The 144,179-nt window shown below is 40.6% G+C and overlaps 4 protein-coding genes, 1 long non-coding RNA gene and 1 pseudogene across 5 annotated transcripts; 3 read left to right on the top strand and 3 right to left on the bottom strand.

Moving 5' to 3' along the window:
• Positions 1 to 23,428: 23,428 nt before the first annotated feature.
• Positions 23,429 to 24,424, bottom strand: LOC150041700 (melanoma-associated antigen 10-like; the record flags this gene model as incomplete). Its single annotated transcript, XM_090327191.1, has 1 exon — positions 23,429 to 24,424. A coding segment is annotated over one exon (996 nt), but the record flags the coding sequence as incomplete, so codon positions are not given.
• An 8,907-nt stretch (positions 24,425 to 33,331) lies between these two features.
• On the bottom strand, positions 33,332 to 128,279 carry LOC150041697 (uncharacterized). Its single transcript, XR_016533736.1, has 3 exons — positions 128,101 to 128,279; positions 35,119 to 35,222; positions 33,332 to 33,960 (listed from the first exon to the last, which is right to left on the bottom strand). It is a non-coding gene; the product is annotated as an uncharacterized LOC150041697 (long non-coding RNA).
• Gabre (gamma-aminobutyric acid type A receptor subunit epsilon) lies at positions 94,177 to 112,851 on the top strand. Its single transcript, XM_090326157.1, has 9 exons — positions 94,177 to 94,264; positions 98,169 to 98,554; positions 98,859 to 98,926; positions 104,126 to 104,346; positions 105,032 to 105,114; positions 106,429 to 106,566; positions 110,290 to 110,442; positions 110,590 to 110,789; positions 111,049 to 112,851. The coding sequence occupies exons 1-9, from the start codon at positions 94,209 to 94,211 to the stop codon at positions 111,442 to 111,444; spliced, it is 1,701 nt and encodes a 566-aa protein (XP_090182283.1). The 5' UTR covers positions 94,177 to 94,208; the 3' UTR covers positions 111,445 to 112,851.
• On the bottom strand, positions 118,331 to 119,717 carry LOC150041698 (melanoma-associated antigen 10-like). The gene has a single exon (XM_090326438.1). The coding sequence runs from the start codon at positions 119,653 to 119,655 to the stop codon at positions 118,699 to 118,701; it is 957 nt and encodes a 318-aa protein (XP_090182564.1). The 5' UTR covers positions 119,656 to 119,717; the 3' UTR covers positions 118,331 to 118,698.
• Positions 128,280 to 136,958: 8,679 nt separating the features above from the next.
• LOC150041696 (melanoma-associated antigen 10-like) lies at positions 136,959 to 138,371 on the top strand. The gene has a single exon (XM_090325756.1). It carries the CDS (start codon positions 137,003 to 137,005, stop codon positions 137,957 to 137,959), a length of 957 nt encoding a protein of 318 aa, XP_090181882.1. The 5' UTR covers positions 136,959 to 137,002; the 3' UTR covers positions 137,960 to 138,371.
• Positions 138,372 to 142,066: 3,695 nt separating this feature from the next.
• On the top strand, positions 142,067 to 143,102 carry LOC150041695 (U11/U12 small nuclear ribonucleoprotein 48 kDa protein pseudogene; annotated as a pseudogene).
• The last annotated feature ends 1,077 nt before the right edge of the window (positions 143,103 to 144,179 follow it).

Here is a 144,179-nt window from a genome sequence, read left to right as displayed (position 1 = left end):
GTTTAGATCTATGTATGGTTTCAGTGAAAGTAAAGTTTGCTTGATGAAGTTCAGAGCTCCGGGATTGGGTGTGTGGATATTTAGGATCATTACGTCTTCCTGGAGGAAAGACCCCTTTAGTAGTATGTAGTAACTTTCTTCTTTGTCTTTTCTCACTAATTTTAGTTTGAAGTCTATTTTATCTAATAGGAGGATGGCAACTCCAGCCTGTTTATGGGGGTCGTTAGCTTGATAAGAGTTTATTCCAACCTCTCACTTTCAAAAAATATTTGTTTTTTGGGGTAAGATATGTTTCTTGAAGACAGCAGAACGATGGCTCTTGCTTTTTGATCCAACTAGACAGACTATGCCGTTTAATTGGAGAAGTAAGTCCACTGATATTGAGTTAGGATTGAGAGATATTTATTAGGTCCTACCATTTTTAAAAGCTTTCATTAGGGCCTGTGTCTTGACAGTTCCTGTGGTTCTTAGATGGTATGATGTTTAGGTGCCATTTTCTCTGTATTGCATTTATGTTAGTTTTCTATGTGCAGAACATCTTTGAGAATTTTTTTGTAATGTTGGTTTGGTTGCTACATGATGTTGCAACTTTTCCCTGAAATGGAATGTTTTTATTGTTCCCTCAGTTATGAATGAGAGCTTAGCTGGGTACAGTATTCTTGGTTGGTAGTTATTTGACTTAAGGGCATGACATATATGCTTCCAGTCACTTCTTGTTGCATGGTCTCTGCTGAGAAATCTGGGGTTATTCTGATTGGTTTGCCTTTATACCTGATTGATCCCTTCACCCTGTCTGCCTTTAGGATCCTTTCTTTGGTCTCTATTGATCCAGTTCGAATTAAAATGTGGCGGTGGGATGTTCTTTTCTGATCAGGTCTGTTTGGGGTTCTAAAAGCTTCTTGTATCTGGATGGGCCTGCCCTTCTGGATAGTTGGGAAATTCTCTGAGATGATTCCCTGAAGTATATTTCCAATACCATTGACCTCTTTCTCCAGACCCTCCTCAATACCAATTAGCCTTAAATTAGGCTTCCTAATTGTATCTTGGACCTCCTGAAGCGCTCTCTCATTTTTCCTAGATTTGGATTGACTCATTTTCTGTTCTTTCTCTATAATAACTAAATTATCTTCAGCCCCGGAAATTCTCTCCTCTGCATTGTCTAACCTGCTATCAAAGCTATCTACTTTATTTTTCATCTCCCTTGCTTCTAGTTGCTCATTTTTGATGCCTTGCATCTCTTCTTTTGGATCATGTATGGATTTCTTTAGCTCCTTGATTTCCATTTGAGTGGTTAGCTCAGTAGCTTTATTTTCTTTGAACATTTGCTGGAGTTTGGTCACCTTTTTATTTGTGGATTCTATGAATTCATCCATCTTTCTTTGAAAAATCTTTATTATGGCCTCCTTTATGGCTTCTTCTTTTTCACTTATCACCTTGTTTGTGGTTTCCTCTTGTTTAGCTATGGCTTCCTCCCTTATCACTTTCTTTATATTTTCGCATTTTTCATTAATGATGTTTATCAATTGCATTTGTGTAGCACTTGGAAAACTCTCCTCTAGGTTTTCCAGTGCCTGTCCATTGTCTGCTTATATTGGGGGGGGGAGGATGTTATTCCTTGATTTGAGATTTTTCTTGAGTTTCTTGTTTGGCCCATTTGAGAATGGGAGCAAAATTAATACTAAACACGATTATAGTTTTTCAGATATAACCAACCTAGACCTCTTTAGCAGGCAGACACTAGATGTTCACAATTTTTGATTGGTATTATCACTCTTTCTTTTTGTGCACTTACAGAACAGTCTTATACAACCACTGATAACTGATTTATGACCAAAACAATAAGCCTCTCAATCCAATCTCTATTGTATTTAAGTCCCTCTGAACCTAGAGTATAATTGAACACCTAGATATACAGTATTGCTCAACAGCCATCAAGTGTAGATCCATGCATTATAACGGTTGAAAGATGAACAGAGGACCAGAGATAGAAAAATAGAATGAGAGAGAACAGGAGAGGTACAAGAGGAATAACGTAGGAGTGTAAGATTATTATAGTAATGAAGAAAAGGTATAGCATAAGGATAACTGCCCTAAGTTGGTAAGTAGGTAGCATATTTGAATAAAAAGTTTGGAAGGTATTAGATAAAACTTATGTGTTGCTGCACGACTAGCTCTTAGCCCAACCAGTGGCCTCACAGTGGACCATGGGATGGATCTGCGAGCTTCAGTCTGAGCACGCTGGGCAGACGTTTTCCTGTGCTGCTTGTAGGGACGGCCCCCGGCCAAGGGTCTGGGGTTTGATAGTTTCCAGGGGCTCTCAGTAGGACCAGCAGGAGACCGCACTGTTCCCAGGGGCGATGCCCAGCTGAGGATGTGGGCTCCAAGGGTGGAGCCTCGCCTTTTTGATTCTCAGAAGGCATGGTCGGCCCTTCAGAACCCTGCTGTGTTTCCACTGCTTTGTCAGAGTCTGTGACTGTGAGGGGCCCCTCAGTGCTGTCTTGCTCAGGATTCCCAGCTGGAGGATGCCCCGCTCAAGAATTGAGGGGGGGCAGATGCTAGCTCCTATTTTCCCAGCCTACCCCACCCACTGTTGTAAGTCAGGGTCCCAGCACCCTACACTCTCCAGATCCAGTGTCCTGGGAGAGGAGCCTGGTGGGCGTTTGGGAGCTGGGACAGCTCTGCCTCCCCTGGTGGGGTGCTGAGTCTTAGGGTCCGCCCGCTCGTCAGTCTCCAGTCAGAGGGCTGGGAGTTGAGCCCATTGGGTGGGTGGGAGTTGGGACAGCCCCGCCTCCCTTGGTGGGGTGCTGGGTCTTATGGGTAGCCCGCCTGTCAATCTCCAGTCAATGGCCTGAGGGAGGGGGTTGTTGAGGGGAGGGACAGGATTCTAAATTCCTTGCCCTCCTGCTCCCGCCAGTCTTTCTCGGGCGGGGTGTTGGGGTCTGAGTTAAGTTCTATTGCTTGGTACCCGCTCCGCTTTCCCGATGTGTTTGGGGATGTACTGTATTACTCACGCCTCTGTGTCCGTCTGCGGGTGCTCCACGGTGGTGGGGAGTCTTTCACTCCCCTCGGGTCTCCGCGGCCGCCTGTGGTCCGCGTCTGGGTTCTGCTATTTGCTGTTCTGGTTCCGCTGCTTCCGCGGCTCGCTGACCTGGTCCTATGCTGGTTTCTGCAGCAGTCGGGACTGCCTGGCCTGGTGCTCTCTGCCGCTGCTTTTCGTGGCTTGGAGCCGGCGGCGAGGAGTGGGGGAGGGGTCCTCGCGTTAGAATTATTTGAGAAAGTTGGATGTACTCTTTATCAGGATTTCTTTTCCGGTTTGAGTCCTTCTCTGTTGCTTTTTGAGTTTGTTGTGGATTTCTTAAGATAATTGGCTCGTGGGACTCCCTGGTTCTTTTTGTGAGAGAGAGCTCGGCAGCGTCCCTATTGTCTCAGCGCCATCTTCCGCCACCCTATCTGTGCTTTAACTTTATAAGATGCCCTCACCCAAGGTACTGGGGTTCACACCTAACTGGCTCAAAAGGCTTTTCTGTGTCTGTGTACAACAGCCTCATACACATTGGGGGTTCAGGCAACACTCAGCTATACCCCAAAGCTGTCCCCATACCTCTTGGGGACAGCAACTGCACAGTACTCACAAGAAAGCTAGAAATCCAGAGCCTGAATCCACTAAGAGCAACACCAAACCCTACCAACCTCTACAAACCCTGGACTCACATGCATAAATCACAGTGAAACATCAAAAAACTCACAAGCAAACAAGACAGTCTGCCACTTTGAAAAACTAACAAGTCTGGGAAAGATTTTACTGAGTGAAGAGAACTTAGAGAGCAAAAGAGCCATTAAAAGAATGATGACAGAATTTTCTGATGAAATAAAAGGGCAGATCCTAAAACAAATAGAAAAAAATCAAAGAAGAAATGACCAAGAAAATAAAACACATGGATAGACACAGACGCATTACACATTCCGATAAAACAAGCAAAAGATGATATTAACATCCTGAGAATTGACATTAGCAAAAAGCTAGGAGACATGAAAGGCTCGATCTCCCTATTACAGAACACAGTAGAAAGTTTCAGACAATAAAACTAGCAGGCTGACCATAAAGCAGAAGAATTAGAACAACAACAAAGAAGACATGGAATAAACAATCCAACCATACCAAATAGATATTCAAGAACAGACAGATTTTGCCAAAACACCAAAGCTATGATAGTTGGGAAAGTCAAAAGAATTCAGAACTAAAGTTGTTGAAAATCTTTATCACAAAATAAGAACAAAATAGCAATTTCCTGTTATCTCTAGAAAGAGAATCTCATCCACATGTCACAGACATACACAATTCCCATCAGGCAGTAACAAGAAATTCTAGACACACTGTACTGAAAATTTTGGAGTTAAAAACAAGAAATTAAAGCCAGGCATTGGAATCTCATGCCTGTAATTCTAGCCACTCAAGATGCTGAGATCTGAGCATCAAAGTTTGAAGCCAGTCTAGGCATAAAAGTCTTGAGCTCAGGGACAGCACACAGGCCCTGAGATCAAGCAACAAAACCTTAAAGAAAAAAGAAAAGAAAAAGTCAACCAGGTGCAGTGGCTCATGTCTATAATCCTAGCTACACAGGAGGCTGAGATCTGAGGATCAGGGTTCAAAGCCAGCCCATGGAACTAAAGTTCATGAGACTCTTATCTCCAATTAACCACTAGAAAATCGTAATTGGCACTGTGGCTCAAGGGATAGGGTGGTAGCCTTGAGCTGAGAAGCTCAGGGACAACACCCAGGCCTAGGGTTCAATTCCCACAAACTGACAAAAATATTTTTAAAAATTAAGTCAAAAATAAGGAATTTAACGTGTAGAAAACAAAGGTAGAACTTTATTACAATATAAATAAGATTAAAATTCCTGAGATTTTATTCAAACTCTAAACATAAGGAGAGTCTGAAGAGCCATAATGCAAGGCTAGAATGAAAATTGACAACTCAAACTGGTGTATTCAGTGAGTTAAGATTTAGAAAAACTAAAAGAATTTATAAACTCTAAGCCAGGACTACAAAGGATACTAAAGGGAAACATGAAAAAATCTGAAATAAAAAAGGAAAGGAAACAGTTTTGAGTAAAAATGAATACAAGACTGGTTTAGTAAACGCAAGAAGAACAAAGAATCACACTGTAGGTAAACACCAAAAAGTCTAAAAATATGACATATTTCTCCATAGTAACACTAAACATCACCATGGTCATCTCCCCAACCAAAAGTAGCAGAGCAGTAGATTGCATAAATAAATAATACCTGAACATTCGTTGTTTCTAAGAAACTCATCTCACAGTCAACAAATTCCAAGTGAAGAGATGAAAAATATCTCATTCACTATATGGGGTCTTTTATTATTCCATATGAAATTTTTGGATTGCCTCTTCTATTTCTTTAAAGAATGACATTGGGATGTTGATGGGTATTGTGTTGAATTTGTAGATAGCCCTTGGCAAGATTGTCATTTTCACAATGTTGATTCTTCCAATCCAGGAGCATGGGAAGTTTTTCCATTTCCTTAGTTCTGCTTTAATTTCCTTTTTTAGGGTTTTAAAGTTTTCATCAAAAAGTACCTTTACATTCTTAGTTAAGCTAATTCCTAGGTACTTTATTTTCTTTGAGGCTATTGCGAAAGGAGTAGCTTTCCTGATTATTGCCTCATTCCTCTCACTATTGGCGTAGAGGAAGGGAGTTGATTTTTGAGGGTTAATTTTATAGCCTGTTACCCTTCCAAAGTTTTGAATCAGCTCAAGGAGCTTGGGAGTAGAGTCTATAGGATTCTTTAAATACAGAATCATGTCATCTGCAAAGAGGGATAGTTTTACTTCCTCTATAGACTCTATTACAGAGCTATAATTATCAAAACAGCTTGGTACTGGCACAAGAACAGACCTGAAGACCAATGGAATAGAACTGAGGACCCAGATATTAAACCACAGACCTATAGCCACCTAATCTTTGACAAGGGAGCCAAAAAAAATAGAATGGAAGAAAGACACCCTCTTCAACAAGTGGTGCTGGCAGAACTGGTTAAGCACATGCAGAAAATTAAAGTTGGATCCTTCTGTGTCACCCTGCACTAGAACTAACTCCAAATGGATCAAAGACCTGGAGGTAAAAGCTAACACACTGAAAACTTTACAGGAAGGAATAGGAGATACACTAGGCCTCCTTGGCACAGGTCGAAACTTTCTTAACAAGAAGCAAGAATCACAACAAATCAGAGAAAGGCTAGATAAGTGGGACTGCATTAAACTGCTGAGCTTTTGTATGGCAAAGGACATAGGTAGTAAATTAATTAGGAAGCCTACAGAATGGGAGAAGATCTTCAGCAACCAAACAACGGACAAAGGCCTCATATTTAAAATATATCAACAGCTCAAAAAATTGAATCACTCCCAAACTAATCTCCAAAGTAACAACCATCCCATTAAAAATGGGCCAAAGACTTAAAGAGAGTCTTCTCTGAAGAAGAAACAAAAATGGCCTATAGACACATGAAGAAATGCTCCACATCTCTGGTCATAAAAGAAATGCAAATCAAAACAACTCTAAGATTCCACCTCACTCCAGTTAGAATGGCCAGGATCAGGAAAAAGAATGACAACAGATGCTGGAGGGGATGTGGCCAGGAGGGATCACTACTACACTGTTGGTGGGAGTGCAAACTCATTCAACCACTATGGAAAGCAGTATGGCAGTGCCTCAAAAGGCTAAACATAGAGCTCCCCTATGACCCAGCAATCCCACTACTTGGCATTTACCCAACCATCCAGAAAGTAGGGCATACTAAGTCCACTAGCACAACAATGTTCATTGCAGCATTATTCACCACAGCAACGATATGGAACCAACTTAGATGTCCCTCAGTTGATGAATGGATCAACAAGTTGTGGTATTTATACACAATGGAATTCTATGCTGCTGTCAGAAAAAACAATATCGCCCCATTTGTTAGGAAATGGAAAGACTTAGAAAAAATCATATTAAGTGAAGTGAGCCAGACTCAAAGGAACTTAGGCTCAATGGTTTCCCCCATTTGTCATAATCAGTAGAAACCTTGGGCTCTAGTAGCAGAGATTGGCAATAGAGCAAAACCTTGATACATAAGGCCATATAGTATGAAGCTAATTGAAAAGACCTCCAGGATAGTGAAACAAAAGCCATATAATGAATGATTGTTGTCCTTATCTCTCATCTCTTTTGCTGTCCCTTGGTTATCTCATATTGTTACAGTATCTCACTTTGTTATCTGATATATTAGATTTATTTGTATTTGGTTATTTGAAATTGGATAGGGAAGGGGGGAAAACCAAGGTGGAAGGGGGTGGAGGGGTGGGTAATGGGGACCAAGACATGTGAAAGGATATCAATATATGTGAATTAATGCACTTTCTATCTGGCAAATATCATGTAACCCTTTTATCAATTACATTAAAAATATAAAAAAAGAAAAATATCTCATTCAAATTCATTTTGCAAGAAGGCTAGAGTAGCAATACTGGCATCTAATCAAATAGACTTTTATGTCTATAATCATACCTACTCCGGAGGCTGGTTCAAAGCCAGCCCAACAGAAAAGCCCCATGACCCTGTTACCTTCAATTAACCACTTACAAACTAAAAGTATAGTTTTAGCTCAAAATAGTAGATGCTAGCCCTGAGCAAAATTGTACAGGGAGAACACCTAAACTCTGAGTTCAGGCATCAACATCGACAAAAATGACTTTTCATTAAAATTAATTCAAAAGATACAACAAGGCCATTACATATTTATGAAGAGAATGATCCATAAATAGGAAATAACAGTTGTTAATATTGATGTACCAAATAATGCAACACCTAAACACATTAAACTAATGCTTAGACTTTTAGAACATGGTAGACCTAAACACAAAAATAGTAGGCAACTTCAACCCTCTAGTCACCAAAAGGACAGGACAGTCAAATGAAGGATCCACAAAGAAGCTTCTGAATTCTATGACAGCATAACTCAAATGGGCTTAATAGATATCTAAATAATATTTACACAGCAATCAGACAATTCCCATTCTTCTCAGCAGTCCATAAAACATTCTCCCAAAATGATTGCAACCTAGGACATGCAACAAGCATTAGCAAATAAAAACAATCAAGAAAATTACTTTCATCTTATCTGATCACAATGGAATGAAACCAGTCCTCAACAACAAAGTGTATTGTGGCACTCAAATACAACAAGACTGAACAAAATGTGTGTGAACAGCACATGTGTCAGCGAAGAAATAAAGGAGGAAATCAGAAATTTCTTACAATTGAATGAAAATGTAAACACATCATACTCTAATGTCTGGGATACTGCAAAAGCAGTGTCGAGAGGAAAGTTCCTAGCTCTAAGTGCACACATAAAGAAAACAGAAGCAGTGCAAGTTAATATCGTCATGATGCTTCTAGAAAAACAAACTAAACTCAATACTAGTAGACAGAGATTGTAAAGATTAGGGAAGAGATCAATGAAATAGAGACAAAAAAACTGTACACAATATCAATGAAACAAAAAGCTCCTTTTAAAAAATCAATAAAATTAACAGAGCACTGACTAGCTAAACTGAAAAAGAAGAAACTCAGATCCACAAAATCAAATGCCAAAGGAAATATCCAAACAAGCAAGTCAAGAAATCCAGAAGATTATGAAGGGCTACTTTCAAAACCTATACTCAAATACTTTCAAGCCTATTAGCAATGGAAAAATTCCTAGAGACATATAAACTGCCTAAGCCCAGCCAAGAAGATACAAACCACTCAAATAGGCCATAGCATGAAATTGAGGAAGTAATCAGCAGTCTTCCAACAAGGAAAACCCAGATTCCCATGTATGCATGGCTGAATACTATAAGACTTTTAAAACTGAAATAACATTCTTACTTCTCATAGCTTTTTTTATTCCCAAACTAGGTAGAGATCCAATGAAAAAAGAGAACTAAACAAGGCGCCAGTTGCTCATGTCTGTAATCCTAGCTACTCGGGAATCTGAGATCTGAGGATCAAGGCTCAGTGCCAGCCTAGGGTGAAAGTTCAGGAGACTCATCTCCAATTAACCACTAGAAAACCATAAATGGCATTGTGGCTCAAGTGGTACAGCGCTAACTTTTAGCTGAAGAGCTTAGGGACAGTATACATGTCCAGAGTTCAAGACCCGGGAATGTAAAAAACAAACAAGCAAGCAAACAGACATAAAAGAGAACTATACACTAATTTCTCATATGAACACAGATGCAAATCCCTTCAATAAAATACTAGCCAGGGCCAGGGTGTGGTCTAGTGGTAGAATGCTGTGTAGCATGCACAAAGCCCTGAGTTCTATTCCTCTTTACCACATATATAGAAAACACTGGAAGTGGTGCTGTGGCTTAAGTGGTAGAGCTCTAGCCTTGAGAAAACTCTAGGACAGTGGCCAGGCCCTGAGTTCAAGCCCCAGAAGTGGCAAAAAAGAAAAAAAAACTAGCCAACTGAAATCAGTTGGGTATAAAAATTTCATACATTTTAATTAAGTTTTGTTCCACAGATGTAAGTCTGGTTTAACACATGTAAATCAATAAATGTAATGTATCACATCAACAGGGCCAAGTACTAGAACCAAAATATCACCTCAATAGATTCAGAAAAATACTATGGTATTTCTCGTCTCTTTTGTTGCCCATTGGTTAATCTCAAATTGTTACAGTATCTGACCTTGTTATCTGGTATATTATATATATATATATATATATGTTTAGTTGTTTATTTGAAACAGGAAAGGGAAGGGGGGAAAACAAGATGAGGGTAGTGGTGGGGGGAGGGAAATGGGGACAAAAACATGAGAAGTAATGTACCTACTATCTGGCGAATATAACTGCAACCCCTCTATTAATTACAATTTAAAAAAGAAAAAAAAGCCTTTGACAAAATGCAACATTCATTCATGTTATAAGCTCTTGAGAATTTATGAATAGAAGGAACATAACTCAAAATAATACAGTCTATATGTATCAGCAGCCTGCATGCTACTAAATGCATTCCCTCTAACATCAGAAATAAGGCAAGGATGCCTACTGTCTCTACTCTTCTTCCATATAATGCTGGAATTCCTAGGCTGAGCAATGGGGCAAGATAAAGACTTGAAGGGATTCGCACAGGGAAAGAAGTCAAAGTCTCCCTATTTATAGATGACATGGTCTTACAACTAAAGGATCCAAAAGACTCCATCCTCTCCCTCCTAGGGCTCATTGAGAACTTTTTGTCAAAGTAGCAGGATACAAAATCCATCCACAAAACTCAGTAGCCTTTCTATGCACCAACAATTCAAAAGCAGAGAAGAAAATCAAATGAAAACACCACCATTTGCAATAACCTCAAGAATAAATAAACCTAGCCAAAGAAGCAAAAGACCTGCATTGCAAAAAAATATTTTTTAAAAATTGAAGAAAGAAATCAAAGAACATATTAGGAAATGGAAAGCCCTTCAATGTTCATGGATAGGTAGAATTAATAATGTGAAAATGGCCACACTTCTGAAAATGAATACAATGTTAATGCAATCCCCATGAAAATCCCAATGAAGGTTTTTACTGACATAGAGAAAACAATCCAAAAATTCATATGGAACAACCAAAGACCTAGAATAGATAACGAAGTATACAAGTCAAAAAATATCTTTTCAGTAGTGCCCCCCAAAGAAATACCCTATTTTTCACTTATATGCTCTGAAGATCTACGCATTTACCATTCCCACCCCTTATAGATAAGCCATTTGCCTTTTAAGAAATGCAAATTGTCTGGAACTAAGAAGCCTGACAAATACAGCAAGGCAAATGACTCACATTAAAGTCAACAGTCACTGACCCTGAAAGCAATGCAATCTCTGCCTTTCCCCCCACCCCAGAAGCACACATTGCAATGTAAAAGATAGTTAGTGTTGATGTATAACCAAGTGTATTCAACTAATAGGAGTTTCAGAAATCAACTGGTACCCATATAAATATCATGAGATAGGGCTGTTGAAAATGATATCCTGGTTCATTTTATGAAGTTAGTGGAAATGACACATGACCCTGCTTATCACATAGGAAAGGTTCAATAAATAATAGTTTCACTATAAACTGACTTTGGCTCATAGTGCTCTAACTAATACACACAAGCTTCTTTCTATTCAAAGCAGTTTAGCAGTTTCTTGTGTGTAGATTACTCTGTGGCAAGAAATCGTCATATTGAAAGGTCACTGTCAGTAAGATTTAAGCCTTATGAGTTGGCATGGTGTGAGACAAAGGGTTTGTACCATATCTTGGCACACATTATTGAGTACTATGAGCACCAGTGAAAGAATCTGAACATGTTCTTGGGAATCATGACAGTCATGCTTGCTGCTAATTTACAATTTAAAAAATTGGTATATACAAATAGTTTTTCATTTGTAAATTGGACTATATACTGCATTTACTTTGAAGAGTTGCTGTGAACATTAAATGTGATATTATAAGTATAGCATGTAATGCAGTATTTTTATAAGAAATAAATGCTTTCTCATGTGTTTAGTTAATCTACTCAAAAAAATTTCAGGGTACTGTATAGAGGAGTTAGTTACATTAATAGATTAATTTTTGAAAACTGTTATACCTTTCCATGTTTTCCTCCCCCTTTGTTCTCCCACCCCCTCCCAACTTGTAAAGTTCATTTCAAACATAATGTCCTGTGGGTATCGTTGCTACACTGGTTCATGCTTTGTCCTTGGTCACAACAACGTGTTTTCCCCTTCCCTTCCCTAGTTCAAATAAACTAATAGATGTATATAGAGTATACCAGGTACCAAACTCAGATATAGCAACAACAACGGATAAACCACAAGGGGAAAACAAAACCAAACCAAATGAGTAAAGAAATACCTTCATATAGTACTTTGAAAACATCAACCAGAAGGATAAATGTCTGGTTTCCCTATCCTGTAGTTCATTTCCCTTGGGCTAATCCAATTTGGCCATATGCACATAGTTTTTTTCATGTATTTTTTATTGTAATTAATAGAAGGGTTACATTATATTCACCAGATAGAAAGTGCATTACTTTATGCACATAGTTTTTGATCTATTGTACTCCTCTGCTAGGAAAATTCTAGATGCATACTAATTGTTACAAATGAGGGAGACCATGGAGCCTTTGTTCCTTTGGGTCTGGCTTACTTCACTTAAAAATTAAATCTCTCTGTACATTATTCTGACAATAAAATAACAATAAAAAATAAATCTCTCAAAAACAATCCCACAAAGAAACAACCATCCCCTTAAAAGATCTGCTAAAGACTTAAAGTGAGATTTCTCTGAAGAGAAAGGAAATAAAAATGGTCAATAGACACATGAAAAAAATGTTCAACATCTCTAGCCATAAAAGAAATGCAAATCAAAACAACTTCGAGATTCTACCTCACCCAAGTTAAAATGGCCACAGATTTGATTTTGTGAAGAAGTTTTACCAAATAATAAAATACAACTGGTAACAATTGCAAAAAAAAAGGAAGGGATCACTACTACACTGTTGGTGATAATGTAAACTTGTTCAAATACTCTGGAAAGCACTGTGGTGATTCCTCAAAAGACTAAACATGCAACTTCCCTTTGACCCAGCAATCCCACTTCTGAGCATTTACCCAGATTTCCACAATCAAGACCATAATGTACTTATCATCACAAGCATGTTCATTGCAGCATTATTTATCATAGCTAAGATATGGAACCAACCCAGATGCCCTTCAGTAGATGAATGGATCAAGAAGATTTGGTATACATATACAATGGAATCCTATGCTGCTTTCAGAAAGGATGACATTGCCCCATTCTTAAGGAAATAGAAAGGCTTAGGAAAAAATCATACATATTACTTTTAATGATAAAAACAAACTGAAGGAAAAATCAAACAATACCTTAAATAAACAGCATTTACTTAAAGATTTAACTTAATTGTTCAGTTACCACCAAATTGTTATTTATCTTAATTTAAAAAGACTATGCCCTTTTGGCTCGTGCCTATAGTGCTAGCTACTCGGTAGGCCGAGATACAAAGATCACGGTTCAAAGCCAATCTAAGCAGGAAAGTCCATGAGGTTTTTATAATCCAGTTAATCACTATGCTCAAAAATACTGAATGTGGAGCTGTGGTTTAACTGATAGAACCCTAGCCAGGAGCACAAAAGCCCAGGACAGCACCAGGGCCCTGTCCCAGACCTGGAACAATAACAAAAAAAAAAAAACAAAATAAAAACAAAACAAAAATGTCAAACAAAATACCAGCAGGGATTCGTGTTCACAGAAAAAAATAAGTTAATTCAAAGGTTTTGGGGGCCAGGCTCATTACTATAATCCTAGTAACTTAGGAGGCTAAGAAGTGAGGATTATAGTTTGAGGCCAGCCTAGGCAAAGGAATCCATAAGATAATTATCTCTAATTAGTCAGTGAAAGTAAAGCTATGGTCCACTGGTACAGTACCAACTTTGAACAAAATGGCCTAGAGACAGTATCCAGGATCTGAGTTCAAGCATGCACACACATGCATGCGTGCGCACGCACGCACACACACACACACAATTTTACAGACGGGCAAAGAAACTGAGTAGCTAATAAAAAAAATTCCTGAAAACGAAAGAACAAATTGGAAGAATAACAACTGAATTTAATGCTTCAAATTTATTATACAAACTTACAGTAACAAATATTATGGGATGCTAAGTGGTTCACATTTATATCATCAGAAACAGCACAGAGTCCAGTAACAGACCCATGCACACACAGCTCATGGAGTATTTCAGAAGAACAACTAAAATTGAGAAATGTTCAACATTTTAATACATTATAAAAGAACTATCAAACAACTATATATCTAAGAAACCCCAAAATATAAATTTAGAGTGAAATCTCATACTTTATACAAATTGAAATTAAAACTAAAGGATAAATGGAGAAAATATGTATAAGCAATTTTTAACATGTTCATGACCTGATGTTAGGCTAATAGTCTTAAATCTCATGAAAATTAAAATAATTTAAAATTATAAATTGGAATCTGTACATACAAAGATGAACTCCATTATGGAATAAACTGTGATGCATTCATCAGTAGAATGCTGCTATGATGTAAGGAACAAACTATTATACACTCAACAACTTGAATGAAACTTAAAGTTACTTCCTGAGTGAAAGAATACATTTTCAAGAAACAGTTATTCTCTCGTTTATACAATTAGTGAAAGGATAAAAATGACATCAATAGAAGATAGATTGATGTGTGCCAAACTTAGAACTTGAGGGAAAGTGCAACTAGAAAGGAGTAACATGTAGAAGACTTTCATATGGAAAGTTATATGCTATTTTATATCCTGATTTTCTTTATGATTCCAGCAATCTGTCCATGGTTGCTAGCTGTACTACACCAGACATACTAGTCTGTTTATTGTCATTGTGACATTGTGTCATTGTAACAAAACAATTTCCGAGAAAGGATTTATTTGGGATGCAGAGATCTCAGTCTGTGGTTGCTTTCCTCCATTGCTTTGGGTGTAAGGTGAGGTAAAACATGGCAGGAAGTGTATGATAGAGCAAAGTTGTTCATCTTGAGATAGCTGACAGAGAGACAGGATCTTGGTGTCACACTTACTTTATTCAGTCTTCTCTCTCAATCCCATCATAATCAAAGATTAGCATATTTAATTACATCAAACCATCAGGATCAAATTCACTAGGTAACTACCATGCTTTGAATACATTAGCCTTCTAGTAGATACTTCATGTCCAGACTAACACCAACTTTTTGTAAAGAAGAACTTTAGTGGTTAATCTGAGGGACTGTTGTCCTTAATGCACTATGTTATCTCTCATCTCTTTTGCTATCCCTTGATTACCTCGTATTGTTACATTACCTTACTTTGTTATCTGATATATTGGATACATTTGTATTTGGTTATTTGAAATTGGATAGGGAAGGGGGGAAAACAAGATGAGGGGTGGGGGTGGGGGGGAGGGTAATGGGGACCAAGACATGAGAAGTGGTATCAATGTATGTGAATTAATGCACCTTCTATCTGGCAAATATAATGTAACCCTTCTATTAATTACAATAAAAATATATGAAAAAAGTCAAAAAGCAAAAAAAAATAAAGTATCATGTGAAGAAAAGAAAAAAAAATAAAATAAAATAGGACCAGGATTTTGGCCTAATGGTAGAGTGCTTGCCTAGCATGGACTGTGACCCAGGTTTGATTCTTCAGTACCACATACATAGCAAAGCCAGAAAAGATGTATGGCTCAAGTGGTAGTGCACTACGCATTGAGGAAAACCCAAGGACAATGCTCAGGCCCAGAGTTTGAGCTCCAGGACTGGTAAAAAAAAAAGAATTTAAAATAAAAATGGAAAGATGGAATAACTATGTCAATGTGAAAAATCAATTTCACTAGAAGAAAAATTATCATGGATAAATTGCTATACAGTGATAGAAGAAGTAATTCAACCAAGATCCATAATAGAGACTGGGAGTTTGGCTTACTAGTAAGAGTGCTCACCTATCATGTACAAAGTCCCAGATTCAATTTCTCAGTACCACTTACATAGAAAAAGCCACAAGTTATGCTATGGCTCAAGTGGTAGAGCTCTAGCCTTGAGAAAGCCCAAGGATAGTGGTCAGACCCTGAGTTGAAGTCCCAGGACTGGCAAAAAAAAAACCCATAATAATCCTAAATGTATATTTATCTAAGGGAAGAACTTTGAATGCATGAAACCAAAGCTACAGAACTAAGAGCACAAATAGTCATATCACAGTTATATTGGGAAATTGCAATAATCTTCTCTAAACAGATGACAGAAAATCTGTAGAAATGCAGAAAATGACTATTTGCACTATCAATCAATCTCATTAAATGTGCATTCCTGCAACACAACAGAAAAATATAAGAGAGTGCTTCCTGGGACATTCACCAAGATGGGGCATTATTCAATGCTTGACAAACTAAAGAATTCAAGTCATGCAAGGCATATTATTTATTCAGAATAGAATTAATATAAGTAGAAGGATGAAATATTTGTAAAGCAAACTAAAAATTTTACTAACATATTTCAAAAGAAATTTATAACAGAAATTTTAAAAAATTTAAATGAATGAAAATGAAATATGATATCTTACAATGTATGGGATTCAGTTAAAGCAGTGCTTAGAATGGTATTTACGCCATAAACCCTGGACAATATAAGTTACTGCAAATTATTAAGCTGCAAGTCCATATGGTAAGTGGTAATACTCAAAAATAAAATTTCTTTTTTTCATTTTGTGAGAAATACAAGTTCAGCAAGCAATGTCTTGGCAGTAATAATGGCTTGGTGATTCCATTATAGTTGATTTTGTAGGAGAACAAACATAGTTATTCTACTGTAAAGAAATAAATTAGGTGCATATCTAAATAAAGACATAAGAGGATGTGTGGTTCTTTCAAAAGGGAAAGAATAAATTATTCAGTAGTGAGAAAATTGTCAATGCAGAAGAATATTGTGGGATCATATTAGATAAATTGTCTAAATGGTTAAAGAGGAATTATGAATGCAAAACAGTAAGCATGAGTGTTATAATACACAATTAAACAAAATATATACTACTGAAGTATTAATAAAATTATGAATACAAACTAAGATAAATACAGATCAATATTATGAAAATATTATATCATCCTTACAATAATCAGTGCTTTAAAAAAAACACTGGGCATCTTGGCTCATTAATATAATCCTTTGGGGCTGGAAGTTTGGTCTAGTGGTACAGTGCTTGCCCATCATGCACAAAGGCCTGGGTTTCATTCCTTGGTATCACATACTTAGAAAAAAGCCAGATGCTTAACCAGTTGGATCAAAGACCTCGAGGTAAAAGCCAACACAGTGAAAACTTTACAAGAAGGAATAGGAGATACACTAGGCCTCCTTGGCACAGGTCGAAACTTTCTTAATAAGGACCAAGAATCACAACAAATCAGAGAAAGGCTGGATAAGTGGGACTGCATTAAACTGCTGAGCTTTTGTATGGCAAAGGACATAGGTAGTAAATTAATTAGGAAGCCTACAGAATGGGAGAAGATCTTCACTAACCATACAATGGACAAAGGCCTCATATCTAAAATATATCAACAGCTCAAAAAACTGAATCACTCCAAAAATAATCTCCAAAGAAACAACCATCCCATTAAAAGATGGGCCAAAGAATTAAAGAGAGTCTTCTCTGAAGATGAAATAAAAATGCCCTATAGACACATGAAATGCTCGACATCTCTGGTCATAAAAGAAATGCAAATCAAAACAACTCTAAGATTCCACCTCACTCCAGTTAGAATGGCCAGGATCAGGAAAAAGAATGACAACAGATGCTGGAGGGGATGTGGCCAGGAGGGATCCCTACTACACTGTTGGTGGGAGTGCAAACTCGTTCAACCAGCAGTGTGGCAGTGCCTCAAAAGACTAAACATAGAGCTCCCCTATGACCCAGCAATTCCACTACTTGGCATTTAACCAATTGTCCAGAAACAAGGACATTACTAAATCCACTAGCACAACGATGTTCATTGCAGCACTATTTACCATAGCAAAGATATGGAACCAACCCAGATGTCCCTCAGTTGATGAGTGGATCAACATGATGTGGTATTTATACACAATGGAATTCTATCCTGCTGTCAGAAAGAATTACATCACCCCATTTGTTAGGAAATGGAAAGACTTAGAAAAAAATCATTTTAAGTGAAGTAAGCCAGACTCAAAGGAACATAGGCTCAATGCTTTCCCTCATTTGTCATAATCAGTAGAAACCTTGGGCTCTCCTAGCAGAGACTTACAATAAAACAAAACCTAGATTCATAAGGCCATATAGTAAGACGCTAAATGAAAGGACCTCTAGGATATAGAAACAAAAGCCATACAATGAGTGATTGTTGTCCTTAATGTACTATGTTACCTCTCATCTCTTTTGCTTTCCCTTGGTTATCTCATATTGTTACACTATCTCACTTTGTTATCTGATATATTGGATACATTTGTATTTGGTTATATGAAATTGGATAGGGAAGGGGGAAAACAAGATGAGGGGTGGGGTGGGGGGAGGGAAATGGGGACCAAGACATGAGAAAGGGTATCAATGTATGTGAAGTAATGCACCTTCTATTTGGCGAATATAATGTAACCCTTCTATTAATTACAATAAAAAATATAAATGTGAAAAAAAACAGCCAGAAGTGGTGCTGAGGCTCAAGTGGCAGAGCTCTAGCCTTGAGAAAGCCAAAGGACAGTACTCAAGCCCTGAGCTCAAGCCCCAGGACTGGCAAAAAAATAAATTAAAAAATAACATATGTATGTGTATATATATATATATATACACACACATATAATCCTAGCTAATCAGGAGGCTGAAAACTGAGGATCACAGTTTTAAGTGAGTCAAGGCAAGAAGTCCATGCAACTCTTATCTCCATTTAAATACTAAAAAGGGAACCTGTGGTTCAAGTCATCAGAAAAAAAAATCTGCAGGAGAGTGCCTTGCCCTCATTTCAAGCCCCAGGACTGGCACCAAAAAGAAAGAAAGAAAGAAAGAAAAAAGCAATGTTTTATTATGAGCTGAAATTCATAGCTGAAAACAATTGGTGAGTGACAATTTGTTCAGTTAGGTTTTTTGACAGGTGACATATAAACAACACTGATAATGAAAGTTACAATAAATCCACTTTGAAAGTCCTTATAAATATTGAATCCAGAAATATGCAAAATATGACTTAAAATATAATTTTTTCTAGAGGGGAGGTATACTCAAAAGATGCATGTGAAGCATGCATTTGAAAGTGACACAAATTGGATGACTACACACAGAATAGTAATTAGATTTCATAATTTTTCTCTAAGTACTTTTTAAAATTATTGTGTTAGCTGAGTGCTGGGGATGACACTGGCAATTTTCACTCTTCAGTAGGCAGAAATCTGAGGATCACAGTTGGACACCAGTGCAGGTAGGGAAGTCCACGAGACTGATCTCCAATTGGCCACCCGCCCCCCCAAAAAATAGCTGGAAGTGAAACTAGGTCAAGCGGTAGAGTCTTAGCCTTCAGCAAAAAAGAGCTCGGGAAGAGTACTCAGATCCTGAGTTCAAGCTCCAGGGGGTTCCCTGTCCCTGTCCCTGTCTCTGTCCCTGTCCCTGTCCCTCTCCCTCTCTCTCTTGATTTCCCCTCCCCCCATACACCAAACAAATCACAGACACGATATTATTATGAATATATTGAAAAGATTTCAGAGAAAAAATTTACGTAGCTATGTAAGATAACTTAAAAGACAGAGTAAGTCCACAGAAACTGATTTTCAATATATTATCAAGAAGAATGACCCCTCAAGGTATTTTTTTGTTGGTCATGGGACTTGATCTCTGGGCCTGGGTGCTGTCCTTGAGCTCGTCAGGTCAAGGACACCACCCTATCTCTTGAGCCACAGCATCACTTCCAGTTTTCTAATAGGAGATAAGAGTCTGAAGGATTTTAGTGCCAGGGATGGCTTTGAACCCCAATCCTCAGATCTCAGCCTCCTGAGTAGCTAGGATTACAGGCATGAGCCACTGTGCCCAGCTAAGAGATTTTTTTTAAGTCTGAAGCTGCAAGCCCTATGACTGTAAAAAGTCCAGAAAGAAGAGATCCACAAATCATGCAAGCCTGAAAATTATCCCTGCTCCTATTAGTAAGAATAGAAAAATCTCATAATTATAGGATGATAGAGTATTCAGAACAGAACTGAATAATTATTATCTAGACACAAAACTTCATCTTTATCTCACTAAAAGCATTGAAAAACATTTCTCCATATTATCATGCTATTTCCAAATAATTTGACTATGCTGTACAATGAAGATCAATATTATGTTTTCATAGAAAAGATATCAAGTATTCAACAAGGTAAATTTCACAATGTTTAACATTCAATTCCAATTTACAAGACATTCAAAGAAACCAATGTATGATCAATAATGTGGAGAAAAAGAAAACTGACCTGGAAATGAAAAAGATGAAACAGTAGAGAAACATAACATAGAAAATGTCTTTGTATGACTGGCACAGTGGCTCAGGTGTATAATCCTAGCTATTCAGGAGTCTGAGATCTGAGGGTCAAAGTTCAAAGCCAGCCCAGGAACAAAAGAATCTGAGACTCTCATCTCCAATTAACCTCTAGAAAACAAGAAGTGGAGCTTGGCTCAAGGGTAAGGCAGTAGCCATGAGCTGAAAAGCTCAGGGACAACACCCAGACCTACTTCAAGCCCCATAACCCACACTCACATAAAAAAGTGTTATGTTTTTAATGGGCAAGTTAATGTATGCTTGGCTAGGGGTATTTTCCGGAGGAATTGGAAATGAGGATGAATTTGGTCATTATATTTTCTTTATGTATTTAAAAATAGAACAATAAAACCTGTTGGAATTATTTTTGAAGGGAGGAAAGATAAGGGAGAATAGGGAGAATGGTGGGGGTTATTCATTGGGAAATGTTATTTGCATATATGGAAATGTCTAAATGAAACTATTTCACAACTAAATGTATGCTAAGAAAATAGCATTATATGTAATTTACAAGGTCAAAAGAGAGAAAAGGTTAAACTTATTAAATAGAGTCATGGAAATATTGTTTGGGAATTTAACCAACTTTGAAATACAAAAGTTACTATGTCTGAGTTGAGAAGACAGAGGTATTATAGATTAATAATAAAAAGATTGGGCTCACTAGAAAGGAAGAGACTATGACAAATCCTAAGGGGAGAGGTGGTGAACTGGAAGCAGGGTAGTCATTGTCTTGCTGATTATGGAGAGTGCATTCTGGAGGATGTGCATTTACCTCATGATCAAGAAAGAGCAACAACAGAATCAAGCAAGGGCTGGAGTTCTACTGAACTCTTTCATGGAATTGCACAGCGATTAGGCTTCATATCCTAAAGGCTTCAACTATTACAAACAGTACCCTGGATAGGGAACCAATCCTTTAACACTAGACCCTTGGAGGCCATTGGAAAATCAAACTTTAGCAGTCACCATGTATTTTTCTTCAATGTGTTACAACTTAATAAAGAGGTTCATACCTAATGTATGCATTAAATCAGAGTTTTCAGCTTCAGAATTATTGGGCAAGTCTCTTTATTTTACAAATTGGTCAGTCTCAGGTATTAAAGCAGCACAAACTGATCTAAGACAACAAAGTTACACAAAGTATAGTAAAGGTAGGCAGGCATTCAGGGAGAGAATAACCCATATGGAAACCCAAAATAGAATACTTAGCATCTATATAGAAATACGGATATGTACTTAGGACATACTAGGTGAAAGGTACTTTCAAATTTAGTGTAACACATAACTTCCCAAGTATTTTCTGTAGAAAATCAACTATATATCACCTATAATCCATAATATCATATATCATCTTAGACTCAGAAAGTTTTCATATTTGGATGGCTATTCAAAACCCCATTTGTCACTTTTCACATGACTGGACATATTAACATTTATACATATATCAATAGGCACACGGAAAATAAGGGCTTTGCTGTGCTACAGATTCACAGGCAAAAAATAATAAAGGGATGGTACTGCATTTTTCTTTAAAATTAGGTTTCGAGTTTTACAAATAAATTATTTTCATCTTGTGGGGGCACCAGAATTTTTAAGAAATTCAACTGGGTTTTAAAGCACAATTATTTCTGCATTCCTTTCTCATCTATCTCTTGTTGAAGTAGCTTTGGCTGCTAACCACATAGGCACACTTGTCTGTGTATGCATCAAGTGGCTTTCCCTTCTTTTCTTCCCAGCTTCTTCCACTCTTGGATGCTGTTCATGGTTCCTCTAGGGAAGTTCAGAAAATATGCAACTACCTAGGACATGGAATACCTCATCTGCTATATGAACTTTCATAAAGAAACTCCAGGATGTATACCTTCCTACAGAGCTCAGTGCAAAACCCAAATGTGAAGGATGCTCCCTTGCTGGGTAGTTGCTAACATTTGAATCAAAAGCCAAGGCCTCCCTCCCCTCTCTCTCCCTTTATCCCATTACCTTCTTTGTGCCTCCCCTCCCTCCTTTACAACTGCCTCTTCTTCCATCCACATTATTTTATTTCATAATAAAATCATGCATCAGCTTATATTCTTCCCAACTTCACTAAAAAAAATTGAGAATACATGTCTAGGAGTTTCTAGGCCTCAACACAGATTTTTAGATTTGCCATTGTCTTCCAAGAAATCCTTGGTGGATGATAGAGATATCACTTAGTTCTATTGAGCTGTACCCAGACCCATCTGTCACATCTTCCAAGGTCCAGGTTCCTCTCTTCTATATGCAACATGAAAGGGGACTGAACAGAACAGGTCCCCACCCCAGCTTCAAAAATCCAATTGTTACAGAGACATTTCAGTTTCTCCAACCCCAAACTGCCTTGTATTGGTGGTGACATTAGGTCATTCTCTCCTGGACTTTCACACTTTTTCCTTTCTCATTTACTTGGCATTTGTGTGTCAGAGGAGCTCTTAATATCTCCCTGGAATGACTGTTGTTCCTGGACCCCACCATCCTAGCACAGGACTGAATTACCTAGTTTCTGGCTGCTAACAGAGGGCCTTGCAAGAGCATATGCTCCAGGAGGAAATGGCCACTGAGCAGATTCTTCACTTATTACACTTGAACGTGCATTTGTATGTGTGCACATGCATGAACTCACATGCATATATCAGGGCTTGATCTCAAGATGTTGTGCTCATTTGGCTTTTACACTCAAGTCTGGCACAGTACTGCTTGACCTGGAGCTTCATTTGTGGGTTTTTACCAGTTCATTGGAGGTAGAGTCTTTAGGATTTGTCTACCTGGGCTGGTTTTGAACTTGGATCCGCAGACCTCAGCCTCCTGATTAGCTAGGATTGTAGGCATGAGTCATTGGTGTTCTGCTGCATTTGAACTTGGACTTTAGTGTATATTTTTAAATTTTCAATAATGATAGACAAAAATAACAAAGAAATAGAAATAGCAGTATTTGAATTATTAGTCTATTTAATGTTAAATTCTTTCACATTTCCAAGGAAACTGCAACACCACAGCATCTTGTTACAGCTTACAATTGAGACAGAAGGCACCCTGATCTGTTTCATCAAACAAAGAAAACTTTTTAACTGGGTAAAAACAATGAACATGTATAATATAATTTCACACCTTAAATTCTGATGCTAATAAAACCATGTAGTAAAAGTGAACAACATTTAAGAATATTAAGAATATTAATGCCTTGGCCCTCCAACTAGATGGCATATCTTATACTGCGCATCTCTAGCTCCAGCCTGAATTTTTGTAGGGTAGAAGCCACTGGTGCACTACAAGTTGCCACTGCCTGGGGCAGCAGCAGGATCTGTTGCAGCAGCATCTGCTGCAGGAGCATCTGTTGCAGCAGCATCTGCTGCAGGAGCATCTGTTGCAGCAGCATCTGTTGCAGCATTATGTGCTTCAGGAAGTCTAGCCTGAGCTCGCTCTCTCTCATCTCTCAATGCCTCCTCATACCACACAGGGAAATAGCTGGGTTCATTCCCAATGAGACCAGACAAAAATCGCAGAAATTTCATCAGGGTGCTTTCTACCAGAACTCTAGGTCCCCACAGGAACTCATAGCGAGCAGGATCACTATTGGGTACCTGCCTGTACTCTAGGTATTGCTCCTGCACAAATTCTTCCAGGATAAGCTTCCCAGGATTTCCATAGAGGTGGTGATAGCTATCAGGACGCACCCCTATGATACCCAAGACTTTCCAGACCTCCTTTTCAGAAACACAGTTGTCATCTATGAAAATCAGGCTCAAAATAAATATCAAGAGACCTGTTTTGGGTACACCATGGACTTCAGTTTGCATCCCATCATATGTGATACCCATGGCTGTAATAAGAACATAGATTTGGTTAGTGGGATCCACTTCCTTCAAATCAAGACCAAAAACCAGCTGCAAGCACTCAATGGCTTCATTCAAGATTAAGGTGAAGCTCCCCTCATAATTTCTCATGACATTATCCACAATTTCTGTCCTGGTAACAGGCTCTTTTGTTTGATATTTGAGGAGGAAGAAGTATACCAACTCATTCACCTTTTCATCTACTTCTCTTGAAGACAAGGACTCTGAGTCGGATGAATCCGATTCTGTACTTGAAGAGCGCTTTCTTCGTTTTCTAGGCTTGCGCCCCAGGGAACTCTCAGAATCACTTGAGGACCCAACAGATGAGGAGGTGGAGGAGGAGGAAGAGGAGGAGGAAGAGGAGGAAGAAGAGGAAGAGGAGGAGGAGGAAGAGGAAGAGGAGGAAGAGGAAGAAGAGGAGGAAGAGGAGGAGGAGGACGACGAGGAGGAGGAAGAGGAGGAGTGAGAGGAGCAGGAGGAAGAAGAGCAAGAGCAAGAAGAAGAGGAGGAGGAGGATGAAGGGACAGATGAGCGGGTAGAAGAAGAAGAAACGTCTTCCTCTACAGGTGCAGCAGTCTGCACACCTATTAGGTTTTGTTCCTCATTTGAGGACTGAGGGTTTTCCTCAGTCATGAGGCGTCGACGCTTTCGAGCTCGGGGCATGGTGGTGATGGGACGTCACAGGCCTGGGGGAGACAGGGAAGAGTGACCTCACTGAGCACGTCAAAACTGTCATGCCAGACAAGATTCCTGTCTTCCTGATGGGTCAGTCCTGTAGGAGTCTGGGAGAGGGGATGTACATGGCTCAGAAGTGAGTACTCTGCAGCTGTCAGTAGGACCTGTGAAGCTGACAACATGGGATCCCTGTGTGCCTGAATGTGTTGTAGACACATTCAAGATATCCATCCCACCTTTACTCCTGTAGTCTTCTTTGGCATTATCTTCTCCATGATCTGAGAATCCTGAAACCATAATCCTAACTCCCAGGAACTGATGAAAGGAGCATCTAGCATCTCTTAAGCCCTTTCTCCCTAGTACTATAACCTGGAGAAATAACACTGGGCTCCCAGTGGTACAGAAGGGGTGGGTTTACCCTGGAAGTTTCCAACTCTTCCCAGGAAGATTATAAATTTACTCTGGGCCAACAAGTCTTCCCTGGCAGAACCTGAATTCCATCTTTCCCACTGGTGGAGTGAGGAAAAGTCTCACAACAAAGGTCCATGTTTCTGAGGGAAATGATACTAAGAGGACCTCACATATAGCTATATCTCACAGGGATAACAGCAAGAGGGATCAAATTCAGTGTGGAGCGTTTGGATGAGAGACAAAGTCTGAAACTTTCCTGATGTTGTTATGTCACTATCTTTAAGCCAAAGTCCTTTTTGTGAGATATGGAAGAGGATGCAAGGGAAAGCCAATCTACCCACAGTCAGCAGGATTGCCTATAGCCAGCAGGTTGGGGATGGGGTTCCATGTGTTTTTGTGAAGGTGATCTCTTCTCTCCTCACCTTTACTCCTGGCAGATCCTGGCCACCTCTCTCTGCTGACCAAGTACAGTCCTTTCTACTGTCCTGATACCTCCTCTTCCCTCAAAGCCTCACAGTCCTGGGACCTGAAAGGAAAGGTGGGAAAGAGTTGGTAACATTTATGTGACTGGACACATGTATCAGGGCATAAAAGAAGGCAGATCTAGAAGTTTGGGGACCTTCTATATTGAGGGCTTTCACTGTTATTCCCAAGTCTCACCAACCCATCATAGAGCCTTACCATCCCCTGTTGACACCTCCAAAGAAGTTTGTAACTCCCAGGGTTCTTTGAGTCCAAAAGACTGGTGGGGGACAGTCAATGGCCTGTGTCTGACAAGGTGCCCACTAGTGCTGCTAGGATAAAATAAGAAACTGAATTAGATTTGGAGGCAACTCTGTTCTTTGGGAATGCTTTCGCTGTCCTCTCTCAGCTGTTATTCTGATCACTTACAGAGTCCCCTCCAGTAATGTGCTTCTATAATCATGGACCAAGGCTGTGAGGCCAAGGGATCCACAAGTCAGAGAGTGAAGGTGGGGCAAGGGTAGAAGATCACCTGTTTGACTCAATGTGCCATAGTAGTGCTAGGATTTAAAACACATAGGGACACTGGTGGTTCACAACAGTAATTCTACGTATTCAGAAAGCTAAGATGTGAGGACAGTGGTTCAAAGCCACCAGGAAAGAAAATCTATGACATTCTTATCTCCATTTAACCATCAGAAAATTGAAGTGGCACTGTGGCTCAAAGTGGTGGAGAGCTAGGCTTGAGGTGAAGAGCCAAGGACAGTGTCCAGAAGCAAAGTTCAAGAGCAGAAACAACCAAAACCAAACAAAATCATCAAACTCAACAGAGATAGAGCAGGTAGTAGTGTAATTCTAGCTCATGCAGAGAATGAGTTTAGGACTGTGGTTTGAAACCAGCTCAGGCAAGAAAGTCTGCGAGACTTATTTCCAATAATGTATTCCCAAAAAGGCAGAAGTAGTGTTGTGGCTCAATTGGTAGAACCTTAACCTTGAGCAAAAGAAGGTCATGAATAGAGTCCAGTTCCTGCATTCAAGCCATAGAACCAATACCAAAAAGAAAAATAAAGAAAGGAAAACATAGGGCTGGATTTTCACAGTGCCCTTTATACCTTGGGGGTGCGTCTTCTATGGAAGGTCAGCTGTCACCACGCCTTTTCTTCTATTCAGACCTGGAAGGTGGGTAGTGGTGATGTCCTGACTCGATCCTCCCTGGTGGTGGGTAGAACAGAAGGGGGCCATGGACTGTTGGGGTCCCTCTACGTGGTCATGGGCTTCCTCCCCCCATCCTCCCAGCTCCTGTCTGACCCCTCACTGACTCCAGAAAGACCTAGGTAGTGACAATATTACCTGGCAGGAGCACTCTGAGGGAGGAGCCTGAGTGGCGGGAGTGGCCAGGGAATGGTGGGAGTTCACCCTTGTGTCAACAACTTCTATTGTTGCGGAGATGAAATATGTGGAAGGTAAATTGTAGGAGTACTGTCTTTGGGGGTCTTTCCTTTGTTCCCATGTCTTACTGTGACACTTCACAGATCAACCCCTCTCCAAAGGGCCTCTTTCTGAAACAGACCCTCAACAACAGTGACTCCCAGAGTTCCCTAAAGTGGGCCAAATTGGCGGGGGTGGGGGGGTTACACATGATCTTTTGAGTTGTTACCCCTTAGTGGGGCTGGCATGAAAAAGTAAAGAGAACTGGAACTTGAATGGGCTCATCTATCTTGAGAGTGCTACATGATCCGTAAGCTCCTACCTCAAGACATCACATGGACACAGCTCCCCATGGCGTGTTCCTGGCACAGATAGAGACTTCTAGTGTTCCTCGTCCTAGGAGTGAGTGGGGAAGGATCAAGGAAAAGGCAGGAAGGGTGGTGAGGTTCTAGTGACCCAGCGCATGCGCAGTGGTGTTAAAGTGAAAATCGAGTCAGAACTGGGTAGTCTATAGCTTGGGAATTCATTATTTCCCACCTCTCACCCTGACCCTCACAGACCTACCCCTCAAAAAAACATCTTCGTGTCACAGGCTGACACCAAGGCTTTGGGACCATGGGGTTTTTCCTAGTAGGAGAGGGGGAGGGGCAGGATATGACTATGACGGGAGTATTTGGCACTTGTCTATGTGTTTGGAAGCTTCCTCCCAGCACCCAGCCACCACCCCGACCTCTAAGCAATTCTAGCTGCTCACTTCCCCAGTAGCCCCAGACCAAGGTGCTGAGGCCAGGAGTTCCCTGAGGTGGAGTGGATGAGGGAGGGGCCGAGGAAAGCACAGGATGGGCGTTCATTTGAGAAGACATCCCATTCCCATATAAATAGGGAAACAGAGGCTAGGGTAAATTATTTGGGCAACAAGAGTTGTAGAGTTCCAATGTGGTTCCCCAGTGCTCACCACGCCGGATCTCAGCGTGGCGTCTCCTTCCTCCAGAAACCTCAGACGCGAATGAACAAGCCAGGCTCTGTGTGGCCCACGGCTCCTCCTTTCCCTTCCTTCCGGCGGAAGTGAGCCGTAGGGAGAGGAAGGTGGCCCCGGAAGTGAGTCGGAGTCAGAGGTGGGTGGCCCTAGAAGCGAGCAGTAGAGAAAAGAGTGTGGCCACAAGAGCATGCTGTAGGGAAAGGAGGGGCGCCGGGAAGAGCCTCCCCCACCGGATATCCCTTTCTGGGGCCGCGTGCAAACTATGTCGGCCAGCTTAGCCCCCTTGCAGGCTGTGTTCGTCCACCTGCCCTTCTCCCTTGGACCCACAATGTCCCCGCTCCGCAATCGTCGGACATAAGTTGTGACCCCCAGGGTTCCCTGGCGGGGGAATCTGCAGGGGACGCGTGGGGAGTGGAGAAGGCGCTGGGGGTCTGGGCTCCCTTCCCACCCGCTGGCCTCAGCCGGGACCTGGCTCCCCGGCGTCCCCACGGTCTACGGCCCGGAGGTCACTGAGAACCGTCACTGAGGCCTCACCGGAAGGTCAAGGAGGCCTCCGCAGCCCCCGCCTGTGCTGGCCGTCCAGTATTCCTCGGCGTTCCCGGCGCCGCTGTGATCCGCTGTGGAGCTCGGGGGGCCTCCCGGGGGACCTGCTGGGACATCTCACGGTAGGCCTCCCAGGGACCCAGCAGAGGCCTCACTAGGACACTCCCAGGAAGCCTCACAACGGAAGGGACGTGACGTCACAGGGGACCTGACAGGAGGCCCCGCAGTGGGCTTGACAGGGGTCCTCACAGGGGGGCTTTGCAGTTGGCTTCATAGTGTCCTCACACTCCTCCACACTCGCCAAAAGGAGATAGAGGGTCAGCTATGGAGAGAAGGACCACAGCAGGTCACACTTGTCTGTGGCTTCCAAGACTGACTACAGGCCCACCCACAGCACCCACGATGAAAGCCTATTTTAGAAAACCATGTCTTCTGCTATGGTTGCCCCCGTTGCCTCCTGATTATTCTGAAAAACCGGCTTATTAACTACTCACTCCCACTTACAAGGGGCTGACACCATCAGAGGACGTGAACAACTCTTGGTGGTTTGAGATCACCTACCATTTCATAGTCCAGTCACCTTCATGTTCAAACTCTAATTTGTAGTCAAAAATTTATGTCACATATATACTATGTGTCTGTGTGTGTGTAAAACAGATACACGGGGTGATTACCTACATCATCATTTGGATTGAGAGATCCTAGATTACTAAAGCATACCTCCCTACATTTCTGTAATGCACAAAAATCATGCTCATCTTTCACATACCTGCACATATGTGTGACATTCACATATGACTAGACCTTGACCACAGACTGTGGAACCAAGCACAGATACTATTCAGCCATAAGATCTCATGGCTTTCTTAGGGTTCAGCTCCCATTTCTGATTTCTCCCTTCATGTCTTGGGATTTTTTTTTCAGTCATTTTTTTAAATTTAATTTTATTATCAGCGTGCTGTACAGAGGGGTTATAGTTACATATGAAAGGTAGTGAGTGCATGTCCTGGATGAGCCTCATTACGGTGGTTGGAAACACATAACTAGTCTGATACCACAGGTTACCATGTGAAGAGTAATTTCCTGAAGAAATGTCATAATTCATGTTCCACTCATACCCATTTAGGTAAAACGTCAGGCTTCAGCCTTTACAGTTTATACTAGAATGAGTGAAGAGTACAGGGGCTGTTGGAATGGAACACATGGACTTTGTGAAAACGTGAAGCTGTAAGCCAGGGATGGAATCTAACAACTGAATGTTCATGACTTTTCATCAGTTCCTGGGTGAAAGCCCTCATCCCACACTGTCCTGTGTTTGCCAATGGGACCTCTACAAAAGTAATTATGATTAAAGCTCACAAGATTGTGGTCTTTACATGTCAGGTTTAGTATTCTCATAAGCAGAGGAGATGAAAGAAAGCTATCTGCCTTTCTCCCCTCTCCTCTATTACAGAGAATGTAGAAAGACGATGGTAAAATACAGTAAGAACCAGTCGTCTCACCAAGGAATCAAACTGTCTCCAGAAACCCATCCTGTCAGGCCTACACTGTGGAGTTCCAGACTCTTGAACTGTGAGAAAATAAATGTTTGCTCCAATTTCTAGCAGATAGCACCTTACAGGAATCCAAGCTAAGTGAAATATAACTCAACATAGCACAATTTTTCTTTACTCTTACATAGAAATATCTGTATTTGACAGCCCTTTGATTCATTTTGACTTACATTTTAATATGGAGAACAATATTCATGATAATGAATTTTTCTGTTAGTTTGGTTAAGTGATCTTACTCTTTTACGGTCAATACACCGGAACAGGCACTGCAGTGATGACATGTTGTACAAGTAATTCACATTTATCATCAAGTGATAAAGCAGATGTGTTAGGCTTCCTTTAATCAGTTAAAAGAGTAAAAAATCATAATTTCATGTAGAAATATTTGTCATATGTCTGTAACACAGGCATGCTACATAATGAAAAAGTGGTAAAACACCAAGAGAAAAAATACTCAGTATTGTCAGCCATTGGGAAAATATGAACAAAGTTATGGGATCGTAACTCAAGTCAGGTACAATGGCTCCTAGCCAAAAAAAAAAATGAAGACAGGATGTAAGAGAGGAAATCTCCCACATAGCTAGTGAGAACGTAAATTAAGACAGCCATTACAAAAAACAATATGTGAGTTCCTCGGGAAGCAAGAAATTAAATTTGCTATATGATCAAGCTAGTCCACTTCTCAATTAGAGTGGAATATATATATAATTATATACCTTTATCACCATAAAATTGATCCATATAAAAATTCAGAATGCCCATGTTTATTGTGCACTGTTCATAATGTTAAGATGTTTGTTAACTCGACTTTACGTTTTGTAGTTTTAAAGGTAATGGTATTCTATATCTTTTATCAGCTTTATCTTTTAATCTGTTTTCAAATAATAATTTGTGCTTTTATTGCAATTTCCATTGACTAATTGCTACAATACAACGGTAAATAAAATTCTTTTTAATATAATTTTATTGTTATTAGGTAGTTGTCATACAGAGGGGTTACCATTTCATAAGTCAGGTGATGAGTTCATTACTATTTTGGGGGATTTTGGCCAATCCTGGGCTTGGGCTCAGGGTATTAGCACTGTCCTTGGGTTTTCTCAAGGCTACAACTCTACCAATTGAGCCACAGCACCACTTCTGGCCTTTTCTATATATGTGGTACTGAGGATTCGAACTCTGGTCTTCGTGCATGATAGACAAGCACTCTACCACTATGCCAAACTCCCAGCCCTGCAAATAAAATTCTTATATCCAGTAACATTGCTAAACTTAATTATTCTAGAAGCATTTTAATTTTCTTTATATATTATTTTCTTTACAGAAATATAACTTTAGCTTTCCCTTTCCATGACAGAGATCTTTTAAAACAACTTGTTACATACAACAGAATATCATAGAAAGGTTGAAAATCCACAACACCCATACTCTGAAATCATCAGTCTTTTTTCCTACCCACATACATCCCGTTGACTTCTAGCAAACACAATTCTCCTCCTCTCCCTACACTGTTAAACGCCAAGCCTGAGTTATTACTGAGGCAAGCCAGCATTGAACATTGTAGCAAGATTAAGCTACCAGAGGAACACATCGGTATATTCACTGAAGTTTGACAGCCTAGGACAGTGGGTTTTAGTCTGGAAAGGAAAACATGTGGACCCTGGGGAAAGGGAGAGGAGATGGAAAAATTCCTGGTGGTCAACAAGAGGTGAGTCTTGACCTGAAAGAAATTTATTAGAGTCAAGTGGGATTATCACTCTCCTCCACAGAGACTTAAATATGATCACATCTTAGATCCATGCAAGTGAGATATTTCATTTTAATAATTAGCTCTGGCTCTTTCAGCCAAGCAGAAGAATGCCTGTCTAGAAGCTTTTCCGCCTCAGCAGAAATTTGCCCTTGTCTTCCAAGAAATCGTTGCTGGATGATAAAGATGTCACCTAGTTTTATTGAGCTGTATCCAGGCACATCTGTCACATCTTCCAAGGTAGAGGTTCCTCTCTTCTATATGCAGCATGCAAAGGGGACTGGACAGAGCAGGTTCCTAACCGCTTAAGCTTACATTATGGGCTTAAGCCCTACCTTATCTCCACCTCAGCTTCAAAAATCCAATTGTTACAGAGACATTTCAGTTTCTCCAACCCCAAACTGCCTTGCATTGGTGTTGACATTAGGTCATTCTCCCCTGGACTTTCACACTTTTTCCTTTCTGATTTACTTGGCATTTGCTTGTCAGAGGAGCTCTTAATATCTCCCTGGAATGACTGTTGTTCCTGGACCCCACCATCCTAGCACAGGGCTGAATTACCTGTTTTCTGGCTGCTAACAGAGGGCCTTGCAAGAGCATATGCTCCAGGAGGAAATGGCCACTGAGCAGATTCTTCACTTATTACACTTGAACGTGCATTTGTATATGTGCACATGCATGAACTCACATGCATGTATCAGGGCTTGAACTCAAGATGTTGTGCTCATTTGGCTTTTACACTCAAGTCTGGCACAATACTGCTTGACCTGGAGCTTCATTTGTGGGTTTTTACGAGTTCATTGGAGGTAGAGTCTTTAGGATTTGTCTACCTGGTCTGGCTTTGAACTTGGATCCTCAAACTTCACCCTCCTGATTAGCTAGGATTGTAGGCATGAGTCACTGGTGTTCTGCTGCACTTGAACTTAAACTTCAGTGTATGTATTTAAATTTTCCTTATTGATAGACAAAATAACAAAGAACTAGAAATAGCAGTATTTGAATTATTAGTCTATTTAATGTTAAATTCTTTCACATTTCCAAGGAAACTGCAACACCACAGCATCTTGTTACAGCTTACAATTGAGATGGAAGGCACCCTGATTTGTTTTACCAAATAGCAAAGCTTTCTATAACACTGGGTATAAAGCAATAAACATGAATGTAAGTTTCCACCTTGCATTCTAAAGCTAATAGATAGTAGAGTAAAAAGAAAACACAATATTTGAGAATAGTAGGAAGATTAATAGCCAGGTCTTTCAAATAGCACAGTGAGGTTGACCTATATTGTACTGTTTATCTCTATACCTCCCTGACCTTCTGTAGGGCATTGCTCTAGAACTAACAACTGTCTGCGGAAGCAGCATCATTTTTGTGGCAAGTCTAATCTGTGCGTTCTCTCTCTCTTTCTCTCTCTCTCTCCCTCTCTCTTTCTCTCTCTCTCTCTTTCCCTCTCTGTCTCTCTCTGTGTCTCTCTCTCTGTCTCTCTCTCTGTGTCTCTGTCTCTCTCTGTGTCTCTGTCTCTGTGTCTCTGTCTCTGTCTCTCTGTCTCTGTCTGTCTGTCTGTCTCTCTCTCTCTCTCTCTCTCTCTCTCTCTCTCTCTCTCTCTCTCTCTCTCTCTCTCTCTCTCTCTCTCTCTCTCTCTCTCTCTCTCCCCTCTCTGTCTCCCTCTCTCATCTCTCAGTCAAAGCCTCTTTATATCATATGGAGATGCACCTGGGATTACTGCCAATGAGGCTGGCCCAAAACTCCAGATCTTATATTCCGCTGATTTCTACGAGGATTCTGGGGTCCCATAGGAATGCTTGAACTTGGGGTTCCCGCAGCATCAAAATCCTCTTCTGGAATGCTGGGCAACAGAGGATAGTAGCTAGAGGATATGGAGGGTGGAGAGAAGGGAGAGGAGACAGGGGAAAAAGAGAAAGCAGCTGGGAAAGAGGAACGGAAAGGAGACTTAGGAGTAGAGTAGGTGGGGGCAGGTAAAGATGAGGGACGAGTGGAAGAGGAAACTTCTTCCTCCATAGGTGTGGGATCCTGTGCACCCACTAAGGTTTGTGTCTCCTTTTGGACCTGAAGTTCTTCTTCAACCATGCAGCGGCGACGCTTTGGAGCTCTGGCCATGATGACTCTGATCTCAGACCCAGTCCAGATCTTGGTGATGAAGATTCACAAGCTGGGGGAGAGAGGCAAGTATGTGAGTGGCCTGAAAACGCACAGTTGAACTTGTACTCACAGTGTTTTTCATAAAAGTTTCCAGGTTTTCTGTATTCCTTGTGGGCTTGTGCCTCCAAGAGTCTGAGAGACAATATGAGACTAGATCACAAAGACTCAGACTCTGGGCCTGCAAGTAGGATTTGTGGGGATGAAAATAGAGGTTCCCTAATATGTAGGTAATGACCATTGATAAACATTCAAAGTGTGTGTGCATCCAGTCTTGACTTCTGACACTGCACCCTGCTCTATGACTCGAAGACACTGTTTCAAACCAACTCCCAATCTGCTAGCCCATGCATCTCATTGAAGAGCTACTGAGCAGCCTCTCAACCCTCTCTTTGCCTGTCTCAGGCTGCATCCTACAAGAACTACACTTGGGCCCCCAGTCCTACAGGATGGGTTTGTTGCACTCTGTTAGTTTCCTATCTTCTGAGCTAGATGACATTTTTGTGTCTACTTTGGACCCCAATTTTACTTTGGTTAGGCTTGAGCCCTAACCCCCCGTTTGTTAGTCTGTGACAAAGTTTTAGAACAAGGGTCTACGTACCTGAGATGGAACACAACACAATGAGAACAGATACTGGTGGCTAACACCTATACTCCTAAGTACTCAGGGGGTTGAGTTCTAGGAATCATGCTTCAGTGCCAGCCATAGAAGAAAAGTCCATGAAACTCATGGCTAATTAACCAAAAATCAAACAAGTAAAAATCCAGAAGTAGACATGTTCTTCAAATAGTAGAGCATCAGTCTTGAACGAAGAAGCCAACAATAGGGGGATACATCGAGTTCAAATCTCAGTATTGACACCAAAAAAGGCAATCAGAAGATCCCACATCTGGGTGTAACTGCCAAGGGTCAGCCAAAACATGCCAAAATTCAGTGTAGGTCAAATGGATGAGGGGTTTCTCTGTCGTCATCTTTATATATGTGAAATTTTCAAATTCTCCCCTGATGACCTGAGGCCATCTGCCTTAAGCCAATACCTTTCTCTTTGAGTCATCAGAACAACAACAGAGCAATCAGCCAACCCTTATGCATAGGTTTTCCCATAGCTCATAACAGGGGCATATTGGGGATGTGATTTTCTGTGTGTTATTGTGATCCCTCTCTCCTCACCTTGATTTCGGGCAGATACTGGAAACCACCCTCTATTGACCAGGTGGGGCTCTGTGTAGTCTGCTGGTGACTCTTCTTATTCCAAGGCTTTACTTTTCTTAAATCTGGAGAGAGAAGTGAGGACATATATTATATGGACTTCCAGAAGCAGAAATGAAGGGGCTGTAAATGTTGCCACTGTATACAGAGCATCTGAGGGGTGAAAGCAGTGTACAGGTTCTACTCTGATCTGGAGTGTTCTCCATGACTGATGACTGTTGGGAACAAGGATCCATTTTCTCCAAGATAGAAATAAACATTACAGTAGTACAGAAAAGTATAAGCGAGTTAGAACACCTCCAGAAATTTACTAGATTATTATAATGTTAAATGACTTAGGGTATGTACAGTGTCCAACCTGTTTTCTGACAGAGAATGTTATTCAGTATACATTTGTCATTCATAATAATATTGACAGTGATAATTATGAGTCTGGGATGTAAATAAAAAATAGTGTGTTGGATCAGAGGGAGGAAGACAGGGAGTGGAAAGGATACTGAGGGGTGAAGAGGATAGAAATTTTCTGTGTGTATGAAGACAACTTGGAAGGAGTGACATTGATCAAAATGAATCGTGGTCAGAAATTGATATGTTCAATTAAAACTGTTTTGTACCGTTTTAAAGTCAAGAAAGTATGTTTTTAAGAAAGGAGGTATAGGGCTAGGAGTTTGGTGTAGTGGTAGAGTGCTTGTCTAGAATATGTGAAAAGCTGGGTTTGAGTTCCTGCTAACACATACATGAAAAAAAATATCTGGTAATGGTGCTGTGGATGAAGTGGTAGAGTGCTAGTGTTGAGAACGCCCAAGGACAGTGATTAGGTCTTGAGTTTAATTTCCAGGTCTGGCAAAATAAAAAAAATAAAAAAGAGGGGCCAGGAGTTTGGCCTAGTGGTACAGTGCTTGCCTAGTATGCATGAAGTCCTGGGTTCGATTCTTCGGTACCACATACATAGGAAAAAAGCTGGAAATGCTGCTGTGGTTAAGGGTAGGGGTCTAGGTTTGAGAAAAGTTCAAGAACAGTGCTCAGGCTTTGAGTTAAAGTCCCATGAGTGGCAGATAATAAATAAGAAAAGGACATAGAAGGGAGTGGTGGGTGGCAATATAAAGGTACTATACAAATATTGTAAGTGTGGTAAATATACATGTGTGGTAGTGTTATAATAAAATTTGTTTATGTTATTCATGCACTTAAAGTATATATTTGATATGGTATGTATCATGTAAAATATATTAGGTATCATATAATTGGTTTTCCTATTATTGTATATCCTATTTTAGATTTTTTAATTTTTTTGTGCCAGTAGTAGGAGTTGAATTTCGGGTCTGAGCAGTGTCCTTGGGCTTTTTGAAGGCTAGAGCTCCAGCACTTGAGCAAAAACACCATGTCTGGTTTTTTGTCTGTATGTGGTACAGAGAAATCAAACCTGGGCTAATTGAAAGGACTTCCAGGATATTGAAACAAAAGCCATATAATGAATGATTGTTGTCCTTAATGTACTATGTTGTCTCTCATCTCCTTTGCTGTCCCTTGGTTATCTCATATTGGTATAGTATCTCACTTTATTATCTGATATATTGAATTTATTTGTATTTGGATATTTGAAATTTGATAGGGAAGGGGGGAAAAGGAAGACGGGTGGGGGTTTGTGGGGGGGACGGAAATAGGTACGAAGACATGTGAAAGGGTATCATTGTATGTGAATTAATGCACCTTCTATCTGGCAAATATCATGTAACCCTTTTAGTAATTACAATAAAAAAGTGCAAAAAAAAAAAGAAATCAAACCTGGGTTTTGGTACATGGTAGGCAAGCACTGTACCGCTAGGCCAAACTTTCGATCCCACCCCATGCAGTATTTTATAGTATAATTATTATATAAGATAAACTGTAAATAATATATATGGGTATCGTGTACAAAATATATATGTATAGTGCATATAATACATGATATATAAATAACATAAAATGTTTATATAGTATCTAGTGTGTAATAAATATTACATAACATAATATAAAGCATTTATATATGTATATAAATAAATGTATATAAAGGCACTTTTTTCATAAAAACGATGTGAGCGGAAGGGGTTCGCATCAAGTCTACTTGAGGTGTATCGTAGCTATTAGGTAGGGGAAATAGTTTTTAGAGCTAATCTTCCCCTTTCCATGTTGCTCTACTCTTGTTCTGAAACGCCCACGTTTGCATGTGACTTTTCCTTTGTCGCCCGCGGAAGTCAAATAAACCTCTTACATCAGGAAGACCAAATGGATTCGTCTGATGTTGAAAAGCAAACTAACGTTTTTTTCTTCCTCACAAGGATATTGGGATACGACAGGGTGAAACTGGTGGAAAAACGCCTACGTAGTGTCTTGTCTTGCCATTGCTGCTGACACGCTGCGATTCCGGCCAACAGTCACATGCTGCGGTAGGAAGGCGGAAGTCACGAGCTACTACATCCGGTTCGGACACGGACGGGGCTCCCAGGACTGCGTGCAGGGGTAGTTTCTGTTTGTGAGTAAGCCGTGTGTTATTTTTTGTTGTTGTTGTTGTTTCGCCAGTCCTGGGCTTGAGCTCAGGGCCTGAGCACTGTCCTTGGACTTTCTCAAGGCTAGAGCTCTACCACTTGAGCCTCAGCACCACTTCCGGCTTTTTTCTATGTATGTGGTACCGAGGAATCGAACCCGGGTCTCCATGCATGCTAGGCAAGCACTTTAACCACTAGGCCAAACTCCAGGCCCCAAGCCGTGTGTTCTGACGTGTGTCTTTCTTTTACTCCTCTATGAGGATTCTCACATTCATGTGGGAGTTGAGATTACTCCATTTACTATCTCCACTCTCCTCTGTGCATATAAAAGTTCTGAGACACACATGGTAGCTGAAGTCTGCTGCTTCCACATTCACTATATGTTCCAGGCGACGTTTCAGACTGATGTGGACAGAGTCAGGTCAACTTGTCTACATATCTACTGTCCTTTGAGTCCTCCTTCAAATACAATAAATAAAATAGGGCGTCCAAAACCTATCACTATTTTCTCCTCTTTTACCCTGCAGCACGCCTCCTTCCATAACATCTAACTGCTTTTCAAAATAACTAACCAGGCATCTACATCACTCTAACTTATGGCCCACCAGGTATAGTAACAAAGACCAGAGCGAATCTGTGATTCCCCATCTTCTCCTATTCTCAGTCCTCCTTCAATTTCTAGTTCTTTTACCTTTGGTTCCAAGATTTCATAAAGAGCCTATCTTACTGTGTCTCATTTGCTATTTCCACTCCATTGTTTACATACTCATAAAGGAAAATGCTACTACAATGCACTAGTTTTCACTAAAATGGCTTTACCTATTTCCACAAACTCCAAAGTTTACCCTAGTTTTCCCCTCAACTATTATCCTCATGTCCTGAGGTTCTCATAAAGCTACTGTGGTGTATTGTCTCACATAAAGTAGAACGTTCCACTTCAAACACTTTCTCCTATCATGTGGCCATGACAATCTGTGCAGGCTAAAGAACTTTCTCACACACATTTTCTATTCTCTATTACCCCTTTCTAAACATCACTAGCAGTTAGGCACAACCTTAAATGTCATTACAACCTTTTCATGTTACATTCTTTACAATTGCTTCATTGTCATTTTTTCTCTCCAACATTCATTTTGGGGCCAAAATAAGCAATAAATCTGCTTAAACTAATTGAGTTTTCCATCATATTTTTCTCTCGTATTTAATATGATATTCTACTCCACTTACTGCTTAACATGAATCTATCACCAAATCTTTTATAAATATCCCCCTTAACATCTGGCTGAATTTTGTACAACACTTTGGAAATCATTTTCGTTATGAATACTGTATTTTCTTTTATGCTTTAAGTATTTACTGCATTAATGAGGCAAGATTCCCAATTGGACTATAAAATACTTCATACTTTTTTTAAATAAACTCCTTACTTTGTTTAAATATTAAATTAACGAGGCCAGGAGTTTGGACTACTGGTAGATCGCTTGCCTAGCATGCAAAAAGACCCACGTTTGATTCCTCAGTACCACATACATAGAAAAAAGCTGCAAGTGGTGCTGAGGCTCAAGTGGTACAGCTCTAGCCTTGAGAAAGTCCAAGGACAGTGCTCAGGCCCTGAGCTCAAGCCCAGGACTGGCAAAAAATATTAACTTATAAAATATTTAACATTATTGTTCTTTTGAATTTTAAATAAAATATTTTCACCAAATGGCATGTATTTTCAACAGCCGTATCTCCTATTTTTAAAATTATATTTTTTTGAGTTTCTATTCAAAGGGGTTACAAGTCAAGATGTTAGTTCAATACAATGCATCTTGATCAATAAATATCACCTATTTTATCATTCTCCCCCATCTCTACAAACTTCACCCATCACTTCGCCTTTTCTACTTTCAAAGAATATATGGTTCGTACTTCTTGAAATATATTGTTTTGTGTGGTTTACTACAGTTTTCAAAAGTACAAGAGATAGTATACATATTTTGTTTTGTCCCTGGCTTTAAAGGAATTCTTCAAACATTTCACATTTGAGTGTACAGCCTGTACATTTCAGGAAATGAAAATTGCATTTTATTCTTAGTCGACTTTTTCTTTTTACGAAGAACTTGTATTGAATTTATTTGAAAAGCTTTTATGTTGCCATTGACATGATCAGAGTTTTTACAAAAATCATTTAATTTGTACACAGGGAATTAAAGTTAAAAGCATTTTCTAATGATAAATCATACTTTTATTCCTTGGACATGTCCTGTTTGTTCATTTAATTTACTGTTATGTTGAACATGCTATTAAATTATTTAGAATATTTGCTGCTACAAGAGAGACTTAGATCAAATGTTATTTTCATGTGGTGCTCTCATCTAGTATTTGAATGATTGTACATTTCTTTGTATGCTTTGGAAATATTTACACATATATGTATCTACATCTGTTTATATCTATATAAAATGCATATGCACATATACATGTTGATACATTTATATTGACTGTATTTACATTAAATTGAACATGATTTTGTGCTGAGAACCCCAACATCACTTTATTGTCACATAGGTCATTGTGCTGTCTTCCCTTTACCCACCAATAACATCCCATTCCACTGAGAAATCTGGCATCTATCTTCCACCAGTCCATTTATGCCCTTGTTCAATTCCACAATACAAATACTTTCACAATTGTTAACCTGTACTCCTATGAAAACCAACTGTGCCACCATGGGTAGCAGTTACATGCAATTCCTTTTTACTTTGCCTGATGACATTCATTTTCAAGTTATTTAAGCAACATATTCGCCCCACATAGTCATCCAAACTTGTTCCATAATTTTGTTTGCAAGTCTTAGGGCTTGAACTCAGGGCTTCAGTGCTGTCTCTGAGCTTTTCCATTCAAGGCTGGCACCCACTTGAGTCACAGCACCACTTCTATCTTTTGAAGCTTGTGCCAAGGCTGCCTTCAAACAAAGATCCATAGATCTCATCCTCCTGAGTAGCTTAGTATTACAGCGATGAACTACTAGTACCTCTCTCCATACATCCTTGGCTGTGTTTCTTGTGTGTGCTAGTCCAGGCTTAAATTCAGGGCCTAGATGCTGTCCCTGGGCTTCTTTTTCTCAAGGCTATCACTCTACCATTTGAAAGATAGTGCTATTTTTGGCTTTTTGGTGGTAAATTGGAGATAAAAATTTCATGCATGTTCCTGCCTGGGTGGCTTCTTTTTAGCCATTATCCTCACATCTCACCCTCCTGAATAGCTAGTATTACAGGCGTGAGTCATGGGCACTCGCCTGACTCCATACATTCTCAGTGTAACTAAAATACTTTATGAGAGTCTTGATTTCATCTTGGAATTTGTTAATATTCAAAATTATTAATTTTCACACTTTAGATTTTATACTTACATGAAATCCTGGATTCAGTCCTCACAAAAATTCAATTTTCATATTATAAACCAATATGATTTTAGCTGAGGGATGGTGGCTCACACCTGTATTCCTAGCTACTAATGAGGCTGTGATCTGAAGATCAAGGTTCAAGCCCAAGTAAACAAATGTAGCAAACTCTTAGATGCAACCAATCAGCAAAAAGCTAAAAGTAGAGCTATAGTTCCATCCCTCACTGGAAAAAGCCAAGGGAGAGTTCTAGGCTCTTATTTTAAGACACTACACACACACAGACAAACACACACACACACACACACACACACACACACGTGCATAAGCACACACATAAGAGTGAACAAGAATGAAAATTCTCTAAAGTTTCATAATACATTAATTACTTATTATAGTATCACAAAATAAATTTGCTGCTTCAATGAGTCTTTCGTAACCAGCCTATTTACACTTGTCTCTGTACATTTACAGTCTCCATGATTTTTCTCTATTTTTTCTTTCTTCTTTTATTTTTTGCCTGTCCTGGGGTTTGGAGTCAGGGCTAAGCACTGTCCTTGGGCTTTCTCAAGGCTAGAGTTCTGCCACTTGAGCCACACCACCACTGCCGGCTTTTTCTGTGTGTGCGCTACCAAGGAATCGAACCCAGTGCTTCATCTAAGCAAGCACTCAACCACTAGATCATGCTCCAAACCCCACTCTATGGTTTTTCTCTTCCCTAAATGCTACACAAATGGGGCAAAAAACTCTCTACTTATTTTCCAGTTGGCTATCTCAACTTATCAATATAAGTGTTTGAGGTTCAGTCATATCTCTTGAAATCTTGGTCATTCTTTAAAATTTTTGTAATACATTGTAACAATTAATAGTATTAAAAACATCCTGCTTACTTTGTGTTAGATGACTATGAAATTAACACAACATTATTACATGGATTTTTGTGTGGATGTAACTTTTTACATGTACATGAATAAGAGATTGCTTAGTAGATTTATGATAAGGCTATATGTAATTTTAAAAGTTCAAGTATGTAAGTTGTACAAAAAATTGAGTTTGGGGGCCAGGAAATTTGCCTAGTGGAATAGTGCTTGCCTGGCATGCATGCATGAAGACTGGGTTCAATTGTTTGGTACCACAAACACAGAAAAACCCAGAAGTGGTGCTCTGGCACAAGTGGTAGAGCTCTAGCCTTGAGAAAGCAGAAGGACAGTGCTCAGCCCCTGAGTTCAAGCCCCAGAACTGGAAAAAATTGATTTCCATCTTTATATAGTTTTATTTCTCTATAGCCAGCTTCCCATCCCACTTTCCCTCCAACTTCTCAAATATCCCATCTTCTCATCTCATCTCAATCCACATTGTTTAAAAATGTCTTTCTATCTGAATAAGTGGGACTGCATTAAACTGCAGAGCTTCTGTATGGAAAAAGGAGATAGCTAGCAAACTAACTAGAAAGCCTACAGAGTGGGAGAAGATCTTCACTAACTATACAACAGACAAAGGCCTTATATCTAAAATATATCAACAGATAAAAAATTGAATCACTCCAAAACTAATCTCCAAAAAAACCCACATCCCTTTAGAAGATGGGCCAAAGACTTAAAGAGAGTCTTCTCTGAAGGAGAAATAAGAGTGACCTATGGACAGATGAAGAAATGCATTACAAAAATCTCTGGCCATAAAAGAAATGCAAATCAAAACAACTCTAAGATTCCACCTCACTCCAGTTAGAATGGCCAGGATCAGGAAATCTAATAACAACAGATGCTGGAGGGGATATGGCCAGAAGGGATCAATACTACACTGTTAGTGGGAGTGCAAACTCATTCAACCACTATGGAAAGCAGCATGGCAGTTAATCAAATGACTAAACATAGAACTCCCCTATGACCCAGCAATTCCACTACTTGGCATTTACCAAAATGTACAGAACCAAAGACATACTAAATCCACTAGCACAGAGATGTTCATTGCAGCACTATTTACCATAGCAAAGACATGGAACCAACACAGATGCCCCTTAGTTGATGAGTGGATCGACAAAATGTGGTATTTCTACACAATGGAATTGTATGCTGCTGTCAGAAAGAACAATATCACCCCATTTGGAAGGAAATGGAAAGACTTAGAAAAAATCCTATTAAGTGAAGTAAGCCAGACTCAAAGGAATTTAGGCTCAATGGTTTTCCTCATTTGTCATAATCAGTAGAAACCTTGGGCTCTCCTAGCAGAGATTGACAATAGAGCAAACCTTGGATACATAAGGCCATATAGTATGACGCTAAATGAAAGGACCTCCAGGATATGGAAACAAAAGCCACATAATGTGTGATTGTTGTCCTTAATGTACTACATTATCTCTCATCTCTTTTGCTGTCCCTTGGTTATCTCATATGTTTAGAGTATTTCACCTTTTTATCTGATATTATATATATATATGTTTATTTGGTTATTTAAAATAGGATAGGGAAGGAGGGAAAATAAGATGGGGGTGGGGGTTGGGGGAGGCAAATGGGGACCAAGACATGAGAAAGTATATCAATGTTTGTGAAGTAATGCATCTTCTATCTGGTGAATATAATGTAACCCTTCTATTAATTTCAATAAAAATATATGAAATCTAGTAATGATTCTTTTTTCTTGTTGACATCTATTTACTACTATAATTTCACCCCCTTAGCACTGCTTGTGCTGAATACACGCAAATTTTGACAAGTCTGTGTTTTCCTGTCAATGCAAAATATTCCAAGATATCAAATGAATCTTCTTTCCTGGCCTCTGAGTCATTTAGATCATATTGCTTAATTTGTGTATCAAATTCTCCCTGCACTTCTTTCATGTTCCAAATCCTTAAATGTTATATTTAAATGAAATTGTCTAATAGTAAAGGGCTTCACTCTGAGGAAGGTGGTGGGCTCACAGGAAGCTCTAGCATCATTTAGTCACAAGGTTTGTCGAATTCTTCCTTTTAGTAAGTTCAGGAGTGGAGTGGAGGTAGGGAGATGTGGAAGGTGGGAGTGGAATGGCAGGGTCCAAATGATATACCAGAGGTCATCCTTGACCCTAAGTTATTTCTACTCTTCAGGGATTTAAAAGTTGGTCACTACCCTTGGTATTATTCTTTATGTAAGTAGATGTTTAGAATGAATTCAAAGTGGTATAAAGTTGTAGGTTAGATGACAGATGAATTTCTATTTCTTCTTCAGCCAGCCTCACTACTGTCAATGATTTCTGAAACACTGTCCACATGATATAAATTGTCATGTATTCTTGCTACTAGTGCTTTATTGTGTTATCCTTCATTTTAACTCTCTAATGAATTTCTATGTAACATTTTGTTTTGACTTATATCTATTTGAATTTTGTTTCTTGAGACTTGCCAGATGTATATCTCATTTTGAAGGATTACCTTCATATTTTGTTTCATTTATCAGTTCTATTTTGTGCATTTTCTCTTTCATGAACTTTTGATATATTTTTGATTGTTTCCTACTTCCTATATTCTTTTGATAATTACTTTTGTACTTTTTCTACTTTTTCAATCTAAATATTTAATTTATTCAATTTAACTGATTCTTGTTCTTTATATAAGCTCTAACCAAAGCTTTCAAGACTATATTTTTCTCTGAATATTGCTGTCTCTATGCATCCCATTGGTATTTATACATAATGATCTCATTGTCTTTCATACACATTCAGATATTTTATTGCTCATTCTATTTTTAAAGAAACTTGTTTAGATATTCAGTGTTATTTTCTTCGTGGTTTTGAGTGTCTATCTCTCTATCTCTCTATATATCATTTTTATGTATATATTTGAGTACGAATGTGTGTACATATTTAACTGTTTTCTGTCTATTATCTAAGACACAATGTTTTAGTTGGTGGGTCTAGAACCCATGATGATGCTATTCTATTACTCCATTGCCCTGGGCATATTGTCTTTTTGGTTTCATGCTTGAGCTGGAACTCAAATACACTTTTGTTCCAGACACTAGAAATGAGGAAGTGAGCATCAGAGCCAAGCAGCTTCTATTTAATCAGTGCAGGCATAACTTGCAATGTGATGCCAAAACCACTGCAACTTGTATTCCATTTAGAAGAGTTTAATTACAGGGCATCATCTCGGTAGAATAGGTCAATACCTGAATATCCAAATACAGCAGTCTGATACAATATGCATTTACATTTTATACTTTGGAGCATATATTATTCAAAATTTATTTCTTTTTTTTGTGTGTGTATGTGGGTCATAGGGCTTGAACTTGGCCTGGGTGCTGTCCCTGAGCTCTTTAGCTCAATGCTATTGCCCTACCCTTGAGCCAAGCCCCATTTTCTAGAGGCTAATTGGAGATAAGAGTCTCAGGTCCTTTTGTGCCTGGTTGCCTTAGAACCTTGATCCTCAAGATTTCAGCCTCCTGAGTAGCTAGGATTACAGACATGAGCCACCATTCCCAACTTAAAATTTATTTCTTAATATTAAAATCTTGTGTATTTATGTTACTAGTATCCCTCTCAACCACTTCATTTTTGAAAGCGATTATAGACAGGGGCCTCCATGCCTGCCTGGCCTGTAGTTTAAATCTTGAATGTTACTCCAGGGCTTATATGCTAAAGGCTTGGTCATTAGACAGGCACTATTGGAATGTGGTAGAATCATTAAAACATGGGGTTTAGTGTAAGGAAGCTAGATTATTGGGGTGTATTCTTGAAATAAACTCTGGGATCCTAGACTGAGCATGGGTGTTTCACACCTCTAATCCTAGCTAATCAGGAGGCTAAGATCTGAGGACAGCCATTTAAAGTCAGCCCTGGAAGCCTATGAGATTCTATTTCTAATAAACTACTCAGAAAAAGCTGGAAGTAGTGCTATGGTTCAAGTGGTACAACACCAGTCCCAGAATCAGTAAAAAAAATGTTGGGACCTCATATCCTTCCATATGTTGAGCAGTTTTACTCTGCCACACATTTTCCCTCATATTGTTCTGCCTAACCATAGACCCAAATCAATGCAACTGAATCCCAGTCAAAATGAAGCTCTTTCTCTTTATTGTTTATCTCAGATATATTGTCACAGTGACACTGTATCAATTTCATGGAGCTCTATTCTTTTAAAAAATAAATCTGAATATCGGTTTCTTTCAGTGAGAGAAATTTAATTACTTTAAATATACTTAAGTCACATATTTTATGTAAATTTCATTACATTTGTATTGCAATACAATTTCATGGAAGTCACATACTACACAATCTGAATAAAGCATATGATTGCTTGGTATTAGTATACACAGAGAGTTGGGCAAGTATCAGCTGGGCAAATTACAGCATAAATAATTTTATAAAGAATGTTGTACAATGATCAAAGAATGACTATTCTTTATCACATTTAGGATGCTTCTGGTCATGTTTATTTAAATATCTGTTTCCTTATCTCTGTTTTCTTCCTCCGTGATTCTAATCATGTATGCTGATGTGCCTAGAAGCAGCCCACCTTTCTCAGCGACTTTCTAGTGTCCATAATTCTTTTGCCTTCTATAATTTTCAGATTTCTCTGAATTTATCGATGTGTTTTTTTACCATTTAATGTCATTGCTGAGAATGAGTAGTAAAATTTGTTTACTTGAATGATTGGGAGGGGGTGGGGAGAGGGAAATGGGGACAAAACATGAGAAGGGGTATCAATGTGTGAGAAGTAATGCTTATACTACCTGGCAAATATAACTGTAACCCCTCTCTACCCCAACAAAAAAATAAATTGTTTACTTGATTCTTTAGTTTTTAACTTTAGACTTTGCATTTCGTTCTTTGTGTTAAGATTTTTATAAAGGTATCATCTTTCTATCTACATTTGCTTCATTTTTTGGTAATAAAAGATAGGTGTTTACATAGCACATGGTTGTGAAGAAGGAGGTGATGTTAAGAGGCTCCTTGCTGTCTCACAGCATATCAGATGGCATCTGGTGGCAAGACGGAGGGAATGTCTTCCTTTGCCTCTTTAAGCATGATTTCTCTTAGTTCTGTGAATATATTTATAATAGCTATATTGAAGTCTTTGCCCTTTCATATCTCATAATTTGGGTTGGAAATTGAGGTACTGTACAAAATGCAGCATGTATTGCATTTGGTTCTGCAGCAACTGGTTCTGTCTCCTATTCCAGAACTATTTGCTTTTATTTCTTTTTTCGTGATTGCCTGGTTCATTTTAGGGATATTTACCCTACAATGCGAACACTTCAGTGGTATCCTTCAGAGAGTACACTCTTTGGTTTGTGATATGCTATGATGACAGTGGCTTTAATATGACTGTCTCTGATTACTTTGTTTCCCAACCACATTCAGCTTGTAGGCTTTAAAATTGTCCCATAGATTGATCTACTTTGAGATTTTTTTGGGGTATGGATAGTTTTTAAGCTCAGTGTTTGAGATTTTGGCCTGATCTTTGTTAGAGCTTTTAGTCATCTGTTTCTCTGGTTATTTCTGGTAAACTAAATGGCCTATGGTTTACTTTATTTCCTTAATGGATTTACTGTTCCTTCATAATTGCTTTTTATTGCAGCATTTTGTTATAAAGAGTGTTTTTAGATTTGAAATTCCCCCATCCTGTGTATTAAATGAAGTCAGTTCATTTAGAAAAAGCTTCAGAAGTCTGTGCTCTGGCACCTTGCCTGATCTTCACCCCATTAAAATGAGTCATGGTTATGCAGCAGGTGAAAGAACTAGTGGAATTATTTCTAAATAACACATTTGCTTTGGAGATGAAAATTCATATTTGGGTAGGGGGAAGCATGGAGTATAAATAGCTCCAGTTCTGTTGTGATTGCTTCTCCAGTTATGGGAGCTCTACACTTTGAGTGAGGATGGAGAAAATTACGCGTGCGTTTTCTCAAAGCCTTTTGAAATACCAAAGTTCTAGCCTATGAGTGTGGGATGTGTGGAAGGAGGGCCTCACCTCAACTATACTTTCCTATATGAGGTAGGTTCCTTTGAATGGGATAAGAAATGTCAATGTTCTGGCTCTTCAACTGGAATCTAGGCACAAGGGAGATCTCTCCACAATTGACTACACTTATCTGGAGTGGAGGTTCCTTTACATTATGGTTTGGTAAGAGGAAGATGGTGATGATTGGATTATAATTCAAATGCCATGTTATCACTCTTGTGACTAAATGTTAGCCTCCTGAATACTTTTCTTCTTTTGCTGCATGTCAATAGGATCTTTCCAGAGCTTTTTAAATGGTTATTCTAAAAATAGCATATACCTGTAACCCTCACTATGTTGGAAACAGGTAGAAGTGTAGTGGTTTGAGACCTGCCATATGCAAAAACACAAGACCCTGTGTGAAAAATAAACTAAAACAAAAACGTCTGAGAGTGGGGCTGTAGTGGTAGAGCAGTTGCCTAACACGGGCAAGATCCTACGTTTAAGTACTGGAAAAAATAACCAAAATTCAAATGATTTTTACAGTTTAACTGAGACTGGTTCCATAGGGCTCTTCCTGCTCTCAGTGCCTAATATGAAACTCATAGAGTGGAATTTGCTCCTTATTTTAAATATTTAATTGAAACATTCATTATAGAATTATGTGTGTTGTGAGAGAAGGCTTCTGTTAGCATGAATTGAAACTAATGAAATTTCAGAAACTAAAATGATGTTTATGTTTATTTTGCTTCCAGTGTCATTATTTGGCTATATTTATTCTTTGCTGGGGTTTGAGTGTGTCCTCTAACATTCCTGAGTTAGGGAACTATCTGAAGATACGGAGGCAAGTCATTTCCTTTGCAAGGTGATCAAGTCATGAGGGTAGAGCCATCGGGGATGGGATTAGGCATCTTTTCTACAGAAGAATTTGAGAGATGATTCACCCTCCTCTGTTCCTCTGCCACAGGAAACATACAATTCATCACCTCTTTGTTCTTGTGTATACTTTCTGCAATGTGGAAATGCAGCAAGATGCACCTAACCAGACACATGACCTGGCAGCATCTCCATAACTGAGCAATAAACTTACTTACATCCTTCCTGAAGGATGCAGTTCTGAACTAGTACTGTATTATAAGAATACAAATGGACTCAGAATTTTCTTGTTCCATTACTGTGCTAGACACATAGGATTTCATGTCACTCCTCCATTGTCATATGCCATTTTGGAAATTCTACTATTTATTTCCACTGTGTGATATGTTTTATTCCAGCAAGCATGTTCAAACTTTAATTTCCCCCTCAAATGTAATATTTTATTTATTTTCATCTCATACAATAATACCCATGTCTTACAGATGTCAAGTGACCTTTTATTGGAAATTATTATCTTCAATTGAGTATCATTTCTTATTTATAAACTATTGTATAAAATTGAATTAAATATTACACCCTTGTAATTAGTAAATATTATAATCTATTTCATGGTTTTGGCCCACACTAATTATTTTAGTGACAATAATTTTTTGCTTAATCTAATTTTAGTCACGTTTTTGATTATTTTGCCCATCTGTATACTTCTTGGTAAAATACAGTTTTAGCCAGAACTCTGATAAGTTCATGGAACAAGAGCTCTCCCCACCCCATCCTCAATACCTGATTAGGTTCCTGTTCTCAGATGATATTCGAATTCCTTTGGCCTATCTTCACCAAGAATTCTGTTAAGTCATTTTACCTACTATCCTTTTTTTTAATTAATTAATTTATTTTTTTGCCAGTCCTGGGCTGAGCTCAGGGCCTGAGCACTGTCCTTGGACTTTCTCAAGGCTAGAGCTCTACCACTTGAGCCTCAGCACAATTTTCGGCTTTTTTCTATGTATGTGGTACCAAGGAATTGAACCCAGGTCTCCATGCATGCTAGGCAAACACTTTAACCACTAGGCCAAACTCCCGGCCACCTACGATCCTTTTTACCCATGTATATCCTCTTAATAATTTTCTGTCCACAGTCCCTATCCTATGGTTTCATCCACATTGTATCCAATGATAAATCTACTTTATTCCCTCTAATAACTCTGATTCTGTGGGCCTATATCTATCTTGATGGTTCTAAATAAAGTCATCAATGCTATGTCTTTTTTTCCCAAATTTCATTGAATATTTTTTCCTTTTCCTTTGGAGTTAGGACTCGGCTTTTCACTTGCTAGGCAGGTACTGTGCCACTTGAGTCATATTGCCAGCCCCTTTTGTTCTGGTTATGTTTAAAATATTTTCATTTGGCTCAGGATGGTCTTTTTCCCAATTATATTTTATTGCTGGGGTAACATATAGAGGGGTTACAGTTACATTCGTCAAGTAGTGGGTACATTACTTCTTGAACATGGATACCACTTCTTATGTTTCTCTCCCAGTTTCCCTCCCCCAGCCTCTCCCAATCATATTGTTCTGTGGTCATATTTATATTACTCACTGTAGCAGGACTTATGCCCAGATCTTTCTGTAGGCCTGGTATTCAAGCATGTTTGTTCAGCTTGATGTGGAAGCATAATCCTGACGTCAGGTTCCCACATAGCTGGGATGACAAGTATGCATGGGTGAAATCATTTTTTTTCTTTAATAACAGTTTGCATTCCTTTTGTTGCATTCTCATTGTTTAACCAAAATATGTGTCACAATAATACTTCCACTGATGCTCAATGTCCTGGGCCTAGTATTCCTGACAAATACTCTATTTTGCCTTCATACTTGCTAGTTTTCTGGCTACAGTACTCTAATATTTTTGTCTGAACAGCTTGTAGATGTAACTCTCTTGTTTGATATTTGTCTATTTTGTCACTTGTATATATTTTAAAGTTTTTTTTATTATCTTTAAGCTCTTGTACAAAGCAGTTACTATTTAACAAAACAGTCTATGGAAACAATACATCTTGATCAATGTCATCCTTTTCAACATTCTCACCCATCCCTCCTCTCCCCACTCCTTCCCTCACTCTTCTTAATTTTGTGAGATATACATTGAATTATTCCCTGCATTTTCCACCTCTTCTCTTCATTCATCTACCCTTGTCCCTTTGAACCCCTCAGTACCCGTTTTGAGAACCTACTTCCTGGTGTTTTATTTTGCTAAATTTTGATTTCAGCATTTTTCATTTCCTAAGAAACTCCAATGTCATTCATAATCATAATTTTGTAGGCAATATTTCCTTTTTCTTTTTCTTTTGAAAACTGCAGCATTTTCTTTCTCGTATGGAATGTGAAATGATCTAGGATTCGCTTCCTTTTCTCCTGGGAAGTCACTGTCACCATTGCCCAGTGAATATTGCTTATGAAGGGGCAGGAAATTTTACTTTTTAGTTCATAATCCTCTCTTCTAAAAGGGAACATCTTCATAACAGATTCATACTTTCTGACACCACTCAGAGATCCTAGGTTTGGGAGAATGTGAGTCATAGAATGTGAGTAGTAAATGTTTTGCATGAAGGATGGAGATAAAATATTTGGTGAGAAAAAATAATTTAATGGGGTGCCGGTGGCTCAAACCTATAATCCTAGCTACTCAGGAGGCTGAGATCTGAGGATCATGGTTCAAAGCCAGCCCAGGCATGAAAGCCCATGACACTCTTATCTCCAATTAAGTGCCAGAAAACCAGAAATGGAGTTGTTGCTCAAGTGGTAGAGTAATACCCTTGAGAAAAAAAAATGTTAAAACTGGACTGGTTGTGATCTTGAGTGCATGATAACATTGGCCTCTTTTGAGGTTAGCTGTATGGCACATCATGTATGTTGTATGAGAACTTGGAGATGCAAGCTGTATTTGACTCATGGCTTGATGTTTTAAGATAAGATTTTTTTAAGCCAGCATTGTGATTATAAAGCAAGTGTAAGGAAGGCTGCATCAGCATGGATGAACGAGGGATTGCAATGAGCACAGGCCCTGGGATGACCTGCAGCGGATGCAGCATGAGAGCAAGCCATATTTGCAGGATTAAATTGTGTGATTTCAGGTAGTTGCTTTTAATACACAACCAAGCTTCACATCAACTCTCTTGTGCCATTTGGGAGACCATATTGTTTAATTTAACTATGTAGTTAATCATGGTTTACTTCAGTAGAAGTAGGTAACTTGTTAAGGAATCAAAGCTGCAAGGTGCTAAAATTATTATTATTTATGGCAATTCACAGAAGCCACCAAAAGTACATCACTGATTTTTCTTCCCATTTAGTAAAGCAACTTATACCAAATGTGGGGTCACACAGTTGCATTTGCATCTGATCTAATTATATACACTGTTAAGCATGCTTATGAGTGGTAAACAAGGTTACATTTGGAGGGCATGATTATAATGTGCTTATTTACTAATGTCATACAAGTTTTCTGGAGCATAGATTGTTATTTACTTTCAAGCAGATATGTGAATCCTCTTGATTGCTGTTTTTTTTAATAACTGAGGTAACAAAATGAGAACAGAATGTCATATCATCAGGATTTGTATTGCAAAGAAGAGACATAGAAGTAAATCTGGGAATTCATATAGGACAGAGGACTGTGACCACAGGACGGAGAAAAACACTTGCTCCTAAAGAAGCTACTCTCCTTTCAGAATATAAAGAATTTTCTCCATGGAGGAAGACATTATGTTCAGCTTTACAGTCCAGGAATGTCTCCTCACACCTCAAAGAAAACCATGGACCTCTGATGATTAATATCCCTGGAGTTTCCTCATTGTATTTGCAATTGTAAATTATCCTTCATATCAGGTCCCAAGATTAAGTAAGCTTTATTGAGTAAGCCCTAACTGTGCAAAAAGTAACTTCAAAATTTCACACAGCCTGAGAATCCCTTCTATTTAGTTTAAAAATAAATCCATGTGATGATTTCTTTTCTCCACTAAACAAATCTTTCCAAATGCCTTGCTCTGGCCTTCTTCCAAGGAGAAGATAGGTATACCACTTCATTTATCCCACAATTACTGGTTACTTTACTTACACATGACTTTTCTTACCTATATATAAATAATATAAGAAAGAACTGGCATTTGGGACACCTGGGAGTGATATGTGTCAGTCAACAAAATCAGCTGGGCATGGTGGCTCAGGCCTCTAATCCTAGCTACTCAGGAGGCTGAGATCTGAGGATCAAGTTTCAAAGCCAGCCCGGGCGCAAAAGGACCTGAGATTCTTGTCTCCAATCTCTTATGTAGAAAACAAGAAATGGGGCTTGGCTCAAGGGTAGGCTCAAGCCTTCAGCTGAAGAGATTAGGGACAATGCCCAGGCAAAGTTCAACCCCCATGACCCAGAACAAATACATACATACATACATACATACATACATACATACATACATACATACATACAAACTACTGGAGAAACAAAGCTATCACATTTTGAAGAGTTAATTAGGATTCCCATCTGGGAAAACACATTCTGAACAATCATGAATATGTGTGGTAAGTTTTCACAAAATGACAGGAACATTTCATTTTACTGTTCAGTTATGCTCTTCCTTCTGTCCCTTCTTCTGACGTATTTTTGATGGGCATTTGCTTCTTGAGATTGTGTGCTCCATGTCTCCTAGCATTTCTGCTATAATTTTCCTATTCCTTTTTATAGTAGCATCACATGTAGGAAGCCTGCGTCCAATTAACCTCCTCAATAACTAAAATGTGCTATATAATAACAATTGTTAGTTCAACAGAAATAATTTCTCAGTATGGAGGTTCTTCAAAAAATAAAAACAGAACTACCATAACATCCTGCTAAACCAGTCACAGTCGAAATCCTGAATGCTCCTAATAGTCAAGCTATAGAACCAGCCTAGAAGCCTATCAACTAATGAATGATTAAAGGAAATGTTCAAAGAATCATTGTGTCATTTGCAGGAAAGGGGATGGAACTGGAGATCAGAATCCAGTCAGTTAAGAGTAATAAATGTCAAGAAACAAAAGAATATTGCACATATCTCTCCTGTGTCACATACAGAGTTAAACTGACATGAATATGAAAGAGGTCTGGGGGGGGGCTAGGGATGGCACAGAATGAAACAAAAGGATTCTGGAGAGCTGGACATAATCCAACTATGATGTATGCATATATGAAAATAGAACAATGAAAAGGGAGAGGGAACAAGAAAGTAAAGGGTCAAATGTCATGAAGAGACAGTACATGAATATATAAATCGATCCCAGCGAAACCTCTTTGTGCAACGAATATATGCTAATCATTTTAAACAACAGATTTCCTTGGTTAATCACTTTTAAAAGCTGATGGTTCTTGTTTGGTGAACACAGAATTCTCTTCTATTTTTAATATTTCTATGTGCTAACCGTTTTCCCAGAGGGTTTGTTGTTATACACTTGGTGTCTTGGATTCATACTGTTTTTCTAGTTTGTGTCCAGATAAAAATGAAGATCTAATTCTGTGGTTGACAATCTTGTTTACTCATTAGAATTACCTTAGGTGATTTAAAAGATGCTGATATGCATCCTAGCCTATTAACAATTAAATGAGAATACCTAAAGTATGAGTCTTTTCTTTTTTGTTTACTTTTTGCTATATAACTAGCATACATCACAGTGTAAAAATGATACATGAAGTAAATCTTACATATATACCTATGCACACACATGTAATGCACCATAACATGGATAAAGGTATAGATCAAGGGTTGGAAAACTTTGTTGTAAAAGACCAAATACTTTTGGCTATAAAGTCTGAACTGTCTGTGTCAAAACTAGAGTGCAAAACAGTCATAGGAATTGTATAAATGTATGAGCATGTCTGTGATCCAATAAAGTTTGGCAATGGGTGTTGGGTCCAGTTTGGCCAATCAGTTGTTTCTTGACCACTTACATGTTGGGGCCTGATCGCCATCTCTGAGTCCTGTTCACCATTCTGGCTCAGCGGCCATTAAAGGGCTTTGGCCAGGCACTCCTCGCAGACCTCTCTTGAGGTATTCGCATTCCTCGCAGACCTCTCTTGAGATATTTCTGTGTGTGTGACTCAACTGAACCCCCTAGCGCAGGTCCTCAGCCTGCGTACGCTTTCCTGCACCAATCCGCCCAGTACCTGAAGGTTTGCCCTGACCCTTAGAGATAGCACCTTGGCCCTCTTCCTATTGGTTCTTTTTTGCTTCCCGACCTCCTCTTTCCCCCACAATATATAACTAAGTGCCCAACACATTAAAGAGAGATCGGCCAAGCTTTTATGACTGACACAGCTCCTGGCTCAGTGTTGTTTTCTCCCCGATAATTGGGGGAGGGCTGGGTTATCGATACTTGCCATCTCGCTCGGCTCTGGGGGACTTCAGGCTGGCCCTGGGTGTCCCTCTCACACCTGTGTTGCTGGAGAGAGCAACACTTATAGAGCCCATTTCTGGCAGTCCAGGGTGTTGTTTATTGTCCCTTCCCAAGTTTATGACCTCTAAAAGAGAGAATATTTTTGCCAGTTCTAGGTCTTGAGTTCAGGGCCTGGGCACTGTCCTTGGGCTTTTTCAAGGCTAGAGCTCTACCACTTGAGCCACAGCACCACTTCTGGCTTTTTTCAGTGTATGTGGTACCAAGGAATCAAATCCAGAGCTTTGTGCATGCTAGGCAAACACTCTACCCCTAGGCCATGCTTCTGGCTGCAAGAGGGAATATTTTTCTGCTAGTAATGGTTTGGTTTTGTTTTGCTTTGTTTTGTTTTACCACATGAAGCACATGTTCACTTCTGGTTTTTGGTGGTTAATTGGAGTACCAGTCTAATGGATTTTCCTGCCTGGGCTGCTCCGAACGGAGAACCTCCAATTTTTGACTAGCTAGGTTTACAGGTGCGAGCCAGCAGAACCTGACTCGTGTCCAGAAGTTTTTAATCCCAGTTATCTAAGAGATTCTTTAGTATAGCTGAGACAGAAAAATGCTGATATGGAATAATCAATAATAATAGCTTTCAGGCAAGGTGATTCATGCTACAATCCTAGCTATTTAGAAGGAAGATATGAGGAGGGTCTGCATCTGGCATTCATGGAGCATTTCCATCAGTCACTGAGGCTTATCAGCCTGGCCAGGCTTATTTAGAATTTGGCTTGAGCCTCATTTAGTTCCTAGTTGCTACTCAAGCAATGGTGCAGTGACCAGCAACAATTCCATCACTTAGGAGTGTCTTGGAAAGAAGAGTCCACAGGTGAACTGCGATCCTCTGAGACATGATTTGCATGCATTATATCCAGATCCACATCACTTTACAGTGAGTTCCACTCTAAATATAGCATTTACCTGTCAAACTAATCCTGTAAGTAATTTGGAATACTAGAAAATGGCTAGAAGGGAGAACTGCCTAAGGCAGCACAGGCCCCTCTTGAGATGCAGCCTGAGGAAGGTGTGTAATCACCGGGCCTCCGGCCAACCTTACAAACTGTGTTGCCATGATGGACTGTGGAATGAATCCATGGTTGTTGGCCAGAGCCAGATGGCTCTCCCTAGTTGAGTGCCCCCCTGGGTTGCTCTTACCTTGCCTAGTTAGTATCTGTGGTCCCTGAAACCTGATTTAGTAGCTACTGCCCAGTATATACCAATGCTCTCAGTCTACACTCAAACATTCTGAAATCAAGCAAATCTTGCAGACAATTTGTCACGACAGTGCATTCAGCAGAGACATGGGGTGGAGAGGAAAATCCAAACCGTGGGCACTGTCAGTTTGGGAAGTGGAGGTCTCCCAGATTTTTCCTTGCTTAGCCTCTGTGGAGAGCTTCTTGTAGCTACCAAAAGTGGGGCTATCTTAGCACAATCCCTGTGATCTAATTATAGACTAAACTAATAAAGACTAAACGGCCACATTGTCACTCAGCTACTGAGAGAATATGACTGAAACACACAAAGTTTCAGACTCAATATCTTTTTGTTTCCCAATAAAACACTGTGTGGAACCCTTACAGAGAAGCGTGCCTTCCAACACGCAAACTCCTGCACTATCAAAGGTGAAAAGGCGTAAAGACTTTACAGTGTCAGCACTCAGAAGCCCCTACAGTAAAAAGCTCAGCCTGATAAAGATGTCTTTCTATTGACGTAGATCACTGCCCTAAAATGCCCACAATGTAGGCCTGGGTATGATACCTGCACCTCTCCAAAAGACAGGCCAAAATAATTCAACTGCTAGTCACCCAAGGGTATATACATACATGTCATTTGGTCTGCATGCTATATTTCTGGTACTGTCACAAAAATAATAAGAATCAGGGGTTTTCCATGTTGCATCATTCACAGTGAGGTTTGCCAGGCATTTATTTTTCCTCTTGGTGATTTCTCCTCATATGGAACGAAGAGGATTAGAGGAAGGACTTTCATCTCCTTGTAATGCCACTGTCATTTGTCACCTGTTGCCTTGCTAATTGCACATTGTCACCTTCACATATGGGCCTCACAGGAATTAAAAATCCATCCAAAAACTATTAATTGGCCTGATCTAGTGATGACTCAGTAAATACATAGACTGAGCTTCTAAGAGTATGATTAACCCTACTGTTAATTGGCCTCCTGGCCTGGGCAAGCACAGAAGTCCCAACTTGTCCTTGGAAACCCACCAATGCCTGCTTCTCTGTGATGGCTAAGAGCCAAGGCTTCGTGGAAGAGGGAGGCCACATGCATAGTTCTTCCTTTAAGCTACTACTCTTGGAGACAGGGCAGGAGGAGGCCTCGCATACTGCCCAGTCGCATTTTGTGGATGGAAAGCTGGGTTCCTGACATGGAAGTTCCTTGTTCAGGTCATGTAGACACTCAGCTTTCACACTCTCAAGAGCCAGGAAGAAGGTTTAAGAGTTCTTGAAGTACGTTCTGAGGCAGAGGGTGGGACTACAGGAAGAAACTGAAATCTAAACTGTGACCGATGTCTCTAAATATGAAGTCTCTCCTAGATCTGGAAATCTGAGACTAAGGAAATCTCTGGAGCAAAAAGAAGCACACCATATTGCTCACTCTCTCTAAATGAGTTTCGTTGCTCCCTTTGCCATACCCATGTATTCAGGTTTGAGAGCTCATAACAGACATGTAAAGTGCAAACATGTGGAATGGATCATGTCAAATTTCTAACCACCTGGTGGTATGGGTTCATATATTCCTGCAGCTGCCTACTAGCTCTGACCTACCAGGTCTTTATCAACTAGAGTTTTCAAGCTATATGACAAAATGGCAAATTCTTACAAGAAATAAGCCTCCTAACTCCGAGTAGTACACATCTTCAAGATTTGCCATGGCTCCTGTTCTATACCCAGTCTTAGAAAAGGCTCTTTATACTCACCTACGAGGAGCTACCTTATACAAAGCATCTCTAGTACTTTGGGAGATAAACTGTGAGGTAAACTCAATATCCACCATATCCCAGCTTCCACTTCCCCCTGACTGAGCTTCCTGCACAATATAGAATAAGTCCTCTTTCCTATCCCTAACATGAGGAACGCACTTAAGCAATGTCTTTGGCAGTACAAGAGAGACTAAGGAGAGAGAACATAGGCCTATTCTTCCCCTCAGCAGGTTCATAGTGTAAGAATGCAGATAAGCAGATCGTGACAGATTATGTCCTTTAAAAAGGTTCTAGGTGGAGGGGGTAAGTAGATGGCTTGTGGTAGCATGGGGAAAGGAGCCATGAATTTCTCCTGGGTGATCAGGAAAGGACTCCTAAGTTGCTGATGGTGCAACTGCGCTTTGAAAATGGGAACTGAACGTTTAATTGTGGGGATGAGAAAGGCAGTTCTAGTCAAAATGGAGCAAAGTCTTAAAGGAAGGGAAGTGAAATGTGTGCTTACAGCCATTGTGGACTATGGGAAGGAGATGGACAACATTAACAGGCTAGGAGTGAGGGTTGTACTCTTACAGCTGGTGTTCTGCTTAGTTATTGCTGTACCACAAATGACTCTAAAACCCAGTTGATAAAAGCATTTATTAGAATGTACATAGCCCATGTGTTAGGAATTCAGGGAGAGCTCAGCTGGGTGATTCTTTGGATCGATATAGATTCGTCAGTGGTATTTGACTGGTTGCTAGGTTGGTCTGGAAGGTCTGTCATGGATGTGGATGCAATCATATATCGGACCTTTGGCGGGGATGGCTGGAAGACTACAAACAATTGACCTTGTGAACCGGAGCACCTACATGTAGCATGTGCTAAGGTGGCTGGAATTCATATACTGGCAGGTCAGGTCTCCAAGACTTCATGTTCCAGCAACCCAGGTGGGAGATTTCTGTCATTGTATGGCCAACCTATGATGACTGAGAATCATTTCGCTTATACCATATTGATGGAAGAAGTCACAAGTGCAATGAAATTTAAGGAGGAGAGGGTTTTAGAGACCCTGCCACAAATGAAAAGAGTGAAAGAATTTTGCATGTTTTAAAACATTTGTATCTGCCTCAACATATAGGCTCTTTCCTAGGAGCTTGTTCCCAACAGGAGACAAAAGGAGCTGCAGGGCCACATGATCCCCTACTAGTGCCATGTCTCTCCAGACTGCTCTATCCGATCATCCAAAGCCAAATGAGCGTAATGACTAACGTTCATGGCACTCCAGTTATCCCTGGGAAAGACGAAAGCAATTGCCCATTGTAAGGGAACTATGTTGTCCTATGAACCTGACATTGCATCTCTGAGGAATTTCAGGCAAAATTTATTTCCTCTTAAGGTTTTACTTCTTTATATCTGTATTAAATAATTTCTTTTTGTGAGTCCCAGTTATGGGACTTGAACTCAGTGCCAGAGCACTGTCTCTGAGCTCTGTTGCTCAAGACTAGTACTCTACTACTTTATTCATAGCTCTACTTCTGGCGTAATAGTCGAATAGAGATAAGTCTCACAGTCTTTCCTGCCTGAGCTGGCTTCAGATGATGCAGCTCTCAGTCTTGTGAGTAGCTAGGATTACAGGTGTAAACCACTGGTGCCTACCTCTAAGAATTTCTAATGTACATTTATAGTACCAGTTAAGCATGTGCCACATGGCTCAGAGTCGGCGTCCTGTTCCTTCATTGCAATACAGATCTCTGATACGTGCTGTGGCTCAAATTGTTCATAATTTATTATGCTGCTTGAATTCTTGTGACTAATGTTCCTTTCCTGTTTCATCTTTGCTCGCTCTCTCTCCCTATATCTCCCTGTCTCTCTGTCTCTGTCTCTGTCTCTCTGTCTCTGTCTCTGACTGTCTGTCTGTCTGTCTCTCTCTCTAATGCATACTTTTCAATCTTACTCTAAACATACAAATTCACTATGGCTTTCTTAAATTCATTATTTCCTCACACCTCACATACCTTAGGGTATAGACATTGTATGCGTGTACTTTTTGCTCCAGATGGTGATTTTCTACTTTCTTGTAAAAACAAAACAAGGGAATTTTAATTTATCCAAGTCCTGTGTCATTTAGGCAGGTGCATTTTCTCTTTCTTTACTGTTCTCATGTACAGATATTTTTTTCTTCATCTCCTATCCACAATACATCCATTCACAGCACTACGCACCTAGCTCACAGTATTCTTCTACACCCAAAGCTCTGGTATAAACACACACACACACACACACACACACACACACACACACACACACACACACACACTGTGTGCATCTAGTTGTTCCCAATCTACCCTGTAAGTTCTTTTACTTCTTTATTTCCACTGACTGCTTTTTGCATTTCATCACAACCCCCACTTCTGCAAGTCACGTGGTGAATTTGTCATTTCATAAGTCCTCACAAACCAGCACTCGAAACACCCCACTAGTTAGCCACTAATACTTCACTTTGTGGATTGCTTACTGTATGCTCTAATATGATCACAGCGTCTTTGGAATCCCAAGACACTGTTTATCCACCCCACACTGCCAGCCATTCCTCTCTTCTCAATGACCCTTCCCTCTGTTTGAGTCGTGTAGTTTATTCTTTCATCTCCTCCCCTGCCAAGGCCTTGACTACATTCTCTTTCATCTCAGTCTTGGTCACCTCAAGTGTGCATACGCTGAAAGCTCAGATTTCTCTTTCTCCACCTTGGTATTGAAATCATACTACAGGGGGGCTGACTCCAACTCAAACAGTTCAACACTGCGTGGCATTTCTACCAAATGCTTAGCCCTCCCATTTACCCACAATAACAACTCAAACTTCTGACTCTCACGTCTAATCTCCCATTGCTCTGAGCAGAGCACTCACTGCCATATTCACACATGCAAAATAGAAATGATCAGAGGAAACTATCCAGATGTCAAGGCCAATAAACATATAAAACCATCTTTCTTCTTGCCTTCATCAATGCTAGAGGAGGTGGCTGTCCTTCTGTCTCAGATAAATCTCTCCCATCTAGCTGTGGTTCACACATAGTCTCAGTTTCTCAGGAGTCTATCCTATTAATTATCCCTTCTGTTTCTCATATGTTCAAGTGACACCCCCTGCAGAGAATTGGGATAGTGGTGAAGGTACGCCTCTGTTGACTTGGCAAGGCTCTGGGGTGTAACTGCTTTTACTAGAAGCAAATTTAGCATGAGGTATACGAGGATCAATGTTTTATAATCCAACCTACAGTATGTGTTCACTTCCTTGCCAAAAACACAGCATGACAAAGTACAAATGTATGTATCTGATAAAAGACATACATCTAGAATAGCAAATAAACTTTCAGAATTTACCCAAAATGAACTATCCAACAATAACTTACTAAGTAGGACAATTTTTTTTGCGTGTGTGTGGGGGTCATGTGGCTTGAACACTGTTCCTGAGCTCTTCAGCTCAAGGCTACTGTCCTACCCTTGAGCCAGAGCCCCACTTCCCATTTTCTAGAGGTTAATTGACGATAAGAGTCTCAGGTCCTTTTGTGCCCAGAGTGGCTGTGAACCTTCATCCTCAGATCTCAAGGTAGGACATTTTTAAAGGTAATATTCAAGTGGTTCAAAAATTAGTACAAATCTTGGACTCTCCTAGAAGAGGATTACAATAGCTCAAAACCTAGACGCATAAGTCATATAGCAGGAGGCTAAGTCAAAGGACCTCCAGCATATGGAAACAAAACCTCTATAATGTGTGATTGTTGTTCTTAATGCACTATGTTTTTCCTCTCTTTTGGTGTCCCTTGGTTATCTCATATTGTTACAGTATCTTACCTTGTTATCTGGTATATTGTATACATGACTATTTGAAATAGGAAAGGGAAGGGGAAAAATAAGATGAGGGGAGGGACTGGAGAGGGAAATGGGGATAAAACCATAGGAAAGGGGTATCAATGTGTGAGACGTAATGCACCTACTATCTGGCTAATATAACTGTAACCCTTTTATTAATTACAATAAAAAATCTGTAAAGTTGTGTAATATCCTTTTGTTTCTAAGTCACATGCCACAATTTATCTTCCAAGGAAGGAACAAATTTTAGATTGTTTTTTTTTTTTTTTCCTGCTGGGGCATGAACTCAGGGCCCGGGCAATGTGCCTGAGCCTCTTTGTGCTCAAGGCTACTGGTCTACTACTTGATCCTCAGCACTACTTCCAGCTTTTCTGAGTAGTTTATTGGAGATAAGACTCTCTTGGGGACTTTCCTGCAGCCTCCCAAGTAGCTAGGATTACAGGGGTGAGCCACTGGCGCCTGGCTTAGATATTTTCTGCGCAAAATCCTAGGTTTCATTATGATAGCGTCATACATGTGGACAATGTACTTCGATTAGATCTGCCCTTGTTCTCTTCTCTTTCAGTCATTCCCATGGTCCTTTTCATTTAAAAAATTGTCACTCTTTGACATGTATGTCTTTTCAAATTCTATTTTATTGTCGGGGTGATGTATAGAGGGTTTTCAGTTACATTCATCATGTAGTGGGCACATTACTTATGAAAGGAGATGATATTTATCTTTTTAACTGTTTTATTTTAATATGATAATCTTTGGTTCCGTCAATTTTCTGAAACATGACATAATTTTACTTTACTTTGAGGCTGAATAATACTCCATTATATGTATCCATCAGGAGGTATCATCTATCTCTCTATCTTCTGTCTAAATATCTATTTTCTATGTATAGCACATTTACTTATCTATTGATCCGTTGATGACACATAGGCTAATACTTTGGCTATTGTAAATATGTAACCATGTGTATGCAGGTTTCTTTATTGCAAAGTGGCTTTATTTCCTTTGGATATATACCCAGTATTGGTATAGCAGGACAATATAGTATTTCTAGTTAGTTTTTTGAGGAACCTCTGTACTGGTTTATGTAGAGTGTTCATTAATTTACATTCCCAGCAATAATGTTTAGAGGCTCCTTTTCCTCAGTATTCTCTTCAGTGTTTCTTGGTGCTTGTTTCTTTTTCCCACAATTTTATTGGTGTCAATTATTTGTACAAGGTAGATCCATTCATTTGGATGTGCCCATATGTGGATAGAGTGTACCTTGATCACAACTTGTTTCATTGCTCCATTTTATCCTCTCCTCCTACCCTCCTCTCTCTCTCTCTTTTTCTCCTCTCTCTCTCTTCTCTCTTTCTTTCTCTCTCTCTCTCTCTCTCTCTCTCTCTCTCTCTCTCTCTCTCTCTCTCTCTCTCTCTCTCTCTCTCTCTCCCACATGATTAGGGATGGTTTTACCTTCTTATCTTTTATATTTTTAGTTTATGCTAATAATTCAGAGAGTTTTACGATTTCTAACATGTTGTATATATATTTCTATGTAAATATATAATTTATTATATATTAAACAATTGCAAACATGTTCTACATAAATTTCTATATAAATATATAATATTTATTACATATTATATATATATTTGATTCATATTTGTTTAGAGATTTATTAAGGACTGTCTCCCTGATGATAGGTGTTATGACTGGAGTGAGATAACACCTCAATATCATTTTGATTTTCATTAGATAATGCTGTTGAATATCTCATCATATATTTATTGGCTATTCATAATTCTTTTGTGCCCAATTATTTATTGGATTATTTTTTCTTTTAGTGTTTAATTTGGGGATCCCTTTACATATTATGGACTATATCACTACTTTTAGGGGATATGCAAATCTGAACTTTGAAAAAGTTACATCAAATCAACTAAATTATAAACTTGCTCAGTTTTAATTCAATTACTTTTAGAAATCAGACAAGAACCTTGAAAAGTTTACTGCAAGAGGTATCAGACTGAGGATAAACTAACCACTCAAGCATATATGAATGAGAAGAAACTTAAGAGGCTGCGACCTAGAAAATCACAATTTGAGGCCAGCCTGGAAAGGAAACTCATTGAATCTAAATTCCAATTAAAAAGTAATATGCCAAACAAGAGGCATAGCCCAACTGGTAAAACACCAGCCATAAGCAAGAAAGCTGAATAAGTGTGTGGTCCTTATCAGCATAAATATGTAAAAAAATTTAAAAATGTGGAGCTGATGGCAACCGTAAACTGAAAAGTTCTATTATATAGTACTAATCTAAACACATCTTCCCTGAAACTTCTGCTAGCTAATTGACTTTGAACACTTTACTAAGCTATTGTATTCGATTCCTCGTCTGAAAAATGAGAATATTGGTAAGATCTACTTCCTAGTCATTGTGAGAATTAAAGAATATAATACTCATTCAACAATGCCATATATTATACTTGCCAATAAATATGAATAATAATAATAATTGTTATTCTTGGGGTGAGTAGCAGAAGGATTATAGTGAATACAGTAACAAATAGGAATTAAGTATGAGAGCTGACTGGCCCCTGGCCTCTTCAATCTTTGGCCCTGTAGGCTGTGTTGTTCACATCTTCTGGAAACTTCATCCTCTTTCCTCTAACCTTTCACATCAGTTCTACTCATTCTAAAGTTCACTGTTCCTGGATCACCCGAGGAAAGGCAAACCACCTGTGACTTTATTATGCCATGAAATTTAATTCTTGTTGCTCTCTCTTTTTCCACCACCTCTATGCCCACTGGCTCTGCTTCTCCTGGCCACATGGCACTAATCAGATGATTTTATAAACAAAAGGTATTTTTTTCTAATAAAATTCAGCTTTCCTCCAGGGCTAACATGCTCAGTCTGCAACCAGCTCTTAAAATAACAGTTGTTTTCCTTCGAACATAAATGAACAAATGAATAATTGAATGAATGAGCCTTTTCCCTCCCTACTGAAAGACCTCAGGGTCTCCTTTCCAATCAAATAAGCAGCCTCACTCTGTTACTTCCCACGTCCCCCAGGAGCTGCCCTTCACTCTGCCATGCTGGGCTAATTTGACTTCCTTAAACTCTCTTTACGTCACTCAGGGTATTGGAGGCAGTCAGGCGCGGGGAAGGTCAGGGAAGGTGGCGATGAAAATTGTTCAGTCTACAGAGGAGAAAGTGGCTGCATGTAGTGGCATGAACTGGGTTTCGAGGCGAAGAAACCCTGGGTGGCAGACTCATTTCTTCATGGGTAGGAAGCTAGAGCTTCTGATTTTATTTTTGCCTATAAAATAAGGGAATGGAGCTTAGAGACACAGGGGACCTTGTAAACCATATGTGAGAGTGGTTTATGGACCCACAGTACTGGGGGATGGGAATAAAGCCAAAATTCCGGAATTCGCTTATCTAAGAATACGCCAGACACAGGAAGGTGCAGCTAGGGATAATTGCGTTGTCCATCATGGGGCTACTTGAATTCGGAGATCACAGTACTTGTTACTGTCTCTTATAAAAGTTCACATATTTTTCAAAACCTATAGATGTGCCTGGCATATGCTAATGTCCTCTTCAGTCACCATTTAATAGCAAGTGAATAATCCAACAACAATTTGTATGGATATATTAGAAAATGCTTGAAAGAAACAAAATACAAAAGGTACCAGAACTTTTGCCTGAGTCCTAAGAGTGTAGAGATAGCATTCAGTTTCTCTCTTATTTTTTATATGCTGCAAATTTGATACAATAAGCTTAATTAAAAGAGAAGTAAAAGAACATTTAAAAATGAAATTAAAAGGGTCCATTTTGCTCCCCAGATGGTACCAAATGAACCCTGTCTCCTCCCCCAGCAGTGAGCCAGATCTCCAGTCCTCTGGATTGAAGCCTAATTTTGCTAGTTACGTGTTATTCAGTTATAACATCAATTGAGTGTTATAGGAGATTCAGAGAGGCCTATAGAATTTCCATGACTACATATGTATGCCCTCTAAACCTTGCTCAAATCTATCCAGATATACTACAGAGCAAGGCCAATGCTTTCTGTGGACAGGCTGGATCAAGCTTCAACTACTCTGAGCCTAGTCCAAGACCTAACACTACCATCGGCCACCCACTTTCTTCCAGGCAAGGTTCTACCTCTCCCAGTTTTGGACATTTGTAACGCCCCAGGAGGGATGTCTTCTACCACTTGCATAATGTTATCTGCTCAGCATCAACTTTCATATTCTGAGTGGGAGCTTAGATTCCTGTAGTAATCTTTAGGTCTTAGCACTGGATTCCTTCTCTTCTTTCACCCTCTGGGTTGAGAGTAATACTGATGTAAGTTGACAGAGAGATTGGAGGCCACATGAGCTTCACGTGCTTGAGTTCACATGTTCAGAGCTGTACTCTCAATCCCTGAGCTGCTTTCTAGTTCACTCAGAGAAATTGAAACACTCAGGACATAACTTTTATTCTTCCTACAATGCTCTATACAATTAACAGCAGCCATACACTCCATCTGTGCATATTACTATAAATGATCTCTCTCAACCAATGTCAGACACTTCCTCATTTCTAAACTATCGATACCAGCTAATGCTTCTCTCATCTCCAGTTTCCTCTTGAATCCTCTGTAATCACTGAACACAACCACCACGGCCCCTCCTCAGAGGAACTGCTCTTAATAAGATCAACAATGACATCTATAGATGTCATATCTTACATGACTTTTCAGCAGCATTTGTCATTGTTAATCAGTTTTATCCTTTTCTAACCTGGTTTCCAAGTTACCATGGCTATCTTAATTTTTGTGCTAGCTCATTGGTTGCTCAGTCTCGTTTGATTTTCTTCCTGAACTTTTGTTGTTGGAGTGATCCAAGGAACAGATTCTGAACTACTTCTCTTCTCTGTTGATATTGAGTTTCCTTCCTGACTCAAACACCAACTGTGCAGCACCGCCTCTCACATTTATGTCTCCATTTCACTCTTTGAAAATCTCCTATTCCTATGTTCACTTGTTATTTTAATATCTACACTTGAAGACAGGCATGTCACAAAAGCAGCTCACATTCAGTATATCCAAAAGGAAACTTGTGACCCTCACAATTTTCTCTGAAAAGACATCCTAGTTCATTGATGAAAATTCCATAGTCCAAATAGCGCAAGAAAAGAACCTTTCATTTATATCTGATTACGTCTATACTTTTATACTTTATATATAGTTCATCAAGGAGTACTGTTGTAGGCAGGCACAGTGACTCACACATATAAAGCCACCTATCCAGGAGTTAGAGATTATAAAGTTTGGTGTTTGAAGGCAGCTTGAGCAAAATATTAATGAGACCCTCTTTTCAATCAACCAGCAGCTGTGGTGGCATTGGCCCCTGGTTCTACCTATGTGTGTGGGGGGAAGGGACATAAGTAGTTGCTTTAATATTAAATGTAGATACCAATTTGGAGTAATGGGGAATAGCTCAAGTGGTAGAGCACCTGCCTGCTACAACTTCAAGGTCTTGAGTTCAAATTCCAATGTGGCAAAAGAAGAAACACAAAAAAGACCCAAAAAAGAAACACATGATTGCATATAGTTTTAAAGTCTTATCCAGAGTCCAATACTTTCTTAAAATCTGCACAGCTACTACCTTGGCCAAATCCATCATTATTTCTTCTCTAGGCTGACATACTCTCCTGACTCTCCCCTCTAGATTCTATGATGCTCCCCTGTAGTCATCAGTGAAGTAGTCACAGTGGTAATTTAAAAACTAAGTTATGGCTTTTACTAAACAAGCAATCTAGTTATTAACAGCCATAAAGCATTTCAAAATATATAAAACAATTCTTTCCAGATTGTAGGGAACAGGAAGTATATGAGTGGTAACTAAGCTAATAAAGCCTATGAGGTAAGGCTGAGGTTTGCCTTGATCTCCGCCTACAGAAAGTGTCCTCATCACTTGCAGTGGACTAGAATTGAAGCAAAGTAAATTCAGTGGTAAGGCGATCTAAATGACTAGAATGTGTGAGACAGGATGCTGAAGAAGAGGGATCTGCCATAAGGAGAATATCCACAAACCCGTGGAATCCACATGGAGGCTTCCACAGAGGGCCAGGCTAAAGACTTGCCCCTGAGACTGTAGCTAAAGACTGAGCTATCCAGAAACTGGAAAATTACCTGAAAGTGGCTAAGGGTCAATAATGGAGCAAGAATATAAGAGTCTAAGTTATTTTAGTAGATGTTGGAATTCTTTCAGAGCCACGAGTGACTTTTATTGACATCTTATAAACATGCATAACCATCCAAGTAATATGAGTGACAATGGCTCTTTTGATAAGCACCTTGTCTAGCTTGACGAAAATTCTTCAGGGTGAAAAGTGTTTGAATTTATAGTCATAAATTAGAGTATTATTCAAGACACCTTTAACTTTCAGAAATTCTTCTAAACAAAGTATAAATTAAAACCAACTAAATTTAACATTACCAGCAATACTATCAAAACAAAACCACTATCAGAGAAAAATAATGGAATATACAATTGACCAGGAATCATTCATAATATCTCTTATAAAATCCAAACCAATACAATGTGAAAAGAAACAGTACAATATAGCCTATCATCCAGAAAACAGCCATTAGTTCACAGTGATCCAGTAATTACCAGAAATAGATTTAACAATGACTACAAATATATTTTAAAATTAAAGAAAATGAGGTCTTGAGGAGTAAACAAATGAATATCTTAGTGCAAAAGTAGGAAAATGGAAAGAAACAAATAGGAATTTGAGCACTGAAAAGTGAAATGATTAAAACATAAAGAGTATAGTATACGTTCTATAAACAATATAGTAAATGAAATCTATTTATATGAATAATGCTAGGCTTAAAGAAGACTTGAAATAGCAAGTGAGTCAATTGTGTCTCAGTAGTTGAGCATCTGTGAGGCTCTAAGTTTGATTCCAAGCAATGCAGTGAGAAGCAAAGGGAGAATAAAAATGAAATAAAATAGGTTCTGGAAAACTAGGGCAATACTAAAGGGCAGAAAACTATGTCTATGCACACACATAGGCATAAAGATAGAGACATAGAGATATAGAAAGAAACAGAAAGATTCAAAATGTCTGTAATAAAATATATTAGGGCAAGATTCAATTTCAAAAACAAATCCATACTGAACTGAAAATTCAAAGATTGTAAAATCATTGTCCAGTACTTAATAAAGTCATTAAATAAAATTCAGTGACTACATGTACTATATAACCATCAACTGCAACTGTATATAAATTTCTGTCGAAATAGATAAGTTATAAAGGAACCATATTCTGAACCAGAAGATTAAATGTATTTCTAAATATTGAAATTTTATGCATATATTATCTGAAATAAGCATAGTTAAATTTGAAATGGATATGAAATGCACATTGCAAAATATTTGAAAATTAAATGAAATTTCTAAATAATGTGGACAAGAACTGAAAATCAACATCTTAAGTACAGTGAACCAGATATAGAAAGCCAAATGTCACATTTTCCTCGGATGTAGAATTTAGGCTTCAAAAAGCCAAACATTTAAATAGAAGGAGAAGGTAACAGAAAGCAGCAAGCAGAGGGAGGTTGAATCTAATCAGTTACTGTACACACAAGCAGGAAAATGTCATAATGAAACCTATTATTTTGCACTATGAAAAAGAAAAGATTTTATAAAAATGGTGTGTCAAACACAAGAATCACAAATGAATTTTAAAACTACTGAACAGAAAATCAAAGTTGTAAGTTGCAGGTGAATACTACTTAAGGCGAAATGTAAAGATTTAAAGTCATATGACAGTGGAGATACTGCAGCTACACCAGTAATCCTATCTATTAGAGAGGCTTTTCGTTTACAGGACAGAGCTTCAAGGCCAGCCAGGCAAAATCTAACAAGCACCTAAGTCAAAAAAAAATTCTGGTCATAGCACATGACTTTAATCTCAGCTATTTGACAACTGGACATAAGAAGATCATGATGTCTGGATGCCTTAAAAATTAACAATAATAATAATAATTAAATAAAAAGGCAAAAAAGACTTGGGTATGGATGAAATAATAAAGGGCAGCTGAGAAAATGTAAGGCCCTAAGCTCAACAAAGAAAGAAAAAGGCAAGGGTGAAAGAAAGAAAGAGAGAAAGGAAGGAAGAAAGGAAGAAAAGAAGGAAGGAAGGAAAGAAGTGAGGAAGGAAGGAAGAAAGGAAGGAATAAATTAAGGTCAAACACAAATCATTTCAAAACACATCTTAAGGTCAGCAAAATCTTCTAAGAATTGGAAAATATCCTTGTTACTCAGGAGGCTGAGATCTGAGGATTGTGGTTCAAAGCCAGTCTAGACAGGAAACGCCAGCAGACTCTTACCTCTAATCACCAAAAAATCGGAAGTAGTACTGTGGCTCAAAGTAGTAGAGCCTTGAGCAAAAAGAGCTCAGGGACAGTGCAAAGGATAGACATAAGCATCTTTAGTCTGGCAAGATAAATGAGTGGTTTTTCCCTAAGTTCAATAGCTAGGTATTCATTTACACAACTTCTGTTCCGTTTTTTACTGTAAGTCAGACAGGAATGGAGCAAGAACAAATACAAAGCAAATATGTTTGGAAGAAAGACAGGAAAATTGTCTTTATTCACAAACAATTCCCTACCAAAATAACGTCCTAAACAATTCTAATTTACCAAAATGTCATGTTATAAATCGATATGCAAATAACAATTGTATATATACATATATATGCTAGCCTCAAACAATTGAAAAATATAAGTACCTGTAACTTTAGCATCAAACTATATGTCACTTAGAAGTAATTGTAACTAATTTTATAGCAAATGTTCAATTCTGACAGAAGTAATGCATCTTCCATCTGGCGAATGTAATGTAACCTTTCTATTAATTACAATAAAAATATATGAAAAAAACAATAAATAGATGGACAGAAGTACCACACTCCTGGATTGAAAGGCAATACTGTTTTACAATAATGTAACCTGTTAATTACTCCAAATTAATATCTGCATTTAGCACATTTCCACTCAAAATTCCAATAGGCTTTCTTTTTAATCTGAGATTGGTCAGTTGGTTCTTAAACTTTTGTGCAAAATCAAAAGAACTAGAATAGTTAAAAGAAAAACAACATTTTACAAAGCAGAAAAGAGTGACTAATTTCAGTGTCTCATGTGTTTAATCAACTACTTAGGATGAGGAAAGCAGGAGGATCAGAGTTTGAGGTCTGATTGAGCAACAAGTACATAAGTTCCTTCTCACCCACTAAAAACTGAGTGTGGTGGTACATTCTGTCATTCTAGCTAAGGGAGAAACAAAAAATAGTAGGATTGTACTGCAGGCTAAAAAACTAAAACTAAAAATATTTATCAAAATGAGCTTGATGGCATGGTTAGAGAGCCTGTCTGACAAGTATAAGGCCCTGAGATCAAACTCCAGTACTCTAAAATAATAACAAAAGCAGAGCAGAGTGAAGAACGTTACTCTCACTGGATCTAGCATTCTCAAGACTACAAAGCAGGCAAGTTAGTGTCTGTAAGGGTCTGTTCCTCATAGAAGCACATTTGTGCTGCAATTCCCCAAGATGGAAAGGGTAAGGCAGCTCTTTGGAGTCGTTTATAAGAGCACTAATCTCATTCACAAAGGCTTACTCTTCATAATCTAATCACCGCCTTATTGTAAGCAAGTTATCAAGTCAGTTTAATGGAGAAAAGTATTTTTAATCACAGGTGCTATAACAACTGGTAAAAGGAGAACTCTAGTCCCTACTTTACAATATAGATCACATTTTCATTTTAAATTGTGCCTCAATCTAAATGTGGAAGCCGAACTATTCGAATTCTTGCTAGAATTTGTTTTAGAAAATTCACTTTATTTTGAGTAGGCAAAAAAAAATTTTTGTACTTGCTTATGAAGTACACAAAAATGTATTTGCTTCAAATTAAAATCCTCAACAAAGAACTAAGTCCAAGATCCTATGCTACACATTTTGGGATCTACTGTAAGTCTTCATTAATCAAGAGATTATAAAAGTGTTACACAAGCCAGGAGAAGTGGCTCATGCCTGTAATCCTAACTAGCTACTCAGGAGTCTGAGATCTGAGGATCAAGGTTCAAAGCTAGCCTGGGCACATAAGGACCTGAGATTTTTATCTCCATTTAACCTCTAGAAAACCTGGAAGTGGGGTTTGGTTCAAGGGTAGGGCAGTAGCCTTGATCTGAAGAGCTCTGACACAACACCCAGGCCCAAGGGTAGAGAGGTAGCCTTGAGGTGAACAGCTCAGGGACAGCGCCCAGGCAGAGTTCAAGCCCCTTGATCCCCCCACAAAAAAAGTGTTATAGAGATTGACATATAGATTAGTGGGATAGAATTGAGAATTCAGAAAGAAACTGACCCTTGTAAAGTTATTTTATTTTTTTAAAGTTTCAAAGCAATCAAATGGGGAAAGAGAACAATTTCAGAAAATTAAACATCTATTCATTTATCTATCTATCTATCTATCTATCTAAAATAAATCTCAGCTTCTATGATACACAAAAAATAATTCAGGAGAAATTTTTATGAAATTATGTAAAAACTAAAAACAGAAAGCATCAAATGAAAAATAAATGAAGGTCTTTGAGACTGGGGATAGGGAAAAGGCTTCTTTGGCCACAGAAAGCAAAAATAGAGGTGGAAATGGAGTTAAATTTAAATTTTCTGGTCATAAAAATACATTACTAATAAAATAGAATACAAATGACATTTCTCTACTAAAATGTGGAAAATACGTGCTGACAAAAATATATTTACATTTTTTGTGTAGATTCATAAGGCTATATAGAATAATGCTAAATGAAACTATCTCCAGGATATAGAAACAAAAGCCATATAACAAGTGATTGTTGTCCTTAATGTAGTATGCTATTTCTCATCTCTTTTGCTGTCCCTTGGTTATCTCATATTGTTACAGTATTTTACCTGGTTGTCTGATATATTTTATATGTGCGTATTTGGTTATTTGAAGTCAGATAGGGAAGGGAGGAAAACAAGATGAGGGGCAAGGATGGGGGGAGAGGAATGGGGACCAAGACATGAGAAAGGGTATCAATCTATGTGAAATAATGCACCTTCTATCTGGTGAATGTAATGTAACCCTTCTATTAATTACAATAAAAATATATGAAAAAAAGCAAATGTTTAAAACTTAAGAATGCATAGACAGAATTCTGTATGCAGGAAATTGTGTCATGGAAAAGTCACCATCTACTCATGCTGATTCTCATCAACAACCAAGATATAAATGATCCATATATGACTATGATAAATAAATAAAATATATTTTAAAAAATGTTCAAAATAGTTCATAAAAGAATTAATGTTTTATATATGATTAATATGCATCTATGACATATAAACCCTCAGCTCAGTTTTAATTATGTTCTAAAATTTAAGTGCCAGTGATTGTATATAGAGAGTCCCTTCTTGAATATTTGTTTGTTCAAAACATCATTTGAAATATGATGTAAAAATCAATGTTAATAACGTCTTTAATAAAAAACGTATCTTCGCAAAAAAGAGAATTATTCCTTAGAGCGAAAAAATCAGAACTATTCCCAATAGAAGTCAATAACTAGGAGTAGAAATTTTAAAAAATATGAAATATCCATATCATGGAAGGATATCCAGCAATCAAAAGGAAGACTTGTATTAATAAACCTCTCCAAATAAACAAGAAAAAGCAATCTCAATCTTACAGAAAATGTATACAACCAAATAATTGTAGAGCATGAGAAGTAATTAGGGGCAAGATTAGAACATCTTTTTGAGGGTATATCTTACTCAGGCTTCATTTTTTTCATACTCAAGGGACACACCCTTCATATTTGTGCAGCTATAAAATTTATATGGAACGAAATATGGTCAAGAATTTTAGTTAATGAGATATGTAATGAAATGCTTATGAGGGAAATAGCTCTTATCCCTAGTGTATTTGTGGTAAAATGCACACAAAATAATATGAACTTATGGACTTACAGAGATGGAGAAAAATAAGGTCTTAAATCGAATAAAAATCATGGTAGAATCTAGATAATGATATGCAATGTTCACTTTCTGGTATGTTTTGACATTTTCTCTAAATATTAAAAATAAAATATTCTATTCCAAAGATATAATTAAAAATCAGTAGACACAAACTTAAAAGGCTGTATTTTTTGGGGGGGGCCAGTTGTAGGGATTGAACTCTGGACCCGGGCTTTGTCCCTGAGCTCTTCAGCTCAAGGCTACCAACCTACCCCTTGAGCCACATCACCACTTCTGTATTTCTGGTGGTTAATTGGAGATAAGAGTCTCAGGGACTTTCATGCCCCGGCTGGCTTTGAACTGTGCTTCTCAAATCATAGCCTCCTGAGAAGCTAGAATTACAGGTGTGAGCCACTGCACTCAGTAGGCTGACACTTTTTACCATTTAAATAATTACGTAGTATTTGGAGCTGAGTCCATGGTCAGGGCAAGAAATCCTGTTAGACAGAGAATAACAATGCTTCAGATTTTTGCAGATGATAGCAGGGCCTGGGAGCCTCACTGCAATTCAACATTTTCCTGAGGTCTTCGCTCTGCTCTGCAATTCTCACCACCGCAGAGACCTCAGAAAGTAACTTGACAAAGACCATTGTCACATACTTGAGGAATTACAATAAGGGGGAAGCCTCTAAAAGAGATTTTACAGATGTATAAATCCAGATGCTCTATACCTCCTCTTGAGCAGAAACAGGACGTTCTGTGAGTTAGAAGCTAAAGATGGAGGTTTGAGACACAGCTCAGCAATGCAGTCCTAAAAGCTTGGGCAAACCAGTTTCCTTGACAGTGTCCTAATCACTTCATGTATAAAATGGGATATTTACACCAGTCCTATCTCAGGAGTGATGTGAATATCAAATGCATAATGCAGTTATTGAAAGCATATCAGAAGTACAAATATTTGTATACTAGCAGCAGGTGTTGGCACATTGTAGATGTAGGCATACTACAAACTAGCTGGCCAAGTGGAATAACTAGCTACCTTTGGAGGAGACACATAAGAACATTCCAGCTCACTACAATCTGGCTAAAGGGAATTTCTGGTATAGTGGAGAACCATTACCAACATGAACTACTAGCAACAGAACCTCCTTCCCTAGGCTGTCCTATGAAACCATCCAAGTAATGACAGGGCATCATCTGCACTTAACATTATCTCCCAAGTACTTTGGAAAACCACAATTCAGAGTCAGCTCCTTTTGCCTACGTATAGAGCTTTCCTTGCCTTTGGGATAATTCCTTTCCTACATCTAAGCATACAGAGCATACAGATGACTTTCCCTACTAAAAACAATATATCTGCAGAAGCTTAACTGTCACATGGACCATCTTGTGGTACTATTAATAAAAAGCATCATCTTTTTGAGTATTAATCAATCCGTTTACCAGATTTAGAACAAAGATAGAACTAGTTAGGAATGTTTGATGGACATTAATGAGTCACATGCACAATGTTTTTCATTTATTCCCTAAGGAAGTCACAGTTGGGGAGAAAGTCCAGTGTTTGGAATTTGCTATCCTACTGAGAGTGGTCAGAGATCTGGTTTTCAAGTATATTGCTAACTCATACCGCCTACAATGCATAGATTAAATATTAATGGGTCTGGAGATGTTAAAGGAGGCAGGGATAGTAAGAGGCACTGTGGACCTTGCTTTATGGTGTTTTTGTACAAGAATGGCCAATGATGTTGGCCAAGAGACTTAGTATAATGAAGCCAAATTCATTCTCACATGTACCCCTTCAATAGAAACTCCATTAGTTACAAGCACTTCTTTGGTCTTTGCTTAGAAACTCATATAATCCTCCTAACTATTATAATTAGTTGGAAGAATTTTTTGTACAAAATCTATAGAGATAACAATTTCTAGAAAAGTCAGTTTTCTGCCTGGGTCTGGGCAAGGGCAGTAAGTAGACAAGAAGTGAGCCGACATTAACTCTTACTCTGACTACACCACTGATTTGTTAGTAACCTTAGATCAGTTCCTTGTTCTCTCTGGGAATCATTGCACCTGTTGTTGCAGCAATAGCTTTGGCTTCTGAGGCCTGTATAGGTCAGTTGTTGAATTTCTAGAATTCCCTCATAAACTATTGACTCTGGACTCAGGAGCCTATCTTTTGCAGCCTTCAGAGGTGGCTTTCAAAAATTATTAAGTAATCCGCACAAATTAACCTTATTTCCCCCTAAGAAAGATCGCTGGTGGGCCAGGAATTTAGCCTAGTGGTTAAAGTGCTTGCCTAGCATGCATGAAGACCCGGGTTCGATTCCTTGGTACCACATATATAGAAAAAAGCTGGAAGTGGTGCTGAGGCTCAAGTGGTAGAGCTCTAGCCTTGAGAAAGTCTAAGGACAGTGATCAGGCCCTGAGCTTAAGTCCAGGACTGGCAAAAAAAAAAAAAAAGAAAGAAAGATCGCTGGTGTTTTTTTCCCAGTGTTTATTTCATGTCCCTAACTGTCCTAAAATAAAGTATGGTTTTGTGGAAAAATATGAAGCAGACTGGAGAATTTAGAAATGGCCTTTATCTCTTGGCCTTCCTAGCATAAGAGCATTCTTCCGGCTTGGAAGGTTGAGCCAATCAGAATGTAGACTATGGAGGAAACAAAGATATTTAGCAAAACAGTGAGACTTAGGAGAGCTAGAAACTGACATAGTAGCTCTGAGGGTCTAGATGAGTGCCACAACCTCAGATCTAGGACTAGATTCTTTCTGCCTAGAGTTTTCCCTTCTTGTCAGAGCCTTCCTGTGGGAGTGATATTTGAAGACAAATGGCCAATTATTGACAGGACAGGAAGTGCCATATGTAAATACTTTATGCTGGGCAGGACCAATAAAAAGATGATAGGCATATATCTAAGATAATTGATGGATTATTCCTTAAGATTAATTGTGAACTTCCAAATTCCCAACTTATAATTGATGAGAGAACATACTCACCTTTTCTCTTGTATTAGTGTAGTAAGCCTAATGCTAAAAGGACAACTAACAGAGCTAATATAACAAATTAAAATGTGCATACATTGATGTGAAGAATGTGTGTGTGTGTTTGTATATATGCATAAACTTTGCTTTCATATAAGAATGTCAGTGTAAACCAACTTTGTATCTCAAGATCATCCTGGGACCCAATATCTTTCCTTATAAATTATTGCTGCTGCATTCTTCTATCCCTTAGAACATGCTGTTTTTTACATGTTTCAAACTTCAGTCATTTTTCAAATGACTACCACAAAAAGGATTCAGCCAGCAAGAATAGAAATGAGAAAAGACACCATCTTAAGGTTCACATTACATCTGCTTCTACTTTATTTTCACCACTTCAGAGCCAGTGGGAATATGTAATCCACATGAGTAGCTATCCATTCTCTTATCAAAAATGTTTAAGTAAGTTGATGAACTAGAAAGTTAATATTTTAGTGCCTATCCTTTCAAAATTAGTATATACAGTACAATTCACAGCCAAACTTCTAATGGTTTTCAGTGTGTCTGTTTATGTATGTCAATTAACAGTACAATATAACTGTAACACATATCTACCATACACAGAAATTCCAAAGCCCAAGGGAATCCAGGGAAACAAAGTTGTAGGACTGCAAACACTACATATCAAACATACTATAAAGCTGCAGCAATTCAAACCAATGCTGCAGAAAACCAAAAACACAAATATTGTCATTTGACTTATAGTGCTGGTACTGTTGCCATGTTGGATCAATGTGTTATCCATTTAGAAGGAATGAAGTGATGTCTATATCCCACTATATTTATTCATCAGTTCTAGAAGGTTACACATCTAAATGTGGGTTGTAAATCAGTTTTAAAGGGGTTATAAATCTGAACATGAGAGAGAAAATCCTAAATTTTCAGAATATAAAATAGGATCTTCATAGCATTGGTAAAGGACCAATTGTTTCCCATAGAATGGGAAAATTTTTGTAATATATTAAACAATGAGCTTATGCACAGAATACATCAATAACTTTTAAAAATCACTAAGAAAAATGTTAAAGACCCTAAACTAAGTGGGCAAATAAATCTTAACAAACATGAATAGCTCCCCACAAATGTATGGTGCGATTGTCAGCAGTATGAGGAAAATGCACAGTAAAATCAAAGCTTGGTAATGCTGTGCCCTGCACTCCATTTGTTCAGTGGAAAAAGATTACAGAAAGCATTAGCAATGGTGTAACCATTGCCCAAGTGATTCTCTTTCTTGGGATATAACAAAAAACCCCATATTCGTGCATCAATATGTATAAGAATCTTCAGAGAAGATTTACTGATAATAATCCTCAAGTTGGAGCCCTTCCAAGTATCCAATAAAAATAGGATTAATCTTCTATTATTATGTATTATAAGTGGATATAATAGAAGTACTGATAACACAACATGAGAGGGCCTTGGTTGGCTTTATAGTTAGCAATAAAATTCGACACCAAAGTTAAAATTATATAAATACACAACAAAGTTATTCAGTGATGCTAGAAGTCCCTCTAACTGGGTTCTTTGCTTGGGCATGCAGGAAGCTTAAGAGATGCTCTGCAGAATGGATCATAATTGTTACAGGAGATGGTAACGAGAATGTATACACTATAAAGTCTCATTCAGCCATAAAAAGAATAAAGTTTTCCTTTGCTTGAAAATGAATGGAGAGAAATGATCTGGACTTAAAACCGAATACAAAGTTAACCAACATAAAGGACTATAGGGACAGTAGAAGGTGGAAGGGAGAAAGAGTTAGAAGAGAGTATAATTGAAATACATCTCATGCTCATATGTAAAGGTCATAATGAAATTCATTTAAAAACATTTTCAAGAAAGTTTACAAATGGGAAACTTGGGGGAGGAAGAAAAAAGGTAACGAGGCGAATGTTATTAACTTGCATTATATGCATGCATGGAAAAATCACAGGGAAAAGACTCACTTTGTATAATTAATAATTCTAATAAAACAATTTTTAAAAGAATACGTTCATTGAGGTATAACCTTAGGCTATGTCTATGTCTCTCTTTCTCTTCCTCTGTCCCTTCCCCCTCTCTGGTTCATGAACAAAATGATTGTAAAATGACATTTATTGTCAATCCTAGGGAAGGGTGAGTTAATAATTATTCAAGTAGGGCTAAAAATAGGTACTTGGCAGTTCATATTATTCTCTGTATGTTTTTACCTAATTGAACATATACACAAGAAATTTGAAATGTAAATCTTGGGTAGGTTTTGGTACATTTGCTTCCAGTTTTACGTTCTCATTATAGATATAACTCTTACATGTGATTTATTCCTTTACTTCTGTGCTTGGTTCATGGTTCTTTGCACCATGTAATACTAGCTACCTAAGCAGATGGGAAAACATTAGGTTTGGTGCTAAGGCACTCTATTACCTTAATCCTTGCCATAGGCCCATCTTTGGATTGACTGAACAGCCTATTGGAATTTTGAGAATACTCAAAGCTAAAGTCTCAGGTTATACCATCAGCGGATGTTAGACTACATTCAAAGTCATTTTTGGTGACAGTTTCTCCATGCTTTTTCATGACATGAAAAGAATTACTAGCTTTCAAGCCTAAACTATTCAATAGCTTTGTCCTTGTTATTTACCTGCTGGGTATTTGTTGTAATACCATCTTACCTTAATATGCAGTTCCATTTTAATTACCATAATGTTAAGCTGTTCTAGCAGAGGTCATCAGTACGATGCCTGGAATAACAAAGCAATTTCATTCTTATTTAATCATCTGGGTCTGAAAGACCCCCTTGACAAGTTGTTGATCCCCTTGAAACCATTAACTCAGGTTCCTTGTAGATTGTTGCTGGATATTCATTATGAGATTGATGTTGTCCAGCTAATTAAATATTAGTGGCCACTAAAGAAAAGACTGGTAGACCAATCCCTTCCTCAGACTTTATGTCACCTACCCTCACCCCCAATAGCTCTGTGAATACGGAAGGTGTGAATTTGGGCCTCCAATGGAAAGAGAAGTGAAGCAAAGCTCAAAGATATGATGTATTAGTAAGTTGCACATGTGAGGTTAGTTAGTACTCTAATCTGCACACTGAACATATCTAAATTCCTCACTGTCCTATGCTCCAGCTTCCTTCTTTTTGATAACCATCTTGTACAATATTCTGAGGTCAGTTGACCTCTTAGTGTGCCTTTTCCACTATTCTCCACAATTGAAACATCTGTCGGTTATGACCAGTGTTGAGAGTATGTTGTAACTAGGGATTTGTAGGTATAGCCAGACCAAGGAATTTCCCATTTCTTTGTCTATACTCGGACTGAAAACAGATTCATGTCATGGTACATGTCACTCACATTTGCCAGCATAGTCTTTTTGTGCTCCTTGTAGCTTTTGCTCATCAGCTCCTTTATATCTGAGTCTCATATGTATTCTTCTCATACAGTGTTCACTCTTTTCCACAATATTCATATACAAGGCAATTCATATGGCTGCCTCCAAGCCTCAGTGGTTTATTTTTGGATATCAGACTGGCATTTTTTTCCTTTTTCTTTTTGTTGTTGGTCCTGGCGCTTGACCTCGAGGGCCTGGGACATGTCATTGAACTCTTTCGCTAAAGGCTCATGCTCTATCACTTTGATCCATAGTGCCACTACCAAGTGGAATTTTTTAATGTTGTTGGATCATGCTTATTGCGTTGATTTGCCAGAGATACAATAAGTAAGTGGCATACAATAGGTGATTTAAGCAAACGAGATAAATTTTGGGCTAATTCCAGAAGCAGGAGCCAAGATCAAGGTGTCTGCATATGAAGTTTTTGCTGTAAGTTGTCTGTTTGGCTTTCATTTTGTTGATTTTCTTCCTTCTGTCTTCACGGAACTTTCCTCTCTCCCTATCTGTGTCACCATCTGCTCTTTTTATAAGGACACCAATCATATTGGTTTGGATTACTTCAAATGGACAGAACCACTTGCCAAGTGTGTGTTGGACCATAATAACCTCATTTTTCTGTAATTACCTTTTCAAGACATTATCTCCAGAACCAGTCACAGTCTATGGCACTGGGGAGAAGGACTTAGGTATATAAATTTGGGGCATATTATTCAGTCCTAACAGTACTGTTCTGCACAAAAATCTCTTTAATGGTCCCTATTACAATCAGAGTGTAAACTAACATCCTTCCATCCAGTAGTTCTGAAGACATTACAAGATCTGTTCCCTCTCATCTTCCTGACCTCATCTGTTACCACTCTCCCCTCTCCTTTGTTCACTCTGCTTAGCGCTCCTGACAGCATTGCCCTGTCTCCTATGTATCAGGGCCATCTCCCTCCTCAGGGCCTTTGTGTTTCTACTCCTTGTACCTGCAGGATCTACTCCTCACACATGTCCATATAGCTCATTCCCTCCCTCAGGTCCCTTATTGATCACAGCATACTATTAAAAATAATGACCTGCATCCTGAGCACTATGTCATGACCCTCCATTGCTTCATTTATCTTCAGGACATTTCTAGCTTCTTGTTTTTCATTGTAATGTATAGAGGGGTTACAGTTATATTCACTAGATAGAGGGTGCATTACTTCTTACACATTGATACCCCTTCTCAGGGTTTTGTCGCCATTTCCTTCCCCCCACCCCTCCCAATCATCTTGTTTTCCCCCTTCCCTTTCCTATTTCAAAGAAACAAACGTATATACAATATACCAGGTAACAAAGTCAGATATAGTAACAATATGAGATTAACCAAAGGGCAACAAAAGAGAAGAGAAATTACATAGTATATTAAGAACAACAATAACATAATATATAGCTCTTGTTTCCATATCCTGGAGAACCTCATTCTATATGGCCTTATATATCTAGGTTTTGAGCTATTGTAATCCTCTGATGTGTACTATTTACTGCAAATGAGGGAAACAATTGAGTCTATGTTGCTTTGGGTCTGGCTTACTTCACTTAATACGATTTTTTCCATGTATTTCCATTTTCTTACAAATGGGGCGATGTCATTCCTTCTGATGGCAATATAGAAATCCATTGTGTTTAAGTACCACATCTTCTTGATCCAATCATCTACTGAGGGGCATCTGGGTTAGTTCCATATCTTTGCTATGGTAAATAGTGCTGCAATGAACATTGTTGTGCTAGTGGATTTAGTATGTCCTTGTTTCTGGATGATTGGAGTTGCTGGGTCACAGGGGAGCTTGATAAGGGAGCCAAAAAATAGAATGGAAGAAACATTGCCTCTTCAACAAGTGGTGCTGGCAGAACTGGTTAGGCACCTGCAGAAAACTAAAGTTGGATCCTTCTATGTCACCTTGCATCAGGATTGATTCCAAATGGATCAAGGACCTTGAGGTAAAAGCAGATACCTTGAAAACTTTACAAGAAGGAGTAGGAGATAGATTAGGTTTTCTTGGCACAGGTTGAAACTTTCTTAATAAAGACCCAGAAACACAACAAATTAAAGAAAGTTTGGACAAATGTGACTGCATTAAACTGCAGAGTTTCTGTATGGCAAAGGACATAGCTAGCAAGTTAAATAGAAAGCTCACAGAGAAAAGATCTTCACTAATCATACAACAGACAGAGGCCTCATATCTAAAATATATCTACACCCAAAAAATTGAATCACTCCAAAACTCATCTCCAAAGAAACAACCATCCCATTAAAAGATGAGCCAAAGACTTAAAGAGAGTCTTCTCTGAAGAAGAAATAAGAATGGCCTTATAGACACATGAAGAAATGCTCACCATCTCTGGACATAAAAGAAATGCAAATCAAAACAAGATTCCACCTCACTCCAGTTAGAATGGCCAGGATCAGGAAATCTAATAACAACAGATGCTGGAGGGGATGTGCCCAGGAGAGATCCCTACTACACAGTTGGTGGTAGTATAAACTTGTTCAACCACTATGGAAAGCAGTATGACAGTTCCTCAAAAGTCTATCTTCTTGTACAGCATGTAAGGTGTCCTCTCATGCAGAATATCAGCTTTCAAACATCAGAGTGATTCTGTATTTCCAGCCTTCAGAAGTGTCTCTGACACTTGATAAGTGCTCAGAAAATATCTGCTATCTGACTTTGTTACCTGGTTTATTGTATATAGGTTTATTTACTTGAAATAGGAAAGGGGAGAGAGGGAAACAAGATGACTGGGAGGGAATGTGAGAAGGGAAATAAGGACAAAACTATGAGAAGGCGTATCAATGTGTGAGAATTAATGCACCTGATGAATGTAACTGTATCTCCTCTATACATTACCTGACAACAAAAAAATTTAAAAAGACAAATAAAAAAAGGAAAAAAGAAGACTGAAAACATTCTTACTGAGGCCTTTACGACAATTGAAGTTGTAATTGTGATTTTTCAGAGGGGCCTTTGGGCATTTCATGCAGACTCCACAAGCTTTAGTTTACATAACATTCTGGGAGACATATGAATTTAAATTCCAATCCCAAAGCAAATGAGGAATGGCAATAATAAGCGGATTCACAGCACAGTTTGGTGGCTGAGGCAGGAGAATTGCTTGTTCGAGGGCAGCTTCATCTATATAGTGAGACCTTTTCTCAAAAACAGAAGCAAAATGGTACATGAAATAGGCTTACTGACAATCTTGAGAAGAGGCTGTTGACAGATTAATGGCAAAAACGGACACATAGACTCAAACGGTGCAATCATCTGAGAGCACTTTCCCTAAGAGCAAAGTGACTGCATCTAAGAAGTACCTGAGAAAACTACTGTCACGAACAAGGATAGAAAATAAAGTTCAGAAGAACCGGGAGCGTCGGAAAGATGTTACACATATCTACAGTTTGTGATTGTGTTAATGTGAAAAAAATGTGTTCCAGAAGAAAGTTGTCCTTCCTAATACAGTTTCAAAGTCTTGGATTCTAAATAGGAGTGAACTATCTTTTCATACCCCCATGCCAGTCTCTCATTCCTCAAGCTGGAAATAGTGATGTAGGAAGTATGTCTGTCCTCCACTCAGTTCCTGCCCTCAGGCCCCTAATATTTGAGATCCACTTGACCTGAGGGCAGGATCCAGTGATGTCTTGGCCTTCCTTGCTACTTGATACATCCTCTACTTCAATCTTAGTTAACGTTTGCCTTTAGGACTTTTCTCATAGCCTCCTCTCCAAGAACCTTCTGGAAAAGTGTCTTGTAATCTACAAAGCCTTCACTTCTGTCTAACATGTCCTGTGAACTTTCACTGGGATTTGTTTGCCATTTGGGCAAATCCAGCTATTCCCCCATTCCCTAGTAGGCGAGGAAGCAGGCCTAAGATGAAGAAATGGGCTGAGTTTATTTCTCCCCTGTGACACTTACCAAGAACTGGCTCCAAGAGCTCTAGAGCTAGCCAGGGCTTTGAACCCTGACCTCAGATCTCAGCCGTCTAAGTAACTAGTTTATAGATGTGAGCCCCCAATGCCCAGATAAAGCACAGTTTTATAGTCATAGTCCAAATTAAAAGGCACAATAAGTGATGTCACTTAGGAAACCAATAGGAAAGGGTAGAGTAGCTACAGAAAAGTTGGGAATCGTAACATTTCATAATACCCAGAACTAAGATCCTAGATAAGGTTCATACTTGTATTGTAATTCTGTAGGCCCAGCCTGAAAGAGCTCATCTGTACTTGCATGAAAGTTCTAGGGTTCCACCCTCTGCCCAATTCTCCTCTGATTCTCTATAGGAAATCTCAGCAGTTCCCACAGCCTCTATTAGGATGTCTGTGTGTTTATTTGCTATGTAAAGAACCATATAACACATGGGCTCTCAACACTGGAGGAACTATATTTTAGCATCACTGTTACTTCCTGAGTAGGATTCAGTTGCCTGAACTGGAAAGCATTAAAAAAAATCACATCTACCTCACAGAATTGACATGCGGTAAACTCTCGCTCAATATTTTCAACTGCCTCCTGGAAATTTCCACTTGCATTCAGGGTCAACATAGTCCAAATTACAAAATAGAATAACAAGAAATCAAAATGAGACTGTAAACCCCTCTATCTGTGATTGCATCGATTCCTGTTTCTTTTGCCAAGCCCATCTCACTGAAGGTCTCCTGAAGCATTTGGAGGCCATGGCTGAAATCCAAAGGCTCTCACTGGTTGAACTTTGATCACTATTCACATTCAACCTATCACCAGATACTAGAAGCAATACTAATACTGAACAGGCTTTGAGCTGTCTTTTTCTGAAGACTTTCAGCAATTTCTGATCATAAAAATCTCCTTAAACCATACTTGCCATTGCAGCCAGATTCTATCCAAATCTGACTGTGTTGGACTCTTCTCCTTATATCCGTAAAGGATTCCTGTATATCTAGAAGCGAAAACCCAGGTTCGGAACATGGACACTGGATATACAGTCCAGCTTTCCTTCCCACCAAATCCGTCTAAATAACAAATAGTCTTACCATCGCTGACTAGAAGTAAGTTGACCGCATCCCGTGATGCTTGTAACCTCTTTGTCACTTTATCCTCCGATTCAATTTGGGGACTATTTGACCCTATGCCTTCATTGAGATAGCTTTCTTTAAATTTATTCCAGTGATATTTTTATTTGATAAAGACTCTTCAGAAGGCCATTAGTGTATTTTCAATAGCCTATGCAGTAGAAAAATATGGGAGTTAATTTTCAGATGACTTTAAGTTCAGTCCTTGTTCTTCAGATTCTAACACCAAAGAAAAGAAGCAGTGACAATGTGGTGTCTGAGAGACAGCTCTCAGTGACATCGTTCAGCTTCTGAATTAAGCGACTCAGCAGCCCACGTACGTCTAAACTTCCTGGTGATAAATGCTTTTGTTGTCTGAGTCAGTCTGAGTGAGAGTTTTCATTATTTGCACTAAAAGCACCACAAATGATCCAACACAATAGTTGACTTGAGCAATAACACAGCCTACGTGTGCAAGAGAATATCATCTTTCATGTATCAGACAAATAGAAATAAAACTGGGGCTCAAGGAAGGAAAGTAATTTTCCTTTCTAAGAATACCTTTAAAATTATTACATTGATTATTGACTTATTACATGGATTGTCCCAAGATCTATAACCATTTGTAGTCTGGATTATTCTATGAATAATATGAATATGAATAATACTGTTTCCTTGTAATTTTGCTATTAAGCTACTGTGGGCCTGGAAGCCACAATTCCACAGGTTAGTTAAAACTGTTTGCAGGCCAGTGTAATCAGGCTCTGAGTAAATTCCCAAGTGCTTGTCTTTGAAGAAATGGTGGAAGCATTAGTGTTGACTTGGAGATATCCGAATGAGTGTGAGGCCTTTAGTCACTTGGCTAATATTGGAACTATTACTTTGTAGCACCTGTTCGTTTGTCTTGTGAAAACAAATACCAAATTTCATGGAGTAGATAGCTATACATACCGAAAGCAAACCAGGCCTGCCTATTACAAAGAGAATAAGAGTATTTGAGTCAGGCAAATTTTAACTTTATTTTGTCCTAGTCAATTTTGAGTTGCAAAGCAAGAGGAAATCTCTATATATTCCTCTAGTTTTCAGGTAGAAAATTCCTCATTAGTCCTGTCAAAGAACTTTTGTTGCTGTAGAACTGGTCTAAAAGTGTGTTGGGCTGACCTGTGGAGCAAGTGAGCTCTCCATTCCTGCTTTGAACCAAATTGCATGTCCCACTTGTTATAGGGACTCCTAAGGGGGAAAAGGATAGGACTGCCTTTCAAATTTCCATTCCACTTACCTATCTGTTGTCTATACAAACAGATCCCAAATTTATCTATCCTACCTCTTACACCCTTTTCATCCCGAAAGTGAAGCCAACCAGTGATATTACTGATGATGCATGAGAACCTGTGCCTTATGCTAGCACCACACAGGATGCTACACAATACATTCCGTGGCAGAGTTTCCACCCAGTGCATATGACCAAGCCCAACTCTCCTAATGATTACAACTGATCGTTAGCCAGGCATATGACTGATCAGCAGCAGGGCCCAGCAGGTATTATGAGCTCAGTAATTGATTTCCCATCGCTTTGATCAAGGCACCAGGGTAAACGTGGTCCTTCTGGCAATGGCAGCTACAGACTCTCCATTCATCCTTAAGCTTTAGAGCAAGGACTTGTGACTGGTGATGAAAGGCAAGGAAAAGGTAGAGTGGTTGGTTTAACAAGCTATCCCCATCTCTGTAGGGATACCACTCTGCTGCCAATCATGGTTGACAAACCTTTTGCTTCCCCAGAGACTTTCTGGAATATCTTTATTCCCCTGAGACCTTTTGGGAAAGTCTTTTTCAGACATAATGAAGCTCAGAAGCCCTGTTCCCTGGAAAACAAGCAAGCCAGTAAACCAGACAAAATGTTTGGTGCAAAGTCCTGCATCTCTGAAAGATGAGTCATCTGCTTTTACCACCACTTGAAATAAACAATAATGGCTTGGCAGCCCCCTGTATATTAATAGCCTTGTCATTTTACCTGCCTCCTGCTCCCTTTATTCCACATTGGCATTAGATATGGCAAAAGTGCTTTGGGAACTGAATGCACTGAGTTTTTGAGCTTCACAGAAAGCCCCAACGGAGTGTATGATGACCTCTTTGCACTGGCCAAGCTAACAGTTCCCCCCACATTCTTCACTAGTCATTGTTGGTTACATTACCAGTTTGAACTTCGCTATGGCATGAGGACTGGGCATGATCTGGCAGAGCTCCTGACTTTGAGTTTGCATGAAAATGCGAAGCTCTTGGAAGAAAAGACTTGGGCAGGCTTGTTAATTTATCTCTGGACCTCAGAAGAGCCGGTGAGAGAAAGAAGATGCTGAATGAGTCGGTGGCAATTTGCTAATGGGTAGTATGTACTCATTCCTTTGAAGCCCAGGTTTGGCTCTTATGACAGATGATCCTTTAAGGGCTTAACACTAAACACAGTTAAAAAGCAGAGGAAGATTAGGAGAAAGAGAAAATAATAGAGGAATTTGACCAAAACACATTCTATGTATGGATCAAAATATCACAATGAATCTGCGTTAGATGATTAATTGGTGGTACGTTTTCAAGAACAAAGCGTTACAAAGCAATCGAGTCCTGAAGATTTGAAATGAAATAATTCCTCCTTGATTCATTGCCTCCACTTTGTCTAAGAAAGGGGGGAAGCAGAGCATTCATGCTCCTCCCCTCCCTTCTCTGAGAGGAAAAGCAGATGTCAACTTGATTGTGAAGCCTGACAGAGGAAACAAAGCCATTGCTCCCCTCAGAGAAAGATTGCTTCAGGGGCTTCTGTGACATGCAGAAGAGTCATGTGCCCTTTATACCTGCCTGTCCTCAGGAAGGATGGAGAAGTTTAATCGGAGGCAGGGGTGAAGAATGAGGTGGCATTTCTAAAAGAGCATTTGACTTCAGATCTGAACCTCTGTTTGCCTTTATTAGAAGATGTGTGGGAAGTGGTTGTACTTTGTATTTCTCAGATTCTGTATCTTCTCTGGAAATTCCTCTGAATTAGAGGAAGGTGAGAGAAGTGCTGTTAGCCATCTCCCTTAAAGCACAACTAGGTCCAACATTTTGGCCCTTCACTGTGCTCCATAGCATATTTCTTCAGGTCTCCCATCTTCTGAAACTGCTACTGGCCTGCCTGCACCTGCACCTTAATCTAGCACGCAAGTGCCTCTGTGCTCATCTCACACCTAGCACCTTGTTTTAATCACTGTTCTAACCTCTTTCTGCAATACAACTCCTCTCTGCCTGGAGAGCATGGCAGCCCTTGTGAATCTCCCAGGCACACCCTCACCATTATACCAGTCAATACATTGTAATCAGTCTCCTGCTCTGGGCATCGCTGAAGGGATTTATTCTCCCACCTTCCTTGTGCTTTCATATCTAGAGATACTGTGGGTGCTTGGCAACGTTTTATTTTTTGGTTGATTATGGAGGTTGAACTCTGGGCCTTGGAACTGTCCCTGAGCTCTTCAGCTCAAGGCTAGCACTCTACCACTTGAACCCTAGCACCACTTATGGTTTTCTGGTGGTTAATATGACTCTCACAAACTTTTGTGCCCAGGCTGTCTTTGAACCTCGATCCTCAGGATTACAGGCGTGAGCCACTGGCGCCCAGATGGTGCTTGGCAACTCTTAACCATTCATCTGCTCTTCCTTTGTCATGATATCACAGGGGTCCCTCCCTCCCCAATAGCAAAATGCCTTTGCTCGGTACTCAGACATTGTCATCAGCATAGAGCACACTGTTTTTCCTCTGTCTCAGCCCTTCAAGAATTGCTTCCTTTTTGCTATTTCTTCTACAAAAACCCACTCCTATGCTCTGAAATCACATCAAACAGGCATTTGTCTGTTCTGCCTACACTCCTCAGTCTACATACACACTTATACTTGCATGCACATATACACACACAGACACACACACACACACACACACACACACACACACACACACACACACATCCTATCGGAACTTTTCTTCTTTTCTTGTCACAGGCACAAACCACACGTTTTGCTAGCCCCGTTGGTCAATGGTTAGACACAGATTTTTGAAGCTTTCTTCAGCTCGGTGACCTGGCCCTTGCTTTGTGTTCCACTACTACAGCCCAGGCCACGCTTGCAGTCCCATCCGTGTTGATTAAGCTAATGGGAACTGTTAGTCTATGAGTTATTGCCATGTGACTGGAAACATCAACATACTGGATAGGTCCTGTATCACTATGTACTTGTCCCCCTCAATCTCCATTGTACTCTGCCTCACTTTCCAGGTATGCAGTACTCACCACTAAGCCCGGTGCGATTGTTCAGTAGTCCAAATTCCTCCAAGCATAGAGTCCTGCTTGTTTTTTGCCAGTCCTAAGCTTGAGCTCAGGGCCTGAGCACTGTCCTTGGACTTTCTTAAGGCTAGAGCTCTACCACTTGAGCCACAGGATCACTTCCGGCTTTTTTCTATGTATGTAGTACCAAGGAATGAAACCCAGGTCTTTGTGCATGCTAGGAAAGCACTTTGCCACTAGGCCAAACTCCCAGCCCCAGAATCCTGCTTGTTTTATGCATCCCATTTTCACCTCCTTAGGACCTTAGCATGCACTCTGCAATATATGTGTAGATGTAGGTTCTTTGTCTTTGGTCAGATATTTCCTGGAGGTTGACAAGATGTCCGTAATAGCAGATGTTCCCCTATTGCCATTCATCAGCTAATAGCTAATCATAGCTATGGCAAAAATAGTAAATATGTATTTTTAATACTGACCATGTGCCAAAAGATTGCAGAATGTTTTAGATGTCCAGTGGTACTGAGTACTGTGTAAGATGGGAAGGACTATAATTAGACTTTTATGACTAAGTAACATGGAGTCAGGGATTTCTAAGCAACTTACTCATGCATATTTAGCATGTCATGAGGATCTGGAATTCAGCTCCTGCTCTATCTAGAGCAGCTAGTGTACAGAGGCCTCCACTGTCAATTCTCTGTGGTCTGAAGCCTGGCTATCCTCAGCTTGGCCCTTCATCCACCTCAGCAGCTGACTTAGCCCTGAAGGTAGCTCTTTCTCCAGCGTGCTACCTATGGTGTCTCTGGCAGCTGTAACTTAATTAACAAGCTAAGGCTCTTGAACAAATTGTCAGTATATTCCCGTTGATGTTATAGGAAATTGCATGTTGTGTATGTGTGCTATAATTGGGGCCAAAGTAGAGAAAGTGCACACAGATTTTATCACCAGCAGCTCTGATTTTCCTCCTAAATTAAATATGAAATGGAACACATGATGATTTGAAGTTAGTTATTAAATTTGATAATTCCCAACTTACAAGGTGATATTTTTCTTGCTATTCTGATCATTGGTTAGTTTGGATTAGTGATGGAAATACGGCTGCTGTTAACATTTTTGTTTTTATCCAGCTTGAGCATAAGTTGTAGTACACATTGCCAGAGAGAGGGAAGTATACCCTACACATATGTATGCTCATGTGCATATGCATACACACAAGTAGATGACAAATATGGATATTTGTTTTAATGGAATATTAGAAAGTAAAATGCAAAGTACTGCAAATGTTCTTATGGCAAGAAGTGAAAGCTCTTTTCCTATCTCCTGCCTGGCTTATTTCTGTTTTGCCACCCTGTCACCTGCGAAGACCCTGCAAGTCTTCTCCAGCAACCCTCTCTCATTTGCCTCCAGCAACACAGTATCTAATGAGCTACTAGTCCTGTCAATTACATGTGCCTGCTGTTGCTGTGCTGTGGCTCTTCCGGTGTCTCCTTCCTTTACAGTCTCATGCCTGTCTCACCAGGGAGATCTCCTTGAAGCCCAGATGTGACATGCAATACCGTCGTTCAATTTTTTTTCTGAAATTCTCCCATTGTCTTCGGGATAATAGTGTTTTCTCTTGACTTGGTGTTCAAGGTTGAACGTCAGCGTGTCCAGGTTACTGCTCCATTCCCATTCACTTCACATGAGTGCATCTGCCTAACTCCTCCTGGTTCTGTCAAGCACGATACATTCTGTTGGTAAGCTCTTGGAATATCTGTGTTTTGGGCCCACATCTCTGTAAGCTCCTCCTTTTGCTGCAACAGGGTTAGGTCTCTGTGAAATGAATGGCTTCCTGGGAAATAGAACCTTCATGAGTTTTAACCCTGTGTTAGTAATTGGCAAGATAAGTTCCCACTGCTACCTTAAAAAAATATGTGAAGGCCAAGACCATTCCTGGGTTCTTATTGTGTCTTCCAGAGGTACAGTGCAACAATCACATCAAGTAGTTTTCCTCTGAGCCCTTGTAGGTATTCTCTGCGTGTGACTCATAAGGAAGATTGCAAAGTGTGATTAATCACAACCTGTATGAGGAATGTGGCTGGGGTCCTCTAAGGAAAGTGCTAAAATCATTGGTTTCTTTGGTTGTGTGAGATTCAGTCATTGGTTCAGCAAATGTTGTCTCCACTGGTCACTGGACCATTTGCTTGACCCAGGGGGACACAGGCACATCACACAATCCTTCATGTCTTGGAGCTCCAGTGCCAATAGAGGAAGCTACAGTAAATCTAGATTTGTCTGGTGCCAGTGAAAGGAAGGGGAGTTGGTAAGCAGGTTTCTCTCCCCCAGGATCTGACGAGGGCTCTGTGATTGCCTATTTACTTCTGTGCATCATCTTTCCCTAGGAAAAATCCAGCCACATTACTTGTTCAGGGAGAAAGAAAAGCATAGGACTACATGTTCAATACTTATTGAGAAATGCAAGAGGGCAGTAGCCAGGTCTTATACAAAGCATGGCACATTTGTGTGTTAGAGGAAGCCCTGCTAAATTGCACAGGTCACGTGACCATCAAGCTGGTCCTGCCAAAGACCTAAGGAAGCATACCAAGTGGACAATAGGAACTGTGTTATCACTAAGTAATGATGCACCAGAGTGTGCAGGGGGTCCAAGCCTTGGTAGTGTCTGAGGTATTATGACACCGATAAGTGCATACAGGCCAGTAACACACATTTATTCAGTGCGTACTGTGAGGTAGGAAGTGTTCTGAGTGTCACCAATACAGTGGAAGAAGCAGATGGACATATTTTCTGTTTGTGCGTGTTTGTCACTGGCTGACGTCAATGAGGGAGACCCGCTGTAAACAAGCTCACAAAGAAATGCACATAAAAATCATGGATTAGGAGCAGTGCTGTGAAGATGACAAAGCAAAGTGATTCAGTGGGAGAGGGCGGCATGGAGAGCGTGCATTAGATTACTGTGATACAGCAAAGCCTCTCCAAGGAATTGTCATGAAAGCTGTGCTGCACGCAGCTTTTTTGTAGAGCAACAGGTAAGGATGCTGCAGGCATCTGCTTCTTGTGGAAATCTGTGTACAGTTCCTTTCCCTTCAAGGTGAATCAGCAGGATGTATGAAAAAGGATGAAAGCGTGCACTGGTAGCACAAGCCTGTAATTTTTGCTATGAGGAGGGTGAGATCTGAGGATTGTGGTTTGAAGGGAGACCAGCCAGATAAATTAGACCATCACAGAGATTGATATCTCAACCACAAAGAAGTTGAAAGTTGAGCTGTGGCTACAATGATATCATGTCAGATGAGTTAAATAAAATATAGTTAATGGATACCACCCCGTTCCTGAATTGAAAGTGCGTATCCAACCGTAAAGCCCAAAGATGTTTGAATTTTCTAGATATCCACACCGTCTCAATAAGGGCAGTGCAATTGCCTTCCCTGCTTTCAAGGACAAATCACATGAAGACAATTGTTCAGAAATATTTGGTATGTTTGGGGGAGCTAGCTTCTAAGATCTGCTCTGATATGTGGTGCTAATCGTGGAAATGGGAAAGACGGTGAGGTGGTGTCTGTGTGGGATTCTGAGAAAGTGCTCACGTGAATGTCTCAGCTTGGTCCTCTGTTGGGACATCTTCCTTTGCCTGCGAACACCTGGCAGATTGCTCTGTGGAGAAGTCTCAGTGACCCTAACGTGTATGAAGCATGGAACCCAGGTGCTGTTTCCTATGTCACAGCAATGCTCAGAATGGCTGGAGTGGGTAAGGAGTGAGATCAGGATTTGTGGAGCCAGGAGAAGAAGTGGGGGAACAGCACTCATGCTCAACAGGTGGTGGGAAAGGCTAGGAAGTACAGCTCGAGCCTGTCGCTTGCCACTGGGCAGGAACGGGTGGCAGCAGTGGAAAAGCTTATCCGGTCCCCTGTCTTGGCCCTGCTTGGAGCAGCCTGCGTCCATCCTGAAAGCCTCAGCGGCTGGCTGCCTTTCCCCCAGCCTGGGCCCCAGCGCTGCAGGCTCGCCTCCTCCTCCCTCCTCCCATTCCCCCCACTCGGGCCCCCGCCTACGGCCCTGGCTGTCTGGCAGTGGCGCATTGGTGGCGGCGGGGGGCCTTGGAGACTAGGCTCTGTCCTCTTCCTCTATCCTCCCACCCCCGCCCGCCCTACTGCCGCAGTGATCAAGTCGTCGGAGATTTCCATCGAGGCTCGGGGGCGGGCCTAGGGCGGGGCGTAAGGGATGGGGCGGAGCCAGTGGGAGGAGTGAAAGTTGGAGCGCAACAAAACCGTGCGCCTCCGGCTCGGTGCGGCCAGACCTGCGCCGCGACCTCCACACAGGTGGTCGCGCCGGTCCTTGCGGCGGCGATGTTGCCCAAAGTTCTGCTGGCCCTCCTGAATATATTTATGATCCTGCAGGCGAGGTGAGTCTCCATCCCCGGACCCCAGTGCCCTTAATGCCCATCTCTTGCTTCCTGGGAGCCCAACTGGCTTCCCGACCCGACCCCCCCCCCCCCCCCGCCTTAGGTGTTCCGGTACTCTCTAGCAGAGTCACCCAGTCCCGCGATCCCTGCACGCACACCAGTTGCTGTTGGGATCTATCTGGGATGAGCGTGCTAGGGGGCCCAGAGAGGACCCCAGAAGAGAGGCGGTGGGACGCCTGTCCCCTAGCCCTAGGCATCGTGGGCTCCCCACTCGGTCCCTCCAAAGCCCGGCGGTGTCGAGGGGACCCAGCGGGGAGTATGCCTTGGAAACAAGGGCCAATACCCGGCTTCTCTACCGCCAACGGAGGTTTACACACCTGGGGATGTGGGTGGACACGGGCTGGGTTGGGAGAGCCTAAGTGCTAAGTGCGTCGAGATTGTGCGAGGGTCGCCTTGTCTGTTCTCTCTAGTTTACAGGTTTTTGTTTTTTTCTTTTTTCTTTTCCTTTATTTCGGAGCGTGTATGCAGAGAACACGGCAGGATGCCAGGGAACTCTGACTTTACTTGCTTCCCATCCCGTCGCCCCTCTAGGTGCCTATGGCAGCTTCGGTTTGGGCTAGGGGTTCCTGCCCCAGCTATCCTCCACTTGAAGTGGCTGCAGGCGGCATCAGCAGCCCCCCTATCCTCCACCTTAACATCCCCTACTGCGTCTTGGGTAAAATGCAGCTATGAATGTTTATCTGTGGTTTAACTCTTGAATTTCAATCCTCTTCCTCTCTTCAGCTTTCCTTGAACTAGCCAGCGTCACTTCCACAACCCCCTCACCCTACGAATTTACTGGGAAAATTATCCCCCGAATTTCTGACTTTTTTAATGGGCAACATAATTGCTTTATTTTTGTGGGTTTTTTTTTTTTGAGACGGTTTCTGGCAACTGCAAACTGTTGCAACTTCCTAAGCTTTCTGGTCTGTGTACCTTTCTAGAACTTTCCATGACACTGGCCTTGTATCTTCTTTATCTGTTTTGGGAAGGAACAGGATGAGTTTTCTCTCTCACACTCCAGATTGACTTAGCTACTTGGAGGAAGGATGATGTGACTCCCTGATGAATTTCTGGCGTTCTAATGTGGGGCTGACCTCAGAAGGGGTGGCTTGTTACTTGTTTCTCAATGTATGTTAAGAACTACCAGTCATTCCTATCTCTCTGGGTCGGATTTAGGCTACTTAAGAGATCTAAACATGGTGACTGGATAGGGTAAAAGATGGCTGAGGGGACTAGGAGAAGGGAGGGGATGAGAGAAAAACAACCCTTCCAGCCAGGGGGGAGGGAGGACTGCAGCAACTGACGTTCAGGCCCTGTCAGCATGGCAACCTGTGATGTCAGAAGAGGAGGTGACAATGAAGTATGCTGGGCCACATTCAGCTACAAAACCTCATTCTAGTCCAGGATCAGCCTCAAACTGGTCCAGTGTATGAGTGGTTTCGAATTTTTATTCTTTCTAGCCCTGAAAATAACATTGATGGCTAGCTACACAAAGATATGTTGTGTTAGGAGATTCTTACCTTCAAAGATCCCAGGATGAGATTATTTGTTTATTTCACTTGATCAAATCATAGTGCGGACTCAAAACAACCTCAAGCTCCTATAGTGTTTTCTTAAAAGATAAAATCCAGGAGCACGAGAGCTCTTATGGCCCACCATTTTCTCTCCTCCTCTTCACAATGCTGGCCCTTGCCTCTTCAGGAGATTAAGAGATGAGATCCTGCCACCCAAATGATTTGCAAAGCTTCAAGGAAGAAGACACATTCTAAATATGGCATTTAAAAGTGTAAATTCTTTTCCCAAATCTGGTTCTGCCTTAGTCCATAATGACAATTAGCCACTTCAGAAATGAGAAATGGCACCTAGTTAATATATCTGGATACTAGTTAAACACCTCTAGGAGCTTGAAATACTGCAGAAAAAAAACAAAACACCAAAAGCTTATGTTGCTCTGCATATTGTCAGTCCTCTTAGTCTGAAATAAAGGCTTGATACCCTGCTTTCTTACTCAGTTTACCTCTTAGTTTAAAAACCAACAGACCTGGGCTGAGAGTTTGGCCAATGGTAGAGTGCTTGCCTAGCATGCATGAAGACCTGAGTTCGATTCCTCAGTACCACATACATAGAAAAAAAGCCAGAAGTGGTGCTGAGGCTCAAGTAGTAGAGCTCTAACCTTGAGAAAATCCAAGGACAGTGCTCAGGCCCTGAGCTCAAGCACAGTACTGGCAAAAAAAAAACAATAAAAACAAAAAAACAGGTCTAATGGCTGTTACAAAATAATTTTCCAAATGAAACATACAAATTTTAAAGCCTTGAGATTGTCACTGAACAGCCCAGTAAATTTTCCCAATGTAAATATGTTCACATAAATAATACTTACATAAAGAAGTAAACATTAGCAACCATCCCCACCCAAATCTCACAAAATGTCTCCTTCCTCCACAGACTCCTCCCCAAAGAAGACCACTTTGCTGCCTTCCAGCATCACACACTAATTTGGGTTGATGGCTTTTAAAAAGGCTTTTAATTATACATATTTGCAAAAATGTATAAGAGTAGAAAGACAATTACACTAAATCCCACATACCCACAAGCAGCTGCTTCATCTATGACCTAGTACACTTATTTTTTTATATCCCCTGACCACCATCCAATTCCAGGTTTGTTTTTATTTTTGAACCAAGTCTCAGATGTCATAACATTTTGGGTGTAAATATTTTAGTTTTTACATGACTTTACAAATGTAACAACATTTTCATCATATTATTATTGCATAAAAATTAAGACTAATTGATTCATTCTTCAGCTTCCCTGTGAATAGTCAAATTTGAGGGACTTTTTTCTTGCTTCGTTAAAAAAATACAAGAAGCACAGTAACATGCAAACTTTCAGTGGAAGTGTTTTTACTAGTAAAATCCTATTTATTAATTCAAACTCCTATAAAAGTACTCATGTCTTATGTGTACAGCAGTGAGCTGTCAAAAAATTAATGCAGTGGTCTTAAGAAAGTCAGGTCAATGATTAGAATTTGACCCAAGGCTCAGAAGCCCTGTGGGCTTTTTTCATCAGTACTGTCCAGGAAACGTAGCATTTTCTTGAGTGTCTGACACTCTATGGGAAATTTCATACATTAGCAGATGAATTCGTAAATTAAAAGAAGCATATACATGCACGCACACACACACACACACACACACACACACACACACACACACACAATCTTATTGGTTGTGGTGCACAGGATGTATTACTGCTGGCCTGCCATTTTCTGGATGACAGTCTGGTGAAGAAGACCTGCTTTGCCTCAGTACTGACACAGTGACAAAGAGCTGCACTTTTTACCCTACCTTCTTCTAGGTCCTATCCCCAAATGTAATGAGCATTAGAAAACCTGAAAGTGTGTGCAATTTTTCTATGATTTTTTTTTTTACTCCTTTCTGGAAGAGGGTGCTTTGGCTTTCTGGAACATTCCTCAGCAGCTTGGTCCTTGTCCTGCCCCACCCTTCCCAAGTGGGGTTGCTCAAGCAAATGACAGGCCCAACTAGTAACAGTCCCTGATTGGCCAGAGCTCATACATTCCTTTTATATTAAATATCATTTGTCAATCCGGGTCTTCTTTCTCTTGTTGACTTTCTATGAAGCAAACAATTATAAAAGGGGAAAAAGCCTCTACTGTCCCAAGAGACTAGCAAGATAGAAAAGAAATTAACAAGTATAATCTGTTTCTGTCTCAGAATGTGCTGTATCTAGTCACTAAGTAAGCCATGCATTACAAATATTTTGGTTTTCTGTCCTCGGAGAGGCAGCAGCTGCAGCCCTTGCACAGTGGAGGGCAGGGCTTCATTTCTGGTTTACATTCTAGGCTCGGGGGACATCTGACGACACTGAATAACAAGACCAATGCTCGGGATGAATTCGTCTATGGACCCCAGCCGAAGCCCCAGCCGAAGCCCCAGCCTCAGCCAAAGCCTCAGCCTCCGCAGCCTCAGCCCCAGCCCAAGCCCCGCCCCCAGCCTCAGCCTTTCCCTCAACCCCAACCCCAACCCCAGCCCCAGCCCCAGCCCCAACCCCAGCCCCAACCCCAGGCCCAGCCCCACTTCAAACCTGTGGGAAGGAAGCTCCTTTCTGAAGAAACAACACTCAATATGACCAAGACTAAGCGCACGGGTAGCAAGCTGCCAGAAGCTTCTCGAATCCTCAACACCATCCTGAGTCATTATGACCACAAACTGCGCCCTGGCATTGGTGGTAAGTAGGATAACATTTTTGTTTTTCCCCTCCTGGAAGTGGTGGAGGGCTGTGGACGTAGGGCGACAATGGGCTTCGTGTATAGAGGATGATACTTCATGCCTGGATTGGAAGAGCTGCTGCTGCCCTGGCAGGTAACAAATGCCACAGTCCTTGATTGACACCTTTTCTTTTTGTCACCCCCAGTTTTTCTAACTATACAGTGAGGTACAGAGAGCAAAAAAAGGGAATCAGGAATGGGCACGTTTTCTCCAGTCCTGAACTGCGTGGTTGACACTCACTCCTGCTTCTCCTTTTCTTGCAGAGAAGCCCACTGTGGTCACTGTGGAGGTTTCTGTCAACAGCCTTGGCCCCCTTTCTGTCATGGACATGGTGAGTACTGAACTTTCATTACAGTAATTTCAAACCAGGGGCTAACATAAGGAGCCTACTATAGTACTTGCGCATTGTGTTCTGTTTCTGTAAAACAAGAGGAATTTTCATTGTTTGCGGGTGGTTGGGGATGGGAGGAGGAGGGGAAGGTTGGTGGTGGACATTTTAACCATCAGTAACTTGAAAATATGACCAGAAAAGGTAAGTTTCTTTCTACCGGAAGACGACCTTCAGAATTGTGACCGTATCTTCAGCTTTTACTTCAAATAAAAATAATAATAAAGCATTTTAAAACACACACTGCAATGAAATGGCTCTTTTTTCCTGATAATTATTTGTATGAAAAAAATCTATCTGTTGTTAGATGAACATGTATTCAATTTTGTTCCAGTTGCTTTCCTCCCTGCCTGTCCACCTGTGTCAGCGTGATCTCCAGCTAACCTGCATCATCTCCCACCTCCAATACACAAACTGACTGGGAATGTGGCTTAATGGTAGAGTGCTTGCCTAGTATGCATGAAGCCCCAGGTTTGAATCCTCAGTACCACATACATAGAAGAAACCAAAAGTGGTGCTATGGGTCAAGTGGTAGAGCTCTAGCTTTGAGAAAGCCAAAGGATAGTGACCAGGCCCTGAGTTCAACCTCAGGTTTGGCCCAAAATAAATAAATAAAACACACAAAGTGGTCACATGCCCTAGTTCTACTAAGCCAGCCCCACAAGGGCTGTGCTTCCCTCCTGCAGGCCTCATCCTACATCAAGTATTTAGTTCACTTTCACAGCCTTCAAGTCAATGGTGACTAGCACTGTTCCTTCTCACCCCTTTAGAAATCACATGCTTTGACCACATTAGAATCTGCACATTCACAGAACGCCCCAACGTCTAGACTAAGCCCTTGTTCACACACTTTCCTGTTTTAGATGACATTCCTCTCTTTTCTTGTACATCATAAACCTTCTCCTGCAGGACCCAGATTAGATGGCATCAAGTTCATTTCCATGACTTTCATAGCTGCTGATTGCAGGCCCCCACCCATACCACATTCCTCTCTGAACTCTCCTATCTTTCTAGTTTATCTCAAATTTGTTTTTCCTAGATTATTTCATTGTAATTATTGGCCCTGTATCTTTCTGCATTGCATTCTCTACTATGGACTCCTTGATGACAAGAACTTAGTATTTGATAGCTGACCAAATGAGACACACACAAAAAGACCTCTAAAAGTCACATTTGAAGAGTTTAACAATAAAGAAGCCTGTTATAACAATCTCCATTTTGGCCATAGTCTTGCCTGGACCAAAAGTGGACAGGTTTCACATAACCACTGGGACCAAACCGGCACTACATGATTGGCTGAGTTTAGTGTCTTGGCTTTGAGATAAAATTTGCTAGTAGACATTGGAAGGTAAGTAGCCTTGATGATGAAGAACAAGGTGTATACATACATAGGTTTAGTGCATGAGTGAGTGTGAGAGTGAGATTCTCCCATGATACTGTATTGACTCTATAGATGTTGAAATACATCATACAATTACACATTGTTAGATAACAAGTGATCTATAACATATTGTCTTAAAACAGCAAGTTGTCCTTATGTCAGAATCTGGATGTACTCTAGCTGAGCTCTCTTTCAGTTTTACAACACTGCCAATTAAAGTATCACTTAGGGTTGGGATCTCATCTGATCCCCATCTGAGAGGGGATTTACTTCCATCTTCAACAGGATTCAGTTTTCCCTCACTGTGATCTTCAGGCCATTTTGAATCCTTGCTATGTACAACTCTTTATCAAGTTGTTAACAGTATTTGCCAGGTCAGTATAGTACATGAAAAGGGTGCTTAAATAGAAAGGCATGAGCTTTTTGTAATGTAATTTTGATAGTGCTTTCTAATTGTATTCTGTTCATTAGGAACAGATCCTTAAGTTCAGCTAATAATCAAATGAAAGGATTATAATAGAGAACAAATTCCTAGAGGTAAACATCATTCACAATTGGCCTATTACACATGACCAGGATATTGTCTTGTCTAAGCAAGTAAAGCTTATATCTCCTGCATGGAGTGCTGTGAATTAAAAGAACAGATGCAAGCTAGGGCATGGTGGCTCAAGCCTGTAATCCTAGCTACTCAGGAGGCTGAGATCTGAGGATCGAGGTTCAAAGTCAGCCGTGGCACTTAAGTCCATGATTCTCTTATCTCCACTTCACCACTAGAAAACCGGAAGTGGCTCAAAGGGTAGGGCAATTGCCTTAAACTGAAGAGTTCAGGGACAGCGCCAAGGCCCAGAGTTCAAGCCCCATGACTGACAAAAAAAAAGGAAAAAGAAAATGAACAGAAGTATGAGAGCAGATAGATCTTTTTAAGATTCGGTCTACATTTTAAAATTGTTTTTTTGTGTATGTGTTTGTTTTGACTCTCCCCTCAATGCCAGATTTACCTTTTGATGTTATAAATGTGCTTTCCACTTTAAAAATTGTAGTCTCCTTTTGGCCTAGTAATTTACCTTTTCTAAATACCAATCAGGTTTTTTTTTTTTAGTATTGTTTGTAAACTAAGAAACTGTAGTCCCTAAGCAAGAACTACAGGTCTCATGTCCTCAAAAGATTGAGGTCTTGCGTTTCTATCATTTTGGTCATTGTTTACTCTTAATAGGAAATTGACTGCAGGTCATTAGTTGGTGAAAGTCTATTCTAGAAGGAGATTTTGCCCTCTGTTTTACTGTTCCAGGGTAAATCTCAGTAAGCTGAGCTGCTCCTGTTTTACTAAGAGGTTCACTTTTCCTCAGTTGGTGGAGCTTCGGGGAGAGTACTCACACTGATTAGCAGATCCAATGATCCTAACTAGTTTTATTCTGCTTCCTGGATGAACAAGCATCCTCTAAAACTTAAGATTAGTGGAAATTTTGTGACTACAGCCTTCTTGAAATTTGTATAACATGCAATCTGGGGACACCAGTATTTAACATCCTCAAAAGCCCCACTTAAGGCAGTCGATTGCCTAATTTCTCGTTGCCCCATGTCTCTTAATGAGGTCACTGCCCTCACCTCAGGTGACAAGCCTGAAGGATTCAGTCTAATAATCCAGAGCTTACTACAGTTGATCCACAACAGAGCTAACAACTTGAATTTCAAATCAAGAATTCTCAGCTTCTCCATAGTTCTAAATCATTCTTTAAAGCTCCTAGTTAAACTTTTGGAAACTACACTACTTCCAAAATACCAACTTTCTTGTTTCAGCTGAGCAGAAAGTGATTACTTCTGTACCATGTCTGGTGCTCAGCAGTTTGGCAGGACCTTTGGTCACCTTTTGTCCTCACAGGCAAGGCAAGCAGGGATTTTTCATTTCTTCACTGAGGGCTCTGCTGGCCACCTGCATTTGGGCAGTTACTCTTCTTTGATGCAAAGGTTACTCAAAGGAAAGACTTAGAGATGCTGCTAAGGAAAATGGCACTTTTATACCTAAAGGGATTTTTGACATAAGCCAAGGCCCTGCCAGGTAGGGTTATGGTAAAGTTGCTATGAATGACAGCCAGTGTGCTGCCATTGTCTCTATGCCTTCGGACAGCTCCATATTTATCCCAATCAAGCCTCAATTTCCCTAAAACCAATCAAAGAAATTAGGTAAGCTAGGTTTCAGTTCTGCTGTTTAAAATAGTTGCTTGCATTTCTATTTGTTCTTTAGTGCCAATTTCTAACTTCTGTTTCTCCCCATGAAACACCCTTCTTGATGATTAATAGTGTATGGGATAGACAGTATCTGGAAACCAAATAATTTTATCTATGCATGTGTGCATGGCATACACACATTCAGAAGTTACTGGCACACATTTGAAAAGAAGAATAAAACAAAGTAACAAAAAAAGACTGTGATTGTCCATGTTTAGAATATATGAATGTAGATAAATATTTCCTGTGACTTAAAGCATTTCATCTATAAATATAATTCTGAGCAATGTAGGCTTGATGTTAACTAACATCCATGCTTCTCAAATACAAATGCAAAGGGGAAAGTTGACTATGTACTACTGAAGGTGTGCATATGCAGGTTAAGTGATTTTGAGCTGGGATCTTCTATTTGTGGTACATGTGTGGGGTTGGAAAGATGTTGACCCGGATAAAATAACACCATAGCCCTACATAAGCAGCATGATGTTGCAATAAGCCAAGGTCATGCAATTAAGCCACTATCACCTGTCTGTTTATAGATGAAAGATATTTTCCCAGATTTTTGTTTATGTGAGCATATTACTCCTTTCCTGGAAATGGAAAATACCAATGTTCAAATGTATGTGGCTTTCCTCTATAGCTGCACAGGGGGTCTGCTGGTCTGTCATCGTCTTTATTAAAGGGGAGCTAAAATGACTTGCAAATTCCAATCAGGCCACAGAGACAATTACTTAAGACTTAATTTATAATGGAAATCATTATAGGAAAAAAGAAAGTAAGATTAATGGTCACTTGAACCCAACAGGTCTCTTTCGTTCCATATTTCTGCCTTTGGACTTATTTCAAGGGCACATTAAGTTTGGGGGATGTCACTTTGTTTCAGCCTAGGTATTTTCTAATCTTTTATATTGATGTGATTCTATGTTCCGAGGTACAGCCACAGTTCTCACATGTCATATTTTAGCAATCAAGTCCTGCGTTGTCTAGTTTGCCTATGAAGTGTTCTCTTGCTCTCATTTGTAAGAAACCATGAATAAACCATATGGCTACAGTTACACAAACCCTAGTCTTGAAGAGGATCCTCAGAAGCTAGAATAGCACAGCTAAGCCTTCTTCCATTTCTGTGAGCATGTGAATCGTCCAGATTCTTAGAAACTATTGGCTTTGAGAGAGTAGAAAGGGGCTCAGGAAGGGAAAGGAGGGTGCTGTGTTTACAACCTTCCTATGGTTGGAGTCCTGTGAACATGCTGTTAACTGCTATGTGATGTGGGCGCCTAGCTCCTTGTGCTACTGTAAACAAGCAGGCTGTGCCTTACTTCTTGGCTGGGATTCTTAGGCCTGCTAACTTTTGAATCCTTTCCAGTCTCTGGTGCACAGGGGGCTCCTCCCATTCCTGCCTCTTACTCCATTGTTCCATGTATTCTGCCACATTGCCTTCAGGATCCTAGATTAAGTAGTGCCAAAAATGTATTTGTACGGGAATATCCCTTGTCTTCATAGCCACCAAGGGTGTGGTTTTCTGTCCTTCCCACCAGGAATATACCATTGATATCATGTTCTACCAGAGCTGGTATGACGAACGCCTTCGTTTCAATGACACCTTTGAGTCCCTTGTTTTGAATGGCAACGTGGTGAGCCAATTGTGGATTCCGGATACCTTCTTTAGGAATTCTAAGAGGACCCAAGAGCATGAGATCACCATGCCCAACCAGATGGTTCGCATCTACAAGGATGGCAAGGTGTTATACACGATTAGGTATGACAAGTCTTTAGTGTCTCACCTTTGGGGACTCTCCCTTCCCTTCTGGGAATTTTAGCAAAAGCCCTGTGGGCAGAGATGTCATCCTAAATAATATTTCTAAGGGCCTGTCCAGATTTCGTAGATCATGAGATCAGCGTCTTCTATAAAGATACACTGAGGCCTCCAAATTAGACATTCTGTTTAAAGTCATGCACCAAGTTTGTGGCCAAGCTGGGATTCCAGTGCAGAGGCCCATCAATTAGTATGTCTCAGTCTCTACTAATATGTTTTATCTTGCCTGAACAATTCCATCTCAAGTGCACACTAGTTGTGGAATTGTCCAAGAAGAGCAGCAACACAGTAATTGGAAAGATAGCTATCTAAAAGTAGGTTAGGTATTCGAATGCCCAGCTGGGAAAGCTTGTGTTGGTCATAGAGGTTTGGGGAGGTCATGAACAATGGGAGGCTTTGCAGCAAAGTGGAAACTTGGAAACTGGGTTAGTTAAGAACCCCAGTACATCTCAGTTGGTCCATACACGACTCTGATGATGGATCTCAGAGTGCACAATACTTCCAAGCTGTTCTTTCTCTCCTTTTGTCTCTCTTTTGAGCTTTTGTCTTAAATCCTACTGTTGCCATTTTTTGAATGGATGCCCAACTGCTCAGAGCTAGCCTAATGAGGCTCCTTTCTCCCTTCTAGGATGACCATTGATGCGGGATGTTCACTCCACATGCTCAAATTTCCAATGGACTCTCACTCTTGCCCTCTGTCTTTCTCTAGCTGTGAGTACCTTCTTAGGTTTCTGGGGATCCAGAGATATACTGGGCCCCTCTTTTTCTCCTCTTTGCCCTTTTCATTTTTTTCTGCTTCTGCTTTTCTCCAAAGATGCTGTCATGGTTGTGCATGCCTCCATTGCCCATTCTCATCTCCTTTCCTGCCAACAACAATACTGCGCTGCTCTATGTGGGTTTCATGTTGGGCTTTCTCCTCCCTTTCATCTGCCTTAAATTAGTCATGTGCTGCCAAAGTGTATCTGGAGTATGTCTGCCCCTCTCCATCTGCATCTTGGTTTAGAGCTTTGTCATCTTGCACTTGGACAGTTGTAACATCTTCACTTTGAAACTCAACATGCCCCAAATTCATTGTGTATTCCCACCTGCTACCTCCAAACGAAATGTGTTTGTTGTTGCTGTGTTCCCATCAGCCTCAATGAATGCACACGATCCACCTTGTTGTTCTAGCCAAGAGCTTTGATGCTTTTGTGTCCCTAGCCTCCCGCTTCTACTTAATCCATGCATCTTGCTGGTGTGCCCTCCAAGACTCTGTCAAACCCATCTATTTTCTCTTTGTTCTGACTGTCATGACTTTTCCTCCTGCTTACAGCCATTTTATTGTGCTTAGATTACGACACTAGCCTCTCATAACTGGCCAACTTGTCAACATGCCATCCTCACACAAGAACCAGAGTGACCTAGCTGAAGCACTGTGTAGATCAGGGTCACTTCTTCATTGCAAAACCTATCTTAGCTCTCATGCATCAATTCTAAATTCCTTAATATGGGACTCAATGCTCCTTCCTTTTGCAGAGTCCATCCTCTCTGAGCTAGTCATCCTGCAAGTTTGTCATTGCCGCCATGAAGCAGACATTTCATTTTTCTGTGTCACCTCTCACCCCCGTCAACCTAGTCTGTGTGGAGAATGTTGACTTTTAAGACTTAATGGGAATGTCATCAACTCTAGGGAGATTTTTTCCGACTGTCCCCAAGGGAACCTTGGTATCTTATTTCTCATTGTCCCATGGGCAGAGGTCTGTCAGAGCCATTCCAGATATCACTGCTGTATACTTAGTGTCTTAACCAAACGTGAAAACTTGAAGGCAAGCTCATGCCTTTATCTCTGTCTACAGCCCAGGGTCTTGTATAAGGAATGCACAATTAGTGCAATTGTTAAATGGAGTTCAACAAACAGGTAAGAAAGGCAAGATCCTGCACCTGGTATGGCCAGAGTCGGGTCTTCCAAGGATTACTCAGGCTCATTCCATGCCACTAGCGTATCAACCAGGCTTCCAATCTCATGTGACCCATGTTGCTTTGCAGTTTCCTATACTGAGAGCGAGATGATCTACCAATGGGACAATTTCAAGCTTGAGATCAACGAGAAGAACTCCTGGAAGCTTTTCCAGTTTGATTTTACTGGACTGAGCAACAAAACTGAAATCATCTCAACCCCAGCTGGTAAGTGCAATGGAAGTCAGGAGTAGGAAAAAGCCTAGGAGGTTAGCAAGGGTGATTAGATGAATGTTGTCCAATGATCCCACAGAAATAATGAGTAGGCTATGGCTCCGGTCTTGTACATGCTAAGCACTTACAACTGTTTGCAGAGGAAACTGAGACTTTATAACCATGTCCCAGTCTCATCTGCAAAGAAGTAAGTGCTTTGCCAACTCCTCAGAGAGGCTAGGTAAGTAGCTACAGTTTTATGGCTATCGGAATTTGCAACTAGCTTTCTCATGCACTCTTCAGGTTCAAGGTCTTTGTTATGACTCTGACCTACTTGGATGACTTTTGGGGAATGGTAGTCATGTGAGTTCTCCATACCCAGAACCAATCCAAGATGGTTGAGTGGGAAGCAAGGTCCCTCCTAATGAGAGGTGAAGGCTAGAGTCTTAATGGCCTCGGGTTAGAGATACAGTCCTGTGAAGAAAGTAAGAGGAACTACACATTGCTACCAACAGCTTCACAGTGGATTCGACATGGACCTGTTGACTATTCCTTTTCTGATCTTGTCTCAAGCAAGGATCACGGTGAGAGGGGATTTGGGGGTGTCTTTCAGTTCTCAATTAGGTGTGAGTATCTTTGCTTGTATTCCTAGGTGACCTGAACAAGGAGCCAAGGAACCTCCCCAGGGTATCTCCTCAGCCCTGGAAACCTTCCCATGCGCTGAGCAAGTTCAGGGCAGTGAGATACTGCCCTCATCATTTCCAGAATGTGGATGGAATGAGCCACCCAAGCAAGCCATCAGGGAAAGCATCTTGCTTTGCTTTTATGTGGCTCAACAGAACATTTGTTTTTGCTTTGCTTGTTCCGTTGGTCCTGCACCAGCAGACACACTCTTGCTCACTTGGCTGGAGCTATGCTTGCACAGCCCTAGGCAGGGGCTAAAAGCTGCTTTACAAATGCTTTTCTCCTTCCTTTAAGGAAGCACTTTCTCCTCCTTTTACTTAGGACCCTTGCTCTTCTGCCAGCTAACCATGGGCCTGCCTCTTTGCGCTCTGTACTTCAGTTTTTCAAGCTAGGTAGAGACACATCATGCAAAGTGGCAGAGGAGATAAGGCCCAGGGGCTCTCAAGTCACTAGTGGTTCCGTTTAGTAGATTATTGTACACTGGTTCAAAATGGTACCCTAGTGACTACAAAGCCTCCGAGCCAGCATCATCACCTAAAATATGAAAATAGGTAAGCAAGCATAAGCTTTCCTTGGGAAGAACGGTGATCTTTCTCTTGTGCTAGAAACTAGTTATTTTTGGGTCACCGTTTGTCCAGTGTGCAGATTATCACTAGGACTAGTTCTAACCTCTTCCAGTTGGTCCCTGCTACAATTTTCTCCAGCAGAAACAGACTTGTGCTCATATCCTCAGGATTCAGAATTCAATAGTGACCTGCTGCCATTGCCTTTGAACCGGGGTCTGCATCAGAGGTTCTAGGAAAGTTCAACCTTGTCCTCAGCAACTGAGTTACCCTTCACTGATGGCTCTTTATCTTGCAATGATCGGGAGTTGACTCTCCTACAAGAAAGAGTCTTCATTTTCTAGATAGTTCTGCCCATCAGTTAAATTCCCTGTTCATCTGAAATTGGAGTTTCTGGAACTTCTAGTCATTGGACCCGCTTCTTTTTCCCTAGAACGCTCCAACTTATATAGAGTCTCATTTCTCTCAAAGAAAACACATTTAAAGAACCAGTATTATCATCCTAGCTCTGAATCATCTTCTGTTCTCAGGTCACAGAACCCTAGTTCCTTTTGCTCCCTTGTTCTTCCATATTTAGGATCCTTCTAGCTGCAGTCTTCTGAACACAGACTTTAGATGCTGTGTCGTGCCTTCTGACATTGCAGTGATGACCATGGTCTGGGCAAAGCAGGTAAGAGTTAAAACACAACACACACACATACACACACACACACGCACACATTTTCTTAGGGTTCCTTAGCCCTAAATAGTTATCTTCCATTATCCCTATTTGTCCATTCCTCTGCTTTTAAATACAAATTTCTTACATGGGTTGACATGTGGGGAAAGTTGTTCTTTAGCTTAAATTGATTAAATAGAGAAGTTCAGTCAAATGATAAATCTTCTTGTGACTCAGCAGCAGGTGAGGCTGGTTAGAGCTAACCAGGGGAGTCTCTTGGAATTGTAGTCAGCACTGTAGAAGTAGGAATCTGATCAATACATTCTGGCCTGTATGCTTCGGAAATGGCTGCTGCTTCAGCATTGGAGGAGATATAACCCCAAAGCTTCCATTCTTATAACAGGTTTCCCAGTGATCCCAAGTTGTTTCTTTGCATTGTTCTAGAAGAATCTGAGGGGTTTTCCTCCATGAGTGTCATTGATTGGGAGGTGAGTAGGAAAAGCTGCTGTCATTTAGGTCCAGCCCTGGTGATTTCCCTGCTGTGGACAGGTTCGTGGTCTTGTCTGCATTCCAGTGCTCTTGTGCAGCAACATCAAGAGCTATTGAACATCATTCACGCAGGTCTCGTGTTGGACAGTGAGGGACAAAGTTGTGCAGATCCCATATGATCTCTGACGTGAGGGGACTTAAAAGGCTGTATAATTGAGGCCCAAGGAATTCTGTAGCATCACTGAGGAGGAAGTTTGGAGCTTGACTTCACAAAGGAGCCAAGTTTGGAGTTATGTAAAATATAATGTCTTGTTGACAGTAAAAAAAATGATGCTTTGGGGATCAGATAAACACTAAAATTAGACATAGAGGAGTTATGAGCTCATTTAGAGTTTGGAGCTGTTGCGGCAAAGAGTAAAATACCACTAAGGATACAGCTGAATTTGTCAATTAGAGATAGGGGTTGTCATCACGTCATACAGCATGAGAGCAAGAGGAGGGACACAATGCCAAAGTGGATGTGAATTCCTCAGTCTTCCTTGTAGAAGTATATTCTGGAGATTTGACATCTAGAGGACTGAGTGAAATTTTCCTTTTCAACTAACTCTGCTTTCGTGAAATAGTCCATTTTGGGCAGGCATAATTGTCTAAGAACAGGAAGTTTCATATTTGGATATGAGCACAAATAATACAGACTATTTCAGGGATTCAGAGCAGATAGGATTGACTTTGGAAAGTTGTGTGTGTGTGTGTGTGTGTGTGTGTGTGTGTGTGTGTGCATGTGTGTGTGTATGTGTGTACTTTGGACCCAGGTCACCTTGGCCACAGGAAGAGGAGGGCTGTATGGAGAAAAGAACAAGGCAGTGTATCCTTTCTGCACTACAGTCTGTGTACCACTCTCAGGTCATTTGCTGAAGCAAGTTGGGGTGAGGGTCAGCAGTGCAGCTGGGGGTGCCCTGCTGCTGCACACCCCATGTGACTTGTCAGTAGGAGTGACGTCCTCCGTCCTTTATCTGGACATCAGCTGTGTGGTTATTGCATCAAGAGGGGTGACTTTTCTTTTTGCAGTTTTGTCTCACTCTTCTGTAATGCAGAAAACCATTTGGAGAGTGGGACAGTGAGTGGAGAAAGAAGTGATTGATTGCCGATCTTGTCTCAGCTTTCAGTTGGGTATAGGGCTTATTGGAGGTGTTCCCACAGAGTTGCTTCAGGGCCTGTGTGTTGCATTGAAATGTGCATCTACCCTAGGACCGAGGCCAGGAGTCTCAGGAAGGCCACACTGCGGACGCCTTGCTGAGCTTCATGACAGTACTGTAATGAAGCGGCATTGTTTGTATCTTGCAGGTGAATTCATGGTCATGACTTTTTTCTTCAATGTAAGCCGGCGGTTTGGCTTTGTTGCTATTCAAAACTATGTCCCTTCTTCTGTGACTACGATGCTGTCCTGGGTTTCCTTTTGGATCAAGAAGGAGTCCGCTCCGGCCAGGGCCTCTCTAGGTAAGACGACCATGAAGGGCATAAGCACACAGGCTCATAGCTATGAGCTAGCATGACCTGAGCAGAGAACAGCCTTCTCACGGTGTCCTTTAAACAGGCACTGCGTGGGGGCAAAGCTTCCCCAGGCCTCACTACTTGGTTTTGCAGGGATCACCTCGGTCCTCACCATGACTACACTGGGCACCTTTTCTCGTAAGCATTTCCCGCGTGTCTCCTATATCACAGCCTTGGATTTCTACATTGCGATCTGCTTCGTCTTCTGCTTCTGTGCTCTGTTGGAGTTTGCCGTGCTCAACTTCCTCACCTACAACCGGACCAAGGCCCACGCGTCTCCCAAACTGCGCCATGTATGTGGGTGGTAGCAAAGCTTTGTAGCAAGGACACTGAGGTTATGACATGTGGATGGTCAGCGTCCTAGGTGACAGGGAGCTCCCTAGGATGGGGATGAGGGTCCAGATCTCCCCATGGGATGGGGAGGGAGTCATGAGAGGCAGAGACCAAACCACAATGAATCTAGGAAGTTTCCGGAACCTTTTAGAGCAGCAATCATCTTACTTGACTCGTCTTCCCTTAACTCTTCGACATTGCTTCCCTTTACCATTTTAGCCTCCAATTCGTGGTCGTGCCCATGCCCGGACCCGCGCTCGTGCCCGTGCTCGTGCCCGCGCTCGTGCCCGCCAGCAGCAGGAAGTGTTTGTGTGCGAGATCATCACCTCTGAGGGAAGTGATGGAGAGGAACGCCTGTCTTGCATGGTCCAGCGCACCCCTAGCCCAGGTAGCCCCCAGGGATCCCGCAACCCATACTCCAAGGTTGCTTGCTATGAGTGCGGCAAGGGTTTCAAAAAGTATTTCTGCATGATGCCTGATTGTGAGGGCCGCACCTGGCAGCGTGGTCGCCTCTGCATCCACATCTACCGCCTGGATAATTACTCCCGAGTTGTTTTCCCGGTCACTTTCTTCTTCTTCAATGTGCTCTACTGGCTGGTTTGCCTTAATCTGTAGGTGCCAGCAGGTACCTTGTGGGGGCAGCCTCTCCAGTTCCCCGGGAGTTGCCAAGCCCCTTGCCAAGGGACTTGGGGGATAGCAGCAGCAGCAGGAAGAGCAGGAATGCGTAGAAAGTATCTTTCCTTCCCTCTTACCCAAATGCCAGCGTAAGGAGAGTTTGGCTTAACTGACCCTCTCTCCATTGGCCCCTTGATTCAGTCTCCTCAGAAACCCTTCAGGTAACATAACTCCAACTCTATTTGTTTAAGGAGCATTGATGATGCTCCCCGTCAAAAATTGCAGCCTCTCAGCAATCGCTTCCCCCCAAAACCAGTCCCATGTATGGGCAGATTAGCTGACAGCTACTGCCTTTTCCCAAGATCCCATTATTGCCTTTGTGGTGCTAATGGGCCCAGCTTGGCCTCTCCTGAAAGTTTACAGAGCAGCAGTACAACAGGAGGAGGTGCCCATCCTTAAGTCAGTTGAGTACATTCTTGGTTCTATTTCCCTACCCTCCATTTCCCTGCAGTTAGATAATGCTGGTATTAGCTCATTAGGAAGAAGGGAGCCAGCAAGTGGACCTATCGAGGATGGTATTTTCGCTGCTGTGACACCTCCCTCTCCCTCCCTGCCTCCATCTGCACTACCAATTCAATGCCCTTCATCCAATGGGTATCTATCTGTTCTCGTGTGTGGTAATAGTAACAAAACCCTGCTTGATATGCCACCTTCTTCTTCCTCCTTGGCCCTTGTGACTTTTTCTGTAACTCCCCAGTGACTTTCCCAGCCCTGATCCAGGTGCTAGGCCGTGGTGACTTCCTGGGGCCAAGAAACCAAGGGAACATTGTTCACTATTGATTGGTGCCCATCTGAGGCACAGTTTAGGACTCTGGCTGATTCCTTGGCCACTAGACCCATGAGCCAGTCCACTATTTTCCCTGGGGCACACACACACACAAACACAATCAATTGCTCTCCCTTAAATTTGTATTGCACTTTACTTTGACAAAGCACTTCTGACCAGTTGTTTCTATTGGAAGCCTCCCAATGGCCCTGTGCCATCATCAGGGCAGGATTCTTATCCCCATTGTGCAGATGGGAGCCCCGAGGCACAGATTTCGAGGGAACTGTGGATCTTACTGGAAGCAACTCAGAAGCCCACTGTCACTTTCTATACCACAAGGCAGGGCAGTATAGCTCTGTTCATTCTGATCCAGTTCTCTCTCTTCTGCTGACACCACAATGGCAGGGCCCAGAATGACTCCCCTCAACATTGGCCTGCTCTGTTAACTGGGCCTGATGGTGCTCAGACTGTCCCTCCAGGTTGAAACTTTTGGCTGTAGTTACCCAGTGAGATGAATTTTGAATTTGGACATGCCCCAATGCTTGTATATGCTGAGTGAAACTGTGTCTGTATTTTATGGGGGGTGGGTATGGTGGGGTATCCATCTGCTTTTATCATCATCATTTGGAAAGGGGAAATATATGAATAAATACATCAGCAAAGCATTCAAGGTGTGGCTGGTTTATTTAATATCCTGTATTTTTTGCAGCTTAGATTTTAAGCCTTCAAATCTATAACTCAAACATTTGTTTCCCTCTGTTATCTCTGATTCTCAGACCTGCCAGACATTCACCAAATATTCTTTTCTCATTAGTAGGGAACAAATGGAAGAGAAAATCAAGGCATGTCGTCCACTTCATAGATTTCCTGACTACTTGCCCCCATGTTTCTTTTTCCTGTATGTTCCTTTTGCTTTGCCCATCACTCTAGCTTTTACCTTACCAGGACTAGAAAGTCTGTAGGTGCCACAAGGGTCAGAGGACCCCATAGCCATGTAAAGATAGGCATATTGTGCCACAGTCAGTTAATAGTGGAGTAGGATCATATCCTATAAATGCTTAATTAGCTTGCAGCAAGCGTGGATACCTTGTTTGTTTACTTTTCAGGAGTCTCCCAAGGTTCATTGGGAATTGTTGGGCCTCACATCATGTGAGAATTAAAGAACCTCAATAATAGGTACCAATGAGGAGATCAAAGTCACTGACATTGTTGCCATTAATTCCTTAGATTGATGGTCCATCCCTTTACTTTCATCTTAGGGCTAGGGGTATTGTCTGAAGTAGTAATATGACAGCATAGCAAGCAGGAGGCCTTAATCTGAAATCCCAGTATTGGGGGAAAAAAAGGAAAGCAAAAGAAAGAATGAACAAAAAGGAAAAAAATCGACATAACCCACATGTTAACTGCAATTTTTGAGGCCTGACACATAACAAATTGCAAGTTATTCACAATTCTAGAACTAGTGAAATATTTCCTCATTTCCACTTATCCTAAAAAGATGCAGAGGAACAACAGCAGACTGGCTCTATGCAAAGTAGCAATGTGAATTTATAAGCACTTATATTTGTGTTTTGAAACATAGAAATACTGCAAGACAGATTTCTTAATTGCAGTACAATAACATTTCAATACATAAAATTCCTACCGTTTGTAAGTCTTTAAAACCTCACTAAATCAGTTCTTTAAAAATGAGGAAATTGAATCCATAATTGGGAGTATAATGAAAAAATAAAATTAATGAAAAAGCACTACACAGTAAAACCCATGAGATGCAGCCAACAGTGCACTCACAGAAAATTCATAATTTAAGCATTTTGGTTCCTAAATACAGTAGAAGAGAAATTAGTTTGCCTTTGGAAATGAGAAACTGCGAAGCTTAAAAAATGTATTACAACTTAGCGAAGTTTGGTTGGAAAGAGGAATTTGTAATATAAGCAATGTAGAAAGGACCAGTTCAGCAAAACACTAGGTTAAGGTATATTTAGGCCAAAAGTCCAAGGGTGTAGCTCATATCAACAACTTACTTCCAGGTTAATAAAATGAATACTACAAATCTGAAACGTTGTTTGGAGATCAACGGGAGGGGAAGAAAGGGTGGGTGAATGCGGTCATAACACTCAATGTACATATGTGAAAACGGAAGTAAGAAATATGTAGGGTTGAAAGAGATGGGGAAGAATGACGAAAGGGATGACATTGACCAACAGGCAGTGGTGGCTCACACCTGTAATGCAAAGCCAGTCTCACACATAAGACTTTTATCCCCAATTAAGCAGTAGAAGACCAGAAGTGGCTCTGGTAGAGCACTAGCCTTGAGCTGAAGAGCTCAGAGACAGCCCAGGCCCTGAGTTCAGGCCCCTGGCTGACAAAACAAAACAAAACAAAAAAATCCCCTTAATACTTAATACTTAAAGGTAATTTTTAAAAATTTACAAGGAAATCTTAAAGGCACTGGGGGACAAAATAGGTGAATATACTTATATTCTTGAGAGGGGAAAGGCCCTCCTAAGCAAAACATAAAACATCTGAGATTATTAAGAAAAAGACAAACGGGGGCTGCGATATAGCACAGTGGCAAAGCGCTTGTGTAGTAAGTGCAATGTCCTGGGTTCAATCCCCAGTACCAAAAAAGAAAAAACAAAAAAAAAGAAAGGAAGAAAAGTGGCTCCAGACTAAGATATACTAAGGGAAAAAACAGTGACAAGGGTCAATTTCATGAGATACACAGTCACTGGGATCAATATCAGGGTTCAAGAGCTTGATAGGATACATAGTCTGGGTCTGGAAATGCAGAAAGCAAAGTCAGCTGGGGGAGAAAATGGGACACAATGAAATCACAAGGGCTTCTGGGATGCTCTTTCTAAATTATTACAAATAATGTCAAGGGGGTGGACCCTTCAGTCCGCTGAATGGATGAGCACATGCATTTGGAAAGGGCATGAATCAAGCTATATCTGTGAAGGCCTCCATTGAGGCTGTCAGCCTCCAACAACGTTAGGGTGTTGAGAATCAAGCAGTGCCAAAGGACAGTAGTGTGTATAGGTCTCAGAGCAGCTTTTACACCCAAGTTATAAATGCCTTCACCAGGGAACAAGGCAAGAGTCTCATCAAATTTTAATCTTGATCATGTTTAATGCCAGTTATAAGAAAGCAAGTCACCATCCTCACAGGGATAATCAACCTTATATAATTATGAAGAGACATATATCGTGAATCTAGGTGAGCCACTTAAAAATTATCCTTCAGAAATAACAAATTCATCAACTATAGCCGGAAAAGGGCATGGTGTCTAGAGGCCCATACTCTCATAGACTGAAAGTTTCAGTCTATTCACCAAGCAAATTGCCTATGTAAGTAGAGGTACTAGCTGAACATGAGAGAATATCTAGAATGAGTAAGTCAGTGGAAACTAGGGTTTTAAGACCAGCTCTGCTAGCATAAGCACACAACATATCCAGGTTCTAGAATGTATTTATGTGAAACACATGAGCCTCAGCAAGATAAGGGATGGATTATGAGAATGGGAAGCCTGAATTCTTCAAGTGGGTCAACAAGAGTCATAGCAACGCAATTCCTACTCTAGATCTTTTTTTTTGATTTGTTTTGTGTTGGTTGTGGGACTTGAACTCTGGGCCTGGGCATTGTCTCCGAGCGCTTCAGCTCAAGGCTACCACCCTACACCATGAGCCACAGAGCCAGTTCTGGTTTTCTAATTGGAGATAAAAGTCTCTAAATCTTTAGTGCTTGGGCTGGCTTTGAACTGCAATCCTCAGATCTCAGCTTCCTGAGTAGCTAGGATTACAGGCGTGAGCCACCACACTCCGCCTATTTCAGACCTTTATGGTGCTTGATTTAGGGTGGTAGCATCTCTAACTAATGTCACCTTTAATTCACACGATTTCATCAGGCCAGTGACTTCTAGGAAGGATATGGTAGTATTGAAATTCTAAGTCTAACATTTCATCCCTTTGTCTAGAAAGTAGATCTCTGAGTCCATCCCCAACTACATAAAATCCTATTCTCATGGATCAAAACATCCTCTTACATAGGAGAATTGGATAAGGCTCAGCATCAGTAGAGGCTCCAGAAGAAAGCAAACGAATATCTAGAATTGCCACTATTGTGTTGGTTGCTATGAATCTGTTGCTTGTTCTTAGTTATTTATACTCATCTTGTTTATGGTGGTTTCTTAATCTATTGTCATGAAAACTTATTATTAATAGAGAACCCAATTCTGTAGCAGTATACTTCTCTGCATACTTTGACCTCAATAGTCATAATTGAATTCTTGATATTGCTTGTTTTTCCCTCAGGAATTTGTGTCTTAACATCAACCAAATGTCATTATCTCCCTAACCCATATTCATTTGGTGAAGGGGGGCGGGTTATATGATTCTATCTTGACAGTTCCTATAGTTCAAGTTGGCAAGGACCACCACGTTCTTTATGGCTTTGGAACCCATGCTGATACGATATGTTAAAACTTTGTCAGGAGCTGTGGCAGGCTCCTAAATCTATATGGTGTGGGAATATTGCCATGCCAACAAAGACTCCTTTGCTTAATGTGTTGGTGTCTCCAGTGATTCCCATTGTCGGAACCCAGTCCTCTGCATATCTTCACAGCACCTGATTGTCTATATTGACTAGAGCTTATCAGTCTTTTGGAATATGGTGTAACCTATGAGCAGATGCAGCCTTTTCTGAACATACTTTGCCTACTTAACCCATTATTGCTTTGGGTAAGCCATTAAAAACAATCTTGAGGGAGTTCCAGGATGTCATGCAAAGCAGAGTGATATTTCAAAACAGAGCGAAATGTCATCCTTTAGAGAACCTATGAGGAACTAAGATAGTTGAGTATGTTACTTGGGGGTCCTTCTTTTTCTCTCACAGTCCCTGACCTTCATGTAATCAACTTCCCAAGACTTAGAGTTGAACTTCCTCTTCTCATAATTACATGTGGAATCTCAAAGTAGGCTCTTCCTGTCTCCTGACTGAAAAAGAGTTCCTGTATGTTGCCAGGGAGATCCTCTACTTTTTTACATTTAACTTTTAATGGGTGATTAGCCTACAATTTGCTTCTCGTTCTCTAGTGTTTATATTATACTCAGCATAAGTAACCCATCCCATTGTTTTCATAGTTATTACTTCCACTGCATTTTTCTCACATATGAAATATATATACACTGTGTACTATATACTATATATACATATATATGTATATCCATACATATGTATATAATTTGGATTTGTATATGTGTACCATTCCTGAGGCGGTGTGGGCACTGACCCTGACCTTCTTTTGTCTATACTAGCTCTCTCCCACTTTGACTCAAATCTACATTTCCAGTTTTCTGGTGGTTATCGGGAGATGAGTCTCTGGGAGCTTCCTGTCAGGGTTGGCTTCAAATCACAATCCTCAGCCTCTTAAGTAGCTAGGATTACAGGTGTGGGCCACCAGTACTCACCTTAAAATGTGCTTTTAATAGCTGGTTCTGGCTGTCCTAGAGTGACAGAAGAGCACATGAGCCGGGCCTTCTAGGCCTCTTTCAACTGAGATTCACCTTTCTTTTTCAGGAAATCCAAACAGATGAAATGAATACTTCATTTAAGTGAATTGTACTGCTTTTAGCCACACCATGTACATCTAAATCAGGAAGAAAATCCTTTGTGGCCATTTAGGATCCAAAAGTAACTGTATGGAGCCACTTCCCCTTCCTTCAGGCCTAAGTCACACCACCTAAGGAAGGAACAGCAGTTTTCTCAAGCCTTGGAGTGCTTTCGCTCAGAGCATTAACACTGGGCTATGCTATCCTAGAGCCCTGACTCTTCACCCCGCCTTCAAGTGTTATCTCCCTGACATAACTACTGCTCCTAGCTTCCATGGTACTATGGATAAAAGTTGGCCCAACTGATCCTAGTTTAAAGAGCAAGTGTTCAGTGAAGGTATCAAGACCAGACAGAGTTGGAGGACCTAGTCACATAAAATTTCACTTATATTCTCAAATAATAGTCAAGCAAATTGAAGCCAACATATCTTTTTAATGTTACAGGGAAGACAAAAGAATTTTCCATTTCTTTATACCATCTATTTTGCTGCTGAATCTTTTCCCAATTCCAAGGAAATACTCCATGTTAACCTATTCCAAGTGACGAAATAACAGTCTTCCCACTGATTGAATAATTAACAAGTGATGAAATAACAGTCTTCCCATTTTGAATAATTAACACGAGCCATCTAAACTATATTAACAATACATATATAGCTATTGTTCATAACTTTACATTATAAAGCAAATAAGCTTAATTAAAAGGAACAGCTAAAAAATTACACACATCGATTTCAGAACTAGAAGAGGAACACGAAAAGTAGGGCTCCTTTCCCAGGAGGTCAAAGAAGCTGCTGTGGCCCTGACTACAACTTGTGCTTAGCGGCGCCGTCCCTCTCTCAAAGCCTCGTCATACATCACAGGAAAGGCCCTGGGATCATTCCCACTGAACTTAGCCCAGTGCTCAAGGATTTTCATCTTGGTAGTTTCAGCACGGGCCCTTGGGCCCCACAGGAACTCATAGATGACTGGATTAGCGTGGGGCACCTGCCGGTACTCCAGGTACTGTAACCGCACGAAATCTTCCATAACTAACCTCCTAACATTCCCATAGATGTAGTGCCGTTTCTCTACACAGATCCCCATCTTACACAATGCTCCCCAAATCACTTCTTCAGTGGCACGATTGCCACTTCTAAAGATAAAGCACAGGACCATTATCAGAAGGCCCGTCTTGGGCACTCCATGAACCTCGCTCCGCAATCCATCATACGTGAGCCCGGCGGAAGGGACAAGGATATAGGAGTGCTGGTTGTTATGGATTTCTCTCATGTCAGTGCCAAACACTAGCTTCATGCACTCACGGGTTTTGTTGAAGATTGCAGGGAAGTAATTCCGGTGACAACTGACCACATGAGTGAGAATTTCTACTCTACTGACTGGCTGCCTCATTTGATATCTGAGGAGCAGGAAGGGCACCAAGGAAATTGAGTAACGCAACAAGGACAAAGGACCTAATATGTTGCGTTGGAAGAACAGATTTTCTGATCCTTGGCTTCTGGAGGCCTGATCTAATTCGGTCTCTACACTAGGGACCAAATCAGCAGGGGGAGAGGAAGCCCTTGGTGGACTCTGGGGATCTGGTGGTATCCCAAAAGTAGGCCTCTCCCTTGGGGCGGCCAGCATCAGAGAAGAAGAGGAGGAAGAGGCAGTGGCAGTGGCCTCCCCCTCCTCCTCTTTGGGGACTAGCCTGCTCCCCAGGCCGGGCTCTGGTGCCTTTCTTTTGGCCTTAGGGCTTCCCTCATTGTCTTCCTGGTTCTTCTCACTATGAGGCATGATGACTTTCCCTGGAGGCTGCAGGCAGGACTTTGGGCAGGTACTCAGTGATGGGAACTCACAGGCCTATGGGAGAGAAGAAGCATGTGAGTGGACTCAATTGAGAACCACAGCCTTGGCAGTTCTCGAAAAGGACTATTTACAAAAGGAAAAGCTTATTGCTGTGCAGAAGTGGGTCATGCTTGTAATCCTAGCTACACAGGAGGCTGAGGGCTAAGGACTGCCCTTCAAAGCCAGCCTGTCAGAAAATTCTGTGCGACTCCTGTTTCCCATTAAGCACCAACCTCCCTTCCCCCAAAAAAGAAAAACTGGAAGTGGAACTGGGGCTCAACTAGTAGAGTGCCAAGTACAAAAGCTCAGGAACAGTGCCTAGGCCCTGAGTTCAAGCCCCAGTACTGGTGCACACACGGTCACGTGCACACACGGTCACGTGCACACACGCACATACACACACACAGGCTTATTAATAGTTTTCTCGTTAGATAGTATTCTAGTGCTACCTGATCTCCTATCTTCCTGAGATCATTGAAATTGCTTCTCAGTATGCAAACAGCTGACAGAGCTTGGGCTTCTGCATTGACTAATAGAGCATGTGGAGCTGAACAACATGAGATTTCCTGTGTTCTGGAATGTGGGGGACATTTGTAAACATTCAGCACATATACATCACCTTGACATCTGACAGTCCATGGGCATTTCCTCCTTTGTGACGTGAGGATGCCTTAGACTTTGTTCTTAATTCCTGGCCTCTGGCGATTATGGAAGAGGCACCGAGAAGCACCCACTCGTTCTGTCTCTCTGTCTCTCTCTGTCTCTCTCTCTCTCTGTGTCTTGGTCTCTCTGTCTCTCACTGTCTCTCTGTCTGTCTCCCTTCCTGAGGGCATGACCTGCAAGAATATCACTGTGTTTTCAGGCCTACAGGAAAGGGGCTGTACTTTGTGAGGTTTCACGGTTTGGGGGATAGAAGGCCTTCTCTGTGCCTACCCTGGACCCCAATTGTCATCCTGGAGGTTTTAGGACTAAGCTCTGATGACTTGAGACAATCTTCCAAAACTAAGGCCCATGTGCTGAGACAGAAGAAAAGGCATTGACGGGACCCTATATCTTGCTACATCTTCCAGAGGAGACAGCAAAAGTTGGACAAATTCATTGTAAGCCATGTAGATGTAAGACCTGATCAGCTGTCATGTTGATAGGTATGGAACTTTATCCCCGGGACCTCAGTCCACTATCTTAAGACATAGCGTGTGTGTCACATATTGGAACAAGTGCAAGGAGGCAAATCCATTCAGAGTTCTTAGATTTTTCTATAGTTAATAAAAGGGAAAGGTGGAGGTGTGGGGTCCCATGTGTTTTTGTGAGAGTAATCCCTCTCTCCTCACCTTTACTCCTGGCAGATCCTGGACACCTCCCTCTGCTGACCAGATATGGTCCCTTCCACTCTCCTGATGCCTCCTCTCACTTCAAGGCCTCAAGGTCCTGAGACCTGGGAGACATAAGTGAGGATATAGTTCATTTAGACACCCCTGCAGGGTTTTTTCTAGGCTGAAGGAAGGAGCAAGTTTCAGGGGTCTTCTTTATGTGGAATATCCTCAATATTCCTATTTCTCTAATACAACATCCGGTTCTTTTCCTGTGCTGACTTGCACATGCATATTGCAGACACAAGGTGAACATCTCTCCCAGACTCCCACTGCAACACTGAGTAGTAGGTCTGAGAAAGCATTTCTTCCCCAAGTTCCTGTTTGGAGCCATTTTGGGGTGTCAGGATGGATAGTTGTCCCACGTGTTGGATCAGGTATATTCTTGGTTCTTGTGCTCCCCCTCCATTCTTTCTCCCTCCACCCCCCCTCAAAATGTGTGCTGAACAGACTAAAGTACATTTGTGCCTGACACCCTAAAGGCGCAATTGAATGTGCCCCAAGGTGTGTCAGAAGATAGAGGTGTCTGTCTGGTCTGGATGGCAAGATCTTTCATTCCTCTGTCTGAATTCTTCCCTCCCCCTCAATTCTACACAGGAATCTCTCCTTATGATTCCAGAGGCACGTTAAAAGCAGGAAATGACTCAGTTTCACAGTGGGGACAGGGATGTATGCCATGTGTCCTGAGGACATGGACCAGTTTGGTGTTCCTCATGTCTCACCTGTTTACTGTGGTTACCTGAGGCCTTGCTCCTTCCAGCTAACTCCTACCTTGTGTCAGATTCAGACAGAGAATTCAAGTATTACCAGCCTGTTCACAGTGCATAGGGGACTCCCTGAATTATCAGCAGGGGCAAGCTTCCATGGGGTTCCCTTTGTTTTGAAGTGTGAGATTTTCTTTGGCCTGTGCACTTATTTGAACCTAGGTCTTCAGTTTTTCCTGATTCTGAAGCCTGAAGTTATGGGTTGATACACTTGTCCCATGTTCCCAAACCGTCTATGAGTACAATGGGATTTTGGGGGGGGGCGACAGTGTATTGTCCCTCATTATATTTCCTTTGATTCCTAGCAGAGTGAAGATTTGTGCTATGGTAATATCATCTGCACCCATTAGCCTAAGGGTCTGATTCTCATAGGTGAGGCTGAGAAATTGATGGGGTAGTCACTTGACTAGATGCCTTTTATGCTTGTGGAACAAGAAAGGCATAGTTGGGTTTGGGAGTAACCTTTTATCTAGAGTGTTCAGGTTTTATCTCCATATCTCATAGAGCCCACAGAACTTCCTTCAACGGATCTCAGTCAAAACTGCCTCTGTAGGGTCCTCTGAGGCTGGAAATGGTGGAGTCTTGCAATCACCTTTCTGATTTGATGACATGACCAGGGCCACGAACAGATGCAAGTTGGTTTAATTTCAGAAATCCTATCTTGGCGGATTGGGATTTGTATACATTCTCAGTTCTCACCTGAACACCTGAAAGACCAGGGACTTCTTTGCTCTGGCAACCTCAGACCAATGCTGCAACTCCCAGCGTTCCCTGAGGCAGAAAGACGGGTAAAAGAGGGATGGGGACAGTTGACTGACTAGATACTTTAGTGTGTTGCTGGGGTAATAAAGGAACCTAAGAATGGATTATTTTGTGACTCTAAAGAAGCATACATACTGCCCTTTTTCAGAGTTGTAGCCTGTTCCCTCTGCAGAGCATTGTGTTAGGTATTGATTTGAAGGATCCTCTGAGTTGGAAGAGGAGGTGTAGAAGTGGACTGAGAGGAATATGGATAAGATGAGTGTATGTGGTAAAGGGCTTTCTCTGTTTTCTCTAAGTTTTCAACTGGCGCTTACAGAATTTCCCAGTGGTCATTTATGTGTCCAGATCTGAAAGTAATGCCTTAGGGTTCCTTTGTCAGAGTAGTGGGTGATAGTTTAGGAAAAGAGAGGGAGGTGGTGGCCTTGTGTCCATTCAATGCCCCATAGTAGTGTTGAGGTGAAAATGGAGTGGGGTGTGGAGTTTTACGGGGAAAATGTATTTTTGTGGCGTTTCTCGTGTCCTCCTCAACTGTTACTGCTGGACCCCTCACAGTAAAGTCTTAGCGTACTCTTGTCTGCACAAATCTGAGTAAGGGTCCCGTGAGGCAACAGCAAGGGTCAAGGGGATGAGGGCGATGTCTGACTTTGTAGCTATGACTGTGCAGCTATCACGTGACAAGAAGCAGGGCTGCATTTTCAAGGTAACTCACTCCCTTGGTTTGCTTCATATTCCTACCTCGGCTCCCACCGGGATCCCTCACACGATTCCGGCTTCCTCACCCCAACCCCTAACGGCACTCCCCCATACACCGCCACCTCGCACCAGCCGCGTCCAAGTTTGCCTAGACTGTGTGAGGTGAAAGCGCTGTGGTGGGCCTGTCCTGACTCGACGACGCTCCCTGATGGTGGGTAGAACAGAAGGTGGCAGTGGCCTGTTGGGGTTCCTCTATGGGATCATGGGCTTCCTCCCTCTATCCCCCCAACTCCTGTCTGACCCCTCACCGCCTCTTGGCCGCTGCTTTTCGCCATAGAATGTAGGAAGATCAAGAGCGTGTGCCAGGAGCTGCCACCTGTGCCGCCGCCTCGAGCACTGTGAGGGGAGAGCTGGACTGGGGGCGGGGCCAAGACAAGGCGTCACGTGCGCTGACGCCCCTTAGTGGAGCGGAAGTGGACAAGTGGAGGGAGGGGAAAAGGCAGGGCAAAGGCCGGAAAAGGGAAGGTAGCTAGGACTGGTGATAGTCACGAGAGTTAATGTATAGTGGCGTACCAGCCCACAGAATGAGGGAAGGAAAAACGGAACTGGAAAGATACAAGAAGACATGGCAGCCATCATGGGACTCAACCAGCCGTACTTGGGCCCGTTAAGATCCACGTGACTACACCATTTGCAGTGTCTCTGCGTGCTTGACGTTTCCCCACTTGCCACGTGACCCTGCTCTGCCTCCCAGTGGCGTGTTCCACTCACAAATCTGGACCAAGGCTGTGAAGCCCTCACGTAAGCTCTGAAGGGAAGATGACTGAGGGAGGGGTAGCGCGACGGTGATGAAAGGCTCAGAGACACAAGACAAAGCTTGCAGAACCACAACCCTACTGTGGGACATCCCGTTCCAACTTCATATCAACACTTGCATTCCCAACATTCCCTGACTTGGAAGCCAAGGTCTTGACAGATCGAGAACGGTGTACTATGAATGCCAGTGGTGCAGGAAGAAGTAATATGTCCCATTCACCGACCTGAAGCTCAGATCTACCACATACCACGTGACTTTGCCCTTCACCCACACTGCTTTCATTTGCCTCTGCTTCACGTCATGTCTGCTGCTGATGTTACATCCACTTAATATACATAGACGAGCAGAGATGACACATAGGATAAAAGAGAATGCTTCCCAGACTCACATTCCCCCTCTTACATACCCACCACTTCAATTCCCACCAAACACGACATATCCTATCGTTTACAGACCTTAGTCTGCTCCATATAGACTGACACTTCCACGAATTGACAAAACGGATATGGCATTGATCAAGACTGATCGTACTGTCCAGGGCTTGCGAACATTGATCACACATTGTACATGACCACCCATAATGACAATGACTACTTTTTCCTAGGAGGATTCTTCCCTAGCATCGCATGAATATCTGAACAGTAAAATTTAGAAATATTTACTTTTACATAAAAGTGGTTCACAATATCACACCACTTGCACAAATTTGCTAAAACCATCATTTCATACTGACGTTAATCTTTGTTTTCAAACAACGGTCACAAATTTATTTTGCACCATATATACATACATATGCACATATACGTACAGACCATACACACATCACTACATTGATAAAAAGAAAGACAATATTGTTACATTGATTATATTCACACCCAACGAAGTGGCTAAACCAACTTCTTTGTGTATCTCTCAGACATTACAGCAAAGGCCACTCCCATCACATGGTTACGCATACCCATAACATTATCACTGCATACCATTTGCAAAGCACAACATTGAAGCAAACACAATTACTATTGAGTCTTAAGATCCCATGGCTTTCCTCAGATCTACAATTCTCAGTTTGAAATGGGATAACTGTGTACTACATGCCTCATTACTGTGGTTGGAAACACATAACTAGTCCAATACCACATGTTACCAAATAAACAGTAACTTTCCTAAAGAGATATCATAAGTCATGTTCCACTCATACGCATTTAGGTAGTATTTTTGATAAAATGTCAGACTTAACCCTTTAGAGTTGATACTAGAGTGAGGGATGACTACATGAGCTGTTGGATGCAATGCATAGACTTTGTACGTCAAAACATGAAGCAAGAAGCCAGAGACGGAATCTAACAGCTGAATGTTCATGTCCTTTTCATCAGTGTTTTGCCTTTGCCCATCATGTTTCTATGGAAGTAATTATACTTCAAAGTGGTCACAAGATTGTAGCCTTGAACTGACACGATTAGTGTTCTTATAAGGAGAAGAGATAAAATTATCTATGTATCTCTGTCTGTCTCTGTCTCTCTCTCTTTCTTCTCCGCTCTATTACAAAAAATAAAAGAAAGCCATGGAAACGTATAGCAACAGACAGCCATTTCAGCCAAGAATCAAACTGTCTCCAGAAACCCCTGCTGCTAGACCTTGATTAGAAACTCCTAGCCTCCAAAATTATGAAAAAGAAATTTTGTTTCAACCTCATACAAATGGTATCTTGCTACACCAGCCAAAGCTGAGTAAGATGTAACTTAATGTAGCAAAATCTTTCTTCTCTTTTTTGGCTAAAAATATTTATATTTGACATTTAGGCCTGTGATTCACTTTAAGTTACACTTCTCGATGGGAAAACTTAAGAATGATCGTTAGTTTTATATCAGGTTATATTGTACCATGCTGTTATACTTCTAATCATTATTGTAGTGAATGTGTTGCTGTGATGATATTTTATTGATAAAACCTTTAAGAGCAAAAATGGAGGTTTCCTGAATACTTTACCATAAAATTGGAACAGAGACTTGGTGTGTAATACACCATTTTCAAAACAAAAAAATACAGCGGGCAAGAAAAAAACATGAAAAATGCTCAGTATTATCAGGAAAATGTAAACAAATGACAATGAAACTACACTTCCAGCCAGTTACAACGAGTACTTGTAAGGAACAAATAAAAGAGATGAAGATGTAAGATCGGGAACCCGAACACACTGTTACTTGGAATACAAATAAAGCCATCATGAACACTATGACAGTTCCTCAAGAAACTAAAATGGTCTCTACCACATGACCCAACTAGCCTATCTAAGGAATCACCACACAATAGCAATACCTATATTCCAATATTTATCGTGTACCATTGACACACAACAGTTTAGATAAGAACTCCACCAGTTTCCTGCCAGCAGTTGACTGGCTAAGAAAAAGGATATATGTACATACATACATACATACATACATACATACATACATACATACATACATATGGACACTAGACTATTACTCACCTTTGCACAATAAAATCATGTCATCTTCAAGAAAATGGATGGAACTACAGTATATTGTGTGAAATGAGTTAAGGCAAACACAGAAACATAAATATGATATGTTCTCTCTTAGATCTGGTGGATGCTAACAAAACTCTATCTGAATGCAAAAATAAAGACTACTGCAGGTTTTGAAGGCAGGAGAAGGACAGATAAAGGAATCAGACTGAATTATAACATGTTGCATGCGTTAATATCACTCTGAGCCAGATAGAGTGGGTCATATATGTAAGTAATCCCTTCTACTTGGAAAGTAGAAATCAGGAAGGTCAACATTTGGGTCCACCCAGGAGAAAATTTCCCTGGACTCCATCGCAATAAAAAATCTGGACAGAGGTAGGCAGAGCTGCAATCTCAGCCACAGGTAACAGGCCCATGATTTAAGGGTGTTTCAAATCCTAACCAAAAAATAACAAAGTTCATAAAGGGCATGTGGCTCAATTGGTAGAGTGCCTACATAGCCAGTGTGAGTAATCAGTTCTAACCTTACTACAGAATAAAAAAAGATCATACTGAAAAAATATGCATAAATTATGTGCCATTTGAAGATGGTCATTTTAATCTAGAAAACAAAACCCAAGAAGCCCTCTTTCCACACTGAGGAAACCAGGTGAAAAGGATAGACAGGTTTCCTGGTACTCACCAAGAACTGGGATCTTCGGTATGTGTATAAGTAGAATATGCAGGCTAGGCACTGTTAAGGAGTGGGAGAGAACAGAATGTTCCTCAGGGCAGAGTGTCTCGACGATACAGGGGAGAGGAACACCGTCTCCCTGCCATGTGACCCAACAGAATTGATGGGGGAGATGAGGAGGCAGGACAAATCAGTGGGAAAGACTCTTTGGGAGTGCTAGCAACGGGAACATCCTGGCCTCCCCTCCCTCCACAGAAGAGTCAGGACTCTGTTTGTGATGACCAAGCCACGACTAAACTAGGGGATTTGCTTCCTGGCCAAACAGTGGCTAAGTGGGCAGTCACTCACTGTCCTGGGAGGAAACATTCAGGGTAGTCTGGAGGGGGAAAGATGGCCAGAAAGCTACCAACATGTAGCACAGACACTGAACGTCTGACTTCAAGTACTCAAGGGAGAAGGCACAGGAGAGCCACTGTTCACCCAGGTGCCAACCAAAGGTGAGCGAACACAACCAACTTCTAATTCCTCTTGACCCCTTCCCTGTCCTCGCTTACCATCTTCTCAAACCCACAAACAACACTCTTTCCTATCAATCCCTGTTCCCACGCCTCCTTCCCTGTTTGCATGTAAAGCAACTCTCTCAGTCTACACCCCTTCTCATGAACTCCCAGAACCCAGGACCCTGAAGTCTTGTTTCCCAAACCCATGCTGTGATCCCCCCCCTCCCATGAATGGAGACTAAAGAGAAAAAGTTCTCTAGAATCCAGACTGCTTCAGTGAAAGCTAAGCAAAGGAGAAGCCCAGCAAAAGTGAGCTGTCATTACCTGGTGAGATACTTCAATATGATGAACTTGAGCAGGAGCAAAAGAATGAGGTGAAGATCACCAATTCCAGTGATGAACCAGTCCTCCAGTCACTTGAAAGTGAGGCCAGAGAGCTCAGAGCTGGATGAGCGTCTCTGAAGTTCTGGCTGCTGACAAGTGGTTATTGGTGTAGGCAGGTTCTGGACAACTGGTGCACAATAAGGGTGAAAAGAAACTGACCTCTCACGAGATATGTGAGTATGCACATGCTCAGTGACGTCTGAGAGGGAGGGACAAGAGGGAAGAGACATTGTAGGAAGGGTAGGAGGTGTGGCATGTTGATATGTAAATCGACTAGATAAATCTAATGTTCTCTTCTTTATATAAACACACAAATATTCTAAATTATTTTCTTCAATGTCTTTTGATTTAGTGATGATTTCAGAATATATTTGCCTAGTTTTCAAAATTTATTTTTTCATATATTTTTATTGTAATGAATAGAAGGGTTACATTATATTCACCAGATAGAAGGTGCATTACTTCACAAACATTGACACCCTTTCTCATGACTTGGTCCCCATTTCCCTCCACCCCCACCCCTCATCTTGTTTCCCCCCTTCCCTATCCAATTTCAAATAGCCAAATAAGCATATGTACAATATATCAGATAACAAGGTAAAATACTGTAACAATATGAGATAGCCACGGGACAGCAAAACAGATGAGAGATAACATAGTACATTAAGGACAACAATCACTCCTTATATTGCTTTTGTTTCTATATCCTTGAAGTCCTTTCATTTAGCATCATTCTATATGGCCTTATGTATCTAAATTTTGCTCTATTGTAAGTCTCTGCCAGGAGAGCCCAAGGTTTCTACTGATTAGGACAAATGAGGGAAACCATGGAGCCAATGTTCCTTTAATCTAGCTTACTTCACTTAAAATGATTTTTTCTAAGTCTTTCCATTTCCTTACAAATGAGGGGATGTAGTTCTTTCTGACAGCAGCATAGAATTCCATTGTATATAAATACCACATCTTGTTGATCCACTCATCAACTAAGGGGCATCTGGGTTGGTTCCATATCTTTGCTATTATAAATAATGCTGCAATGAACATCGTAGTGCTAGTGGATTTAGTATGCCCTTGTTTCTTGACGATTGGGGAAATGCCAAGTAGTAGAATTGCTGGGTCATAGGGGAGCTCTACATTTAGGCACCTTCCACATAATTTTCTCTTTTTTACTATTATCTTTATTTGTGCAAAGGAGTCATCATTTAACAAAGCAGTACATGAATACAATTCAACTTAATGTCACCCCTTTTTAGCACTCTCACCCCTCCCTTGCTTTTTTTAAATTTTGTGGACTATCCATTGAATTTTTAACTTAAATCTGATTTTGATTGTGAGTTACATTTCATTATTTTTTAGGCATTATGTTTTTCTTTACCCCTTAAGCCCCATCTCCCTTCCCTTTCTGTTTTGTTTTGCAGGTAGTGTCTTGCTTTAATACCCCAGTGGCCTTGAGGTGTCATTCTCCTACTTGAGTTTCTCCTGTTTCTAGAGTTGATAGGACTATACTACTGAGTCTGCCCATGCTCATCTATTATCATGAACTTTTCTGCCTGGGCTGGCTTCAATCTGAGAGCTTCTCATCTATGTTTTTCAAGTAGCTATGATTATAAATTTTCCCCAGCACTTGGTTTGAGGACATACCTTTCGTATTTTTATTCTTTCCAACTTTGAAGTTTTATTTATTTTAGAGCCCCGAATACCAGCTATCTTGGCAGTAAATATTACACATACAGGAACACACATTTACAGGGGTGTTTATGTGGCTATTGTTGACAACAGTGTTCTATATACTTTAATTAGGTAGTACATCTTTTGGCTTAGTTTGTCTTAGAAATATTGATGGACAATTCACAGAGTTTTGACAAATACATACTCCTATAAACTTACAATTACAGTCAAAATATGAAAAATGTTCATCATCCTCTAAAGTTTTTTAGCCCCTTTTGAAGTTAAACTACAGCTTCAGTAGACGTGATGTGTGCAGAAGTGGTCATCTGCCAATCAAGAGCCCTACCTCTTCCATACAAACGTAAGTGGGCATGGAATGAAGCTGTTACTACAACACCCAGACAAATTCTGGAAAGAAAGGGAGATCCGTAATATCATAGTATATCATAGCTGGCTGGTCTGAAGGTTGTTTCTTTCTTAGCTGCTGTATCTGGCTCTGCTTTCTTGGTCTTCCTGGTTTTCACCTGGAGACTTATCTTCTCTCTTCCAGTTAGGATGCTGGCACTTCAATCTTTCCCGACTTCTAGTTCTTTCTCAGTATTCCTCAAGTGCTGCTTCTTACTGAAGCAGAACTCTTAGCCTGCTTGACCCCCACTGTCCAGACTCTTGATATTTTCAGAGAAAGACACAGTAAAAGCAAAGGCATCAAGGCTTGTTCCCTCATTTGTGTACCATATGGAAGCCAGAAGGACTAGGCTTTTGTTCATATTCATATACATGGATGTGGCAGACAAAATCATCACCAGGTAACCCTGATGAGATGTTATTTTTGATTATGGCTCAAGCACTCTCCCTTCTAGTGACTGCTGGGTCAAAATGAATCTTTTTGAGCATGGTAAGGATTAGGCACAGAACGGAAAGGCAAGTACACATGGCAGCCCAGCAGTTCTCACAATATTCTTCTTAGTATTCTCTGTCTGAAACTCAGTCCAAAATAGGGGCTAAAACCCTGACACCTAGACTTTGTAATTTCAAATCCTTCTCATACATAGTACAATATTATTTTTGTTTCTGGATATGTATTGAGATTTAACTCATGACCCTGAGCTTTCTAGGCAGGCACTCTACGATTTGAACCATACACACAATCCTTATCTGCTTTAGTTTAGATTTTTTAAAATAGGATATTGTGGTTTTGCTGTTTTTTTTTCTCCCCAGAATCAGGTTGGAAAGCATAAGCATCCTATCTGAGATTACAGATATGGTCCTCCTTTCTGGACCCTAAATTTAGTCTTTATTATATCCTTGGGAGAATAGCAGGTGAGCTTCTCCATTTCTATTTTTGGAAGCCAAAAATCTGAACATGAAGGAGGCAAAGTGCCTCCAAAGTGAGTGTTGAGGCCTACGTACTTTCTGCACTTTCTGTAGGATGTGTTCCACAGTGGCTATAGTGACACAGCTGAGCAACTGTGGATCCCTCTGTCCCATTGACAAAGAATGCTGTAGATACCTTGAAATAGCCACGAAAAGTAAGTAGGAAGGTTGACAGGGACAGCAAGGGCCTTTGAGGTCCTTGTTGTATGAAAGAGGCAACTTAAGACATGAGACAACAGGGTTTTCTCTCAGATCACCATCAGATCAGTGGCAGAGCTGATCTGTTGATGTCTGTCAGATCTGCAATCTTCCCCCAAATCCAGTATCCTCTGGGGCTCCAGTTATCCATATGTCCGTCCAGGACAGTGCCCTTGTCTTTTCCTAGCACTCCATTTAGTTTATGTCAAGTGTCCTCCCAGCCTCTCCACTCTTGCAAGTGCATCTCCACTGCCTGTCTCAGTGCAGTAGTCAAGTAGACACTCTTTGCTGCCCATAGATACACACATAATGGAGAGAAGAATGGCCTACGAGGTGCTGGTACCAAGCCGCTTCTTTCTAGTGGAGAAAATCCCTCATCAAAGTTCACAGGCTGAATGAGTTGACTGCCTTCTCAAGGTTCTTAGGTGGACTCTGTGAATCTTACCTGTAGCCTTGAGAAGACTAGTTTGCCAATTAAAGAAATGTTGTCTTGCCTTCCCCTATTGAGATGAGGCAAAATGAAAATGAGAAGGCCTGGCTTCTAGTTGCAGCTTGTCCTATAAGATTGTGCAGCCTGAGTACTATCACTTTATCTTTGGGGCTACAGTTCTGCCAGCTTTACAGTGCAGAATCCATTGGATATATAGGTTGGTTGAGTGTTGTTTAGTAAGTATGAAGTTTGTACTACATTTCATTCTTCCTTAGGGTCCAGTTGAGAGAAGTATCTAAGGGAACTTTGTTTCGGCTGAAGGAGGAGAGAACAGTTAGAACTCAAAATAACTGACTTTGATATCATACCTACTAAATGTTACAAAAAATTAAACAGAGAACTATTATGGCTAGTGTGTCAGACCTACTTTAGTTAGCATGGATTTGAACTTCGTGAAGGCTTAGAGCTCTAATAGAATTAGCACTGTGGAAGTAAATACTCAGTGAGCCAGACCAATGATGAGCAGTAAGGGCCATAATACCAACGACTGAGGTCAGCTTGCCTCTTCCTTTCAGAACCTGCCCTACCTGCTTTCTCCCATCTCCTGGATTGATAGTCCCCCGCTTGAACCCATTTCTCTAGCTCTGGTGCTAGCACTAGCTCTGATTCTTTTAGAGCCTCCATGCCTCTGAAGCTTTGATGAATCAGCTCTCCTTGTTCACAATTACCTTTTATTATATTATTTTGCCAATTCCATGGCTTGGCCTCAGGGCCTGAGTGCTGTTCTTCGGCTTTCTCAAGGGTAGATAGAGCTCTACCACTTGAGTCACAGCACCATTTCTAGCTTTTTCTGTGTATGTGGTACTGAGGAATCGAACCCAGGTCATTGTGCATGCTAGGCAAGCACTCTACTACTAGAACAAATTCCCAGCCCATTCATAGTTATCTGTAACACTACCTGAGTTTCACCTCTTAGAAGAAACCTGCCCCTTGCCAGCTCCCTCTAAGGCACCAATAATTCCAGTATATTCTGGCACAGGCTGGGGTGAGGGTCAATGTGCTAGGTGTATTTTGCTTGGCACAGCCAGTGGTGCGGCAGAGTTTGCACACTCCAAAACTGGAGGCTTTGTACTGCTTCAAACTCCCAGAGGACAGTCAAGCAGAAGCAAATGACAGAGTGGAAGGGGAAGAGAATATATGGTTGGGTATAGAATAACTACAACTGTCCTTCATGTAATACTCTTCTCTCTTTACTTTTTACATAAATTACTGTTGGCTTGATTCTAATCACTGGCTGATTTCTCCACTTCAGTTTTCTCTGTGCATCCATTTAGTGAGGTAAGTCTCCACACTGTGCTTCAGGTCTTCCAAACTTTATATTTCTGGTTGATACCATTCATTGATCTCTCTCTTCTGATATTCAAAGCTAAGCATATAGTTGTCCTTTCAGGTCCCTTTACTTGGACAACTTAAGGGTCGTTTTAACTAAAACAAGCCACGGGCAGCCTCACCCTCTCGCCCACTTTCTTCCTCCAGCCTAGGGGTGATGGTGGCTTCCTCTTGCATTGACTCATACAGTTTGGTTTCTCAGTAATTCCATCACTTATCTGAGCAATTCTCTGCATTACATTTATCTTCTTATAAAAGTTAGTGTGATTTGGATTTTCCTGGTTAGACCCTGACTGGTACAGCCCTTAGCAATTATAGCCTGGGTTCCACCAAATCATTCTGATTCTCATTCTATTCCTAATTTTACTCTTAACCTTGCAGACAGAGGAATGGTCCTTAATATTATGTTACCTTCTCCTAATCTCTTCAATAGTTTTCCAGTTCTAACAGAGTGGAGTCCTTACCCTGGTTTGCTGTGTTGATGGGAATGGGTGGGAGAAGGTATTGTTGTAAGCTTGGCTACTCACTGGGGACCACAGCAGCATGCTAGGGCTTCCCTTTGGCTAGGAATGCATTTTTAGATTCCCTTCTCACAGAAACGGCACTGAGCTCTCCAAAAGCAGCCTTCATGAATAATAAATGTTTCAGCACCCAGTGATAGACACAGAACAACTGATTAGGACCTTCTGCTTCATACACTTGCTGCATTGTCAAGAGATTCCCTCCCAGCAATTGCTGACCACAATGTACCTGTAAAACAAGCTGAAGAGACAAATTTATTTTTAAACTTCTCCTTGCTCAAGATGGAATAAGGAAAACAGTAGAAAGACTTGAAACACTTTTAAAGACTTTTTAAAGACCATTAAAGGAACTCAAGGAAAATAATCACAATAAAAACACTAAAAGAAACTCTTCGAGCCAGTGGTAAGTTTTATATACACAATTTATACTGTTGGGTCCTGAATTTTCAGTTTAGCTTGGGATATTTTACTACTATTTGGAGAAAAAAACTATTATGTGATTCCTTAGAATTCAAAATAGGCTACCAACCAAGTGCTTATAGACACAAAAAGTTTCCAGAGGTATAAAAGGGGCAATCGACAGCATCATCAACATCCTAGCAGGGGGTGACTTAAAAATGGTTTTATTCAGAATTGGAGATTTTCCTGGGTTCATGGAGTGAATTGCTGCATTTGCTAGTACAGGAATAAGGAGTCTAGATTTTCAGTACCACTGCATAGTATTTCTCTCATTGTATTCTGAGTCTCTTGTACTGTGATAAGATTAAAGTTGAAATGTACTTGGTAGATGTGTCAGGTCTATATCGGTTAAGTGTTTACAAATTCATCCAGCAATTGCTTATGGCTAACTTAACTGCTTCTGGTAACATAGGGGCAGTGAGGAGAAGCTTAACACGAAGTGGCAAATGTATTTTGGACAAACAAATGAAAAATCAATGAAGAAAATAAATTTAGATAATTGTGGTGACTTATTGGAGCTAAACAGAGTAACAATACTGTTTGGGGTTGTGATAGTGGGTTACTAATATATAACACATAGTCAGCGACAGCTTTGTGTTCAAGAGTTACTATTTGGCTTGAGAGTTATTCAGATTTGAATGATGGGAAAGAGAAGCTGTACAAAAATTTTAGGGGAAATGTGTGTGTGTGTGTGTGTGTGTGTGTGTGTGTGTGTGTGTGAGAGAGAGAGAGAGAGAGAGACAGAGACAGAGACAGAGACAGAGACAGAGAGACAGAGAAAGAGAGACAGAGAAAAAGAGAGACAGAGAGAGATATTGGGGTTTGAACTCAGGTTCTTGCACTTGCTAGGCAGGTGCTCTATCACTTGAGGTGCATGCACCTCTTGCTTTGGTTATTTTCTGTGTGGGGGCTCACATTTCCCCAGGCCAGCCTGGGCTGAAATTCTCGTTTATGCTTTACACTATAGCTATGATGGAAGGAAAATACCACCATGTTTACATTTTTTATTCATTGAGATGGAGGTGTCATGAACATTTTTTTGTCTAGGCTGGCCTCCTATTGTAACATGAACAACTGCAATCAGTATGGGAGCATGAACATTTTTTTAGGGAGACTGTAAGCTCTCCAGTCATTGGAGGTCCTGGGCATAGAGACTAGATGCAGGGCACCTCTACTTCTGCCTCTGGTGTGTCAGGAGGACTAGGCCTTGTCGTGACAAGTGCAGCCTCTTGATCAACAGGACCTTGAAAATTAAAGAAGATATTGCATCCAAAACATGGGAAATCTTCATCTGTCAGCCTGGGGGGCTTACAGAATGGGAAAGAAATGCTGCCTCAGGCTTCTTAGCCAGGGTTCTGATGAGGCTCAGGGCAATATGGTAGCATCGGTTTGCAAGATAGCTGTGCAGATCATCAGAGTTACACACACTAGGCCTATTGTGGAGGAAACATGAATACTTGAGGATATTTGAGACAGAAGAGTCACCCTTGGGTCAGCTTGGAGAAACTTCTACAGTGGTGTCCGCAGGAGTTATAGCTTCATTTCTGTCTTCCAGGTGGGAGGACTGTGAGACCTTGAACTGAAAGAAAATATCAAGAAAGACGAGGGAGCACTGGCTAGTCAGCAGAGGGAGGTGTCCAAGGTCTGCCACAATCTGTCAGGAGTCAAGGTGAGGAGAGAGAAAACTTCTTACTCAAGCCTATGGGCTCCCAACCCCCATCTGCCCCTCACACCAGCCATTGACAACCTAGAGACAGTGAGTACGTTGCCCTATCCTTTTACTACTATGTCACAGAAATAGGGTTTTGGCTGAAGAAAGTTATCTTCAGATGATCTTGGCATTTGTTTCTGGGCACATGTACCCAGATATGAGGCCCCCTCACTGTGTTTTCATCCATGGGTGACAGGTGAACCTTATTTAAGAGTTTGCCTCAGATGAGTGAGCGAGAGGCATGGGATCTCAGGTCCTGCCACGGGAGAGGTGAGGGTACATAGAGAGCACAGAAAAGGTCATCCATCTCAGAATAGTGCAGACTTCAGAAAGTCCTTCCCACCCCTTCTGTCGTGGGAAAGACCAGAGTTGTCCTTGAAGTATGCAGCCTGATGGCGTGAGTGCTGCTCTGTACCTCTCCCAAGAGCTCCAGTCAGCACAGATGATAATCTTGGTCTGAAACAGTGTCTTCGGGTCACAGTGGAGATCCTGCTCAGACAGAATGAGGTGTCAGGGTGAGTTACAGACTCTGAAAATGTCCCAACTTCCCCACCCACTCAGCCCTACATGCTCTACTGGCAACCTTGGAGCCTTAAGCTCTGTCGGATACTTTTGTACCCTGACATGCCATTTCAGTTCCCCACTAGACTATTATCAAGACACAAACTCTGGTAGCCCTAGAATACCACCCAAAGAGAAGGCTACTCCTGTCTTTTTAAGCAGTGTTTTTGTAAATGTTTCATGATTCTCCATGGTTCATTTTCTTTTCTATTTAAAGTTCATGTTATTGTCAAGGTGACGTAGAGGGGCATTATAGTTACATATACTAGATAGTGAGTACATTTCTTGTGGAGTACTGTAGACCTCCCACTTTTCTCTTCCACTTTCCCTTTCCCCAGCCTCCTCCCGAAATTGTAAAGTTCATTTCCAATGTATTGTTTTGGGCATATCGCCCCAAACACCCTTGAGACAGCCACCTGTTGTATGATTTTCAGCCGAGTGCACTTACACACTCCCTCTCTCCACAGGTCAGGGAGTCCGTCATCAGCACATTACTGTTCATACTCTTCCCTGCTGTGCCCAAGGAAATCCATGCTGCCTTATAGTCAGAAGACCCAGCAGGGAAAATGTGATGGGAGCCCTCAAGCCCAAAGTGAGGCACTACAAATCATGGCTGAGCTGGTCAGTGTGTCAAAGGTGGAAGAGGCCATTGGCACAGCCTCAGTCTCTTCCACTCCTTTGATCCCAGCTACCTCAGAGAAGCTGAATGAGGCTAGGAAAGTACATGGTTCTCTGAGTGCCTCCTCTCACTGCTTTGACTTGATTACCACTCTACAGAGCAAATTGAATCAAGGCTCTAAGAGTCAAGCATCACAAGATCTATTGTCACAGGGGAAGGTCTTAGACCCTGTGTCCTTGCTGCAACTTGCAGCATCTTTAGTATCCTTCCTGCTCCTCAAGTATAGGAAGAAGGAGCCCACTACAAAGGCCGAAATGCTGAATCATGTGATCAGAAGTCATCACGAGTATTTCTCTGTGATCCTCAACAATGCTTCTGAGAGAATGCAGCTGGTTTTTGGCATTGAGCTGAAGGAAGTGGATCCCACCCACCACTCCTACATTCTTGTCACTTCCCTAGGTCTCACATATGATGGGATAATGAGTGACGTTCACGGTATGCCCAAAACAGGACTCCTGATAATGGTCCTGGGTGTCATTTCCATAGAGGGCAATTGTGTCCCTGAAGAGGTGGTCTGGGAATCTTTGAGTGTGATGGGGGTGAGTCCTGGATCACCCCACTACTTCTATGGGAATCCCAGGAAGTTAATCGCGGAAGATTTTGTGCGGGAGCAGTACCTGGTGTATCGGCAGGTGCCCAAGAGTTTTCCTGTTCACTATGAGTTCCTGTGGGGACCGAGAGCCCATGCAGAAACTAGCAAGGTGAAAGTCTTAAAGCACTGGGCCAAATTCAGTGGGTGTGATCCCAAGTCCCTCTCAGTCTTGTATGAAAAAGCTTTGACAGATGAGGATGAGGGCACCCAAGCTTAAGGTGTTATCAGGCCCACTGTGGCATCACGTGATATTCTAGTTTCAGGGCCATACACATGATCATTTCCTGCCCCATGATACATGAGGTCCATTGTTCATTCTGTGTTTAAACAAAGGAGTCAATATTCTCAATAGTGGAGCCCCACAGTAGTTGAGGGGGATATACTATATACCATTTTTTGAGTTTATTTGCTTCATAATGGAAGGTTATGAATGACAGTAACCATATACTTGTTTCTGTTGATATAGTTTAGGATTGAGTTTTTCTAATTGGTCACCAATGGAGAAATCATATTATTTTTTCCACTTGGAATATGTGAACACGCCAGTGGTGCAGGTATTTTCTTGGAAATGCCAAACAACTCATTGGTGAAACAGATGATTTATAAAGACATGGAAAATGAAAAAGTAATTATTGCTTGCCATTATTCTTTTTTCCTACCTGTACCATTGAACATATATTCATTGGCTTGGATTTCCTTAGCTATTATTAATAAATGTAGGTAAAATTTCATCTTAATAAACAAGTCCCCTAACTACTGTCTCACTTATTCTCTTTTTTATAGGTAGATATATGTGTGTGTATTTTTACATTTTATTGTAATGTATAGAGGACTTACAGTTACATTCCCCAGATAGTAGGTGCATTACTTCTCACGCTTTGATATACCTACTCATGTTTTTGTCCCTCTACCTACTGCTCTCTTCACCTTGTTTACCCTCCTTCCCTTTCCTATTTCAAATAAACAAATAAATGAATACACATTATACCAGATTATAAGGTCAGATACTGTAACTATGAGATTAACCAAAGGTCAACAAAGGAGAAGAGAAATAACATAGTACATTAAGAACAACAATCAATATAAAGCTCTTGTTTCACTTATTCTTCAAATCTTCTTTGTGCATTGGTTTTGGAGGGCCTTTGATTAGTGGTGAAGGGTCACACATTTACTCATAGCATGGTAGTATCTAGAAGTAGTGTTACATCAAGAATATGTTGAAACTCTGGGTGTAAAGTTTTATGAAAGGAGGCATGGAGAGATATGGCAAAAGTGAAAAGTGCCAAGTGAACAGTGGGGATCACAGGTCAGCATGTGAAAGAGAATCTAGTTCACAAAAGCCTCGTCTACTCTGCAAAGTAAGTGATCGGCAAAGTTTTCTTCGTATTTGACTTACCAGATAAAAGACTGAGCAAGTAGTTAGGCTCACATCTCAAAACAATCATGATGTCCCATTTGATCTCAACCTCCACAAGTGTTCATATCTCATGACCATCCAAAGTCTAGCCTAGGACAAAAAAGAATTGTAATTTGACAGGAGGAAATTATAAAAGGGTAAAACGTTTTGGCACTTATCATTTGCGCCAAGTTAACATGCTGATTATAATTGCTCTTTATTTTCTATGAATGTCAGCCAGAATCGAAACCAGGCTGTGACTTTGGGCCTAATTTACTGTGTGAATTCCTGTACAATATGGAATGGAATAAGCTAACTCCTTTTCTTAAAAGACTATATATGATGGAGCCTCCAATCAATACATCCTTTGTTTCTCACCATTACATCCTATACATATACACCCCATCACACATCCACAGTTCATCATTTATATAATGAGCTTATTCAGAACTGCTAGCAGGGTGAGGAAAACAGGGGGAGAGAATGGGGGATCTGAGGACAGAGATGTGGCTGGAGAGCGGAAGAGAGGGAGAAAGAAGAAAATACAGAGAACAAAAGAAGACAGGGAAGAATGAAGGGCAGAAACAGAAAAGAAACATTCAAAATAACATTTAAACATGTATTCAAATGACAAATACCTAGATCGCTATAATCCTGGGCAAAAGAGAACTATATAGGAAATGTTCACATTTAATTTATGGTTTATAGCATACCTAAGCCACTATTTTCCAGTGTATATAGGAGAGGTGGAATTCTCATTCATTTAAACTTATAATAAGGCATGTTATGAATTCCAGCACTGAAAGCAGGAGTGTGTGAGGCACCGCTCTGCTAGTGAACCCACTTCAAAACTCTGAGTATGTCTATTGGAATTCAGTTTTGTGCACACAGTAAAGTTTCACACCATGATAAAGAATCTTCTTATAAACTAATTTTCTTGACTTTACTTGCAGTCAGTCACTTAGTTTTTTCCATTGGCTCCATATGGTAAATAACTGACTTAAGTGTATCGTTATTGACCAATTTCTTCAGACATAATGAAGCCATTCTCCAAAACAGAAGAACTGGGCAGTCATATGATGAGGTGCTTCTTTCAACCTTTCACCCTAAATGACTGGAGATCCTTGGAAGTAAACTCTGGACTCATTATTATGTCTGAGCAATATGTGTAGAGAATTTGGGTACTAACCCAGATACGTCTTGGGGAGTGGTAGAATTGGTAGGAAATAGCAAAAAGAGAATTTGGTGGAATTTATCTAAAAATCTATTTTCTGTAGGACCTAGGAGATTGAAGAGACGGATCCCTTGCCTTACATCCCAACAATGGCGTGAAAAAGCTTTTCGGATACCTAGGTTCTATCAGATTCACACTGCTAACTTCTTTTCACCTTACATCAATGAAGTGGAGGTATAACATCTGCCTCCCAGGGGGAAATGGATGCTCATTTAACAAACACATAATGGAAACTAATCCTGTGCCGTGTTCTATAGGTGAAATTGGGGATAGAGCGTTAAAAAGCATTGGCCTTATGCATCACTTGTTCCCTAAAACATAAAAAAATAGGTAATTAGTACAATGGAGAATATTTCCCTAAGGAGTAGATTCCCATCAGAGAAAATTGCATAAGCATACACTGAAAAATCTTGGCTTCAAGAAGAATAGGGGGGAAAAGGCCTGAGAGCATCACCAGTATCACCCAGTAGAAGTTGGGAACAGGTAGGAAGGGCCCTAGAAGACCATGGGCAAGTATGTGGATTTTACATAAAATATGATGGGAGCTCAAGAATGGGAGAAACATGAGCAGTTTTAGATGTTTCAAAGGTCCTTCTCCTTGCTTTGGAAACAGTGGATTGGAAGAGGCAGGAGCTGATGTGTGGGTGACTGTCACAGTGCTCCAAACACAGATGTCACTTCATTAGAGTTCAGTGAAGGCCTTTGGTTATGTCTTTTTATTAAAAGATCTTTGAAGCTCCTGGGGTTTTTTTTTCTGTCTGTGCCACTATCCAATTTTCTCTCACCCAGTTCTTACCAAGATCTTCCTGTGAATGAGTTTCTCTTCCTTAGTAGGTCTGGCATGTGATAGATTCAAGCATAGAGGGAGTATAGGAAAGGATAGAAGGGTGGGTTGGTAGATATATTGTTGATTATCATGGTACATACCCAAATCCCTAATGTCTAGTCAAAATGATATGAATCAATTTATCCATATAACTACTAAACTTGAACTCTGTTGATTTGGTAATACAGAAGCTGTAGTTTTATTCTTTGACCAGACCTGAAGCTTGAACTCAGGGCCTGGGCACTGTCACTGGCCTTCTTTTGCTGAAAGCCAGCACTCTGCCACGTGAGCCACAGTACCACTTCTGGCTTTTCCTGTTTATGTGGTACTGAGGCATCGAGCCCAGGGTTTCATGCATGCTCAGCAAGCACTCCACTAGGGCACACTCTTAACCCCTAGCTATGACTTTAGAGAAAATGGCAGAATGGTGATTTAGGAATAATCTTTAGGTAAGACAGGCTCTAATGGAAGGAAATAGGCTTACTGCTTTTAGTAATAGATTCAGGAAATGTTTTTAAACGATTTTAGAAAGTTATTTTGACTGGGAGCAGGTGGCTCGTAGCAATAATCCTGACTACTTGGAAGGCTGAGATCTGAGGATGAAGGTTGACAGGCTTATTTCCAAACAACCAACAAAAAGGATGAAGTGGAATTATGACCCCAGTGGGAGAGCACTAGGAAGAGCACAAAGTCAGGAGCTCAAGCTCCACTAACAGCATATGCATAAAGGCACACATAGACACACATTATTTTGCATGAATACTGGACACATGCTTGTTAATGATGTGACAGATAGGATGGAGTCGGTTCCTTGTAAATAAATTCCTGACATAGCCCTCCTTCCTGGCTTCCGCGGGAGGCCGCGGTCATGGAGGCCGAGCCACCTCCTATTGAGGAGCGGCAGCTGCAGGAAGAGTTGAGCGAGTTTGTGGAGAAGTGCTGCCGGACGTTGGAGGAGGCGACTACGTCCCTGGGATCAACTGGACCCCGGGGAAGAGGAGGCGGCGGAGGATCAAGTTGTGATATGTCCTTATGATTCCAATCATCAAATGCCTAAATCATCTTTAGCAAAGCACACGGAATCCTGTAGATTGAGGAAACTAGGCTATACGAAAGAAGAAGAGGATGAAATGTATAATCCTGATTTTTTCTATGAGAATGTGAAGGTGCCTTCCATTACTTTGAATAAGGATTCACAATTTGAGATAATTAAACATGCTAGGACCACAGCTGGAAAAGATGGTGATGGTTACAATCAAATAATTGGGGAATGTATTCTTCATTGCCTGTTGAAGTTCCTCTGAATCATAAACGATTTGTTTGTGATCTAACCCAAGCTAATCGTCTTGCCCTTTATGATTTTGTTGTTGAAGACACAAAGAAAAAGCGCTCTGACTCCCATAGCATCGAAAACGACAGTAATCTCTTTGTTGATTTGGCTGCCAAAGTTAATCAAGATAATAGCCGGAAGAGTCCAAAGTCTTACCTTGAAATTCTGGCAGAAGTGAGAGATTACAAAAGAAAGCGCCAGTCCTATAGAGCTAAGAATGTTCACATAACCAAGAAATTATACACCGAGATGATTCGAGATGTGATAAATGTGCACATGGAAGAACTGACTAACCACTGGCGAGAAGAGCAGGAAAAGGCAGAGGAATATGCTGACAAGAATGAAGAGAGGCGGTCAGCCTCAGTAGATTCTCGAGTCTGGTGGAAGCTATTTTGAAACAGAGAATTCACGATATAGAAGGGATCGGAGTAGGACCCCATATAAACGAAAAAGAAATAAGGATAGGGATAAAATCTCTGAGTCAAGAAGGAGGAAAGAGAGGGATGGAGAAAGACATCATAGTCATAAAAGAAGAAAGCAAAAAATATAAATAAACTGTTCATATATTCATTAATTGTATTTATGTCATTATGCTCCAATAAGCTAATATTTTAATTATAATTGCATGTATAAAAGAATGTGGTTATGATCTACGGAAAGCTTGTATTTTTCAATAAATATGCATCAAACCATGAAAAAAAACAAAAATAAATTCCTGACATAACAAACCATTCAGAAACCTTCTTCCTAAATTCATCTTTCTCCCCCACTCTCTGTATCTATATATCTCCAAGCTCCCTCAACTGTTGCTCTTGAATATCTTATTTATATATCTTGTCCTTGCTAGACCAACTGGTAGCACCCAAATCAAAAGTACTGTTATTTTGTCTACATTTATGTAAATGCCTTCTAGTTGATCTTCTTGGTTCTAATCTTATTTTTCTACAATTGATTTTATATCTACAAAATAACTTTTTAATCATTAGAATTTGGGGCTTTACGCTCCCCTATGACCCAGCAATTCCACTAATTGCCATTTACCCAAATTTCCAGAAACAAGGACATACTAAATCCACTAGCAGAATGATATTCATTGCAGCACTATTTACCATAACAAAGATATGGAACCAACCCAGATGCCCCTCTGCTGATGAGTGGATCAACAAAATGTGATATTTCTACACAATGGAATTCTATGCTGCTGTCAGAAAGAACAACTTCCCCCCCATTTGTAAGGAAATGCAGACTTAGAAAAAAAATCATATTAAGTGAAGTAAACCAGACTCAAAGGAACATAGGCTCTATGGTTTCCCTCATTTGTCATAATCAATAGAAACCTTGGGCTCTCCTAGCAGAGATTTACAATAGAGCAAAACCTAGATACATAAGGCCATATAGAATGACACTAAATGAAAGGACCTCTAAGATATAGAAACAAAAGCAATATAATGAGTGATTGTTCTCCTTAATGTACTATGTTATCTCTCATCTCATTGCTGTCCTTTGTTATCTCATATTGTTACAGTAATTTACCTTGTTATCTGATATATTGTATATATGTTTATTTGGTTATTTGAAATCAGATAGGGAAGGGGAGAACACAAGATGAGGAGTGGGGTGGGGGGAGTGTATTGGGAACCAAGACATGAGA

Source organism: Megascapheus bottae, chromosome X, assembly GCF_031878675.1.
Source record: "Megascapheus bottae isolate mThoBot1 chromosome X, mThoBot2.hap1, whole genome shotgun sequence".
Classification (NCBI taxonomy): Eukaryota; Metazoa; Chordata; class Mammalia; order Rodentia; family Geomyidae; genus Megascapheus; species Megascapheus bottae.
The sequence above is the reverse complement of the archived record's forward strand: the minus strand, read 5'-3'. Positions and strand labels throughout refer to the sequence as shown.

Excerpts from the sequence above, each read along its gene's own strand:
- LOC150041698 (XM_090326438.1), bottom strand. The coding sequence starts at position 119,655 with ATGCCTCATAGTGAGAAGAACCAGGAAGACAATGAGGGAAGCCCTAAG.
- LOC150041696 (XM_090325756.1), top strand. The coding sequence starts at position 137,003 with ATGCTGCCTTATAGTCAGAAGACCCAGCAGGGAAAATGTGATGGGAGC.
- Gabre (XM_090326157.1), top strand. The coding sequence starts at position 94,209 with ATGTTGCCCAAAGTTCTGCTGGCCCTCCTGAATATATTTATGATCCTG. Across the intron at positions 98,555-98,858 it reads ACTGCGCCCTGGCATTGGTG|AGAAGCCCACTGTGGTCACT; the intron begins GTAAGTAGGATA and ends CTTTTCTTGCAG. Across the intron at positions 105,115-106,428 it reads CCCTCTGTCTTTCTCTAGCT|TTTCCTATACTGAGAGCGAG; the intron begins GTGAGTACCTTC and ends GTTGCTTTGCAG.